The 113,524-nt window shown below is 37.3% G+C and overlaps 1 protein-coding gene across 2 annotated transcripts; it reads right to left on the reverse strand.

The window, feature by feature from the left end:
- Window positions 1-7,347: 7,347 nt before the first annotated feature.
- PTH2R (parathyroid hormone 2 receptor) lies at window positions 7,348-85,118 on the reverse strand. 2 transcript variants are annotated; one of them, XM_006205241.4, is made up of 13 exons: window positions 84,972-85,118; window positions 59,763-59,865; window positions 51,748-51,858; window positions 51,517-51,638; window positions 43,493-43,590; window positions 39,724-39,913; window positions 38,639-38,792; window positions 31,921-31,981; window positions 26,606-26,669; window positions 12,383-12,477; window positions 10,741-10,879; window positions 9,238-9,279; window positions 7,348-7,937 (listed from the first exon to the last, which is right to left on the reverse strand). In XM_006205241.4, the coding sequence occupies exons 1-13, from the start codon at window positions 85,044-85,046 to the stop codon at window positions 7,542-7,544; spliced, it is 1,650 nt and encodes a 549-aa protein (XP_006205303.1). In that variant the 5' UTR covers window positions 85,047-85,118; the 3' UTR covers window positions 7,348-7,541. The 2 variants fall into 2 exon arrangements, with proteins under 2 accessions (XP_006205303.1, XP_072818212.1); XM_072962111.1 differs by lacking the exon at window positions 84,972-85,118 and adding an exon at window positions 71,088-71,129.
- Window positions 85,119-113,524: the final 28,406 nt, after the last annotated feature.

Raw genomic sequence — 113,524 nt, forward strand, 5'->3', positions numbered from 1 at the left:
CCACGTTAGAATATATTTCTTTGATTCGCAGTTCCACACCCCACGACATTTGATTCCTCTCTTCAAGACTAGTTTTCATTTGGATGTTTGAAAGAGATATTTTATTGGTTACATAGCCATTTTTGCTACTTTCTTTCAGGCCAGCTCCACTGTCAAGCTCTGTGTGATGGCAGCTTCAGGAAGGGAGAGAGTTGCTTTTCCACAGGAGCCCAAACGTATTTCTTCTTGGTTACGCCCTCATCACCAAAACCAATAACCAGCCAGAAGAAATAAGTTGCTTAATTGAAGCCTTAACAGGTGCCTCCTGGAGTTAGAAGGGGCATCAGTCCCATCTCAAGTCACATGCCAGAGAATGGTGGAGGGGTGGTTTCCCAAAGCAGATCTGGAGCATTATAACCAGAGTGAAAGAGAGCAGAGGCTGGGCAGCAGCCCCAAGATGCTCTGCACAGTATCATTGTTTGAATCCCTAATTTCCCTTTATCGCCATCAATCGTGGCTGGATTCGAACCTACCATTTTACTTGAATGCTTTTTAGATTTACACAGTTCTGCTATTTCTGATCAGGATTAGGAAAACAGAAAGGAGTTCAGAGGCTTTGGTACTTAATATTCCTTTCATTGTTCATGAATACTTCACCAGCTCCTTACAGCTGGTTACCACTTTGCGGGAATGCCTCCACAGGGAGGGAGATTACCACCTTCCATCGAGGCTCATTTCATCCTTTAACAGCCTTAAAGTATTGGACTAGGACTCTTTTCTTGGAGCTGAAACCTGATAGGCAATACTTAGGAAGGTCTCAGTGGTACAGCCAGCAGAGCTCTGGAGGAATGGTTGTGGGAGCCGTGGCAGAGAGCAATTTCTCTGCCTCAGAGGAAATTTCCTTTGTCTTTCCTTCTGCTCCCATCCTCAGGCTACCTTGACTTAAAGAAGTCTCAAATTCAGCATGCCCAACACTGGAACTGCCTTCTACCTCCTGAATACAGGTGTCCACCCCACTCCCCATCCAAAAGAAGACCGTTCTCATGAAACCTTTCATAAGGTGAAATGGTGTAAAGCAAGGAAGCACTTACCTTAGGACACATCTTGCCGAGGGATGCGCAAAAACTGAGATAAAACACAGATGCTCACACACAGTTCAAAGCTCTGGCGACCTGATGCCGCGATGCTGAGTGTAGTTCCCAGGGAAAGAGCTTGGCGGTCCCACCTTCACTGCTCTGGGTGCGCTCCGCCTCTGGCTGCAAAACAAACGCTGCACGCTATTTTTGCTTTTCGTCTTTTTTGCATAAAAGTGAATATTCTCTTCAAATTTCTTTCAGTTAACAAAAACAGGTGCATACTAATGTAGGTCTTTGGTAAAAGCGAAATGGCCTATACCGAAATTTCCAAGGGGTACCTTCTCTCCATTTTTACTGCCCATGTCATCCTTCAGAATCCTGTTGTAGCTCACCTATATCATTGCAGTCACCTCCTAACTGCTTTCTTTGCTCCTTTTAAACTTTTTCTAGCTCACTCTCATACAGGTTGAGGGTTATTTCAAAAATACACACTTGCTTACATCTGTTAGGGATGCCTTACTCCCTTTAAATTCTAGCAATGGATAAAAGTCCTTCCCAGTAAGTTCCCTGCCTCCCTCTCCAGCTCAGCTCTGACGTCGTCTTCTTCACAGCTCGTACTTCAGCATGAAACCCTGGAATTTCCCTGAATGTGCCCCACTCTCACACACTTTTGTAGCTTTTCACCTGTGTTTTCAACTACCCAAAACACCTTCCTTCCTTGTCTGACTGTTCACTTCTCTTCTTTAGAGATTCTGCGTTACCTCCCCTGCCTCCCTGTAAGGGAGGTGTAGTGTTTATAAGCTATGAGAATTGGTGCTAATTGTATGAGGCATTTGTTATAAATGCCAATAAGATGTTCATTAGGAGCAAGAATACACATTTTCTTTTTAGAAAACCAGGTGTGCTTGATACTTATAAGCTGATGCAGCTATTTACTGAGCATGCATGATTTAAAAGGCAATTTCACCTATGTTATTCCTTTTGCTGTTCCTTCTTTTCATTCTGTCTGAACCAAGTGCCTCTCTCTGGGCCTCCATTACTGTCTTCTCTCACAGGAGCCCTTACATTGGACTGTGAGCTTCTTGAGAGGAGGGATAGACTGTTACTTCTGCATCTTAAACGTATGGTTTTTAATCAGAGTTCAGTAGGTGTTGCTTAAACAAAAGAGTGGACTTATCACCATTGCTCAGCTGGAAATTTCCAAGATTGCAGGGCACAGTCTAAAACTCGACAAAGACGAAATTCCACACATTACTCAACTCCGACTGTAATCAGTGAATGTATATAGGTGTAAAAATGATGATGAAAGGAAAATAATGGAATTATTGTGACTACTTCATTATGAAGGGGAATATGTAATCTTGATTGCATTATAGAAGCTGATAATCACAAAAGGGAAATTGCCAAAAGGAAACATGCCGAAGAGGACATGTTATATGCTTGATGATGTCACAACCAATATAATAAAACTACAGGATGTAAGCTCCAAGTCTGACCTTTTTCCAGCTCTCTTCAGTGTAACAGAAATTCAACTAGAATAAAAATAGCATTCAAAAGATGAGAGGAGAGGCTTTACCAGAGAAGGGATAATGACAAGATGGGAATTTCCAAAGCTAAGGCCTCCAGCCCACACTTTCAGCATTTACTATTTTTTCAAAACCTTTAAAAAACCTTAAGGTTAGACTGTAACTAGAAAATTTACATTGTAATTACTTAATGTGAAAGAGGAAGAAAGTTTGCTATGGGAATAGCTAAAACAAAGATTTAATACTTTCAGATTAAAAGTATTCAGTAATTATTAAGTATTCACAAAAGTGGGTTTAATATTAGATATATTTATAAGCCAAAGGATCCTGGTGTGTGATTCTTGGTATATGTCAGCTTATATTAAATCATATCAAATATTTGACTTGGAAAAATTCAAGTGGAGTTAGACTATAGTATTTATACTGATTTCCTAAATTTATTCCTAATTTGCTAAAATGAGGCTTTTAAAGACTTTAAAATTTTGGAATAGTTTTATATTTACAGAAAAATTGCGGAGATAGTACAGAGAGTTCCAGGACACCCCTTACCGAACAAGGGGCTCCCCACTTTGTTAACGTTTTATGTTACCATTGTACACTTGTCAAAACTCAGAAAACAACACTAGCACATTTACTATTAACTGAACTCCAGACTTTATTTGGATTTTACCAGTTTTGACATTACTCTCCTCTGCCTGTCCCATGACCCTATTCAGCGTGACACACTGCATTTAGTCGTCACGTCTCTCCATCCTCTCTGACCGTGACAGTTTCTCAGTCTATATTCTCTCCTCTTTCATGACCTTGACAGTCTTGAGTACTGTCCAAGTGTGCTGTAAAATGTCCCCAATTTGGGTTTGTCTGTTGTTTTTCTCATGTTAAAACGAGATTTTTCAAGGAAACAGCACTTGCTTAAGTAGTCTTATTTTAAAGAGCCCTTTTCTTTGAGTGCAAAAAAAAAAAAAAAAAAAAAAGACAATCCTGTGAAAACTTCCTGGGTTTACTCTGCCCTTCATGAGACCCCAAAACAAGATCCAGCAAGATTAAATCACGCATTGCCATGTCTGATACATGTGCCGATTTTAAAGCATTGTTGTGATTTACTGAGGTATTCTTTCCAAGTTACAGCAGCTTTGAAAATGTTAGACATTCTGGCCTAACTGGAATGGGATGGGAGTGCCCCCAGTGCCCCTGGATTAAGCTGAGCTGGGGGTGCCTGCCTTTTGCCTCTCAGGTGGGCATTTTTCGGAGGCACAGATCTCTGTTACCATTCTCTGGGGAGGTCAAGGCCAGACTGTGGAAATGTCTTTGGTCAGCAAGAATCTGCTGCATGTACTAGAGATGGAAAAAAATGTTACACAAACTCAGAGCTTCATCTACTAAATTTGTTTTCCTGTTCAGCGATTTGAATCATCAACCAAATGAGCCACATAAGTTCCCAAAATGAAATGTGGTTTGGCAAGAGATTAGGGGCTGAAGTAGGGCCTGAATTTAAATGCTAACAGCATTAAACTAAGAGTCAATGAGAGATAAAGACGTTTGCCATTTTGCCTGGTTCTGCACCATTATGGATACTTCCATTGCTCTGAGTGATTTTTATAATAGTGAATAAATGGAAGCCTACATAAAAGTTATCTTTAAAAGCCATCAAGATGAGTAATCAAAGGTTATTCAAAGTTATTTTTGCAACAATACGTGGGCAAATTTTCCATGGTCTCACAAGGCAACTTAAGACCAGGATTTAGACCTTTATATCTCTAGTTAGATATTTTGGGTGAAATTTTAAAAGAGCTTAGATTAAAAAGTTACTTTTTATTCTGATAGTCATGAAACACTGGGCAATAAAAATGCTTTTATCAAAAACTATAGTCATGTTATTATTTCCTTTTGCAGTCCCCTAACTATTGGTAATTCTACCATCAAAACAGTTGAAACTAATTCTTTTTTATTCCCTCATTGACTTGGCATACTATTAGGCTCTTGATTAAAAAAGTAAAAAAGGGCCACATGGGTAAGAGAACAATCAGAGGCCTCGGAGGCAAACTGAACTGGGTTCAAATCCTGACTCAGCCACTTTGATCTGAAGCAAATCATTTAACTTTTGATTATTATGACATTTTTGAAATGTTGCATAGTGTGTTATGAAGATTATAGAATATATATTATATGTACTATATACACTGAGTATGTTACATATAGTGAAAATACTGAGCTCAATTCCTTAAACAAAGCTGGTGTATCTTAATTGTTTATCCATATCATTCCTAAACAGCCCATCTGTTCAGCCTAGAACTTTCTGGGAAGAGCAGGTACAAGATTTACTGAGCAAATGTTTCCCTGTGTGTCTCAGGAAGAGGGACCAAGAGTGGAGGACATGGGCAGAGCAGGCCTAAAGAGAGAAAAAGACTGGAATGCAACTCATGAGCCAAAATATTTAATAACTCTTTAGAAAAGATCAGCCTGTCCTCTACAAATTTTGAATAAACTCAACTGTTTAAATATTTACATTTCTAAAATGGAACAGTTGCTGGGAAGAAAACGAGTGCTAGTTCAATGGCAATCCTTGGTAACTGTTCAATAGTTTACTTGATAAAATCAACACACGAGTATAACTTGCAGCCCTAACTGTCTAATTGGATGCAGACGTTATCAAAATCTGGAAGAAAAAATGTGTGTACACTCGAGATAGAGTCCTAGCAACTAAGTTGCTCTTTGTTTCTTGAAGGAGTAGGTTATGCCTTACTTTTTGTTATGGCCCCATCACGTAGCATAGTATCTGTCACATGATAGGCTCTAAGTAAAGGTTTGTTCAATTAATGAATGATTAAACTTTAAAGAAAACCTTGGTAAGTCTGAGGGCTTTAGTCATATTTGTTAATGTAAAGAAATAGTGGTCTAGCCTTAGAATTGGGGGGTGGCTTAGAAGGTAAGAACCGTGCATGTTTTCCATATTACCAAAATATGTATAGTCTAATAATTATTATGTTGCAATGACCAATGAAGCCTTTTATAATATTATGGGGTAAAATGACATTTAACTTGAACAATAATGTAATGACAACCTAAACCAAGTATTTGTATGGGATTTTTATTTTACCAAGTGTTTTCAATATGTGATTTCTCTTATCATCAGAGCATTTCTCTAAGGCAGGCAGATATGATCTTCATTTTGAAGATAGAGGACTTGAGCTACAAAGGAAGGTAAATGACTTGTAAAGCCCTGCACAGCATTAACAATGAAACTGAACTTAATCACTGGCTCAGCCCATGATGGTTCTCCTAATAGGGAGGCAGTATTAGTATGTGACGGGATAGCATTGAATCAAATGAATTAAGTATGCACAATGGCAGCTTCGTAAACAGGATGGGAAGGAAATGACCTCTGTACGTTACAGAGGAGGAAGGAAAGAATGAACATGGGAAGAAAGCGCAATATTTTTCAAGAGGGTGTGCAGACATCAGAGTACCTTTTTCATCATGATACTAGTTGCATATTTAAATCATTCCTCAAAATGAGGTGGATCAGATTGACCTGTGTCATTTCACCGAAAAACACACTGCATGATGTTTTCATTTCCTGTCTGTATTTGGCTCCCTCATTAGAGTGGAAACTTCATGAGGGTCAGAGGTTAGACAATATTACAGTAAGAGTTCCTAAAGCACTCTCTCCCCAGAAGGAATTCATTGAATTGTTGGGTGAATGAACGACATATATATATATATATATACATATATATATATTGACAACGGTATAGCATAATGGTTAAGAACCTGGGACTTGAAGTCTGAAGGTCTGTGTCTGAAACCACGTTCTCTCAGTGACTAGCTGTGCGACTTTGGGCAAGTTACTCCACTTCTGTGAGTCACGCTGTCATCTGTAAAAAGGGACATTGGTAAGACTTACTCCATAAGTCTGTGCTGAGGAGTAAATGAGTTAATGCTTGTAGAAACCCAGCAGGATGCTGGGTACCTAACATGCATTCAACCCTGTTTCACTACCACAACATACTGAAATTTCAAGTTCAGCAGAGTTCCAGAGCTACACGCTGATCTTTGTAGATTCGGAGAAGGGCTATTTGGTTGATTTTCAAAAACAAAAGTTAGATGCTAAGAGTAAATTTTAAAAAGTGGCCCAAAATGTGTTTTTGAAATGAATTTTTAATTTATCCCACATGCCATTTGGAATACAGCAACAGAACAAAGAAGAAAAAGGCACAGATGCAGTGTGATTTGCTCTCAATATAAATGATTATAAACAAAATCAGTTTGCAGACACAAGCTCACTGATTAAGAAAACCTCATAACACATCAAGGTTTACAAAAGAGCAAAGGCTCGAGATTTGGCTGGTTACAGAGGGGACATTCAAAACGAGGAATATGTACAGTATTATTTTTTGAGTAATTTTCTTAGAAGCAAGGTCCTCACAGATTTATTAGTTTATGAAAGTCTAGCCAAGTTATTTTCCAGTGTGTACTTCTTCCGAGATCTTTAATCTTTCCATGTACATTTTCAGACCGTCATTACTCTGATGTACAGGCAAAAGGAATGCAATGATAGACGTACTTTAAAGTGAGAAAGAGAAAGAGTAGTAATTTGTCAAAAGGAAAATGACACATACTAACTGATCTCTGTCATATTTAGAGTAATATTATGAGAGAAAACTGGAGCTAAGCAGCTGTAACGTTTTCTACCCAAAAGTAGCAGAAAAATGAGCAATCACAGAGCAAGCACCACACATCAATTCAGAAGAAAATTTAATGCCAAAATAAGGTAATAAACGACTCCACTGACACTTCTTTTGTGGCGTTAGTATTTACAGGAGCCAATTCATGGAGCCTGAAAACTTCTGTGAACACTTCAACCCTGAATGTTCAGCTCTGGGGCTCAAGCAGAAGAATGCCGACCAAGCTCCTCCGACACTACCCGATGGACCAGTTCTTCAAAGACACGGCTCTCCATTCACAGAGCATCCTCAGTTTCTCCTTTCCTCCCTTCATGGTCTGGGTGAAATTCTAGTTGCCTGGAGGACTCCTCCGTTGTTATCTCATCTCCCTGCCTCCCGTTACTTTCCTTGGTCTCCTCGTGGATCAAGTGCGGCAGGCAGTCCTGCTCCGAGTTACTCCAGACATAGCCGGGTAAAGTCACGTGGCTGTCGGGCTGCCGGCCGGCCGTCTTGGCGGCTTTGCCGGAGATGAGCACCATGCGCGTGCTGGCCGCCACCTGCGACTGGCTGCTGGTGCTGTGAGTCACGGTGGTGAGCACAGAGCCGCATCTGTGGCCGCCGCATGGGGGCGTCCTTTTCCAGTCCACGGAGAGATTCCACCGACTCCACAGCTTCTTCACCTCAGACTGAACCTAAACCGCAAGCACCAGATTGTGCATCAGAAACCATCAGAGATTGCAGCCATGTCCGATGGGTGTTTGCCCTGATTTCAAACACAATGCTAATCACTAACAAGGTTCCACTGTGTGCCAGGGACTTTACACATACAGCGGACCCTTGCACAACGTGGGGGCGAGGGGTGCCCACCGCATGTGGCAGAAAATCCCCTATGACTTCACAGGTGGCCTGCTGTACCTGGGGTTCCAACTGAACTGCTCCGCATCCGTGGATCCAACCAACCCCAGATCGTGTAGTACTGTAGGACACAGTTAGTGAAAAAAGTCCGCGTATAAGTGGACCTGTAAAGTTCAGACCTGTGCTTTTCCCTCTCAACCTCCAAAAACCTTCCTGAGAGGTGTTACTACTGGAGAGGAGCAAACTGAGGCTTAGAGAGAGGCAAAGGGGTGTGTCCAAGGTTCATATTTTAATAGAAGCTGAAATACAGCCCATGCAAATACCTGACTCATGGGAAAGGAAAAAGAGGACTCCAGGTTGGTGAAGAAAAAGGGTAAGTTTGTGGAACGGCGTGGAAGATACTCAGCTTGAAATGTAACTGAAACGCCATTGCTTTGCAAGGCACACTGCAGGAGGGAAAGTGGGAAGAGGATTGGACCGTGATAAGGAGGCACTGCAAGTACATTCTTGATAAGGTGGGGCTCTTGTTTCCATTCTTGCCACTGAAGATTCAGTTCTACTGCTATCGCAGTTTTCCACAAGCTTATTTGAAATGTCCACAGGAAGCAGTGGAAACCAGGTAAGCAGATGTCATCTAAAAGAACATGATTATTTCTCTCCAGCCAACTCCTAAATGAACTGAAATTGTCCCACCACCATCTTGTAGTTTAAAAGATGTCAGCATGTTCTAATGAATCCATTACTCCCAGGGAAACTTGCATCTGAGTTTCAGATATAACTTGAAATTAAATATAAGTTGAAGCACTGACTGAAATATGAAGTTCACTTGCCTTCCAGGTATTAATTTGCATTCCAGCACTTTTGTTTTGTTTTGTTTTTTGTTTTTTTGATTTTTGATATCAAGGTTTGCAACTGAATTGACATTTAAAACTTTTGGAAGAGGAAGACCTTAGCTTATTTACACCAATTCTTGCTTTCTCAAAATAATTTATGACTAGATTATCTCCTTTCTCCCTGTCCCTTCTGTCCTGTATAACCCATGAGGTTCCCTAAAGAGATTCAGGTCTTATCCTGAAGGCCATTTACAAGCTTACTTACAGTAAGACATGCAGGAGGTCTGAGGTCTTTCAAACTCACCTCTCCATTGCAGTAGCAGTAGATGATAGACACAAAGAAACCCTGGAGAAGAAAATAGAATGTTTTAATTAAGTAACTTTAATTATGAAGACCACAATTATGAAGTGTCCTGTGTCTAAATGCGTAAGCTGAAAGACTGTGGGGTGGTTTTTTTTTTAATGATTCCTTCAGAAAATTATACAAATTATTCTCTCCTAATGTATGAAATCCTTAAGTATACATGAAGTTTGTCTGAAATCTTCCCTTGGTGTCAGCTGAACCAAACAACTTCATAAAACACTCCAAGATACACAAAGACCTGATTTCTATTATATTCGTTTCATGTGTTGCTACTTAGGGATTACAGACCATGCCCTGGTTGGTGAGATTTATACACTGTGAGTGATAGAAACTACAGACATAGGGTATTGTATGGTGAAAACACAAAGAGACTTTTTTTCGCTCCTTGCAAAATATTTATTGAGCTGATACAATGTGAAATGCTCAGCATGAGAGGAACAATTTAATAGAGACACACAAGGTCCCTGTTGTGTGAGAGCTTACATTCTAGAAGGAAATACAAAGGATAAAATATAAACAAATAGCCACAGGAGAAACATGTAAGATGATAAGGACTATGAGGCAAAACAAGTGGTGCTGAAAGAGGAAAACGGGGAACATCTGTCAAAGGGAGAACTCGATAAAGACCTCTCTGAGAGGGCGTGACATTTAAGCTGGTCTGAGTGAGAAGAAGCCAGGCCACATGAATATTAGAGAGAAGAGCATTACAGGCAGAAGGAACAGCAAGTTTGAGCCCCTGAGGCAGGAATGTGCTTGAAGAACAGAAAGTGTGGAAGCACTAGCGTAGCTCAAACTTCACGGGCCATGGAGAGCAGGGTGTGAGGTGAGGTCACCGTCGGGCAGGGTCCCTGCCCCACAGGGCTCTGCACATCAGGAAACGGGATTTGGATTTTATTCTGAGTGCAGTGGAAAGGCTCTGGATACTTCTGGCAGATTACTGACATGATCAGATTTCCTATTAAGCTTCTTCCCACTATTGTATAGCAAATAGATCTAAGGCAGCAAATGAGGAGCAGGAAGAAGTCAGGAAACATCTGTAACCAAGCACGTGAGGGATGACGGTAATCATGTTTTCAAATGAGACCAAATGTGTAGAAGCAACCTCCTCCTTTTTGTTTCCCTTTTCCTTTCTTTCTCTCGCCTGCCTTCCCCTTCTTTTGCTTTCATTTACTTTCCAAACAGACACATGGAGATTCCTGCTCGGTTGGCATCCCATCGTTTACAATAACACGCTTTCTTGTCTCAGGGCCGAGGCAGCTCCTGCTGCGGTGAGAGGTTAACCTGATCTCCGCAGGATGGGGAAGCGCAGGTGCCAGAGAACAGCCCCTTCCATGGCCCTCGGGAGACAAGTGTGTGAAAGCCAGAGAGAGGGACAGAGAAACAGGTGGTGAGGGGGTGAAAGAGCAAAACACAGGCATCGAGTGACTAGCTGGCACTCTCTACCTGAAAGGAGTTGAAAAAGAGCTCACAGTGCATCCGGATCTCCCACCCGAGCCCGGCGAAGGAGTGGGGCAGGCACACGAACACGATGTAATGCACCCCGAAGACCAGCACCAGCACCATCGTCGATTTGGCGAGTTTCCTGGGAGAGAACAGCAGCCTTTTAACTAATCAACACAGAGTGCCTTTCAGGAGAGACAACTTGCCAGAAAAAATAAAGCTTAGCAGAGCTAACAGGGACTGGCGTTTCCTCATCTCTGGACCCCACTGCTTCTGGTAGTTTTTCCTTCTCTCCCTCCTCTTCGTCACTTTTATACTAAATCGGGTAGTTCATTCTGTTTCATGATTATTATCTCCTAAATCCTCTAATCTCATCGCCACTCTTCTTGCTGAAAGGATTCTATTTTCATAAAATTGTGAAATGCCTTTTTTTCTGTCCTAAGTCTTCTTTAACATCTGTGTTTGAGACTTTAAGAAGTACTGTCTATCCTCATTAATTGTCTTTATTTCAGAGGCAGCATTTTGGCTTGTTTTGTTCATTTTAGAATCAACTGCTCCCTAGTCTCTTCTTACACTTGGATCTTCATCTGTCATTTCATATTTTCTTATGAGCTACATGTGGTCAATACTTCTTGCCTTCCCTAAATATTCCCTGTCAAATATTCTATCTCAGGTTATCTATAGTTCTAGGTTGGATTGGTTGGTTGGTTTTTCATGAACTAAGCAATTTGATTTTATTTCCTTTAACTACCTCTTCATACACATTTTCTCATGTATTTAGAGGAATCCCAGTTTCCAATTTAGTGGGCTAACTCTTACATGGTGCCCAGTGGTCCTCACCTTGTTAAACCATCTTTGTTAAACCATCCTTGTTAATCCCCTTCGCTTGAGTGTGAGCAGGACTTTGGACTTACTTCTAACCAATCCATTGTGGCCAAGATGGTGGGGTGTCACTTCTGTGACTATGTTGCATAAGATTGTTACATTCACTTTACTAGCAGACTCTCTCCCTTGTTCGGTTCAATGAAGCAAACTAATACACATCCACCTGACTAGTGGATGTGTGTGTCCAGTTGGATACAAGCCACTTCCAAAATGATTCAGAACTTCCAAAATGATAATTGGAAGAAAAGGACACACTCTTAAAATAGTTTGATAATGATTATAAATACTCAATTTGTCCTTTTCTTCAACATAGACTGAATAATAGACCTCTTTTAACCAGTACATTTGAAAGTTTTCAAAAATTAATGTATGAGAGGTGCCAATTTGATGTAAAGACTGGAAATAATATAGCAAATCCATTTTCTTGATTTTTTTTCAGTTATGACATATTATAGAATATCGAAAAAAATGTCTACCAAGATCATCAGTAAGAAATTTTCTAGGAGGTTACACAATTGATGGTAAAACCCTAATTGCTAAGAACAGATTTAAAAATTTAGGATTTAAGCACATTGGGAAGGTTTATTGTTATTTATATTTTCCATATATATACGCTTTTCTGATAACATGGCACAATTAAACCAAACAAAAATACACATTCACAAATTTAATCTCTTAGAGACATTTCAGATCAATTGATATCTGTTCTTCGCTCTAAATACCAAATATTTCCTCTGATGGACGTCTATCCTGGAATTACCTGTATTGTTTTCTTGTATCATGCCCTACTGCATTGGTCTCCCAAATTTTGGTAGCCAGAACTCTAACTGTATTCAGAAACAGAATAAAATTCAGCTGAAAGAGAAGATAATATTACAAAGAATTATTAAGTTAGTCTTCAAGTTATTTTTTAAAATGTACATAAATTGAACTTCTTTGTATTTAAAGACTGAAATTACCATTCCATAAATGCGAATGAGAAAATATGGGATAAGTTACTGGAAAGAATAGTGATTCTTGATTTGCCCTCATGAAAACACAAAGAGATTTAAAAAAAAATTTAACAGCACTAGAGAGTAGAAATACCAGAGGATAATCTGCCAGAATCCATGGAATTTCCAAACCAAAGTTCAGGTGAAGCTCTGTGGCAGACTGGCAGGATAAAGGATAACAGGTATTACATAAATGTAACTGACTGCCCTCTTTGAAATGAATTCCCAGCTTCCGTATCTATTTTAGGGAGAGGAATAATAGAGTTGCTTTGGGGATGCTGTCTCTCTTATGATGTATGAAAAGTACTGGGTGAAGTATATAAGGATTGAAAAAAAAAGCCAGGGAAGATGCTGTATAAGAAAAGGCCCCATTGTAGGCAATTAAATTGAATTAAAAATGTTATAGGTGTGGGCACCACCAGAGACAATCAATTTATGGCTTTGAAAAAAAGGAGGGGAAGAGATGAGCCATTTTATGTCCAAGGGCCCCAAGGATCCACGAAGAGGTCCAAGTGAAGAAGAAGAAAAGATCTCCATGTCAGGAGTCATAAGGAGGTAGAAGCCTGAACACCTTGGGTCCCTTCATTCAGAGAAATGTCTATGGTCCAAAAAGTGCTAATACTTAGGAATAATGCAAATATGGATGGGTGGGTCTGTGTTAACACCAGAGCAACAGCTGGAAATCAGGACCCATCAACTCTGCATCCCTGGGGATAACTTGTCTTGCAGAGTCTTCAATCATTTCTGGAATCTGGAGAATTTTGGTTATTGGGTGATTCATGTGCCCTGCTCCCCAGTCTGGCTGATCACCTGCATCAGCCCTTAACCCCCACCATCTTCTTTGCCATCCTACCACTGACACCAATTTCACAGCTTCCTACAAGACCTGGGGGCTGGGTCTTGAGCCCCATACCCTAGAGGAAAGACAACTGTGCTGTGAACTGGTGGAAGGATGTGTTGAGACTAATAAGCTGCTATTTATTCAGCACTCTCTAGTTTAAATATTCACGTAAATGTGGGGCAGGCATTTTTATTATGCCTCTAAGAATGAAGAAACTCTAGCTCAAAGAAATTAACCGATTTGACCTAGGCTACCGAGGAAGGAAGCTATTATTTCTTTAAATAAACTCTCTGCTCCCTTTTACCACTCTTGTCCTTCTGGGATATCCATTAACCTAATGTTGCTCTTCCTAATGGAGTCAAATAGTTCTCAGAGAATCTATTCATTATTTTAAGATCTTAATTCTCTCTTCCCTTCTATCTGTATCATTTCTAGATTTCTATCTTCAAGCTCACTAACTCTCTCTTCCACATTATCTGCTCTATTTTCAGTACTTTCTAATGTGTTCTTCATCTCATCTGTTGAGTTCTTCAGGTCAAGAATTTCTGCTTGGTTCTTTTCTAGAGTTTTAATCTCTTTGGTAAAATTTTCCTTCTGTTCATCAGTTTTATTCCTGAGCTTGTTGAATTGTCTTTCTATATTTTCTTGCAGTTCATTGAGTTTCCTCATAACAGCTATTGTGAATTCTCAATTATATCGCACTATTTCATGACTTTGAGCTTGGTTTCTGGAGAACTGTCATTTTCTCTTTGTGATACAGTGTTAACATGGTTCTTCATGGAGCTTGATGAGTTGTTTGTCAGCACATCTGAAGTAGCAAACACCTTTCTCCTTTAGGTAAAGCTTTTTTTTTTTTTCACTTGATTCCAAGAATTCAACACATTAGTAATTAGAGGCTCTCTTTTGTTTTCCAGTAAGTGGTGCTATAGCACTAGTTTCTGGTCTCTTACCTGCTCTGCCTCTGCTGTATTTGAGAATCAGCACTTTTTAACCCTCCACACCTTTGTCAGAAGTGTCGCCCATTGCTCTGGTTGTTGCTGCTTGTGCCTTCAGGATCATTGGAGCCTTGGTGCTACTGGCATCACTACCTGGGACACTGGGATGGTGGGCACCTCCACATGTCCAGGGTCGCCTAGGTCTCAGGCTCCACCCCGGAAGGTTGGGAGGGAGCGAGGGTTGCAGGTGCCTCTGCCACATCCAGGGTTATCAGGTTCACAGGCACTGCCACTGTGGGTAAGGGGGAGGCAGGGAAGGGCCATAGTCATAGGCACCTCCATGATTGGACGGACAGGATCACTGGCCCACTGCGACTGCTACTTGGACCCCTGTGGTTGAGGGAACCACTTTGACTGGGAGGCCAGAGTCTTATGTTCTGCCTCCCCTGATGCTACCAGGTTCTCAAAGGTTACTGTGGCTGGGGATCCAGGATCACAGGCACCACCTGTGCTGTTCCTCTGGTTCTACCTCCTCTGTGTGTTCCAGCCCACCCACCTTTAGATGTCCAGATGTGCAGAGCTCTCTGGCACCCCACTGTGCTGGGCAGAGGCTTGTTTGTTGAGTTACGGATGCTTTTACTGGTTGGAGGTTGAAGGGGAGAGTCAAAGAGAGAGTCACATACCACCATGATGCTGACATCTCTCTTAACCACTATCTTATACCTTCTCTTCAGGAGGATATAAATATGCAAAACATGAGAGCTGAGGAGTTTCAGTCATCCTCACCCACCTGGTTCAGGTCCACAGAACCTTCAGCAAGAAGGTGAGACACTACTGCTTGTCTGTTACGTGAGTGCTACTTTCTGAACGGCCAAACTTATTTCACGCTTCATTAATTCCTCTCTCCCTATGACTACAGTCCTGGCAATACAACGCAGCTGAGAGTGAAACCAGTGGGAAGTGATGCTGTGTAACTACCGTGTGAAGGACAAAGGGCTAGGGGCTGAAGCTGGCAGAGCTGTGGAAGCAATGCGAGCCATGTATTGTCGTTTGCCATTCCCTCTTCCTGGAAAAGGAAGAATTATAAATGGCTTCAGATAGGCCAGCCTTACGCTCCAACCGTATTGAAATGCCCATGACCAGGGATCCTGTACTCAAGTCAGTAGACCACACTATGTAAATACTGCAGACTTCCAGAAACTTGACTAAATAAGATACACACCGATCAGTCAATCAGTTTAAAACCTAAAAGGACACATTTAAGGACAACCAAGTGGATTATGGAAAGTATATACGAATTAAGAAAAACTAAGATTAATAGAACTTGCTGTCTTAAAATACAGGTAAACAAAATACACAGATGCACACACACACACACACACACACACACACACACACACACACACACACACACACATATTGATACAGTCAGTAACAGTTGAATGAAACTCCAAATAACTCTAAATAACTTAGGAAGGTATAGAATATGGGTTAATTAGAAACTAAGCTATTGACTACTTACTATTTTAAGTGTTGTAGGTGAATTGACTCAGTCTTCACAACAGCTCCATTAGAGGCATATTGTTGTCCCCATTTTACAGATGAGGAATGACCAACATCTTACATAAACTATACATGATCACACAGCTAGTAAGCGGGAGCTTTAATGAAGCCCATGCGGCCCAGATGCATAGCATGGACTCTTAACCACTGCACCATACTGCCCACAAAACAGAGTTAATGGTAGATTGAGATGGAGAGAAATTTTTTAAAGAGTAGGATGGATTAAGAAAAGACTATAAAGAATCTAAATTATAAACAAGTTTCAAAATCAATATTAGAAACAGCAAACATTAGGTCTAACACAGCAGGAAAATGGATTTAGCAATTTAGAAGACACTTAAAAGAAATTTCCTGAATGGAGGGATACAGAACAAAGACTTATGTGATGAGGGATAGATGCTTATTTAGAGGGCATGAAATTGAGAGTCATCATAAAGAGTATTTCTCTTTCTAAAGAAAAGAAAATGAGAAGTGGAACAAATCAATAAAGATATAAAAGAGAAAACAATTCTGCTCTAAAGAGAGACCTGAGTCTGCAGAAGGAAAAATGACTCTATGTATCGGACAAATGGAATGAAAAAAAGCAACTCACATTCTGGTGACATTGTTTTGGTTTTTAAATTTTAAATGAAGAAAAATTCTAAGAGAAAATCATTCAGAGTGTCCTTGCATATTTCAAGTAATCTTGGAGGGAAAATTTTGCTTAAGGCCATTAATAAGCCAGTAACACATAAGATAAATTTTATGCAAATATGATTTTAAAATAATGCAAATATAAACACTAAATTCTCTCTCAATGAAATCTTTAAAGATTTATTCAAAGTGAACCACAGATGAGTTGAAACAATAAACTCAAAACTTCAGCCTCTCTGGCCCCTCAGGCTAACTCTGAGACTGTTCCTAGAATCACCTTTGCCTGAATCACTTTCTCCACTCCCTCCACTCTCACTTTTACTAAGTCAGCTAATTCTCAGGTTCCAGGCTGAATGTCACATTTTCTCAAAAGCTGTTCCTGCCACCCCAGCCCCATCATAGTCCTTGTCACGTTTAAGTGTTTGTCCCATCCACTGTGCTTAAGTTGAAAGAGAAACTGGCGTCTATCTCCCCACCAACTCACCCCCATTGCCTCACACAGTGCCTGCAATGTTCTTGATGTTTCATCAGGATTTGTTAACTGAGCGAAGGAATGAGTAAGTGAGTGAATGAGATACGCATACTACTTATATTGAAGTAAATCCGCATATCCCCCCTCGATGCAGAATCGTCATTTCTAGGTGTCTATCCCAAAAGATGTCAGTAGAAAAAGAAGTCAAGATTTATGTATAAGAAAGTCCCCTGTTTTAAAATGTCTTTAAAGCTATCTGTTTACACTCACAGTTTTCATCTATGCCTGTGGATACATGATGGGGAGGGTTTACTTTCTCCCGTTCCTGATTCTTCCTTCCAGGGGAGACAGCTCAACCAACATGCACTTCTGTTCTCCTTCCTCCCCCTGACTCTCTCCATTCCCTGGAGAAGATGGATTGAAGCATTTGATGAGTAAATGTGGGGAGAATACTGAGTTTGCTCCACTCAGCCCATCCTTCTTTATGCTGGGAGCCTGTGGTGAGCAGACCTTCTCTGCAGCATCTCCAGGGTTAGGAGCCTGACCTCAGCATCCTGTGTCTAGGTGGGCAGATCCTGCTCAGTGATGGGGCTCTTCAACAGGCCCATGTGGCAAACCAACCAAAGATCACACCCTCCAACCCAGACTCCAGCAGCTGTAAGGCTTTTGTTTTGGTTATCTCTTTCCCCCTTTGTTTTACATCCCAACTTGTTTAGAATCTGAGCATAAAAGAAAGATGCTATATACTAGCAGCCTAGAGACCCTCTGAATACATCACATTCCACCCCATATTTTGGCTTATTTTTCAATATCGTGAACATAAGAAATGATTTGCTTTGTTTATATGTGTATCAATTTTAAATACTGAATATTTCATAGATAATAAATTCCTTAATTTACATCAAACATGATCATTTGATGATGTGTACAGGTATGAAGATAAAATACGTAGTTCACTTTTTATCAGCTGGAATTCAATTTAGAACTTAGGAGTGTACCGCAGAAATGTAATTTCACCCGAAGTTCTATTTCTAACTGATTTAGAAGAGGAAAGGGATTATGGAATGGAGATCTTTCCTCTGAGGAACAAGTTAATTTTGTATTTGCAATTCCATCAAAGATTAGAGATTAAATTTTATCCACTTGACTTAAAATTCCTCCCTTACCAGGCATCTCTCTCGCCCTCACCTCTTGTTTTTCATGAACAAGCCTCCTTTAATAACAACTGGGTGGAAATGAACCACTGACTCAACAGCAGCTGAGATGCCCATATCCTGTTTTTCCCCTTCTGGTCATATTTTATAAAGTGCACTAGCTGTGATTTTTTTAACTTATCACTTTCAAATTTTTCTTGAAGAAATTGGTTAGAAGCATCATCTTATTCCATCCACTGGAAATCCCTGAGACATCCTTTGACCGGTGCATGCAACAAAACATGTATAAGAAAAAAGTTTGAAAACCTGGAGCTCTCCATTGAATGCACTCTAAGCAGCATGCAGTCTCCTCAAGGGCCACTGCTTAGTCATTCAGGTTGGATCGTTACTCACAGGATGAGCCCATGACAAACACCCCAAACCACTTGCTAACCAGAGAGATTAGTTCTCAGCTTGGGTACACATGGTGCCCTAAGCCATGGCAAACACCTGCAAACAAGCAAACATACCAACAGTAAGGAAAGAAGGGAGGGAGGAAAGAAGGGAGGGAGGGAGGGGGGAAAGAAGGGAGGGAGGAAGGAAGGGAAAGAAAGAAAAAGAAAGAACCACTACTGCCCTGTATTTTTCTAAAATCCGTCAACATATATTATGCAAACTATAAGAGCCCACAGTTACATCAGGTATCTGCAGGGTGATTTAAAGATCACAATCTCTGCAATAGTGTTGTCAGATTAGCATCAGGCAAGAAACCTCCAAAACGCTCCCCAGCTTGGACATTTTTTTGATTCTGTAGGTTATTTTTGAGGAGTTACTGGGAAACAAACTACTTACTGGCTGTAGAAAAACAAGCACATAAATTCTAATGTCTCAGTGAGTGATTGGCCCTGATTCCAATTTCAGTCTCTTTAAATAAAAGCTTTCAGTTGCTTTGAGGCTGAATCTTGGATTTTCTGTCTCATCATTCCCACTGTATAAACATTGCTTAGTTGTATGTACTATAAAAAAAAGTAAGTCTGGAAGAAATTTCTACCCTCCAAGTATAAACAATGTATCTTTAAATTAGTAACACATTTACATTTTTATTGAGGACATTCACCTTTTCTTGGTTCCTTAAAAAAATATTTCTTATTGCACATTTACATTTTAGCTCAGCTAGAATGAAGCAACATATCATACAGAGAAATATTTTGAGAGTTTGTGGTATCTCCAAAGGAATGGATTTACATGAATGGAATATGTGGGACTGACTCCTATCAAAAGAAGAAAAAGCCATGGATTGCTGTCACACTGCTCATGGTCACCAGCTGCTGCAGCACTGATGTCCCTCTCTTGCTTACCTTAGTTTAACATTGTTTATGGTCGTTCCAATTTAAATGCAACTCTTTAATTCCTGCATCTTTCTGTGGAGGCCTGCATCAAGAGCAGCCCTCTCATACAGAAATCTGAGGACCTTCAAAATATCACAATTAACACCAAAGTCAGTCAGACAGGACTGCACATTTACAAATGAATGGTTAATAGCTTTCTTAAACAGATGTCCACACCTCCAGACTAGTTCATTTAATCCTCATTCCTGATTTTTTCTTCTGGGGAGGCAGCTGAACTGACGTGTACTTCTGTTCGCCCCACTCCCACTTACTCTCTCCATCCCTGGAGAAGACTGATTGAAGTATTTGATGAGCAAATGTGGGAAGAATACTGAGTTTGCTCGACTCAGCCCAGCCCTCTTTATGCTGGGAGCTTGCGGGGAGCAGACCTTCTCTGCAGCATCTCCGGGGAAGCCTGACCTCAGCATCCTATGCCTGGATACTATCCCCGTACGACCAACTCCCAGATCTAATCAGATCACTATTCTGCTTAAAATCTTTCAGTGTCTCACCATAATTTTAAGGAAAAGTCCAACGTCCTTTAGTACAGACTACGAGTCGAATCATGATTCAACTCCCATCCACTTTCCAGTCTGATCTCTTGTGTTTTCCACAGAACACATGGCCTGCCCATTTATACTTTTAAAGTTCCTGATCACATGAAACACAGCTAGCCTCCCACAACCATGTGGACACTCACTGATTATTCAGGCCTTTTGCAGTAATTTCCAATTTCATTGTCAAAGGAATGTGTCTAGTTCAGCGTTTTCCAAATGGCTTAGGGTGCACCACCACCACGATTTTACCATATCAGTATGACTCACCTACCATTATTTACTTAATACTCTTCTTCAAACAATCCACCTTTATTAAATTATTAAAAATTAAATATCCTATCACTACCATAAATGGAAAACCAGTAGAAGCTGCTATAGAAACAAGAAGCAACTGTAAAAATAAGTACAATGGAAACATAGCCATATGAAATTTTATCTAGACTGGGTTGCCTGCCCTCCATCCCCATCCCCCAAAGAAACACACCACACATTTTAGACTGGTGTTGAAGACCAGTACCAAAATGAGACCTTCTCCTTGATGTGTTCAGAAGGGTTGGAAGGGGACCAATATTCTCAATAGATGACTAAATATTACTTAGTAACCTTGTATGCACTGCCTAAATCAGTCTTCTCACACAGTGGTATATGTGCTCTCACCGTGGCAAAGGCTGGCCTAACTTAAATTTAATTACCACAAACAGGGAAAACTGTGGTTTCTGGAACCACACTGCCTAAATCTGACTCCGGCTTCAGCATTTGCTAAATGTATAAACCTGAGCAAGTTAGATACATAACTTCTCTTGGACTCAAACTGAGAATACCGAAAATACCAATTTCAAAGTTGTTTGAGAGTTAATGAAGAAAAGGTTTTGAGATAAAACCTGAAGCAAAAAAAAAAAAGCCCTCAAAAATATTTATTCATCAAATGATAAGTAGAAAGTAAGATATTTATTTCTGTCACGGGACAAAAGAAAAGACTTTCTGGTAAAAAATGAAATTGAGGGGGAGGGTATAGCTCAGTGGTAGAGTATGTGTTTAGCATGCACAAGGTGCTGGGTTCAATCCCCAGTACCTCTATTTGAAAAAATAATAAATATAAATAAATAAACCTAATTACCTTCCCCTGCCCCAAAAAATAAATTTAAAATTTTTCCTTTTCAAATGAAATTGCGCAGGGACTAGAAAGACCATCTGATCACACATCAGCGGATGATGAATGAAAGGACGGATGAATGGATGGGGCAGGCTAAGACAGGATGAAGGAAACAGGTAAAGACAATCCCTAATCTGTAAATTTAAGATCTCAGATTTATGCTAGTACCAAACCTCTCTCCATCCCATGTTATTGGCATCCTTGAGGACATCTTCTAAGTGCTCATGAGCAAGTCTGCTCAATTTTACAATCTGCATTTTTATGTCTGTGGTTTTATTTTTCTCCAGCTATTACAGTCTCTCTCGGTTGACACCAGTGCAAATGTGGGTCCTTGAAGGGCAGTGCCCTACTTGGTCAGGATTTATCACATCTGCCAGCTTCTCCTTTACCACTTCTATTCCATGCTGCCCTGCCTGCTGCTTTTCCTGCTCTGCGGGCCAAGCACACTGTTCCCTCTAATGATGCTCTAGGAGGCCCAGGACCAAACGATGCTTTATGCTCTGTTGTCAGTTAGGAAACATCCCTCTCGTATTTTAATACTATATAGAAAAATTTTTAAATCATTGTCAAATCAACATCAAAGTGTTGCAGGTGAATAATTGTTATATTTGGAGATATCTGTTTTCAGAACAAAAATTAATGTTTTCTAATCACTCTAGTTCCCTTAAATATAGTTTTACCACACACGAACAAAACACAGAAAACAACAGTGCTACAATTTTGGAATTCTGTGATTCCAAAATCAAGTGGTTCCTTCCAAATTTGTCCTGAAGTCTGTGATTATCTCTAAAATTCAATTCTGTTGATGTGACTTCTTCAAGCTAGAACCTATGAATGTTCATCCGTACTAAATGCAGTGCAGGACTAGAAAACAAACCTTTTATCCTAAAGTTAATATACAAAAAAACTATAAATGTCATCATAAAAAGGGAAAGGTTATTTTCCCATAACTTCAAGAAACAATTTTGACATGTTCTGAATGCAAGTGAAAAGAACACAGTCAAAAATGCAGGTTAGTCTTTGTTGTGTCGCACTGGCTATGTGGCCTTCATCAGTGTGGGCTTTAGTTTCCTTCTCTAGAAAATAAAAAGGTTGCATGAAATGGACTAAAAATTTTTGTAACTATACTTGCTTTATGCTCTCATTTCACTTTCTCCCTCTTAGCAATCGCCAGAATATTTACTTTATATACATGTTTTATTTTTACAGAAAGGGTTTGTTGAGTGGACACTACGTGCCAGGAAAATTGGTAGGCACTAGAATATGGAAATTTAGGGGAAATATGGCTCTTATTCACATACACCTGGCAGTTTAGTGGGCAAGATGGACATTCAACAATCAGAAACATTATACTTTATGATGATCGTGAGAAGGAAGAAAAGTCACTGCTCTGTGGGTTACAATAGGTGACCTAATTTAGATAGGGGGCATCAAGGAAGCCACCACGAAATGACATGTAAAGTGAGAGGTAGAAGTGGAAGGACCCAGAGATTGTCATCCTAAGGGAAGAAAGACAGAGAAAGACAAACCTCATATGTTATCGCTTTTATGTGGAATCTAAGAAAATGACACAAACGATCTTATTTACAAAATAGAAACAGATTCACAGGCATAGAAAACAAACTTGTGGTTACCAAAGGGGAAAGGCAGGGGGAAGGATAGATTAGGAGTTGGAATTAGCAGATACAAACTATTATATACAAAATAGGTAAACAACAAAGTCCTACTGTATAGCACAGGGAACTATATTCAATAACTTCTAATAACCTATAATGAAAAAGAATCTGAAAAAGAATGTATATGTGTGTATAACTGAATCACTATGTTGTACACCAGAAACTTACATAATATTGTGAATCAACTATACTTCAATAAAAATACAATAATAAAAATAAATAAATAAAATAACATTTGAGAATGGAGAAAAAATGAAGAGTAGAAATGGATGGACCTAGAGATTATTTTATTAAGTGAAGTAAGTTAGACAGGAAAAGGCAAATATCATATTGTATCACTTACATGTGGAATCTAAAAAAAAATACTACAAATAAACTTATTTATAAAACAGACATAAAAAACAAACTATGGTTAACAAAGGGGAAGGAGTGGATAAATTAGGAGTTTTGGATTAGCAGATAAACACTACTATATATAAAACAGATAAACAACAAGGACCTACTGTACAGCACAGAGAACTATATTCAATATCTTGTAATTACCTGTAATGAAAAGGAATCTGAAAAAATATATATATATATGTATGTATAACTGAATCACTTTGCTGTACACCTGAAACTAACACAACGTTGTATATCAACCATATTTCAACTGAACAATTTTTTTTCAGTAATGAGTAGAAGGCAGCATATCCTAGCCTTCCAGGGGTCTAGTGCAAAATAAAGAACAGTCCTGAGAGGGGCGGACATGGACAAGTTCAAGGAACTGAAAGGGAAACAATGAGGCGAAGGCACGGCATATAAAGGGATGTGCGCATGAGTGACAGTCTCCTCTGGACTACCAGGGATGTTGGCTTTTACTGTAAGTGCTGGGAGCTCATTAGGTAGGAACGCTGACTCTGAAGTTAGAATTCCAGCTCCACCCCTTACTAGCTGAGTGACCTTGGGCAGTTTCCTCATTTCGAGTTATTTGGAGGATTTGACAAATCAACGTAAATGAAGTGTTTATGACAGTGCCCAGTCGTAGTAGGCACTTTGCTGTGTATGTCATCAGTATTAAGTTCATTCTTCCTGGCTTCAGGACACAGTACAGCTCAGAGGAAGGAGCACCCGCCCAGAGCGCTTGAGACTCAGGTCCCGGTGCCCCTCTTCCCATGCAGGCTGGCTCTACGGTAAAATGAGGAAACTTTCATAGGATCGGGGATAACCCTGAATTGTAACAAAGAAACAAAAAGGTAACTTTAAGTGAACAGAAAGGTGCTCTTGAATCTTTTCTCTGGTTTTTGAGATTAAATGGATGTTGTAATATTGGAAAAATACTTAAGAAGTCTTGCTTTGCAGCGCTCCTAATCTTAGTTCCAGAAGATGAAAATGGCATCCCACCTAAGTTTCCCTCAGTTTACTGAACCATCATTTCTGGCTCTTCACCAATGGAGACTCTTTCAGAACCTCTACAATCACATAACTTTACTGTTACTAACTCTAATTTAATGTTCTTAAATTTTCATACATTTTTGTAATATTTGAGTATCTTTTATTTATTAATTCTGGTACAAGGCACTGAAGATACAAAAAGTAGTAATACATGGGTTACCCTTTTTAAAAGATGGTGGTAAGAGATGGAAAAGCAAACATAATAGAGGAGGAACAAAAAGAAAGGGAAATTAAAGGCTTGGAAATGTAGAAAAGGATAGAGAATCAGTGGATAAAAGGGAAATCAGAGTAGCAAACATCAGTTAATTTATGAAGCTAATTTTCATCTTTAAGTTGATTGATATTCTCTCAGGGAGACAGTTTATCACTAGGTTTGATGGAATGATCTCTCACTAGATTAATACAGCAGCCTTTCATCAAAATAAAATGGTAAGAGTTTCTACAGTGAAGTCACTCATTCATTTAACCACAATCCATTTTGGGGCTTCTCCTAAGAGAGTCCGGTCTAATTTGGTAACAGGCTGTTTTAGCAAGGGTAGCTTCTCTAAAAATGCCTGTATTTTATTTTCCCCTCTAAACATTTACATCAGTGAGCTTCTGGAATGAAGGCTCCTTTCTGATCTCTTCCATTTTGCTTTCTACATTTTTCCTATGAGGTAAATAAGCTGTCATCTGACTGTTTAGATGGAGCCTCAACACAACCTCAACCACATCGGAACTGTCCTCCTGGATCCAGCATGCCAACCTGCTGACACACTGGGTGACACTTTGTCCGAAAGAAACCAAATGAGAAAAGTAAGAAACTGGAGGACAAAGAAAGACAAATGAACAAACCTGGTTAAAAATCAGGCAGCTGAATTACTTTCATATGATGTAACACTTAATATTGGGACATCAGTCCTTTTTTGTAAGATGTTTGTAATCTTGTGTTAATACATGAAAACCAGGAAAACACAAGTGGTATAATTTCTTCATCAAACTATAGAGAAGCTAATGCCATAAAGTCTTCAAGGAAGGTCAAGAGTAAACATTTTGGTGAGTTTTGTTAGACACAAAGAAGTGTAAAAATTTGGAGTCTTTTTATAACACAGATGTGGTATGTAGTTGAAATATTACAGGCAGTTAAGGTCCCATGCAATGTGATTGCCAACTCTAGTCGTTTTCTTTATTTATCTGCTAGAGCTGATCCACAGGATATGTGTCAGTATGGAATCCTCTTAACTCCTTGGAGAAAGTATAAAGGGAAGAACGAATCTGACTCCATATTAGATCTGCTCCTTTAGCTGTAACCCTGTGCTCTGTTTCCTGGGCTTAGTCCTGCTGGTTCTGTACCTTATGTAAAAGAATGTTGCCTAGAGCCTGAAATATACAGGATAGCTGATCTCAAGCCTCTGACCTTTAAGAGTATAACACTTTCCCATTCATATAAAGATAAAAAGCTGCAAAAGAGAGAATAACATTTGTCCTGTTGGAGGTTTGCAGGGACACCATGACCTGACCCACTGGACAGCTGCAAGAACAAAGGATTCTGACACCAAGAAATCTGCAACAACTAACCACATCCCCTCTTATTTTTAGTACAAAAGGAACCTGAATTCGACTTGGGTTAAGTTGGTTCTCCAGGACATTAGTCTGCCATCTTCTCAGTCTGCTGGCTTTTCAAATAAAATCATTGTTCCTTACCCCAACACCTCGTCTCCTGATTTATTGGCCTGTCATGCAACAAGCAGAACAAGTTTGGACTCAGTAACGAAAGTACGCCAAATAAAAGCTTTAGGCAGTGCTGTATAATAAATCAGACTATCATTTTTCTCTCTCAGTAACTCCTCAGTTCTCCTGGTATTCCATCTTTGTCTCCTCCTCCTGATCTACTATCTGGTGATCAGAATATTATAAAACAATGGCTGAAAAGGGGGATGAGTTTCAGGACCTCCCAACTGCTTGAACCTGTAAACATTCAAAGATATTTTGAAGTCCTAGTATTGCCTCCACACGCTATCTGATTAAAGGGAAGGTATGTGCTTTCTTAATGGGTCTTAGAGTCAGCCACAAATAAGGGTCTCCCAACAGCTACTGCTGTAATGTGAGCATTCCTAAACCTTTGTAGAACAAAGTGACAAGTATACTTTCTCTAGGCTTTAGCAGCAATTTAATTATGCATCCTTTTTTCTTTTTCTAAAAAAACTATATAGGCTTTTAAACTTACCCCGATAGCTGCTAAGATTGGGGCTTGATAAATCCACTTGTCTCCAGCACTAAGTTCCCAGCATCTGAGACATAAAAAGAACTTTCATGAATAAATTGGCAAAGCAAATAAGCAAAGAGAATTAAGCATTTTAAGTTTTACCAAAAACTCCAGATCCAGACTTTTGATTACAAAACAAGTAGACAAAAAAAAAAAGAAAGAAAGAAAGAAAGAAAGAAAGAAAGATAGAAAGAAAAATTTTAAAATACCCAAACCAGTGGAAAAAAAAAAGATTTATTAGCTAGCTACTTCCTGAGGATAAGTAGAATATCATAAATAGTGGTACATTATTTTCACAGTAACTAGTCAAAACTGTTTCCAAGGCAACAAAGAAACTAGTCTTCTAAACGTGGTGCCATTGATACTTTATTTTTGTTATCACTGGAATGAGCCATAACAATTAAAACTTGTTGATAGAGAAAGTCCTTTTACTTGCAGAAGTTACAGCAACTCTATTTTATAACTCCTTTGACTACAGAACACTGAAATAATGCATTCTTATCCGTAGAAATGCAATAAAAACCTAACAATAATGAAAATGATTTTTGTTGATAAGAGTATAAGAGAAAATTGAATGCAAATGATTTTTGTCTATAGAAATAAAAAGTAGCTGTGTTCAGTGGACTGTAATTGACTAGTGCCCTGTAAATACTGACTAGTTTTCCTACTTATTTGCAAATTTATTTCAGTGTATGTTTTGCTAAATATAAACATGTGATACTTTTATTTCTCCTTTGAACCAGTTATGCCATCTTACTGGTTTCCTCATCAATCAGTGAGTTAAAAAAAATCTTTGACAGATGCTCATTTTATATGTGCAGAAGATCTTATTTTATCTTCAATTTTAAAAAGTTAGTTTTTAACAGTACTTAATAAATTAACACTATATAATTTACCTACTTGTTATATTTATTTCTTGCTTCCCACCCACCTCAACTAAAATTTTACTTTATATGGGCAGGTGTCATTCTTGTTCTTGTTTTCTGTTGAATTATAAGTGCCTAAAACAGTACATAGCAAGTAGGTAGTCAATAAACATTTACTGAATTTAATTCGAAGTTAAGTCCAACTCTACCTCACCCAATTTTGGTTTGTAGTCAAGGCCTTACACTAGAATAAATGGAACAGAGTTGAGAAAACTAGTTCCACTTATAACTTTAATGTAGCACTTTAAACAATATTTTTTAATAAAGATACATAAATTAAAAAAAAAACTTTACCTTTTCCTTATACAAAACCTAGCATTGATTGTGGCAACAGTAAATGAAATCTTATAAATAAATAAATTTTAGGGACATCATGATAATCTTTTAAATTCTAGATGATAAACATATTAAGAAGTTATCTTTAAATTAATTAACAAGTTATGGATAATGAAAAGCTACTTCTGCAATAATGCAAATGATTCTTCTCAATAGGAATATAAAAGAATGCAAATTATTTCTGTCCATAGAAATAAAACGTTGTGTTCATTATACTGTACACCAGAGACTGACACATTGTAATTGACAATTCTTCAACTAAAAAAAAAAAGTAGCTATGTTCAGTGGAATGTAATTGACTAGTGCCCCCAAATACTGGGCAATATTGGATAAGTACTGTCAATTCCTCAAACGTGTGCATATAATAGCTACATATTTTTAAATTTTAGTTTTTTATAGGCAATATATTCTTACTTCAAAAGTCAAATGATATAAAAAGACAGACGCTGAGACATCTCAGTCCGCTCCATGTTCCTGTCTACCTCAACCTCCGTCTCTCTCCTCACAGGTAACATCTTCTATTACTTTATTATTTATTCTTCCAGCATTTCCTTATAGATGTACAAATACACATATTATAATCTTATTTTCTCTTACCTTACAAAAAAATTCAAGGTACACTGTTCTGCAACTTGTTCTTTCCTTTTAACAGTATTTTTTTTTAATTTCTTTCTATATTGGTACCAAGAGAGCTCAGTAGCACAGCATTTCACTGGGAGGAGGTACCGCAGTTAGATCAACCAGACCCCTAGACCAGTGTCATCCTGGTCCAGCCACATTGAAATCTGCAAAGTCAATGGGCTTGAAGTCTGAATGAGAATGGAAATCAAACACTGAGACATTTTACACTGGCACATCATTGCATATTTCCTAACATTATTTACATGCATCTATTTTTCACATTGTTCAGCCAGATGAAAAAACATAAAAGACAGCAATACTGAGTCGTGCAGAACGTCTACCTCACTACCCTAAAAAGGCTTCCGACTTTAAGTGGCATATATTGTATGAATATAAATTGAACACTGATTCACTAGCCATGAAACTCTTGGATTTCATAAATTTTCTTTTCAGTTTCGACATTTGCCAATATCTTTATAATCTTCTTTCTTTGCCTCAATGACATTTCTCATGGTGTCACTGGAATTCAATCACACAATTCTAGCTCTACCAAATACTTGTATTTTGAAGTAGGTCAAAACCAGCTACCTTTAAAAACAGGAAAAAAATTGACTTTTGAGTTTTCAATGTCGAAGTTTCAAATTTGCCCTTTGATAGATTTTACAGTTTTTTCAAGGTAATGCTATTAATCCCTGTTTTTCATTAATTCTTCAGTGTCCCAGCTCACAGAGTATTTGTTAACATGGCCCAGAAACTACCCTCAGTTCAGATTTTTTAAATAAATTTTAACACTCCAGGAAATGCAGGAATAAATGTTAGTAAAAACGCAGTTCTGAATAGTGGAACACGAGACACAGAAGTCTGACTAAAAAGTAGGACTTCATGCAGCCAGGACTGGAAACAGGAAACGCATTTTTTCCACCAGAGGGATCCGGGGCCTTGTGTCGACTGCATACTGCGTTGTCTCCACAGCTCACACTCTTAGAGTACAGGAAGTTCCCTGAGGGCCAACATATTTCCTAAGAACGGCAGAGTTTATCTTTTCTTGTTATTTTCCATTGCAAGCCCCAACCTTCCTGCTGGCATCCCTTATCTCCTTTGAAAGAGCAGGGAGAAGGTAATAAGGTATCTTGTAAGGTGTTTTTGGAAGTACAAAAAAGAGAAACAAAAATAGTTTTTAAGTCATTTGTCCAATCTAAACTACTCAGTCAAATAACACTTTGACAGAATTTTAGAACTGGAAGAGACTTATTTTGTATATTCAGTAGAGTTTAGAGCACTTCTAAAACTGGGTCTGATCTGCTTATCTCTAAATGTCCAAGATGTCTAGCTTTGAAAGACTGGATCAAAAAAAGATAAATCTCAAAAGTAAGAGACATGAATAGAAGTCCCATCTGTCCTTTGGAGATGCTCTGTGTCTGTTCTCTCCACCTGAACTTTGTGACCTGGCACTATACATAGGTCAGATCACACTCAAGAAAATTAAATAATATTTAATTTTTTACATTAATTCATCTGTTTTAGAGCAATATTTAGTATTAGTTGTATTTTTCAAAATATCATGTACCTAATGGATTCTTTGTCAAAAGTAATAAACTTTTATTTATTTCTGTATTTATTTTTTCAGCAAAGAGACATGATTATTTAGTTTATTATTTAGTTTATGACTTTTAAGAAAAATGCAAAATAACTAAGAAAACTAATCATCTAATTCCATATAAAATGGGCTATGAATATATTTTCTTTCTTTCCGTGCTCAAGGCCTCAAACAGCTGTTGAATGGATGAATGAGTCATAATTGCTCCAGGCTAGCTGTAGGCTTGGAAGATGTAAACTGATATCTCTGGGTCTCATTCTATTCAACTCTCAAAAGCGGGGATTGAATCAAAAAATGCCTCCAGTTCTACCTTCTCTAAAATTCCAAATCAAAGTGATACAGTTACATATCTCAGGGTTAAATTATTTAGCATTACTTAGTACCTCTTTCTGACTCAACCCCTCCCACCCTCCTTCAAGAGATCAAATAGCAGGGCTGCAAGTTTTCTTTGAAATTTCCAGTATCTCTGGAAAATATAACAACAATGATAATAACGTAGCTGACATTAACCCTCGATTGTCAACAAATCCAAGTAGCATGAAGAGAAAAAGGTAAGTAAAAATGAAACCAAGCAGGACCCTGCGTGGCCCTGCTGGATACAAGACCTTCTGCGCCTCCGCTTCTTGTTTGTAGGAAAAAAGCTTTAGTCTCCTAGGGCTACCCCAAGTTCCAGAGAGCAGACTCAAACAGTTAATGATTAGAGAAATGAGAAAATGCAGAAACAGAGGAAAAGGAATCAAGCAAGAAAAGTAACAACAGCTTGAAAAACAGAGTCACAGGAAGGGACAGAGATAACAATCTGACTCATACCTCTGAGTTGTTCTGCAGAAACTAAGACTCCTCCCCCACCCAGTTGGAGACCAATACATACACCAAATAGATAAAAGGCAGAAAATAGCCCTGAGATACAGGAAGTGCTCGAAATTCTTGACATCTTAATTCAGCCACTGATTGCTAAGACCCATGGCCTCATACCCTTTGCCCAAAGGATGCAAGTAAAACCCACAGCTGCTCAGCAGGCTACCTGGCAAGCGACAGCGATGGCCCAGTGAACTTGCCCTGGGTCTCTCTGAGACAGCAAGTGTGTACTTCCGTCTGTGGGTCTCCTTGCTGCTACCTCATCTCTGGTCCTCATAACCACACTCTCAGTGCGGAAGGCTGATGTGGCAGAGAGAGGGAGAGGAGGTATGAATACTGCCTATCCCAGGACTCAGGTGGCGCGGTCCTTTCAGCTGCGTGCACCTGCACCATATCCTGTGTATGAACTTACCCATCTCTTTCCCCTTGCTTCTCACCATGTGTTTTGACTTCGTAAGCCATGGAGTTCAAGCACCCTAACTGGGTCTATGAGTCTTTCTGTTCCATGACTCTGGGACGGACAGCTTGCTGGTAATGTATCAGAGACTACTGTTACATCAAGGTAATTTCCCACATGACATCTCTACAGGGCAATGTCATCAAGAACAACAGCAAGTGAATTCCAAGGAGGAAGCCACACTTGAGAAAATCTGAAGCTCTTTTTTGTTTTGTTTTCTTTTGGCTTTTTTGGGTTGTTTTTAATTTTTTTTTTATTGACGTGTAGTCGGTTTACAATGTTGTGTCGATTTCTGGTGTACAACATAATGTTTCAGTCATATATATACATACATATATTCCTTTTCATATTCTTTTTCAGTATAGGTTACTACAAGATATTGAATATATAGTTCCTTGTGCTATACAGTAGAAACTGGTTATCTATTTTGTATATAGTTGTTAGTATCTGGCAAAACTTTAACGTTTTCTTTTTCACTCACCTTGCATCAGCCAGAGTTGCTCGTGCCACAGCCCAGGCTGTAACAAATGCCACTGGGAACCCTGCAATCAAAAAAGGATTCAGAAACCGTATTTCTTTCAAGACCAAGGGATTTTTTTCCTTATATTCATCATACATAAAAATATACCATTAAAAGTGAGAGAGAAAAACAGACATGACAATGTTAACATGTGAACCAGAAAAGTCCACTTAATTTTCATCTTGTCCCTTTGAGAAATGAACCGGTACGCTGATGTTATTTGTTCCCAAAAGCCTGAAGATGAAGATTGGCCCTGTTTTCATTCGAGGGATGCAGGAGTCAAGCTATATTTGGAGCAGACTGAAATTCCTGGGGTCAAAAGCAGGCAGAGGTTGGTGCATCCAACTTTTAATCTTGCCACGCTGACAGCCACATGCTTTCAAGGAGGAGGAAGTCTGCTGTTTTAAAAACATTCAAACTTTCTCATCCTAAAAGTGGAAGGCACAGAGAGGCTAAACTGAAAGTCACAAAATTAGAAAGTTCTGATCAGTTTAGCCTCTTCTTTTCTGGTTCATACTGGCTCAAGACAGAAGCATTTACAAGCATTAATCGCCTAGCAAAGGGTGGCGCTATGTTAGTTTGATGATTTGAGCATGACATATTTGTCCTTCATAAATAATAAACACTGGTGAGCTTGCAATGTCAAATCTATTATACTGACTTTCCACAAGTCCTTTGCCCCCAGTAAAAGGCGACTGTTCAGTTCATGCTAAACCTGATTAGACTCTGACATCACAAAAAAGTCACAAACCATAACTTTTATGGGACACTGCAATAGAAGACCATAGGATTTAATGGATAACTTTTCATTATGTGGCTTTTTGAAAGAGGTTTAAAAAAAGGAAACAGAAACCATAATGAAAACACTATAGAAGCTAGGACGCACCTTACAAAGGGAGAAAAAAATTTTTAACTAATTTAGAACATTTTTTATTAAATACAATATTCTTTACCTTTTAAAAAACACATTTGTAATTTTTCACATACCTTTTCTTAGCAAAAAAAAAGTAGATAGCATAAAAATAGATTTTGATGAAGAAAATTTTCAGAAAGAAATTAAAATAAGGTGATATCCCACAAAAAATAATTTCTTTGGTCTCTTCAGTGATCTAATTGAATTTAGCCTCAGCCTGTCTGTGTAGCGGTTTAATTTTATGATTCCATATTCCAATCTTATTTATTGTTGTATATAACTTCTTTTTTTTTTCAATCTGCTCAAATTCTATGTTCTAGGAAATTTTTGCCAAAACAGATCTACCAATTCTGGTCAGTTCTTAGGCTGAGTTTGCATATTCTATCTATGTATCTAAACTATCCATCCATCCACCCATCCATCCATATAAACCTATTAAGCACTTATCAAATGCCTATTCATGTATCAAGAACTGTTACTGCCTCCAAAGATTAAAAAAATTAACAGATAACGAGTTTTCCTGAAACTTATATCTGGCAGGGGAGGCAAAGTTAATAACAACTTCACTTACCAATTAGTGCTATGGAGAAAAAACAAAACATACTATGAAATGGGGAGAGCATGGCTCTTTCTGACAGAATGAGTCAAAAAGGTCTGACATAAATCTCCTTGCTATTCTGTTGGTTTGGTTATCTTTAAAAAGTGTTTGTCTGCCTTTGATCAAAATGTCCACATTTCCTCATTTGCAGGGCTTTATCTTCTGCTTCCTTTACAATCTCCCGATCAGGAATTTCCTGAATGATGTTCTTTACTCACTGATCAATGATGTTGGAGTTGGAATTATATTTTAAATGATAATTATAACAAATATCTTATATCAGGCACCATGTCTTAGTGAAATTGCTTTTCTTATCCTCTTGGAAAAACCCTCATTCACAGGATTAGCACAGAGACAATCATGGAAGAATAAAGAACAGAAACTACTTTTGGGTTTTTTAAGGATTTCTGATCACCAACCTTAGTATCACATTATTACATAACTGAGAACACATAAATACAAGAAGAATGTTTGAAATTTAGATGTTATTTTAAATTTAAATGTTATTTTAAGTAGGTCTAATGTAAATTTTCATATTACCCTATATTTGCATTCATCTTTTAAGAACTGGGTTATTTTCATGAAATGTCAGTATAAACAACTGATTTTGTTTTGTTTTGGTTTGGTTTGCAGGGAGGTAATTAGGTTTTTATTTATTTATCTTTTTATTTTTATTTTTATTTTTATTTTTATTTTTTGGCAGAGCTACTGGGGATTGAACCCAGGACCATGCTAAGCACACACTCTACCACTGAGCTATACCCACCCTCCTGCAAATGAGTGATTCTAAGAAGGAGGCAATCTCTGGTCAAAGAATAAGTAGAATTGGGTTTTGGTGTGGCTTCATTACTCTTCTCCTTTAAAACAATGGTTTAGGCTAACAATAGTCAAAAATTTTTGGCAACTAAACCCTTTCTTCAAATAAAAACACACAACAGCCCACTGCATAAACCAGAGATGCCCTGAAGCCAAAATGGGGTAAAAAGGTCTTCCTGTACTGGTCTATGTAATTTTATCTTGGATTGGATAATTCAGAAACTTCATAGAATCCAACCTCAGCCTTACCCTCCTATGATGCTACTATAGTATTGTAAAATCATAGCTTGATCATGAAGTGTAGAGTTAGTCCTGAAAATTAGAAACCCATCATGACACAGGGATTCCTAGATTTGCTATAGACACATAATGTCTTACTAACCAGGAACACAGATTCCCCTGGAAATCCAGGCTATGTTGACTGCCCAGACACGAAGCTCCAAGCTATATCTCCAGTTCCCTCTCTACTTATTGCAGGATGCTGGATTTCAGTATCCATCACTTGCTGATTCATCCTTTAAGGAACCTAGAAATTGGTCTGTATGATTTTGATAGAAGTGTCCTTAAACGCTCAGAGGATGCTAAAGCTAATACTGAATGAGCACATCTCTCTGAGAGGAAAACTGCAGAGCCTTTGAAAAGTCTTCCATTGTTATGAAGGAGAATGTCTACCTATGAAACTTTAGAAGGGCTACCTTCTCCTGACATGGAATAACTACAGGAAACAAAAGAAATCTTTACAAAATATATCTAATTGATAGTCTTAAAAAAATGCTCTAGAAGACTAGAATAAGGCATTATGAAAAAGGACCTATCTGAAACAGAAGCACTACAATGGAAAATAAAATATGCTTACTGAATTAAGTACTACCAGTGGGCAAAAACTGTAGAAAATCAAACTGGAGAAGGGATGGAATCTTGAAACCAGGTGAACCTACAGTGATAAATCTACATAATTGTCACAAATAAATCTAAATTTGATCATAATTTATTTTCTTTTAAATAAATAATAATCCATATAATTTTTAATAATAAGTAGTAGAACTCCAAATTACATCTTAAAAGTCTGGGAAAAGTCATAAGCAGAGAGAACCAAGTTCCTTATCTTTCATAATGTAGAGTTAAAATATAGATCTTTTATTGACTGTAATGGTTAAATATAATTTTAACTTTAAAATAACTTTAAGGTAGAATTAATAATGGCATTAAAAATCATAGGGAAAAGGAAAAATATTTTTCTAGATTTTTAAATTGTGCCTGAAGCAAACAAGATCTTTAAATGTGTAAAGGTGTTATATTGAGGCTCATAAATAATTTCATGAAGAACTGATTTTATAAATTAAATATTTTGAATATAATACACATGATCAGAATAAGCATTAAAAAAAAACATAAAGGATCAGACTGCATGCTTCTTGTGTGCTGGGACTTTAACACATATCTCTGCATCTTAATTATATTTACTGCCGAATGGATGATCAAAAAATGTTTGCTGGATTCAAATCATTTTATACATAGATAATAAAACTGGAAATGTAGTACCTTCTCCAGATATTTTCAGATAATACAAAATATGAAAATATTCTCCATGAAAGCTTGGCAACAGGGAAACAACTGCATGATATAACCAAGATAGGTGCTTTTATATGATATTAGGTACATTCTGGCATCTCATTTGACAGCTGAAAATTAAGAATGGCTGCTAATATAAAGGTAAATTACCACATTCAATAAGCATAAAGAAGAAAGACTGACATCTTGTTTCCATTATGCTGTACAATGTTACATCTATAGTACTTATTTATCTTCTAACTAGAAGTTTGTACTTCTTGACTGACATCTGTTAAATATAGAATTAAATGTATTTTCAGAATGTGTATTTGGAACCAAGAGTAAAGTGCCTTATTTATGAGAAAACTGAGGCAGAGATAGGAAAAATTAAGAATGTGGCTGGTTGAAAGAAAAGGAACATAGTCATCATTAGAATTTGCCTTTACTCCTCTATACATCTTGTTTTGTGATTAAGATGTATAAAAACAGTCATTTTAAATATCTGCCTTCAAGCTACCAAAACAGATATGGCATATGTTCCTCTTTAGGTTGCAATTTCCTTCCTCACCAGTTTATTGTTAAGAATCAGCAAGATCAACGTAACTAATGTAACTCCACACATCATTACAATGTGAGTAATAAAGTTCTGGGTATTTACCTAGCTAAAGAAAGCTTAAAGTTACAATGACGAGGTCCAATGAGTAACAAAGGAACTCAAGTAAATTCTCTTCTCCAATCAGGCCAATAAATCATTGGAAGAAAATATGAAATTGGATCCTTTATGGATTATTCTAGCAAAGGATCCTGCAAAGCAGCTACAACGTTTGGATCACCATCTTTCTTACAGAAATTTGGAAAAATGAGTCTGAAATAAAAATGATATTTTAAAATCAGACTCTCGGTGTTGAGCTAAGAGAAAAATAGTCTATTAATCAAATAGACTTAGATATTTACTTCATTAAATGGTAGCTGTGTCTTAGTAGAAGAGAGAGATTCTTAAACAACATTACTATTTTTAAAATTATAGATGTCCTAGCCTATACCATTTATTAAAAAAAAAGAGCTGCATAGAAAGAAGTTAGAAGACAGGCCAACTACAGAACTATAACTTTGTAAAGATTGGTTGTTACTGTTTTAAATTATTGTTAATTAAGTGAACATAATATTGCATACAAAATGCTTTTTTAAAGTGAGTTTCCACGTAAATATTACTTGCTTTCATGCATGTTCTAAAACCAATTGATGAAATTAAGATTTCAAGTAGTGATGCTTATCTACTGTAGCTGTCATTCCTGTGGCAAAAATTTTGCAGACAAATTAATGAAAGTTGTAAAGGAAGGTAAGAACCTCATACTTGCATAGAAGCTCATTGGAACCCTGACTATTTTTTGAATTCTCTTTTCCATAAAAAGATTTGAAAACAGATTTCCTGGGTTTCAGTGAGACAAACTCCTGACTTTAAGGAGCGACAGACTGACTGATATAACCAAATAAGAGTTGATGGGGAATTAGCTACCAAACCAATACGTAAACAAAGAAAAACAAGTTTATTACTAGTGTGACCAGTGTCATAGAAATCCAAAAAATAAAATGGAACTCAGACAAATTCATTGTTGAATTTTCTATCAACACCTTTACTAACTTCTAGTTATGATTTGAATATTAGATAAAGTTTTAATTTGAAGGCAAGCTACCAAAAGCTGTTGAGAAAATTTCTGAAGTACCCTAAAAAAAAAATCTCTTTTTATTTTAGTAACTGCTAGTCAAAGATAAGGGAACACCTTAAAGCAGACAAGCTGTTTTCAGAAATAAAATTTTATTTATGACAATTATTATTTCATAATAAATAAAGTGTTACTAAATTAGCCCTTTGTCTTCTTAAAGGTTATTAACTAACTAGCAGGAAATTAAATGTTCCCTATTTCACATCTGCAAATGTTATAACAATATTAAGGCAAATCAGGCAAAGAAATATTTTTATTTTGGAAGGGGGAAAAAACTTCAAATTTCATCTTGAGCCACTTAGTTAATTTTTTTCCTGTGCTAAGCACCTGATAATTTGGATATTAAAATAGCAATTGAGATTTGCAATTGTTAACCTTAAGACTTCTTAATTTTAACCATATATATGAGTTTTAATTTGTCTTAAATTATAACAACATCTTTTCTCCATATAATGTTGAGTTAGTGCTTCCTTCAGTAATCCCTCTAGTACTGACAAGGCATTTTTGGAATGTGAGCTAAATATCCTTTTTTTTTAATTACTTATGCCAAAAGTAATGTGGACTATTTCCTTCCAAAAGACATGGTAAATCTCATAATTGTTTGTAATTTGTATTGTTAAATCCAGTCAAGATGGTCCTATAAATTTCTCTCTGGCATTTTCATCATATGACCTAGAATTACAAATCAAAGATGTGTGGTTATAGCTTAGAAATTCAAAACTCAAAATTTTTAGAATGTAATCATTGTTAAATCAGGACACTGAAATGACATGAGCACAGCAGTTCTAAATGTGTGTGGTTAACACAGTATTTCCCCCAAAGAATCCTCTCAAAAATCTGGCCTAAGAACACTAACCGTTAAGTTAAATGTGAAAAGTCTGTTTACCACTGGGAGGATTATAGATTTAATTTTAATAATTTCCCCAATGAACAATGAAAAAGAAAGGAAAGCTAAAGATAGGGTGGGGAGGGGGTTATTTCAAGAAAAATGGCTGAAAGAATGCTAACGATAGGCAAGACAGAAAGCCCTAAAATCTATAATCCAGCTGAAAAGAAACAAAGACAGAAAAGCCTTACCCCAGCCTATCAAGGTGAAGCCCCACAGGTACTTGGTGTCCGAAAAGAACTCCACAAAGATTAAACTATGCAGATAGAGACCTTCCACCAAGATCCAATAGTAGTTTGTAGCCAAGAAGTAAATAAACATCACAACAGCAATCTTGCACCCAATCTGTTACAAATAAACCAACATTGCACTATATTAGAATTCCTAATTGTACTGGATGCCAACATTAGACCACTGAAAAGAAGTTCTTCCATTTCTTTTTTATAGTCTAATGTCACTTGTACATAAAAAGGCCAAGACTTTTGAAAGAGACCAGAACAAAGTTATTTTAACACAGCATTTCTAAAACTGCTATCTTGATTCTATTTTTAAAATAAGAATTTTTTTCTTTTAGAAGTTACAAGAATTCACTTCTCCTTAATTTTCCCTGTTTATAAAAATAATTCTTGATCATTAGAGAAAATTAGGAAAGTACAGAAAAGAATAAAGAAGAAATATTATCTATCACCCTACCATGAATTTATTTTATTCTGGTCTTTTATATGCACCAAAAGTTAATGGCTTAAAGCAATAAACGCTTGGTAAGTCTTAAGAATCTATGGATTGGCTAGGTGATTCTGCTGCTCTGGGTGATGCTTAGCTAATCTTGGCTAGGCTCACTCATAGAGGTCTACTCTCAACTGGCACACCACCACACCCACTTCATTCTATCAGGTAAAACAAGTCACAAAGCCAATTCAGAATCAGAATCAGCAGGGACGACAAAGTGACAGGGCAAAGGGCACAGATACCGATGGCATTAATTCACACCATCAAGACAATCAATCTACTCTACCTAATTTCTAGATATATTGCTTCAATGGTGATAATCCTTCTAACTGAGTTATTGGGTGATTCTACTTAACTAAATAACACCATGACATTTTAGGAGCAGAATCAAGTACAATGGAATCTTTTACGAGAACAAGTCTTTGACTCTACATTAAAGGAACTAAATGCCATAGGTTTTTCAACCACAAGCTTCTGGTTTTGTAGGTGGACTTTTTACTTTTGAAAGTGGTGAGCCATGACAGGAACTCATGATGAAAACACTCACATATTGTGATTTGTCCACAGAAGGCACTTCCATGGAACTTCGTAGGTCATCTTGCATCACCAGGGACTGCAGTTCCTTTACTCCTATGTGAGCATGGACCACTCTGTCCTTGACAAAGATGCTCGCAGCTCTCAGCATGAAAGACACAAATAAGTGCATGTGGATATAGTTCCTCGTACAATGCAATCGTCTATAGAGAGAAAAAATTCAGTATTTAGATTTGAATAACTTTAGAAATGGAGGAATACAGTACACCAATGAGCCCAAATTCATCCCCCAAAAGAAGAAAAACAGTAAACCTGAACAAAGACAGAAGCTCGCTATTATATATTCCCAACAGAAACAATTAGGGTCAAAAATTAAAATGTAACTTTTTGAGAATTAATTTCAAATTTATCCTGATCTGCTATCACGTTTATCCATATTTTGCAGTGTTACATATTATACTATATTACCCTATAGCATTATATTATACTATACATTAGAGTAATAATTAATGGAGAACTACCTTGGATGGGAACAAAACTTACTAAAAACTGAAATGTTCACATTTTTAATACATTCACTATAAGAACTGAGATATTTTACAATTTCATTTCCTAGGAATATTAGAGAGAAAACAAGCTTCCTTTAACATAAAAAGCTTTGGAACTATAAAAAGGATCTTAGACACAAGTTAAGTCAGTAACACACTCAGGAATAGATATAACACCACCAACTAGGACAGAAAGCTAACTCCAAAAAAGGTTTTTTTAAGTTTGATTTTTAAAAAATGGGATGTATAATCTGATCAAAAGACTCAGCTCTACCATTGCTTGACTGAGAGAAAGCACAGCCTTCCTGTACAATGAACACACTACTACTACTCTTCCAGAAAAGACAAAGCACTCAAGTGTAGGGGAGTAAGAAATGTTTTAATCCAAAAATATATTTTTATATTTCATACTATATGAGGGAAAGATCAAATGAGAATGAGATAAATTTAGACATTTTGAAAGTGTTGCCTTGTTAACATGTTAGGGACAAGTATTCATGCCCACTCTGCCCCGACGGTCCTCCCACTGATTAACTCTTCACTGGGAATGTCTTCAGAGGTGAGCAGTATTTGTTCAGATAACTCATCAAGTGCACAAAGTAATTATTTACTGTGAAGAGTTTCATCATAGTATATAAATAGGTTTTGATTTTTAAGAGAGTCAACACTACTTACTACAATAAAGGAATATTTTGTTTTGTGCAACTGAAGAGTTTCTAAAATTTTTGTATCATTTTGCTGTACAGCAAAATAGTACAGCAACTGGGTAGAAAGTAATTGTATCCACTGTTAAATACTTTGATAAACTGTTACGTAAACTGAAGAATTATTACTTCATCATTTGTATCCTCCTGAAATTTCGTGTAGCTTTTATTCTCATAGATATTTGTCTATTATTCTGAACAACCACAGCTAAGCTCAGTGTAATGGAAGGAGCTGTGGATAGTAGGCAGAAGATGAAGGTTCTGTTTCCAGCTGGACCACCTTGTGACTTTGAACACTGAGCTTCAGTTTCTTGTCTCTCAAATGAGATGACACCAGCCAAGCCAACTTCACAAGGCTATTTTGAGGAACCCCTCTATAACACCACAAATGTGATCATGTTACCCTTGTACTTAAAAACTTCTTTGGCTCCCTGTACACTAGTTTATAAGACAAAATTCAAAGCCCTTGACAAGGGCCTGCAGAACCTAATGCCACAAATTCAAGTTTCTACCCCTGGGCCGTTCCCATGTGGCCGCTCCGTCCTATGCATCTAATGCTGGGTTCACACAGGACCCTTCTATATTCCCTGAGAGCACTCTGCTCCGTCATGCCTCTGATCATGCATATTCTGTTCCCATCATTTGGAATATGCTGGATTCCTTCTGATCATTCATACCAGCTCCAATATCAGCTGTTATAGGAAATCTCTCTTCCTTACCTTGTCAGTTTTGGGGCTAGCTCCTTGGTATTCCCTTTTTTAGAAAACTGCATTACAATACTAACAATCATTTAACGTGTCAGTTTCTCTCAGTGGTGTACGTACTACTTTCCTGGTCTGCAGCGTGTCTTAACTTGGCCTCTGCCAATACAAAGAAGGGTCTATCACAAGATAGAGAAAAATGCTTGTTGAATAATGGACTAGTAAATCAATAAAGCAAAAAACTTTGGAAATATAAACTAAATCACTAGACCACTACTATATGGGTAATTATGTTAGAAGAAGTGGTTGGAATATTAGAACTAGTCATTTACTTATTAATTCAACAATATTATTGAGGACCAGGATATATCAAGTACACTGTAGCTACTGAGAGTGCAGTAATGAGCAAACAGAAAAAAATAAATGCCTACTCTCATGTGGCTTTACACTGTAGAGGGAGAGACAAAAAATAAAAAGATAAATAAGTAAAACATGAGATAATACATTGGATAGCAATAAATCAAAGAAGAAAAACAAACCAGGAAATAGGCAGGAGCGGTTTCAAGGAAGAGAGGACTATAAGATAATAGGAACCAAAACTTAAAACTTGTTTTTAGTTGTAGTGTCTGTTAATTTCTAAATCCTCCATTTCAGTTTTCTAATGTATCATCTAACCTCACTCCTTTTCTCACACATAATTAAGCACTAAAATTTTAAATGGTACAGTCTTAGTTAATATAGCTCAAAGCTGCCCATTTTTATTCCATCCCCAAGGCCACTGGCCCGGCCAGGCCACCATCTTCTTGTCCTGATGACTCTACCAGCATCTTCCAAACGGGCTTCCTATCTTGCATCCCAGTAGCTCACGCTCCACCTTGCAATACAAGTCATGTTACCTGTCACTCCTCCACTTAAAATCCTTTGTGGTTTCCCATTGGCTCCCAGGGTGAAGTCCAGACTCCACATAACCTACAGGTCTCAATACATTCTCAACCCTGCTTACCTCTCTAGCCTCAAAGCCCATCACTTGCCTACACCAAAATTCTGAATTCTCAAATATTCCATGCTTTTTCTTGATCTAAGCTTAAGTTTAAACTCTCTCCCCAGTCTCCTCTTTCGGTTAACTATTATTTATACTCATGTAGCACTTGTCGTTTCACTTCATCTGGGAGGTCTTCCCTCATATCCCTCCCCTTTCCTCACCTGGATCATAGCACTTTTCAAACTATAAACTGTTTTCTCCGCTATTTGTGTCACAGGCCAGCTGCAAGTATCATTCTACACACATTGTTCACTGTTTTATCTCCATAGTGATGTCTGAAATTCTGTCTTGATTAAATTAAGGTGAAATGAATTGGACAAAAGTTTAAGTGGATAACAAAATAAATTGCAGCAAAATCAATAAATACTATTTCATTATATACAACATCAAATAAATTAGAGATTATGTAAAATAAATTTATGTCCAGTGGCACAACAATCATTTGGGAAAAGTGAAATAAGTCTTTACTTCATGAGTGAGAATTTCTGTAACTCACGTGACTATCTTCAGCATTCCTCTGCAAACAGAATATACTATAGGGTAGATCTGTTGGCTAAATGGTCTCAGACTGCTTTGACGCTTTAACTTTTTAAACAAACAAGCAACCAAAAAAGCTGAATTTCTCATGAAAAATAAATTGTCAAAGTCAAATAATATGACACTAGGCTGAATTCAAACACTTGTGTTTGGGAAAATATTTGGAAGCACAGATTGTGAGACATCGGTGCCTTGATGGGTAGGAAACAGAGCTGCCCCTTCACAGAGAAAGTGATTAGGAGTCACTCACCTGAAGTAACCAATGATGAGAATAGCCACAGCCAGGGACCCAAAGGAGACGGAGTATCCAGTAGTGTACATGACATAGAGGCGCTCAAAGAATTCTTGCTGAAGAAACACAGATTTAATCAGAAAAGCAGGTCTGAACAAATATTTTGATGTAGATAAACTTAAAAATCATACTTTTACTTCTTAGGCAATGTGTTACCACATTCATATAAGATAGATTATTTTCTGGCCGGCCTTCCTTTTACTCCCTAAATTCAAGTCAGGGTTAAAGGTGGAATGAAAATATCTGGCATTTCTTATTGCTTAAGTGAGGCCAAGTTAAATGTTGCAATATTTACTCCATGTATTTTTCAGTGTTCATTTTAATTAATTGCAAGTGTATATTTGACATGTGATATTTGGAGTAAATAAAACACATGTTACAGGATAATTTTAAGAGAAAACTGGTAAAAAGAACATGTCAATTCTGGAATATTATTTCTAGTTTTCTTTAGCTTTTTTACTGAGCCGTGGCTTACATGAAACAAAATGTACAGATTTTAAATGAGCGGCTTGATGGGTTTTGACAAACCCGAGTTCATTGTGCCACTTGCTAGTCAAAAATCCACCCACCATCCACCCCCAGGTTAACTACTGTTCCAACTTCTATCACCACAATTGGCTTTATCTGTTCATGTACTTCATATACTTCTCGACCGTTCTCAGAGTTAGGATTGTACAGTATACGCTCTTTTGTCAACATACTGTTTTGATATTCACTGATATTGTTGCATGAATCAATGGTTCATTCCTTTTCATTTTTTTTTATTTTAAAATTATTATAGATTAAAAAGTAGTGGAAAAGATAGTAAGAAAGGTCCCATGTACCCTTCACCCAGTATCCTCCAATGCTTATATCTTACATAATTATACTAAAATATCAAACCAGGAATTTGGTATTGGTCTAGTTCGTGTGTTTACAGTTCTATGTCATTTTATCATATATGTAAATTTTTGTAACTATCTCTGCAATCAAGATACAGAATTATTCCATCACCACAGCGATCTTCCTTGTGCTGTTCCTTTACAGTCATACCTACCCTGTTCCTCCCCACTATCCCTATCATCTGCCAACTGTTAATCTGTTTTCTACCTTGATAATTCTGTCATTTCATAGATGTTACAGAAATGGAATCATACAGTATATGACCTTCCAGGCTGGCTTTTTTCACTCAGAGTAATGTCCTCAAGATCCATTCAAGCTGCTGAACACATCAGGTTTGCTCTCTTTTATTGCTGAATAGTACTGCATGGTATGTATGTAACCTGTGTATATCATCGTATTTGAAATGAGTTTCAAACTTGGTAGATAACATACAGTTGGGTCATGTTTTTCATAGACTCTTTTAGTCTCTGTAATAAGTATATTTTGACCATTTGTTTTTAATATAATATTGATATGTTAAGGATAAGTCCATCATTTTATTTTTTTATTTTCTGTTGTTGTATTTTTCATTTCTGTTTTACTTTTCCTGCCACTTGTGGGTTGAGGATTTTGTAGAATTCCATTTTGATATGTATTTTTGTACAGTGCTTTCAGTGGTTGCTCTAGGTATTACATTATATAGCTTAACGTGGAAGACCTGATCATTGAATTTTCACCTTTCTTCTTTTCTAATTAAGCATTAAAAGCTATAAATCTTCCTCTATGCTTTGTTTTTGCTGTTTCCCACAATTTTTGATAAATATTGAGCTTTCGTATTTATTCATTTCAAACTTTTGCCATTGGTCACATAATTTCCAACTATTTATGAATTGTCTACATATTTTATTTTAGTTGATTTTCAATTAATTCTTTTATGATCAGAGAATGTACTCCGTATATTTTAATCTTGAGATTTAGTGAAAATTGTTTTACAGCCCAGCATATGTTCTACCTTGAAAAATTTTGTTGACTACTTTAAAAGAATGTGAATTTTGCAGTTGTTGTGTATAGTATTCCATAAATGTCAATTTAATCAAATTGTTTGAAAGATATTTTACAGATGTTTTTGTCCAATTGTTCTATCAATTACCAAGAGAATAGCATTTTAAAAAGTTTCAACATCCTGGGATTTGGTTATTTCCTCCTTTAGCTCTGACAATTTTTGCTTAATGTAATTTGTAACTCCTAAATGCATGTATATTTAGGATTATTCCCTCTTGGTAACTGAGTCTTTAAAAACTTTGTAATGTCCCTTCATCTTGGTAATACCTTTTGTCTTGATGTCTACTTAGCCGCACCAACTTTCTGCTTGGAGAATGCACAGCATGTACCTTTTTCCACTCTTTAATTTCAACATAACTGTTATCTTCACATTTATCTGTATCTTTATATTTAGAGTACATTTCTCAAAGACAGCATACAACTGAGTCATACTTTTATTATCCATCCTGACAACTTCTGCCTTTTCAGTGAAGTGTTTAGTTTATCTACCTTGAATACTATTCTTGCTCTGGCTGAGTTTAAATCTAACATACAGTTATTTGCATTCTGTATGTCCTATTTTTTCCTTGCTCCTCTATACCTACTTCCTTACCTTTCATTGGGGGGTCGGGATGGGGAAAGTCAATCAAGTATTTCTTAGTATCTCACTTGTGTTATTTTTTAGTAGTTACTACAGAAACTTGATTCTGTATCTTGAACCTATCACAGACTACATTTAAATAATAATAAGCTATTTCACTATATAAGAACTTTAGTTGTGTACTCAATTTTGCTCCCCAAGCCTTTGTCCCTTTTTAGATTTTGTTCTACACAATTTATAAAACCTAATAAGCAGCTATTATGTTTTTAAGCAGTCAGTAGACTTTTAAAGAATTAGATTACAGATATAGATAAAAAGATAGATAAAAGCATAGCAATAAGTAAGGATAGGTATATAGTTCTCTTTATAACTTTAGAGTCTGTCTTTTTATCCACATATACATTTTTCTGGTACCCCTCATTCTTTTCTGCCAATTTATGCTTCCATCTGGTATATTTCTCTTACACCTAGATAATTTTTTGAGAATTTCCTATACCAAAAGTCTGATAAATTCTCTCAGATTTTTGTCCAAAACATCATTATTTTGCCTTTATCTTAATGCGTATTATCATTTGAAAGATGCCATTCCATTGCATTCTGGCTTCCACAGTTCATTACTAAAAGTCAAGCATCTCTTTTGTTGTTCCCCTGAATATAATGGGACACTTTTCTCTCACTGCTTTTGAGGTTTTCTATTCACCTTGATTTACAGCAGTTTAACCATGATGTGTCTAAGTGTGATTTTCTTTTTATTTATCCTGCCTAGGGTTTGCTGAATATCTGGGACCTGTGGATTGATTTATTTCATCCATTTTAGAAAATTGGCCACTGTCTTCTCAGGTATTTATTTTGCCCCATTCTTTCTCTCTCTTTACATCTAACTTCATATCAAATGAATTCTTCATTCCTGAATTGAACATTTCAATTCTAGAATTTCCATTTAATTATTTTTTTTAAGTTTACCTTTCTCTGCTGATTTTCCCATCTGTTTTATGCACCTTTTCACTAAAGCATCTAACATATATATAATAGTTATTAGCAAGTCCTCATTTGCAATTTCCAATATCTGGACCATCTTTTTTTCTGCTTTTCTTTTTACTCTAGATTTTGGGTCTCTATCTTGCAATTTTTTATTACACTACAGACATTGTAAGTGAAAGGACAGTAGGGACTGAAGTATATAATACTAACAGCCTGAAAAGGGCAGGCCTCTTCCTCTGTTAGGCTTCTTGGGTGGGGAGGCTGGATCACTTTGTTGTTAAACTGCAGTTGGGTTTGCTATAGTTTTTTTAATATTGTTTTTGTTTTTATGATTCCTCTTATCTTGGTTTTAGGTTTTGAGAGCAGAATCAAGACTTTTCCTTCAGCGGACCTTGGGATCTGAGCACCAGCAGCCTCTAGTGGCCATTATGTGGGTTTTAGTCCATCTGAGTTTCTCAAGCCACAAAAGGACTACTTCTGCTTTTAGACCCATTCAACAGCTTTGGAGTTGCTGAGGATCTCACTTCGCTCTTCAGCTCTGCCCTGGGCTTTCTGCATCTCAGAAGATGTCACTCCTCTCTGCTGCTCTGCTCTGGTTCTCAGCTAGCCAGTGCCTTGCTTTAGATGAAGACCTCATATGCCTGGGAAAGATATTTCTCAGCTCTATTTTGTCAGGCTGCTGCCTTTTACTCAGTGAGATTTGTCATGTTGGGGGTTTCTCTCAGCTTTCCTTCCCTTCCCTGGCCTCTGAGCTGCAGTGGTCATGCACTTAGTGAGGGCCCCAGGTCCCCCAAGAGACGTCCCCCAGCGCCTCTGTTCTGTCCCGTGCCTTCAGCTAACAGCTACCTCTCACTCTAAGAGGCCCCAGGCACATCTCAGGAAACCTCTCAGCCCACTTGCACTGCCCGCAGCCTTTGGCACACTGCCTCTTGACACTCAGTGAAGGCCCCACGGGAAAGAATTGACTGATGGGTGACACACTGTGACTGCGGTTCATTCCTTGGAATTCTAAGTCCTTATTCCAGCCCATGTCTGTGGAAAACTGTTTTAAAAGTCTGGCACTTTTCTTTTTATCCTCTTCTATATATAGCCTGGTTGCTCCTCTTCTGGTGCAGAGCCAGGGATGAATGCAGCCATGGGTCTCTTTTCTCATAAGAAGGGCTTTCCCATGTTTGGAATTAGGTTCATTTAGATTTCTGGCATCCTCAGCTCACTGACAGATTTTTACAAATTACTAATTTTGCATCTTAACTCATCCCTATTGTTGCAACCTCCTACATCCTGATTAGAAGCAGAAGACTTTGTCTCTTGTTTCTTTTTAAAAAAATATTTATTACATTTTTTTCTGTTAATAAAATGTTAAACTTTATAATAGAAAATATTTGGATAAACGTGTAAAATGCAAAAGAGAAAAGGAAAAACACTCCCTAATTCCCAGCAGGCAAAAAGGACCACTGTGTTTTGAGTATTTGTTTTTATCTTATTTCTATGCATAATTTCTTATTGTTTTGAGCATATGCATCCCCGATCTATATACAAGTTTATTACCTGATTTTTTTTCCAGATGACTGTATAACAAAAGAATTTCCCAAGACCACAATCTACACAAAATATATATTTGAGCTTATTTAGCCAGTTCTTCATTGGAAATTTAAACTCTTCAGAATATTCACTGTAATAATTAATGGTTCAATGAACATTTTTTTTCCATTCAGTTCCTCCCACTTCAAATCTTTATGTGTGAATATTAGAAGTAAAATTGTAAGATCAAGGGATAGGATTCCTTTTGAAGTTTCTTAATATGTATTGTTAAATTGCTGTCCAAAAGTTCATATAGCCTTTAGACATGAGATAGATGGTAATTTCCACAGTACGCTACTGTTTTAAATATCATACTTTAAAGAATTTAACAACCTCACAGCCTAACATAAGAGTTCCTTCCCCTTCCCTCCTACACTGCTGGTGGGAATGCAGTTTGGTGCAGCCACTATGGAAAACAGTGTGGAGATTCCTCAAAAGACTAGGAATAGACTTACCATATGACCCAGGAATCCCACTCCTGGGCTTGTACCCAGAAGGAAATCTACTTCAGGATGACACCTGCACCCCAATGTTCATAGCAGCACTATTTACAATAGCCAAAACATGGAAACAACCTAAATGTCCATCAACAGGTGACTGGATAAAGAAGAGGTGGTATATTTATACAATGGAATACTACTCAGCCATAAAAACCGACAACATAATGCCATTTGCAGCAACATGGATGCTCCTAGAGAATGTCATTCTAAGTGAAGTAAGCCAGAAAGAGAAAGAAAAATACCATATGAGATCGCTCATATGTGGAATCTAAAAAACAAAAACAAACAAAAACAAAGCATAAATACAGGACAGAAATAGACTCATGGACAGAGAATACAGACTTGTGGTTACCGGGGGGGGGGGGTAGAGGGTGGGAAGGAATAGACTGGGATTTCAAAATTGTAGAATAGATAAACAAGATTACACTGTATAGCACAGGGAAATATACACAAAATGTTATGATAAATCACAGAGGAAAAAAATGTGACAATGAGTGTGTATATGTCCATGAATGACTGAAAAATTGTGCTGAACACTGGAATTTGACACAACACTGTAAAATGATTATGAATCAATAAAAAATGTAAAAAAAAAAAAGAGTTCCTTCCCCTTACTATTAATAAAAAATAGTAGTTATCTCATTTTGTCAAGTCAATGATACGGAAATCATTTAAAGAGCAAAACAATAGATGTTCTAAAGGTCTTAGTCTTATTTCCCCTATGAAGATGTGGAATTTATCCTAAACGCACACTTTTTAACTTTTACCTTTTGTTTCTTATACAAAAAAATTAATAATTAATATCTCATAAATAAGTAATATCATTTTTCCCTACAGTCTATCAAAACGTCAGGAGATACCCAGTTTTCTTTTTAGAGGATATTTACTTTTCCTCAGTTTTCTCAAATTACTGCTTAAGGGTTGTAAACAACAGAAAACAATCTTTATGTTTTTAATTAAGGAGATAAAATTACTTACGCTAACAAAATGAACCAGATTTTTCAGTTAACTTTTAAACCACGTTTATATAAAATAGTCCACACTTTGGGTATTTTTACCATCCTTAGCTATTCTGATTCTCGGAATACATAGTAATCGAAAAGAATGGTTATAAAATTAGAGTTCAGTACAATAAAACCATGATTTAAATTAATGGTCATCTAAAACCTGTGAAAGGCTTGCATTTGTCATCATTTAGTGCACAAATTCATAAGAGAGTACACGAAATATTGGGAATGTTTATCAATATCAATGAAATTGAAATTATTTTGAAGTATTTTATATTAACTCATTGTTGGCTTTAGTCCCATTAGTGAGTACATAATAATCCCCTCACATTGACTAGTTTTATCCAAGAATCATGTCAACAATGAAATACAAAACTGAGGTCTTTCAGCAACTTACTAAAAAGTCATTAAGGTGGTAGTGCTTTGCGTCAGAAAAAAATGTTAAGAAAGAAAGTTCGGACTATTAATGCAAAACCAAACAAAGAAATCTCTAACTCACCACTTCTTCTACCACTGTTCTCCCTCCTCCTACCAAAAAATACCACCAAACATAAAGAAAAATGTCTAATGCTGGCAGAGTTTATATTATGACTGTTCTCAAAATCATTTATACATTAATTTATGTTTACTCCTAGAAACATCATGCATTTTACTCATGAGGTTTGCATGATACAAAATTAAGCATGACTTTTAAACCACCACATATAACTTAAAAGTAACAATCTAGAAGTTTTTAAAGTTTATATATGCTTACCACACTGGAAACAGCACTTATAAAGAATCTGGAGATCAGGGCTTTGCTTTGGACTGTGCCACAATCGAGCTGAGTCACTTTGACCAACCCTTCATCTCTGGTTCTGAGTTGACTTACATGTATAAAATTAAGGTATTGTGTGAGGACACCTATAGGAAACCCCTTGCTCTTCGTTAATTCCACAACTCTAAACTTTCATATACTAATGAAATCACCTACTGGCAAATCTTATGAGATGGGAAAGACATCTCTAAAACACAAAGCTCGTCCAGGAATATAGAGTGAGATAAGTTTGGCCATTAATAGGTAACCAAGAAAAAATGATGAATCATGCTGCTGACTACCTACTTTGATTTTTATACATAATATAATATAGCATCATATCAGGTAATGTAAATATAATGTAATAGACACATATTTATAAGTAGATATGCATATATCTCAGCCAGGTAATTCTAAACTAAAGAAAATATCACGATGTTTCAGGTCCTAGACCTTTTCTTAACCAGGTATCTGAAAAGATTCCATCTTTGTTTTTATCTTTTATGATCTTTGTGTCAAAGGAGTTTTATATATATAATGGCTGACAATCAAGAATTACATAAAAAATTATTTTGTTTTCCCTTAGGGGTTCACAAGTACAAAAATATCATTACCTTTCCTATGCTGATATCTGGCTGCAGAAAGCGAAGGCAGTCTGAATAATTAGACCATGTTTTATTTAAACTGTGCATAAAATCCCATGTTCCATTCGGGTTACAGTGTCGGAAAGCAACTCCTGTAAAGATAAGAAAAACACTGAGATTGCTCCATTCTCACACAGTCCATTATTTTAAAAATAAAGTAAATTTCTATTCCAAATGAATCATTTCAGAAAAGTGCAATACCTTTATGATTGAAGTCATAAATATAAGGAGGGCATGGGACAGCCGATATTTTGCCCACTGTTCCTCTAGGCCAACAAATGAGTCCATCCCATTCTGGGAAACAATTTCCTTCTGGTAAGGAAAAAAATCAAAAAGCAAATAAACAAAAATGCAGTTGGAACCAGAAAGTTAATGCATTAAAAATGCATAATTTCATGTCAATAAAACATGAAACACTGCCTATAACAAAACGTAAAACAAATTGGTAGTTTTGGAAACTAGAATGGGGTAGATATGATGCAAACATCCCAGAATTTATCCAACTAGCCACATCAAAGGCCCATGAATAGGAACACTTGATTTCCATAAATTAAAAGTATTTTAGTGATTCCATTATATATGAGTTATAGCAATTAATATGTAAGAAACATTGGAATTCACTGAGAATAATTTCTGTTAGTAAAATACTTCCATCATAGTTGTAGCTACATTTTTTTACCCTAAATTTTAAAAAATTCCTGTTAACAGGTATGACACATGAAATAAATTGAGCTTCACAGGTAAACCAAGCTTTTGGCTTGCCTTTCTACTGACAATTAGTAATTTCCTTGAGTCTAACATTCATCTCAAACAAAATTCTCATAAAGTCTACTCTCCTCAAGATGAATCCAGAACCCTGTCACTTCTCATGATCTCCACCACCACACCCTTGGTCCAAGCCACCACACTTTCAGCCTGAATTGCTGCAATGGCTTCCAGCTGGTCTTCCTGATTCCATTCCTGCTCTCCTCTCGTTTACTCTTCTTTTTCTTCAAATTTAGCCTTTTTAAAATTTTTTAATTTTTATGCAACTTTTAAAGGTTATTTCCAATTTACAGTTATTACAAAATATTGGCTGTAATTCCCTGTGTTGTACACTACATCCCTGCACCCATCTTACAGCCAATAGTTTGTCCCTCCCACCACTCCACCCCTTGGTTGTCCCTCCCTCCCCACCGGTAACCACTGGTTTGTTCTCTATGTCTGTGAGTCTGCTTCTTTTTTGTTATATTCACTAGTTTGTTGTATTTTTTAGATTCCACATGTAAGTGATATCATATAGTATTTGTCTTCGCCTGACTTATTTCACTTAGCATAATGCCTTCCAAGTCCACCCACGTTGCTACAAATGGCAAAGTTTCATTCTTTTTTATTCTTCACACAATAACCCAAAATCCTCCAAAGGCTTCCCAACTCACTCTGAGCAAAAGCCAAGTCTTTGCAGTGCCTGAGACCCTACACGATCTGCTCCCTCCCCTGGCTTATCCCTCACCCACCCACCTCTTTCCTGCTATGTTTTTCACCTGAGCTGTCATCACCTTCTATTATTGTGTTATTCTATTACTGTTCTCTCAAACCACAGGCTTTAAGGACCATGAGGGTGGGGGATCTTGTCTGTTTTGCTTCATGCGTTGGTCACTCTGTGTTCTCCAGGACTCCCCTCCATTAGCTGAGTATGAAACTTCCAAGAAGAGACCCTATCAGTCATATCATGCCCCAGCTTCCCCCAAAAAGACTACTTTTAGCGGATATTGTATTCATTTTCCATTGCTACCGTTAACAAATTAGCACAAATGTAGTGGCTTCAAATATCCCAAATTTATTACCTCACTATTTCTGTAGGTCAGAAGTCCAATGAGCTCAGCCGGATCTCGGCTTATGGATGCACAAGGCTGAATCAAGGGCTGGGCGGGGCTGTGATGCTCTCTGAGACTTTAGGGGGAAATCCATTTCTTTACTCATTCCAGTTGTTGGAAGAATTCAGTTCCTTGCTGTGATAAGACTGAGGCTCCCATTTCCTTCCTGGCTGTCAGCTGAGGGCTGCCCCCAACTTTTGGAAGACACCTGCATTCTTTGGCTCATGGTCTCCTTCCTCCATCTTCAAAGTCAGCAAGGGAGGTCAGGTCCTCCTAACATTTTTAATCTCTACTCCACTCTTTTTCTCCCTGACTGACTCTTTCATCTTTCTCTTCTACTTTTAAGAACCTGTGTGATTACATTAGTCTCACCCAAAGAATCCAAGATAATCCTCCTACTTTAAGGTCCATAACCTTAATTCCATCTGCAGTGCCCCTGTGCCATGTGCTATAACAAACACAGGCATAACACCAGATATTAGGGTTTGGACATCTTTGAGGGGACAGTATTCTGCTATCACAAGTACTACTTATTATAGCTCTCTCAATTTTTAGTTACCAGTGACACTAATTGCAGCTGAGGATTTTTGTTCTAGCTAATGTTTATTATGCCAAGATGTTTGTTCCGTTTTGAATAGTCAGCATAATAGAATCTCATGCAAACACTGATTTCTGCAAAAAAGAATTCAGCATAAACTGAAATTAGCACGCTAGAGTCCATCATACCACAGGGAAACAAATACTTGATCTGCTTTATGGACTGTTGACGCAATAAGCAGAAGAAATGTCTTCCGTCACCCACACTGTTCTCATAGAAGAGAATGTTTTCTTGGAAGCGGCCTCATTTTGCTCTCATAATGAAAGCCTGGGCTTTACACACTGCAGGCAACTCAGGAACTCATTACGCTGGCTCCTGCTTCTCTCCACCATTGCCTGCTTTTAGTTTGTTTTCCTTCTTGTTTAAATAGAGTGCAATAAATCAACCTCTTCCATCAGTTCTGCCCTAGATAATCTCTTCTGTCTTAACAGCATTCCATATGGCTTCCCACCCATTTGCTTCATCTTTAACAAATCATGCATCCTTATTTCTCTGGATCTGATCCCTTACTAGATATCTACTATGCAATCTACATAAATGGTACCCGGACACATATCATTGGGTTCTTCCAACTAGTTGTCCCTCTAAAATGTGTGCTGCAATGTCACATGAGGCTTTTTGACACGGGTTGGTCACATAATGGAGTAAGGTCTTCATAGAAGTCTAAAAGCCAATGAATGATCAGTTTATTCTATAGCCATGTAGTTTTTAAACTGCCGTAGAGAAAAACCTGCTGATACTTTCCTCACGCTTTAAAAGGTATCTTTTTTTGTTCTCTAAAAGATACCACCCCATCCACATACACACACAGACATACCCCCAAATTCAGAAAGCCAACAGTCCCTCGAAATAATATTTCTGTAGGTTGTAATCATGTGTCTCATGGCTCTCTGACAAATAGAATAATAAATATAAATATTCACAAAAGGTTGAAAAGATTGGGAAAGTCATGCCCTCATATAGATAATGCGGTGATCTTAATTAACTTCTTCTCTTTGATCATCATTTCACATTCTATGTGAATAAATACTTTCATTATTTAGCAAGAAACTAATTAATTGCTGAATGAGTCACCAATCTCCCTTTATAAATTCATACCATTAATTACATTCTTTGAAATCTTTCGTGTGTGCCAGGACAAACTCATTAGTGAAACTTGTCAAACCATGGTACTTACACAGAGCAATCTAAAATTTGAAGAATCTAACTTGATTTTTTTCAATTCTACAGTTACCCATAACATACCACAACCATAAAGTTCTTAAATAAAACTGGGATCAATAATATTTTGGGTTTTGTTTTTAAATATTTAAATAGTTTTATAACTGGGTATTTGCATTTACATTTTCTGTTCTTTCTTTCATAGACATGAGAGAAAAATTTTATTACAAAATTTTTTTATAATTTTGTACAAAATTTTATTATAAAATTTTTTCAGAAATAAAACAGAATATTATATATCCATCATCTAGAATTTACAGTTGGTAATATTTTACCATATTTATTTCATCTAAGTTATTTCTTGCTGTGGTATTTAAAGTAAGTTGCAGACAGCGTAACAGTTCACTCCTAAATACTTTGATATGCATCTCTCAACTTTAGAAGAATTTAAAAATAAAAACTTCTTAAATTAGCTAATGAATTCAAAATGTCATTTAGTTTTCTACACTTGTAAAGTGAAGAAATCTTGAGTCAATTTACATATAACTAGACATTTTTCATTGAGCTTTAGACTGAAGTTTAACCAGATTTAATTCTATCCTATTGTATGAAGAAAGATCTCAAAGAAAGTATCTTTTCTTTTTTAATATTTACTCAACCACATGTTTCATATGACTTGCACCTTCACAAATTTTAGATGTTATATAAGTTTACATCCAGATCATTTGCCTTTTTTATGTTTAACTCTTGTGGCGTGTGACTGATTCACAGTTGCTTGTCTTTGCCCACCCTCTTCCCTCTGCCTAGAATGTCTTTTTACTTCCTCCTCTACACATCTAATTACTTGTCCTTTAATTTTAAAATTCCTCCTCCAGAAAGATTTTTCTGATTCCTCCCTGATGAATTAAGATGCCTTTCCCATGGTTCCACAGTTGGGATACCTCTACTGTTAAACTTACACACCATCTTCGCTTACTAGATCAGCATCTCCATGGAGTAAGGACAGAATTTGATCCATTTTTTTCCAGTGCTCACTACAGAAGCAACACACTGTAGGCACATGATATATTTGTTGAACTGTTAAAGGGGCACTAAAGATGATAACATTGGACTAGATAATCTCTAAGAGATCTTCCAGCTCACTTCATAGAAAACAGTTCATTTGGCCCTCATAGATAACAATGGTTATAAATTCCTTCACGGCAATGGTCTTAGTTTTTAGTAGACCTGCATGGTTGAGGTATCGGGGTTAGCTTTCTTTAGAGGTAACCTGAGCGATTCCCTTTACTGACACTATTTATTGTCTAGCCATTCAGAGAACTCTTCCCTGGTACAAAACACCTACAAAGGCTAAATTAATATACAGACCTTCTTTCTCAAACATGGCTTAGCTTGCTACAAATTAAAGGAATAAATCTGAGGCCAGAAATTATTTCATGGGATCAGCAGGTACTGCAACTGAGGCTTACATTGGAGGCCTCTACTGTCTTACCAGCTAAAAGCTTGGATTTTGATTGTGTTCAGGTAACAAAAGATGAGCCTGAGACCTGATGAAGTTGGTAAATTGGACTGGAAACTCCTGTATAAGGTCAAGATTCCCAAAAGATGAACCCTTTAGTGAGTGAACAAGAAATAAAAGTATCCTTCAAAAAGAGATTGGCTTGTTTCATTCTTGGTTGCATTAGAGTTGGACTAGGAAACAATGGAGAAAAAGATTCTTCTCTGAAAATTTCTAACCACAAATTCACACTCACGTGTGGTCTAATATGTGGGCTTAGTTTAAAGTGGATTTAGTTCAATAGTTCCACTAAGCACCTTGCAGAAAACAGAATGTACTTTAAATGAGGACCTCACTAGTTCTTTACCATAAATCATCAAACACACAAGGAAATAAGCCCTATGTGTGCTAGTCAGTATTGACAAACAAAGAATGTGGTTATTTTAATTATCAAATTCAGAATATAAAATATGTTTAAGGAAAAAAGGGAAGAGATTAAAATATTTAAGGTACAAAAAGGCTGTCAAAAATTATGAAGATTCCAAAAAGAGAAAAATAGAATAATCAAAATTAACTTAATGGATGGATGAAATAGTCATTAGACAAAGCTGAACAAAGAGCTGGTGAATTAAAAAATATATTTGAACAAATTACCAAAATAGCAGCAGAAAAACAAAGAAAAGAAAAACATATAAGACATAAAGACACAAAGTATGTGAGAAGTTCCCACATTTGTCTACTTAAAGTTCCAGAAGAGAACAGGGGAATGAGGGAGAGTAAATTTTTCAAAGACAAAAAAAAAAAATAGCAAAACATTCCCACCATTGAATAAAGACACATATCCTCAGACTCCGGAAATCAGATGACTCCATACCTACATACAGAATGAAATTGCAGAACATCAAAATCAAAGAGCAGCTCTTAAAAGGAGCCAAAGATAAAAACTAATCACCAACAGAGACTGAGAACTGATTTGTCAACAATAACAAGGGCAGGGGGAGGAGGAAATAATATCTTTAGGTGCCAAAAGTAAATAATTCTCACCCAAGGATCATATGTCTAGAAAAAGTATCTTTGAAGATTGAGACTGAAATAAATACCTTTTCAGACAAATAAAAACTGAGAGTTTACTATAAGCAAATTCTAATATAAAGAAATCCTTAAAAAGGATGTATTTCAGGAAGAAGAAAAATTATAAAAAACATACATTAAAACTATATGACGGTAACATAATTTGGAAGCAAAGTATTTCAAAAGCTACTTACATTACTTGAGAGAGGGAAGTTACTGATAACTTTAAACTTTCTTAAATTAAATCTATATTTAAAAATTCTGGGTTAATCACTAAAGAATTAAATATACTATATATCTTCTAAACTAGTAGGAAGAGGGAGGATGAAATAAGAAAAAAAGTCACAGTCAATTCAATAGAAGCCAACAGTGGGTGAAGGTGGGCAGTAAAAGAGACACACAGGAAGAGCTGATGAAATGAAAAGCCCAAATAAAATGATTGTTGTTGTTTAATGGATTTAAAGTGTCAATTATGCAAGATGAAAAATTTCTGGAGACTGATTTCACAATATGTGAATACACTTATCATCACTGAACCGTACACTTAAAAGCATTTAAGATGATTAGTTCAATGTTATGTGTATTATACCATAATTAAAAAATTTTTGATGGGAGAAGATGTTCAAGGCAAATACCAACCAAGAGAGAAAGAAACTAATGTTGTTTATTAAATATTTTTATTTTAATATAATAAATTTATAGTATTTGTTATTTAATATTTAAAGCCAAAGAAAACTAGAAATAAAGAGGGCTATTTCATATCAATGAAAGCTTTGATTTTACCAGGAAATACAACATTTCTAAACTTGCATATACGCAATAACATTTTCAAAATGTGTGAAGCAAAAAATGAATCATCATAGTGAGGTATTTTAAGAGAAGAACAGGTCAAGTAGATGAAAAATATGGATACAAAATATATGAACTATGCAACCAATGAGCTTAACCTAGTGGGCACTATAAAACACTGTCCTTAGAAACTGGACAGTACATATTCCTTTGAAGACCACATGGATTATCAAAATTGACACCAATATAAGCAATTAAGTCTCAACATGCTTTTAAAAATCGGTATCATGCAGACCACATTCTCTGATCATAACCAGCTGAGAAATCAACCACAATTTTTTTTAATATTAGGGAGACTAGAATGAAGAAGATATCAAATTATGTGTTTTATTTTCAGGTGTAGCTTTAAGGACATCATCCACTGCACTCAGACTGCTGGGAATTTAGAGAGCTGAGTAAATAGCACCTCCTCTTTTTAAAAATTTCTTCAAATATATTCAACTATCAAAGCGAGGCATTTCCTTATATAAAATGTTATAATTTTCCCACTATTCCAATCTAATAAATAACTTTATTCAGTGGCCCTGATGAGCAGTGCAGGTGACCACCAGACCCTGGGGAACACAAGCTACAGGTCTCTGTGAAGCTGCACCAGTAGAAGCACCCAAGAGCGCCAACACCACCACCAGCTTGACTGTAGTTCTGTAATTTTGTTTTTGTAGTTTCCCACTTGAATTTGGAACTAATTGAGAAATTACATAAGGAGTCTGGCAGTTGGAGATAAAATCATCATTTTATTAAGAAGAAAGTTTTTTGGAGAACATGGTCTACGTATGTATAAATGGGCTTATTTTCTCCTTTGAACTTTACATACTACCTAAAACTGCAGGTGACACCAGTACAGAGCCTGCCCCTGCAAGCTTACTGCATGGTTAGGGGCAAACCAGTACACATGCTCTGCAGGCAGAAAAATCCCAAAGAGAGGTGTGAGGAAGAGGCCGATGTCCACAGGCCTGCTCGCTATTCCCAAACTCACAAATCAGGCAAGTCACTCCTTCCACAGGGAGGGAAGAGCTCGTGGGTTAAAGAGATGAAAAGAGCATTATTCTGCTACCCACCTCTCTATACAGAAACACGGAATGACGGATGAAGAAACCCCTACTACTCACTAAGGAAGAAATTTGCAATCTTTGTGAGGACTGGGGCAGGCTCATGGAGGACACAGTTTCCTCAGCATCTTTACCTCCTTCCTGCAGCTGGGCTGTGATGTTGAGTTCACACTCCACTTTAGCTTTCAGCACAAGGACTATCTGCTCCTCTATAGTCACGGTGCCATCAGAATCCAGCTGTAGACATGAACCAAATACAAACAGAGAAAAACATGCTTATGACTATTTTTAAAAACCATGATACAATCTTTCATTATTTTACCTTCTAATATAATGAAAACTCAGTTTTGATATTAAGCTATCTGAAATAGATATTTATCAAAATCCATCAATGTATAAGATTTTAGAATAATCATTCTTTTACCTGATTGGCCTAAAAAAATAATCCCATACCAGAAATTTTTCATGTTATTAAGTAACTATATTAGATGTAATATAATTAGAAAAAATAATAAACATATTGAAAATTTCCTGTAATGTTATGAAGACCCAATATTTTGTTAATTATCTTGTAATATGTCAGTTATGGTACACAGGAAAGAGAAAGAAACTTTAGCTTTACCAGTGAAACCACAGGCAAATCATTCCACGGTTAGGGGCTTCGTTTACTCATCTATGAAATACATGGTCTCTCGTTACCATTTTGCCTTTTTTCCTCCAGCTTTATTGAGATATTATTGACAGATAAACATAAGTAAGGTTAAGGTGTACAATGTAATAATTTGAGACATGTGAAATGACTAGCACATAAGGTTAGTTAACACCTGCCTCCACTCAAATTACATTTTGTGTCTGTGTGATAACATTTAAGATCTACTCTCTTAACAAATTTCAAGCATATAATAAAGTAACCATGCTACACATTAGATTCCCAGAACTTACTCATCTTATAACTACAAGTTTGTACCCTTTGACCAACATCTTCCCATTTCCCCACCTCCAGCCTCTGGCAGCCACCACTCTTCTATTTCTATGAGTTCAGCTTTTTTAGGTTCTGTACAAGTGAGAACATACAGTACTTGTCTTTCTCTGTCTCACTTAGTTCACTTAGCATAAAGCCCTCCAGGTTAATCCATGCTGTCACAAAGGGCAGGATTTCCTTCTTTTTTATGAATGAATCATATTTCTCTCTGTGTCTGTGTGTGTGTGTCTCACATTTTCTTTATCCATTCACCCATCCTTGGACACTTAGGTTGTTTCCCTGTCTTGGCTTTGTAAATAATGCTGCAATAAACAAGGGGGTGCAGATACCTAATCTTTGAGATGATGATTTCATTTCTTTTGGATATCATCCATGAGTGAAACTGCTGGATCATAGGGTAGTTCTATTTTTAATTTTTTGAGGAATCTCCATACTTTATTCCAGAGTGACTGTACCAATTTACATTCCCACCAACAGTGCACAAGGGTTTCCTTTTCTCCACAGCTCACCAACACTTGTTTCGTCTTCCGATGACGGCCATTCTTTCAGGTATGAGGTAATATCTCACTGTGGTTTTGATCTGTATTTCTCTGAAGATTACAGAAGTTGAGAATCTTTTCATGTACTCGTTGACCATTTGTATGTCTACCCTGGAAAAATATCTTTCCAAGTCCTTTTCTAATTTTTTAATAGGATTGTTTATTTTTGCTATTGGGTTATATGAGTTCCTTATATATTTTGGATATTAACCCTTCATTAGATAAATGGTTTGCAAATATTTTCTCCCATTCCACAGGATGCCTTCTCATTTTGCTGATTGTTTCTTTCGCTATGAAAAACCTTTTTAAATTTATGTAGTCTCAAGTGTTTATTTTTGCTGCTGCTTGTGCTTTTGGTGTCACACCCAAAAAAATCACTGCCAAGATCAATGTCAAAAATTCCTTATATTTTCTTCCAGTAGTTTTATAGTTTTAAGTCTTATATCTAAGTCTTTAATCCATTTCGAGTTAATTTTTGTGAGTGGTGTAAAACAGGGGTCCAATTTCATTCATCTGTATGTGAACACCCAGTTTTCCTAACACCATTTATTGAAGACACTGTCTTTTCCCCAGTAGGTATTCAAGGCTCCCTTATCAAAGATTAGTTGACCATGTACGCGTGGGTTTATTTCTGGGCTCTTGATTCTATTCCATTGGTCTGTGTGTCTCTTTTTATACCAGAACTGTACTGTTCTGATTATTATAGTTTCATAATAAAGTCTGACATCAGGACTTGTGATTTGGCTGTTTCTCAGGGTGTCTTTGGCTGTTTAGGGCTTTTTGTGATTTCACATGAATTTTAGGGTTGTTTGTTCTATTTCTGTCAAAATACCATTGGAATTTTTATAGGGATTGCACTTAATCTGTAGATGGCTTTTAGTATTATGGACATTTTAACAACATTAATTTTTCTGATCCATGGATATGGGATATCTTTCCCTTTATTTGTGTTTCCTTCAATTTCTTTCATCAGTGTCTTGTAATTTTTAGTATACAGATACTTCACCTTTTTTAGCTCTAGTTATTCCTAAGTATTTTTATTATTTTTAAGTCTACTATAAATGGAATTGTTTTCCTTAATTTTTTTTCAGAAGTTTGTTGTTAGTGTATAAAACACAACTAATTTTTGTATGCTGATTTTGTATTCTGAAACTTCACTGAACTTCATTAGTTTTGATGGCATCTTCAGGGTTTTCTATATATGATATCATAACATCTGCCATCAGAGAATTTACTTCTTCCTTTCTGATTTAGATGACTTTTATTTCTTTTTCTTGACTAACTGCTCTGGCTAGAACTTCCAATACTATGTTGAATAGGAGTGGTGAGACTGCGCACTCTTGTCTTGTTCCTGCTCTTAGAGGGAAAACTTTCAACTTTTCATCATTGTGTATGATGTTAACTATGGGTTTGTCCTTCTTCCCTTAATACTGTGGCTCTATAATGGTAAGATATGCACCAACATATCCATTATCCATTCAATCGATACTTGTTAAATACTTTTTATGTGAAAAATAACATGTTCAATATTTTATAGCAAAGATTTTTATTTTCAATTATTCTTATGTGGTACATTTTCTTCAGGTAAAATACCTCATGAGAAAACCTCATCTATTAAAATACATGTGTGTGTGTGTGTGTGTGTGTGTGTATACATACATATTTTTATATATATATATAAAATAACAGGACTTCACTGGCTGAAGCCAAGGGGAAGGCAATTGCAGAATCACTCTCTCTCACAAATCTGAACCTTCCATTATACCTGAGCTTGCTCTGAAAAACCACAGCGTTGTCACAAAGATCATTATTAATAGAAATATAAAGACATATACCATCATTTTAAATGACTCCAACACAATGTCTTTCTACTGGATATCTTTCAATAGATACCTTGATACTAATTCCCAACTTGGAGCATGTTTCTATTATACAACAAGTGACTTAATAAATGTTTGTTGGATGAATTCACCTAGATTTGGCTTTAATACCACCAGCACTGAAAGGAAATTCTATTATTGGAAAATGTTCATTTCAAGGATATATATTTTAAATATGATAAAACATTTGTAAGTATTTGCTCAAAATGGTGCTTGGACCATCTGAATCTGATGTCTATGTAAAATGCAGATTCTTAGGCTGCACATCACACCTAGTGAATCAGAATTTATTTCTGAAGGTGGATACTGGTAATCCTCATGTTTCACAGGAACCCCTGGTGATTCTTGTACTTAATTTAATGGATTTGAGAACCAACATATTTGAAGGTACAAGTTGATAATGAAGATCATTCTATTAGTTAAGGTTCAATCAGAGAAGCAGAACTATTAAGAGACTGAGACAGATTAAACAGTGATAGAAATAGAATAAAGTATTTGCTACAGAGATTTGACCTATATACAGTTGTGGGAGCTGGTTAAACAGTTTCCAGAAGGCTAATTTTTCTTATCTGATGCTGGAGCTAGAAATCCGCAGGTCAGATAGTCAAAAAGAGAATATGAGTGTAAAGAAAGAGAGAGTAAAAATAAGCTGGACCCATGAGCATGAGCTAGAAACCATAAGGACACACTGTGAGTTCACACCATATGAATTCTCAGTGCCTCCAACCTTCAGGATACAGGTATCCAGCTGAAGTAGCTGGCACTCTCATCATGGAACCTAAATACACACTTGACCCAGGAATCAGAGAAGTTAAAGGAGGACCCAGGGAAAGATGAGGCAGTTGCAGGCCTCGCTGCTATCCCTCTCCAATGAGATAAACTAGCAGATGAGAAACATCTGTGAGATACATAAGGGCCTCCCTTGACCATCTCAGTGTAAAAAACAAAATGCCTGCTGCTTCACTTCTGCCCTCAAACAGTCATGAAAAAAATGTCTGTTTTGGCTCATCCTAATCAGAAACATAAAGGGAAGGGATTCTGGGAAATAGTTTAACATAGCCAAGCTGACACATTACAAAGCCACCAAAATCCACCTCTGACAACATGGCATACATATACATCTCTTCAAATCACACTTAATTTCCAGAAAATTTAATAACAAAGTCATGCTTCCATCTAACATGATACAATTCATTTGGTACCAAGAGAGATTCCAGAGGGACAGGATTTTAAGGAGTGGAAGATCTGTATTGGTCATCTATAGCTGTGTAACAAATTAACCCAAAACTTTGTAGCATAAAATACCAAACATTACTTATCTCACAGCTTAGGAGAGGCTTAGGTAGGTGATTCTAGCTTAGAGTCTCTTATGAGGTTTCAGTCAAGATTTCAGCCATAGATGCCTAGGACTAGAGGATCCACTTCCAAGATGGTATGCTCACAGGGCTATTGGCAGGGGGCCTAGGTCCTCAGTAGCTGACGGTTCTCTCCATGTGGGTGCTTGAGTGTCTTTACAACATCACAAAGGGCTTCCCACAGAGTAAGTGATTCCAGAAAGCAAGGAGAAAGCCATAATGCCTTTTTTTTTTTTACAGAGGTACTGGGGATTGAACCCAGGACGTGTTGCATGCTAAACACATGCTGTACCACTGAGTTATACCCTCCTCCCAACACAATGCCTTTTATAATTGAGTCTCAGATATCACTCACAGTCAGTTCCATCATATTCTATTTATTAAAAGCAAGTCACCAACTTTCACTCATCAGGAGAATTAAATTTCTCTCTTAAAGAAAGGTATCAAAAATTTATAACTATATTTTTAAATAATCACAATTTTCTGTAAGTGGTCATCTATTTTCTAGAATGAGACTAGTTAAAACTGTGTTTTCTGTGGATTTATTAACAATAGTAGGGTCCAGAGCTTTGCATTTCTGTTTTCTTTTAGAGACTTGGAGATTCTTAAATCAAACATGATGATAAAACATACCAATTTACCTAACTGACAAACTCCCAATAGTAAAGCCCTTTGCAAATCCAAATCTTTAATTTCAGGCTGCAAATAAACTTATTTTCTAGAATTGTTCTTTAAGGAAAGTGGAAAAACAAATCTTTTTATGCTGGGCAACACTGTTGTCCATACATTATGCACAGAATGTTAGAAATAGAAAGATGTTTACATTATTAGCCATGGGAAATAAACCTAGAGATTATTAATAATTATGATTTTAAATGACATAAAATTATAGACTTGCAGGTTAAACTGAAATGGAAGATACAGAAAGAATATCTATCATAAGAACCAGTTTTAGCATCAAAAAATGGTTTTAATCCTGAAAATTATGAATTTATTATTTTATAATATATTATTATACATTATATATTAATTTATAATACAAAGAGGAGATCCATAAATGGGTGTGCATTTTTAGCAGTTTCTGGAGACAATTCATAGTTCAATACCCACATTTATTTTAATGTGAAAGGAGAAAACAATCAAAAGCTAAAGTTTTGGATTGGAACACACACTATAATTTAGCTATCAAGCTAACACAATGAAGATTCTGAGTTAAAAGTAGCTACTCTAACAGTGACACACAAACTCTCACTTATCAAAAAGGGAGAATGAAATGGAAAGAGGTGAGTCATCTGAGTGGGCATGGAAGAAAGTCAGGCACCATTCAAGTTGTTTGGGTTTTTTATTTTTATTTTGGGGTTTTTTCTGGCTGTGTTTTCAGTTCCATAGTTACTTTCTTTCACCTCAATCCCAGAAAAAACTGGGTAATCTGTGACCAAGTTTCAGAACTATAAATTTGATTCAGAGAAATCTGACCTCAATTATTCAACATCAACATTTCAAATCATCCCTTGTACCATTTTTACCTGAACAAATTCATTTTTGTTTCCTTTTGTGCAAATGCAGCCTTTTTACTGGGATAATCTTTTCAGGAACATAATTATCATGTAACCTACAGCTTCTAAAGATAATTCTGTTCTTAAAAAAATGTGGCCAGTTTAACAAGGAGTAAGTTTGATTAGCATGTGCTAATTGACAATCTGTTAAATTGATCTTTAGTCATTTCAAGTGAGAGTGGGGAAATGTTTGTCTTTTATACTGCTTTCTTTCCCTTCTGCCTTTGTTACAGAAACAAGTGTTCTTTACCATAGAGGGACATTAAAATCATAGTGCACTTAATACAGAAGAGTGGTTTTCAGAGTCAATGTCTGTTACTCTAAACGCAACAATTAACATCCAGAACAAAGTAGAACACTTAGAAAAACAGATGATAGCAATTTATCCTGGGCAAGTGATCATTCACAATTTGAAATAAAATACTGAATTTCAGTCTGTCACATATTTGAAGGCCAGAAGAAGCCCTAATTTGATCATGTATATTTAATTGAAAGTACCTAAAATTATCCTTATAGATATCAATTAATGTCAGGATATGTGAATGTTCTTAATTACAATATTCACATTTGTTTCATTTCTAAGCAAACATGAATCCAGAAATTAGACGTATATTTTGAAAGAAGCATTCTGGAACTTCTACTGGTGTTGATGGAATATATGTATTTCCCTCTATTCCTCCCAGTAAGTACACCTAAAAACTCTGGACACCGTATATCAAATAAACATAAGATGATTCTGAAAAGTGGAGAGCAGAAAACAGATCTGCTGGAGACCTCAGATCCTAAAGAATACTACTGTGGTAAATTCTCTGCATTTTCTTTTTACCTCATACACTCCCAACTTGGAGTTGGAGAAGCTGGCAACTCTGAAACACCAACAGGGGCTGACCAAAAAGAGAAAAATAAAAAATAAAAAACCCTCAAGAAAACCCTGCTGTCTACCGCAAAAAAAGGAAAGGAGCAGCATGAGAAGACAGAAAACTTGTAGACAATAACAGCTCAACCCAAGCCAAACACCACAGAAAAACTACAGTTCCACCCCAATCCACACTCACCAAGGCCAAGTGGAGAGCCTAGACTACCACCCTAGCCACACTGTAAGGAGGTGCCCCTACATCCTCCCCAGAGTGGTTTCAGGGCAAAGTAGAGAGCCGGGACTTCTACCCACAGTGGTCTGCGACAAGGCCTCTCATGGTCCCCTCCAGGTATCAATGGAGATTATGTGGGGAGCCTACACTTTCATCCCAAGCTGGCAGTGACAAGATGTCTCTCCATCCCCCACTTTGGGGTAGTATCAGAAAAGACCTAGTGGAGAGTCAGTCTAGCAAAAATGAGGCTACCTCACTGTGGAGTTGGTGGAGACACATGGGGAGCAGAATTCACACCCACCCTCCTGCCACAGTAACAAGGAACTCTCCACCCTAAATGCAGCAGCAGTTGGCTGGGGAACCTCAACTTCTACCTCCGTGAGCAGTAACAGGGTGATGCCCTATTTCCCCAGCTATGTTAATACAAGATAAACTAGACTTCAGAGCAAAAAATTACTAGAGACCAAGACAGACGTTATATAATGACAAAGTGTCATTCCACCAAGAAGACATAGCTATCTTAAATGCATGTACATCAGAAAACAGAAAAATATGTAAAGCAAAAACTGATAGAACTTAAAGAAGAAACAGACAAAACCATAACGAGAGCTGGAATTTCAACACTCCTCTCTCAACTGATAGAACTAGACAGAAAATCAACAAAAATAGAAAAGAACTCAACAACACCATCAACCAAGAGGATCTAGTGGACATTTATAGAACATGGCACTCAGCAATACAGAATACACATTCTTCCCACATGCTTACAGAACACAAACCATGGTGGGCCATATCCTGGGCCATAAGACAGATCTCAGCAAGTTTAAAATTGAAATCATACAGAATATGCTCTCAGACCACAGTGCAATCAAACAAGGAATCAGTAACAGAAAGATAAGAGGGAAACCTCCAAACACTGGAGACTAAACAACACACACTTTTAAATAATCTTTGGGTGAAAAAGGAAGTCTCAAGGGGAATTTTTTAAAAAATACATTGAACTGAATGAAAATGAAAATACAACCTATCAAAGTGTGCAGGACACAAATAAGCAATGTTAAGAGGAATGTATAGCACTGAATACCTACATTAGAAAAGAAGAAAAGTCTTACATCAACAACATAATCTCTGATCTCAAAATCGAATATAATAAATCCAAAGCAAAGAGAAGGAAGGGCATAACAAAGGTAAGAATAGAAATCAGTGAAATTGAGACAAAAGAATATAGAGTATCAGTGAAACAGAGAGCCGGTTCTTGGAGAAGACAATAAAACTGACAAACTTCTAGTAAGCAGACAAAGAAAAAGAAAGAAGACAAATTAAATTACAGAAACGGAGAACAGAGTAGTGGTTGCCAGGGGCTGAGGAGGAGTCAAGCGGGGAAAGGAAGTAAGTGTTCTGTAAAAGGGCAATAGGAGGGGTCCTTGTGGGGATAGAAATGTTCTGTATCTTGACTGAATCGACGTTAATGTGCTGGCGGTGATACTATGCTATAGTTTTGTAAGATGTTACCACTGGAAATAGCGGGTTAAAGGATACACGGTTCTCTCTGTACTTTTCTTCTGTAACTGCATGTAAATCTACATCTCAATTAAGTTAATCTTTCAAAAAATAACTATTTTATCCTAACTTTAAAAGACACAGTTTATGTAAAAATCATTGCCTTATTCAAGTAAATGATTTGCCACAAGGTGGTTGTAAAAAAACAAAGGTAAAAGAGAATTGTTAAAATGGGATTATTTTATAATTTTGCAAAAATATTTCTTTCATAAAGTGAATTTTCTTTAATTGTATGTAATGTCCTCTGTGAAAGTTAATATAATATTCATACGTCAAATATGACTTTAATTTGGAAAGGAGCAAAAGAGTATGTTTATTGAATTCTGCTGAAGAATGGTGTCTGGGTAGCTCCTGACCCTCAAAGCAGGGTTGGTAGCCAGCTCACAGGATGTAAAGAAAAAAAATAATAGTATGTTTAAAGAGAATGAATTCTCTTTGAGGTTAGACATTCTATTTTCCGTAGTCCAACAGAAGGATGAGCTGGTCTATGATAAGGTATTTTGCTTGGAGTTTAAGGTTTCTTATATACTCTAGTATTGAAGAACTATATAATAAATAAGTTTTATTAATTGTCTACACCATGTTTTCACACAGGTCTTAGAAGAGTTTATAAAGACCTATTAATATTTTATTTTACAAGACAGTATGACTCCCTTGAGAGTGGCCAGAGTTTTTATATTGTAAAGAGAGTCTGAAAATGAAACATGTTTCTAATTATTTAGAATTCATTGTCTGTAATATTCAGTTAAAAGACAGAAAGGATCTGCTATAATAAACTGACAGCTTTGGGGAAAATATTATTGAATCACCCACCTTTAATTAAATCACCAACTATGAATGTGTTCCCCACTCCACCGTTTGTCCTTTTTTTTTCACTCAAAGAAAAACAAGCAATACATATAAAATACAAGCATAAATACACACACATACACAAAACACAAAGTGTCTATACTTCTCAAGTTGTTTAATCCTTCACAACATGACCTCCAACTCAGAACTAAATCTGACAACCAGGCCATTTTGCACATTTGACAATAAACTATAAAACTCCCCATGACCCTTTCATACAAGAAGCAAATCAAAAACGATTTAAGAATAAAATGTGCCTATCTACGGCACGGCTTAGAAACAAGTTAAGATGACAGCATTGGGAAGGTGACCACACAGAGCTGTCATTCTTCACGCGTATTCATCCTTTCTCCTTCCTTTTAACCACACAAATCTATTGTTAGTATTTAGAGCTCTCCAATGACTTAGAAACAAGGCACAGTTAATTTTTTTAAGAGTCATATAATGATTACAGAGACAGAGAACAGATTAGTGGTTGCCAGGTATTGGGGGCAAGCAAGAAAGGAGAAGGAAGTGGCTGTGGCTATAAAAGGGTCATAGCAGGGACTCCTGTGCTCAGACTGCTCTGTATCTTGGCTATGGTGGTGGTCACGTGCATCAACACGTGCCAAAACTGCATAAAACTAAATACACATAAATACAACTGAGTGCATGTCAAACCAGTGAGATCGAAATAAAATAGGTGGATTACAGCATTATCAGTTTCCTGCTTGGGATATTGTACTATACTCACGAAAGATGTTACCATTGGAAGAAGCTGGGTAAAAGGTACACAGTATCTGTGTTATTTCTTACACTGCACGTGAATCTATAATTTTCTCAAAATGGAGTTTTTAAATTCATATAGTAGTTTTTAGTGAATTGTTTAATGACTATTACCATGAGAGAAAGACCAACTAAGTTTTCAATCAGCATAAATTGAGTAAAATATAATCTAATTTGAGCAAATTAAACTCAAGTATATTAAGACTATTTGGCAAAGAATTTGAGTGCAAAACAAATCATACATTAGGTTGTTCCCCATAATTTATAGGCTTCTGTAAGTATGAAAGATTTACCATGTTCTCAAAACACAAGAAAACCAATTAGAACTGAGAATTTTTAAATTCCCACCTATTACCATATCTCCTGAGCAAGCTCTACTAATCCTCAACTAATCTGAAACAACCCCCTTGGCAGTTAAATGAGGTAACTGTGTGTACCTTCCTCAAAAGTAAATTACTCATTTTACAAAACGTTGACATCAAAACACTCGACAGAAAATTAGCCAAGTTAAGAATTATGCAGACAGGATCAAATAGGTTTGTGCAACACTCAATCCTCGAGTTAAAAGCTCCATTTTCATATCTCAGAAGCTGGCCTGAGATTTTTAGCTACTAAAAAAAGCTGCATTAAAAACCTAATTAGCTAGTACATCTGAAATGGCTTTCCAAACCACCTCCCAGTAAGAACTTGAGAAGTTTGCTGTGAACGTAGAAAAGCTGACAATTTGTTTTGAATGAGGTTCCAGCAATTATGAGGAAATACATGGTTGCAAATATTACTAAAGTAACATTGAGGCTGGTGTGGCCAACTTCCATTCCACATTACAAGGGTCATTCCACACATGATAGATAGAGGATTGGCTCAAGATTCTAAGATTCAATTTACCTTTTCTGTAGGAGATACTGGAAGAAGCTGAAGCAAAATAGTCCAACGTTATTTAGTGCAGTGCCCGGGTTCTGTGAAAAACATTAGCAGATTTCCTTTTCCAGGTTTTGGAAAACAGAATGACATTATAACTAAGAACATGTGCTTTGGTATCAAGCAGGTCTGGATGTGACTTCTTATTACATGTAAACTTTGGGAGCATTTATTCACTTTTCTGATCTTGAGTTATTGCATCTGTAAAACTGGGAAAATAATTATTCCAAATCTTGTTCTATGGATTAAATGAATGAGATAATGTATGTGAGATAAACAATTCTCAGTTAACTTGCAGCCGCCTTTTGAACTTCTTACTGAGATACAAATAACATATCAAAGTATTAATTAATAATAAAATCCTTGGCTCTCAGTTTGAGTTTTCACAACTGCATACACATTTCCATCACTCCAGGAAGTTCTCTCGTGCCCCGTCAATTCAGTTCCTTGCTCACCCACTTCCCCTCCCATCCCCAGCCCAAGGCAACTACTTTTATCTATCACCACAGATCATTTTTACCCATTCTTGGATTTTATATAAATGGAATCATACCGTATGTATTTTATTATTATTTTAACATCTATCTTCTTTTGTATAAGACTGTTTCTGAGATTTATCCATGTCATTGCATGGATGGTTGATGTTTATTTCTGAGTCGGATTCTCTTCTGGGAATACACTGCAACTACAGTTGCTGGCTACTAGAAATAAGGAAACTATCTTGTGTATTTGGTTAGACATAGTTTTCATTTCTCTTTGGAAAATTTAGAAGTGGCATTTTTAGGGAATAGTGAAGGTATACATTTAACTTTGTTCAATCTTGCCAAAATTTTTTAAAAGTGACTATGCCATTTTACACCCCCACTAGAAATGTACAAGACTTCACATACTCTCTAATCTCTCCAGTATTTGATGCTGTTAGATTTTTTGATTATAGCCATTCTAAAGGATGTGAACAGTACCTTACTGTGATTTTAATTTCTATTAGTACTATGTTACTGGTCAGATAAAATTGTGTATCAGTTGCATATTTATTATAGATTATATCTTTCTCTTTGGTGTTATTTAATCTTAGATTTATCACTATACAATTCTAATATTTAACTTTCTTCCTGATTAAGTTCCCAGGGTACATATTTAGTTAGCCCTTTGACCTTAACCTTTATGAAAAATGAGGAAATTAGTATGATTTTACCTTTTTTTCAAGTTTTATCTACACCCAAGTCTTCTAAGATAACTGTTCTATATCTGTTCACAACTTTTCCACACTTATACAAATATATACTTCAGTTTATTAGCTTTAAATTCACAATTTTACATTCCTTTGCTTATCCTTCAAGAGTAGTTCTTTTCCTCCTACGCTGTTGGTGGGAATGTAAGTTGGTGCAACCACTATGGAGGAGAGTATGAAGGTTCCCTAAAAAATTAAAAACAGACTTACCATATGATCCAGCAATCCCACTCCTGGGCATATATCTGGAGAAAACTATAATTTGAAAAGACACATGCACCTCAGTGTTCATAGCAGCACTATTTACAATAGCCAAGACATGGAAACAATCTAAATGTCAATCAACAGACAAATGGATAAAGAAGATACAGTATGCATGTATGTATATGTGTATGTGTCTGTGTGTGTGTATATAAATATGAATATTACTCAGCCATAACAAAAAATGAAATAATGCCTTTTGCAGTAACCTGAATGAACCTAGAGATTATCATACTCAGGGAAGTAAGTCAGACAGAGAAAGACAAATATATGATATCACTTATATGTAGAATCTAAAAAAAAATGATGCAAATCTTATTTATAAACCAAAAACAGACTCATGAACATAGAAAACAAACTATGGTTACCAAAGGGAAAAGGGCGGGGGAGGGATAAATTATGAGTTTGGGATTAACAGACACATATTACTATATATAAAATAGATAAATAACAAGGACCTATTGTATAGCACAGGGAACTATATTCAATTTTTTATAATAACATATAATGGAAAACAATCTGAAATATATATGTATGTATATATAATTAAATCACTTTGCTGTACACCTGAAACTAACATTGTAAATCAACTACATTTCAATAGAAAACAAAATTATTTAATAAAGAGTAGTTCTTTTACTTGCCACTGCATTGAAACTTATACATTTATGGTTAAATTGCCACTTTTTAATCTTTTTATTCAATGATTTCCCCATTCTATTGCTTTCACACATTGCTGCATATGGAAGTAATCATAATGTCTGCCTGAAAACTCTCCATTGCCTTCAATCATTTCAGGGTAAGAAAACAGAAGACTGTTAGAAGAAATTTTTTTATTCTCTCTGCAGGATTTAAGTTCTGTACACTTGATATTCAATATTTTTACATATTACATATTACATGGATGGGTTTATTTATTTACTTTTCCCAGGCCATGGTTCAACCTCCTGATCTGTAGATTCGTGTCTTTTCCTACGTATTTGTATTTATTTGAGCTATACATAAGCTTTAATAACTAGTTGAGTAAGAGTCCCTTAATTAAGCAACTTTTCTATATGATTACTACAGATTACATTTTAGTCAAATTACTAAAAAAAAAATTCTGTTGGTATTGACTGAAACTACATTAAATGATGAACAATTACATGCCAACAAATTAAACAACCTAGAAGAAATGGATAAATTCCTAGAAACAAACAACCTACCAAGACTGAATTAGGAAGAAACAGAAAAGCTCAAAAGACCAATACACTAGTGAGGAGATTGAATCAGTAATTAAAAACCTCTCAACAAACAAAAGTCCAGGACCAGATAGTTTCACTGGTGAATTCTACCAAACATTTACAGAATTAATAGCAATCCTTCTCAAACTCTCCCAAAAACACAGTAATGGAGGAAATACCTCCAAAGTCATTTTACAAGGCCAGCATTACCCTGATTCCAAAATCAGACAAGACATTGCAAGAAAATTACAGGCCAATATCCCCGATGAACACAGATGCAAAAATCTCCAACAAAATATTAGCAAACTGAGTTAGATGATACATTAAAAGCATCATACATCATGATCAAGAGATTTATTTCAGGAATGCAAGGATAGTTCAATATCTGCAAATCAATCAGTGCAATACACCACATTAACAAAATGAAGGACAAAGATAATATGATCATCTCAATAGATACAGAAAAAGCATTTGACAAAACACCCATTGATGATTAAAAATTCTAAACAAAATGGATATAGATGGAATGTACCTCAACACAGCTTACATTATACCCAAAGGTGAAAAGCTGAAAACTTTTCCTCTAAGATCAGGAAAAAGACAAGGATGGTCATTCTTGCCACTTTTATTCAATATGATACTGGAATTCCTAGCTAGAGAGATTATGCAAGAAGAAGAAACAAAATACATCCAAATCAGAAAGCCACTCCTCCCACACACACAGTGTTGACCTGTTTGGGGATATAACAAATCAGCAAGAAGATCACTTTCTTTGGGTAGTTGGCAACCAGAATCTGACTTATGGAAAATCAGGTTGCAGGCCAAACTGCAGTGGCCAACATTCCATCCATTTTTAACTAGTGTCATTGCCCCCAGGCAACAAATCTGTCATGCGGTGCAGCTGTGGGATCCTGGGAAAGGGTAGTGGCTTAGAAAATTAACATGGCTGATACCATATCATTGGCAATGAAGAGGCTAATTTCAAGCAAAAGCAATGAGGTAAAATCACCACTGATCATAAGGTCAACAAACTGTAAGGTAAAGTTTCAGAGTAGAAACTCTGCTATAACAATTGTGCACATATATTAAAAGAATGAAGAAAAATTTCTATGAGAATTTGCAAAGTAAACAATGTCCTAAGGCCTCTCAAAACAGGTGTGAATACTGGAACTAAATTTTGGTTTCCCTAATTTCTGCTGTAATGACATGGCCATCCTTCAGACAACAGCTAGCTTTATGGATGAAAGAGGGAAAGCCAAGGCGTAACTGTTCTTAGATAGCTGAGTGAATATTAGAAAAAAAGTAGGAGAAGGTAGGCTGTATTGAGCAGTTTAGTTAACAGGCTGGAGAATAAAAAAAGGTTCTAAATGAATAAGTAGTGAAAGTCTACATGGTCTTACTGGATGTAAAGTAAAACTGCTGGGGGTGGTCATAGAGAGGACCTGACGCAGGTAGAGCTGAGAGCTGGCCCCAGGTGATCAGAGGTTCCTCACCCACTTCCCTGTCCTTGGAATGTATGTTCTGCCGACTGTTCCCATGGTGGGAGCTCTTTTCAGGACACAGTCTTGAGAGAGCTGTGTTATGGAGACCATCTAGATGGTACACAGGACTGAACCCAGGTAAGGCCTCTATGTCAACTTATAAGACTCTGGAGGTGAGTGTAGAGATCTATTATCCTGCAGCTGCCCAAGACAAGCTTCATACATATGTTCCTTTGCTTATTAAACCTGCCACCTACCAATCTGGAGTGTCTGCCTCTTTCTTAAGCCTCTCTTTGACCTCTGTGTACAGGTGCCAGTTTCAAATTTCACCCAGGGAGCTCTCAAGATTTTGAACCAACAAAACTTAACCCAGTGAGGGTGAAAAAAGGGGGAAAGAATGCTGTATTTGACAAGATTGTGAGAGATCAGTGTAATTTGTGATATAAACTTTGGACAGAGAAGAGGGAGAGACGTAAGAGGCTGCAATTCAACAATAAAGCGCCTTGTCAAGTTGATTTCCTCCCTAAAGGAACCATCATCACTCAAAGGCTGTTTTAAACATTAATTCAAATTTAGAAATGCTTATAAAAATGTTAAACATGGTCCACTTGAAAACGTGGGCATGTATTTCACTGTATTTATATTTCTAGTGATTCTCACATTGTCTGTCACATGAAAGGCTCTCAAAGTACTTGCTGAATGGAATTGTCATGAATAAAAGGTTATGAAGTTTTTTTTTGTTTGTTTGGGCTTCTTTTTAAGTTAGATAAGGCACTCTATTTTCTTAAGCGGCTTTTCTTGAGGTATAATTGATATACCAAGAACTGCACATATTTAATGTGTGCAATTTGATGAGCTTGGGCATATGCAAACATTCACAGTACCATTGCCACAATCAGAACAACAGATGTAGCCAACATCTCCCAAAGTGTCCTTGTGACCCTGTTAGTTTGGGGGGGGGGTGGTGTTGTAGTAAGGACAGTTATGAGATCTACCCTCTTAAATTTGTAGTGCACAATACCGTGCTGCTAATCATGGTGCTGAAGAGCCGATCTCTAGAATGTACTCATCTAGCATAGCTTAAACTTTAATGAGAAGATGTTCAATAAGTAAGGTAGTCTTTGTTTTCCCATATCTATACAATTAAAGCACAAACTTCCTTTGATTTCAATGTAAAATTGTGCCAGTGATATGTTTAACTCAGTAACATAAGGAAATTTCTTGGCACATGTATCTGAACCCACAGTCAGAGCAGGCTGCAGAAGAATGAGAGAACATAAGATTTATGAGAGGCAGGGATCTTCCATTTTGCCTTTTTTTCCACAGTGTATCCTTATTCTCCCACTTGTCCTTGTTTACCACCAAGTTGGTGAGAAATGGAGCGGATGTTTGGAAGACAATAAAAATGCTTACTACCTTCCTCATAAGACTGTTGTGAGGACTAAAGAAAATAATGCATTGTATGTGCCTCATCAAGTGCCTTTATATAGTGAACACTGTTTAAATGTTAACTATTATTACTGCTATTATCACCAAGCCTATACTTTTGTCACATGCTAAGTTTATTTGACCAAAATAAACTTAGTGAAGCAAAAAGAAAAGAAGTGCTGAACATGAGAAACCTCTGGCAGAGATCAGACAGGGCTTCCCCATCTCTAGCTGAGTATCTGCCATTCACACTGCAAAAACATGGAAGCCAAAGACAGACAAGATACGCTAGGACAAAGGGACAGAAACAGAGGTTGCAGGGAGGGGACACTATGTCAAGAGCAGAGGCAAAGAGCTTCTTTTCGCGTTACTGGCAATTTTGTCCCCTCGTCTAGGGTCAAAGCTCCTTGGAGGGCAGAGCCATGTATTAATCTCTTTCAGAGCCTGCACAATAAATATAATACTTAGGGGTCTGATGCGATTTTATTGAATTACAAACGAGAAGACTTAAGGAAGGAGAATTTTCATTGGGGGGGCACCTCCTTATGTTCAGCCTGCAGCCAGTCATCTACCCATTCTACACTGCTTGTGCTGGGTTAGTAGTGAGGAGTGTTGAGCGTATTTATTTTTTACCAGTATTTGTCGAGTCCTCCCATGGACAAGACACTATGGCAAAAGACAGACATAAAGCAAATCCAAGCCGTGCATCTTGCCCGGGAGAAGGTCAGGAGGTACAATACGGCTCTTAAACCACACTAGTACCATGAGTGGTAAACAGGCTCACAAACAAAATGTCATTACTAATATAATAGCAATCTGGTGGGAAATAGAAGGATGTTGTGTCTTTTATATTGGTTTTAAAAGGTATTCTTGTGGGTGCAGGAAAGCCCCACGTATCTACTCCAGGTTTTTTCCCAGTTTTTAGATATATCTAAGCTCCATTAATCAACATGAAATTGAGCTCAAGTTTTGAGTTTACATAACTATCAAAAGCTTCTGGATATTGTGTCTTACAGACTTTATCCATCTAAGAAATAAGATGTCAGAACAGACGTTAAGAGATGTTCCACCTTGGCACACACCACATGCATGAGCGCCATCTAAAGGCAGATTCTCTCGTGGTGTAAGCAAAGAAATATTCGCGTGAGACATAGTTCATGCCCACAAAACTGGTTTAAATGCGTCATTAAGCACAATCTTTGCTGTCAGAAAAATGTTTTTAAAAATAACTAAAAGACTTTTTCTCGTAGAAAACAGAGCTAGCCTGATTATGTAAGGAAAGTGACAAGCAGTATAAACTATTCTCATTTAGGAAATTTCAGCCAGTTTGTGATTTGATACAAATGGTTTCATAAAAGAGAAGCAGTTTACCTTAATTACCTTAATTACCCATATCCGTCTGTTCCAATTTTCTCATATAAATATTTGGCCAAATAGTATTAAACAACATTTTTATTTGTTTGCTAGACACTTTAATATGTTATCAATCTGCATCTTATAATAACAAGAGTATTTGACTTGGATGCTAATTCAAATAGCAATACATAATAGTCCTTCTACCTAAAATCATGCAAACACTTATTAATATTTAATGAGCCTCTACTGGGTACTATTCACTTTAGAAAAATGATTAAGAATCAGTTCTCGCCCTCAATTAGTCCAATACCTGTGGCAGGAGCTCAATACAACCAATACGACATTTTTTAAAGAAATAACATATCATTTGTGACTTCAAAATAAAACTTTGAATGTTGTCATTCAAAACTTCTATACTAGCCTTACAGTTGACAATTTAAAATTAGCAATGATGTTACTTCTATTAAAAACCTAGAGCATTGTAACTGACTATACTTCAATAAAAAAATAATCTAGAGCAAATATCATACTTAATGATAAATCTTTAGAAGCAACCCACTGAAGTAACAAACAAGATAAGATGCCCACAATAATTACTATTACCATTTAACGTTATAGGAAAGTTCTAGCTAATGAAATATGACAAGACAAAAGAGAAAAAGAAATAACAGATAGATATTGGAAAAAAAACTGTTACTGGTCATTGTAGGTAAGACTCAATAAATAAAAATAATGGAAATTCTCTATACCAGCAATAACTAATTTAAAATGCAACAGAAATCATGGGGATGATGATGATGACAACAACGATGGCTAACACTTCTATTGAGCAAACTCTGTGACAGGCACTACATTAAATGCTTTTCCTGAGGTTTTCATGTAATCAACATGTCAAAAAAAGTAACTTGGCACGAGGTCATCCCATTTTTTAAATGAAGAAACTGAGTTTTGAGGTAAGTGACAGCATGAGAGTAGGAAACACACATTCCAAATTCAGTTCTGATAAAAGTCCATAACCTTGACCATTTTGCATAGTTTCCTCTTCCTCCAGAAAGCCAAGAGTTGCTTCTGAGAGTCTATAAAATTCTATCAGCCAAAGAAGTAGTTGCCAAGCTCAACCTTTAGCCTGCTTGTTTGTCAGTTACTAAGACAAGGGAGCTCTGGTAACACCCTACTCTCTCAGAGATATGTTTTACCAGCGACTCTCTCTTCTTGATCTTTGTGATCAGACATAGGTTCCATTGCATCATTTGTACCAGGGCAGCCACCCCTGCCCCTTAAAATAGAATGACATTTTTAAAATTAAAACTGGAGTAAATGATTAGAGACTTGAGTTCCAAGCAGGACCAAAGAGAATGGATTTTCTTGGAATGAAAGAAACACAAATTACCTTAGCCAAACATTTATAAAGAATCCACCACCCAAAGGCAACATGTTAACTGTCACAGGAGGTTCCAAACTGTTTATTAGCCCCATTCCCCCTGTGAATTTACAATTCAGGGGTAATCTTACAGAAAACCAATCTGCATACCCTTTTTCTATATAGGCAGCCAACCCTTTTAATTCCACTACACCCTCACTGAAAATATCATTCACACATGTGGTTTCAAATTCTCTCTATTAAGAAAGTGATGATGCCAAATCCAGAGCTTTTCTTAAGTTCCATAAGCTCCTATCCAATCATTCACTAAATACCTCACAGGTTCCTCATACTCAGCTTATCTAAAAACCTAACTCATTGATGATACCTGCCCCAACCCGCTCTTCCTTCAGTTGAATGTACCTTCTGTCTCTCGAGCCCATCTGCCTCCTTGCATCTCCGCTTCTAAAAGTTCACACCAGTGAACTTATCAAGACTGCTGCAACTGCCTTCTAACTGGCTGCACTGTCTTCAGAATGACTTCTTTAAAGGAGGAGACAGATATTAATCAAGTACTCATATTAACAAATGTCACCATAACATCTATCAGCAATATGAATAAAATGTCCAATTACTTTCAGAATGGAGTTGGGTTCTGACAGAGAAACTATAAGGAATAGAAGGAAGAGTGTTGCAGGCAGAGGGAACAGCTTTGCAGAATTCACTCACACACACACACACCCTTTTTTAAAGCTTTCAGTGACCCCTCGATCATGTTCAGAAATAATCTCAATCTCATAACCATTCCATTAAAAAGCTCTTTACTAACTGGGTAATGGAAAAAAAGAGCTGACATTTTCATTATCAGACACCTTAAGGCTTTTGTTTACCTGTATCTTTTTAAATTTAATACTCTCACATTCTGTGAGATAAATGCCATCATTGCCCCCATTTTAGAATGGAGGAAATGGAACCTCAAAGAGGTGAAATGGGTGGTCTGAAGTCACCCCGTTATTAATAGATATAAAGAATAACTCAGAAAAGGCAAAAATTAAACAGAGGGAAAGAAAGAAGATGGATTCTAGCAGATGACAAAACCAATCGATGTTCGAGGCAGGAAAATAAACAGAATATATGAACATTAGTTGAAAATGTTCTATTTTCACTCATAAAGAACTGAGGAAGCTCTGAGGAAATGAGACCTACTCTCAGTACATTGCCAAGAAAAAGCCCCATCCATCTTGCTGCTTCTAGGTTTGGGGGCTGGAGACACTACCCAGAATCAGTGCAGTCACCAAGAAGTCCACCCCTTCAGGGACACAAGGTTTCCCAAAACTAGAAGACAAATGGAAGAAGTCCCAGGTGTCAATAAGAAAGAAGAACCAACCAATCACTGGACCTTTAATAAAAACAATGCTTGTGGAATCCACAATATAGGGATCATCAGCAGTCAAGTTCCAGTTTGATTTGGCTAAGGGTGGTCCCTTGGCTTACCATCTTGGAGAAGCTGCCTATGAGCCAGTTATGTCCTCATTCTTAAATCAACCAGCAATGGCTCATTGGTAATTCGACCTATTATCACCACAATTTCCAATACAGAGTGTAGACGTATTTGACTGATTAACTGATTATCTATCTCCTTTTATCTCTATACCTCACTCCTACTTCTCTGCCTTCCCATATGCAACCAGAAATATATATATACACATATTACCTGAATACATTGATACAATATGTATCCTTTTTCTGTGCATGTATTTTAATGTAAATAAAATTTTCTGTTTCTGTGCCATATTTTTGCCTGTTTTAAAGATCTCATTCATGCCTCTTTGTGTACATTGAATCCATTGCTTTTTTAATATTTTATTTCTTATTGGATTATTTAATTATTCTATTTTGGTTGGGGGGGTAATTAGGTTTGTTTATTTTTAGAGGAGTTACTGGGGATTGAATCCAGGACCTCATGCATGTTAAGCATGCACTCTACTACCTGAGCTCTACCCTCCTCACTCCATTACTTTTTAATTGCTGAAAAAGAACCCACTGAACCCCCAAATGGTCCCCAACTCTCCAACAGCACAGAATTACTGCAATAACCATTACGGACTTGTGTGAGAAATTCTTTGGGAAATATACCAGGGGTGGATCTTGCAGAGACAGAGAGTGTGTGTATATAATCTAGCTAAGTGGTGTCCAACTGGTCTCCATGATGAAGGCACCAATCTGAGGGGTGGGCTCCAGAGCAGAAGCAAAAGTGTAAGTCGTGGCTACTCTACCTGTTGCTGTATGACCTGAGAATAGTACCTAACATCTCTTAGCCCCATTTTCTCATTTATAAAGTACAAACAGTAAGGTGCCTATCTCATAAAATTACTGTGAGAATTAGACGAGATAATAACAGATTAAAGAGCTTAGCATGGTATTTGGCATGTGGTAAGCAAATAAATATCAATGATAATCATTTTCTTCCCACTGAGTAAGACATTTCTGATTTTCCAGATTTTGAATCACCACACTGGAAGGTCAGTAAGGTGCATCCTCCTCACTGCAAAGAGGGAAGACAGATCGAGTTTCACGCCCACAGAGGCCGCGCATTACCTGAGGAGAGATCTGAATGCAGCTTTCCAGGCTCCCAGGCCAGTGCCTGTTGGTATCTGCTCACACCTGGTACCCTATGGACTAATGTACTTCCACTCAGTACGTTATGAGCTCCCAGGAATTTTTTCCAGCTGTGATGATGGATTTGTACCTTCCTCGCACACGCTGTCTGAGAGCCACACTGATCTGCAGCCCTGAAGCCCAGAGAAGGTGACTGAGTCACGCGGGCTCAGCTCATTCTCAAATCCAGCAAAACCGGTGTTGTTCCCTGATAATTTTGTAAGGGAGGAAACAGCCATGGAGGTACACCACTAAGACCATTCTTCTAGAAAACTCTGCCATTTGTCTGGAAGGAGTGCAACTGACTGATAGCTTCCAGCTGCAGTGCTTTCAAGCATCTGTCTCAGCTTTGGAGCCAAGTCAACAATCTTACAAACAACCCCACCCGATGACTGGGCACAGTGGGAGTACAAGGACCTGGCCATTTTATCACCACGTGGGACTCCTGTGATGGGCAACCTTTGCCCCAGAGCTCGGCGTGGGGTTGGCCAAGACTTTGTCGGATCTGCATCTTGGTCTGAGGCTCCCCTTGTCCAATCTCCTTGTCTTCCCCAGCCTGTTATCCTTCTCAGGTATTACCCCTCAATCAACCTACTGCACCTCTAATTCCAGCTCACAGTCTGTCTCCAGGAGGACCCACTGACAGGAACGAGAATACTGCACATATTTATACAGCTAACCTCATTACCATGGGATAATCTGACTTAGGAAGTGCATTGCTGGACTCTGCAATGGCACCTGACACATGAACTCATTGCCTTTGAACTGCACAATGAGGCAAAGGCAGCATCTTTACCAACCAAAAACCACAGAGATATTTAAAACAACTGACAAGTACTAGCCTATGTTAAATATTCTGTGATGCGAGTCACTGTTTGCTGGATATTAAACATTTATTCTACACAAGCTAACTCTGCTTGGATGAGTCCCCTTTGTTGTCCTGTCAATATATTAAAATTTTTAATACATGTCTTAGTTATAGATGAAGAAACTGAAGATCATAGAAGGTGTCAACATGTCAATGTAAATCACTTTAATGTAAACTTCAGATTGTTTAAAGTTCCAAAAATGTATTATATTATCACAAACTGTCACTTTACACAATCCTTAATCTATAGACATAAATGAAAATTAGTTCAAAGCAATGGGTCTCAACCAGGGGCGATTCTGCCTCCCAAAGGACTTCTGGCAATACGTGGAGGTATTTTTGGTTGTCACAACCAGGCAGAGGCAGGGAGTTGCTACTGGCATCTAGTGGAAAGAGGACAGAGATGCTGCTAAATAGCCCACAATGTACAAGATAGCCCCCACAACAAAGAACTATATGGCCCAAAACGTTGAGAAACCTTACAGAAACAAGAGTTCAATGCTATGATTGTTTTATTGAAAATTAAAAGGAAATATTCTGCCCATAATCCCATAGTGATTTTTTTTCTTTCTTGTACTAAGCAATACCTCCCTATTTCCTTAGAAAAAAGTAATCTAGAACACTGAATGAAATAAATGCTTAGGTTCATTTGCCCCTTATACAAGGAAGCAGGGTTTTCAAGCATATTATCCAAATATCTTGTAAGACAAAAATGCAGGAAGCACATTAGAGATCACCAGAGTTCTATAACTGTCACCAAACTCTTAGAGCTTTTCCATTCATTCATATTCCTACTGTTACCTTGGTGAAATTTTTCAGGTTTGAGCATACTCTACTTTTGAGCATTCACTGATACTCTTATTAGTCAATGTATAACATATCGTCTTTTTTTTTAAACAGATTAAGTTTACATGAAATATCCTGGTCATGTTAGGCAAAGCCCAGTATTTAGCAAGGCACTTATTTTCTTTAATGTATGTGGCTATGTGATTTAAACAAAAGCAACCGCACTGAATAACTGAAATTTAAACTGGCCATCTGAAAGTCAAGAACATAGTATTAAGTTTAGATATAATAGTATATAGATGAATGCCTTAATTTTCTTAGGAGTAAAGAATTAAAAGAAAAAGAAAAAAACCCTAACTTGGGGCTTTATTTGACGGTCAAAGTGCGCCCCCTTTCGAACAGAAGAGAGAAATAACATTGGTTCAGTTTAAAGTCAGGGTTCTTAAACCGCATTACACCCAACACTACACGCATTTCTTTCTAACTCATCTGAAAAGCTGAGGGTAAATCCTACATTTTATTTGACTCAAAAAAACAGTGAGGATGAATTGTAACTTGCACATTAGAGAGGCTCCTTTGTGAAAGATCACCCAGAAAATCTCATTGGCAGTAAGAAAATGACAACTACCACTATTCTAAACATTAACAACTGAGCTTTAACAAGTTATACACGTATTTTTTTCTATCTAGTCTCCTCGCTTTAATGATACGTTATCCCGTATCAGGGAGAGCCAGTTTTCCTTTCAGACAGTGGTCACAAACAATCCCAGAAATTTAAGTTCTCAAAACTGACGGTAAATTGCCAGTAGACAAAAATAATTTGGATTAATTAAACCAAGGATCAAGGAGTCTTAAGAGTAAGAAAAGTTCTCTTCACCTTCCAGCCTCACCCTCCTGATCCAGAACCCTGTGATTCGTAAATACACTCTTACTTTGCAGATGCCAAGATGCTGGTCGGAATAGTGCCCAGCCTAAGACATCATTTATCTAAAGCATATCTTTGCAGCTCCACCAAATGCTTGTCAGACCTTGCCGGCTGCACTTCTGTATGTGTGTCTGTCTGTCGGTGCGGCTGTGTGTGTGTTAGCGCGTTGATGTGCCAGCGTCTGCGCCCGCGCGCGCCTTGGTCTCTGCCGCCCTAACGCCGAGTCCCGGCCGCAGGTTCTGGAAAGCAGGTGCCGCGGGACACGGGGTCTTACCTGGGCTCTGGCGAGGAGACAGCCGCCCAGCAGCAGCCACCCCCAGAGGTGAGGCGAGGCCCCCGGCCCGGCCATCCCGGACCAGCCCGAGCAAGGAGCGGGGTCGCTCTTCCTGGAGCCCGAGGGAAGCTCCACACGCGCAAGTTGGCCGGCGCGAGGCAAACTTGTGGCCGGGAGCGCGGCGCAGCTCGGGCGTCAGGTCAGGGCCACCGGCTGGAGACGCCCAGGGCCGAGCTGGAGACGCCCAGGGCCGAGCCGCCGCCGCCCCGCGCGTTTCAGGTTTGGTCCTGCCGCGGAGCCTGGCGGCTCGGTCCGCGCTTCCGGGGAGAGCTGCTCGAGTCCCGGCCTCGACTCGCGGCCCCCGCTCCCCGTGGATCCGTGCGCGCCCTGCGCGGCTGCGGGCGCGGCGGGGAGGCGTTCGCGCTCTTCCTCTCAGTCACTGAGTCCCGCAGCCCAGGGGCCCGGGGGCGACAGAGCCAGAGCGCTGCTGCCGCCACCCTCGACTCGCACGGTCTCTGCCTCCCTCCACTCTGTTCCAGATCCCAACGCCCTGTCTCTAGGGGCGCCCTAGATGCCTGGGGAGTAGTCAGGGAAGTTCCCTCCCGCACTGACCACCAGCCACCTGGACAGTGTGGTTAAAGGTTCCCGGCCCAGGCGCATTCTGCATCCGCGGCTGTGGGCCGAACAGCCGTCTGAAGTTCTGATTGCTTTTTCCTTAACCACTACCATAGTGCTGTGTGTGTGTGTGTGTGTGTGTGTGTGTGTGTGTGTGTGTGTGTGTGTGTGTGTGTGTGTGTGTGTGTGTGTGTGTGTGTGTGTGTGTGTGTGTGTGTGTGTGTGTGTGTGTGTGTGTGTAGCTTTTCCTTTATCTTTCTCAGAGGCACAATCATCAAGATGTTAAAGACCTTGCTTCACAGACATTTGAGTTGAATATTGAGTCTCCTAGAATCTGATACAATTGGGAAGGAACAACTCTCAGAAGAAACACAACCCTTCCACACCTCCTCTTGACAATAAAGACCTGAGATTTGTCACCACCAGCTTTCATTTGAGTGCCAAAGTGAAAACTGGGTTGCTTTTAAACCTCACAGATTACTAATGACTGGCCAGCTCTGAAGCACCAGGAAGAGCTGACTTTTATTTCTAATTCTGTGTGTCTGAAAATGTTCCTGTTTTTGTTGTTTATATTATGTATCTGTATTACAATTCTATGTGCTTTTCTAAAGTAGCAAGACCTAAATTATCCAACAACACACATAGGTACACACCTGCAAAATTACCAAGTAAAGTTCACTTTCTATTTATTCTGTCAAAGATTTAAGTGGGATTTTTTTTGTTTGTGTGTTCTTTTTCAAAACAGAGTTCTCTGTGGTCACTATTATTTAAAATCTTCACTTTGAATAAGTTACTTACAATTATTACCTGTTACAATACCCTACTCAAGCAAGAAAATAATGGTAATAATAATACTGATAAATAAAAACATTTATAAAGTGCTTTATTACATTCCACTTACTCTTCTAAGTACATAAAATGACTAATCTCTACAATTAACCCTATGAGATAGCAGTATTGTTCTCCTTTATATAGATGAGAAAATAGACAATCACTTGCCCAGGGTCCAGTGGCACTACTGACCATCTGTTCTCCTATTTGTGCAATAGTATTATCACAATTTTGTTTCATATTCCTTAGGCCTCACAAAACCACAAACACTTTTCCAGCCAATTTTTCTTTCCCATTCTTTATTTGTGCCCCCTCCCAAAACCTGAGAATAATTCACTGTGCATTACAACAGTATTTCTGAGCCAGGGGCAGTTTTGTCCCCCAGGGGATATCTGGCAATGTCTGGAGACAGTTTTGGTTGTGTCACACTTTTGGTGTGTCACACTACATGTTTCTGGCGTGTTAGGTAGAATAAAAAAATAATTACACAAACCGCTGTGATAGCATCAGGGTATTTGCTACTCTTGCCATAAAATATTATAATTGCTTGTATTATAGGTAAGCATGGGATAATTAGTTAAAATCATTTACAAATTGATAACTGAAAAAAAAAACTTTGTGCAAAGTCAATGAAATGGCTTATCCACCAAATCTCTTTGCAAATAACATCTTGTCAATCCTTAAAAATCAATGAAAGATAGGTGACAGTTCTGATCATCCACATTCACAAATGAAAAACAGGAGCCTGATGACAAAGAAATTCAGTTTCAAGTCAGTTCTGGTCCCAGAGAAATCATCTGGTTATTTCTGGCAAAGTTTTGTTTTCTGTTTTGTTGTTGTTTACTCACTTGTTAGTTTTTGTCATTTATAGGTGCTCTATGTCATACACTAACCCACCTGCATCAGAATTAGCTGGCATGCCTGCTAAAATGTACATTCCTAGACTTTACCTGAGACCTGCTGAATCCCAGTCTCCAGGACCGGGGTTCAGGAATCTCCATTTTTAACAAGCTCCTGGGTGATTCTCATACAAGATAAAGTTTGGACACTGCTGTCTGGACCAATTGGTACACATAGCTGGTATGGGCTTCACGGGCAGTTGTAAGGCCTGTTAGCGCAATACTTCTCTTCCTTGAACAGTGCATTACCCTCTGCAAGAAGGGGCCAGGGGTGGGGGGGTCAAGAGTCAGCCTACTTTGTAACAGGGAGCCATGGCCACAAGCGGGCTATTGGCCTGACGTCCCCCACATCGCAGACTGGACAGCCTGATTTTGAGGAAGACTATTTTTGTTTTTGTTTTCGTTTCTCTATCTCTGAATGTATTCATCTTTCTTGTTTTAATGTTGTTCTTCTTTTTTTGTTTTTGTTGGGAAGACCGGAGGTCTGGAAGCTCTGCTCTGCTTCTTCCTCAGGCTCCAGTCCTCTCCTGGTGAGCTTCTCTGGAGCAGAACATCCACTGTTTCTAGGGATGAATTTGGAGGGCTTGATTCCGGGAGCAAAGATGGCTGCTCTTAGCTGCTCTGTATCTGGGGGAAGGGCACTAAAGCCCCAAAATCAAGCAATTGACATGAGGTTAATTAATTAATCATCAATATAATTTAATTGCTTTGACTATGTCTCAAAGTTCCTTCCAGCTTTTTGATCCCAAGCTTGGGTATGGTGGTTGTGCTGCTGCTATGCGTGTCTGCGAGAGTGTGTCTGTGTCAGTGTGGCTGTCTTGTGCGTTTACAATTGTATCTGCTTTTAACACTCCAGAAATTTCTCAAAAATTTTAGTGTACCAATCCCATTCTTTGATGTTTTCCAGTGTGATGCAGTTTGATTCTTTTTTTAAAAAAGGATATGATATATATATAGATAGATAGATAGATAGATATAGATATATAATTAAATCAATATGCTATACATCAGAAACCAAGGCATTTTAAATCAACTACACTCCAATTTAAAAAAGAAGAAAGAACAGACTCACAGGTATAGAGAACAAACTAATGGTTACCAGTGGGGAGAAGGAAGGAAAGAAGGGTAACATAGAGGTAGGGGATTAAGAGGTGTAAACTATTGTGTATAAAGTAAGCTATATATTGTACAACACAGGGAATATAGCCAGTATTTTATAATAACTATAAACAGAGTATCACCTTTAAAAATTGTGACTCACTGTATTGTACACCTGTGACTTATATAATATTGGACATCAAGGATACTTTAATAAAAAAGTCTTCACTAAAAAAGTATATGCATTTTCTCTCATTTCAATAGAACTTTAAACAGAGGATAGAAATAAATGTATGTTCCCATTCACTTTTTCTGAACACCTAAGGGAAAAGACATATTTAAAAATTCTTAGTCACACTTTTTTTTATGATGATGCATACTCTAAGAGAAAATTTTGCAAATGCAGGAAAAAATCACAAAGAGGAGAATAAAAATCAACCAACATTCCTTTACCTGATCTTTTGACTCATAACTATTTTAAAATAATATCGGCCTTGTACTGAACATAACATTTTTAGAAGGATGAGGAACAAACAGACTCGCTAAGAATGTTGGGTTGGGTGGGTTTTATTAGTTAATTTTCTATACATTCTACATGTTACGTGATAAAACATTCTGGAAACAAACAGTTACTAAATATTCCAGAAACAAAGACACTGGGATGACGATCCTTGAACACGTATTTTTATGTAAATCATTGAAAATTGTCTTAAAATACATTTTTAAATAAAAATTTTTGTTAAAAAGATATGTTCAAATTTAAGGCTTATTGTAGATATTTACAAATTAAACCTGTTTATAGTCTTGATGAAATATTTCCTTACATTTTTGTGTTAGAATCCTATTTAGCAAAGATGACATCATTATTGTTTTAATTTTATTTTGTCGTTTATTAATAAGGTTGACTATAGTATACATTTATTGGCCAATTGTATCACATTCTTTTGGCCGGGAGTGGTGATTAGGTTCATTTATTAATGTAATGGAGATACTGGGGGAATGAACCCAGGACTTTGTGCTTGCTAAGTAGCTCTACCACTGAGCTATACCTTCCACCAACCCCATTTGCATCACAGTCTTTCCTCTTGAGGGAAGAAAAGAAGCAGCTCTCAGTTTGAAGCCAGATAGCCTGGGTTTGAACTCTGGCTCTGCCCCTTCCTAGCTGTGTAACCCTGGGACAATTCTAGGATGGCCTTTCTTTGTCCTAATCTCCTCAATTGCAAAATGGAGAAAATAAGAGTGCCACCCTTGAAAGTTTGTTGGAAAAGTTAAGTGAGTTAACAGACATAAGCACTAAGAAGATATCTGGTCAAGGGAAATGCTCAATAGATGTCAGCTATCATGAAAAGTATTATTTTATTATTACTATTATTAATGACTTAAGTCTCGTGACCATAGCATGTGAATGGGCAAAGCACTGTGGTGAGTCTGAGTGATTCCTATTGATGTAAAAAAGCACTATCTCTGTTTAGAATGTTAAGTCTTTTTCTATTATAAACACCAAAATGTTTTTCAACTTTATTTTTGGCTTCATTTGAAATGTATTAATCACTGCAGAAGTTTTTTTTTTAACTTTTATGTACCTAAATCTACCAATCTTTAATAGTTTCTTCCTTAGCTTTTAAACCAAGAAAGAAATTGCACTCTAAAAGTTAGAATATCTTTCATCAGATCTTTATCTAGCTCTTTTCTACTATTTCATAATTTTACATTGAACATTTAAAGTATTGACTCTTTTTTAAGTGGCGATTTAATAATTTTCCCAAGTATCTAACTAGTTAATACAGCATCATTTAATAAAGAATCCATCTTTTTAATGACAAAGATATTTTGAAGGAAGGTGGAGGATGAAAGTTTGCTGATGGCTCTAAAATCACAACTTCAGCTCCACATAAAGCTGCTATGCTAGAAGTTTAGAAGTTTAGAAATCATAGTAGGGTTTGCAGATGCTTTAATAGAGCACCTCTCGGTTTTATCCAAGGCAGTATCCCATTCATCAAACCCAGATGTCAAAAGCCCCTACCAAACAGCTGGCAGTGTTTCTTCTGAGTGTCTGGGGTTTGGAAAGCTGTAAAAAATTAGACTTCTGAAGCTTAGTCCTGAGGGCTTTCTGGCTGGAACTCAGGAAGCAGGCAGATCACAGCAGGGAAAAGCCTGGCCATTTAAACACAGTTATTGGTCAAGTACTACAAAGGGAAAATGTGTTCCACAAGGAAAGGGCTTCTGTCTGGACCCCAGACTAACATTCAGTGGCTCATATGAAAGTGGTTTCCTGTCTGTTTAATCTAGGAAGGTTGTTATTAGTAACAATGTTTGTGGGAGAATTAAATGAGATAATGACAATGTTAAAAAAAAAAAAGCTTTTACTAGCTGTACAGAATTAGACAACTTTGATATTTACAGCATACTTGCATACACACTATCACACTCGACTTATAACTGTTAATATGCAAAGCCTATTATACATTACTCAGTAATTAATTGGTAGCTTAGAAAGGGAAGGAACAGCAAATCTTAAAATTTTCCCACTGAGGATTAAAGAAAATAATAAATTCAGAGCCCACCTCAGTCAAGATAAAGCCTTAAGAAAATTAAGAATTTGGACAATTATGTGTTTGGCACGATCCCACTTTCTCTCTCTTAAATCTACATTTGTCTTGGCTTATTAAACACCCAATGTTTTTCATTTGTTTCTTGAATAATTAAATGAGGACTTCTTCCCCAATAGCTGCCTAACAGCCCAACTCAACCTTGCCCTCCAAGACCTCTGGTCTCTGTTCCCTCTTTGTATTCTCTATCTATAGAGGTTTTAAAATTTGTCCCCAAAATTCTTTGAAACTCTTCCCATTTCTTAAGGGAGGTGGGGGACAGTCTATGTCTCTTCCCCTTGATTCTGGTCTCTGTGATTGCTCAGCCTGTAAAATGCACTGGAAGTAAACCGTAGCTTTAAGACACTGGCAGCTTCCATTTCTAGGGACTCAATTTCAGTCTTGGAATTTAGCCATCATACTCTGCGGAAGTCCAAGAAGCCCATAGAGAAACTCACGTAGAGACAGCTGAGGATCTTAGCTCTCAACCTAACTGATATCCCAGGCAACAACCAGTGCCAATGCAGCAACCATACAAGTGAGGTAAGTCAGAAACAGGTCCTCCAGCTCAAGCTGAGGTGCCCCAGCTGATGCGACGTGGAGCAGAGATGATCACCGCCCAAATTACAGATTTCTGAGCTAATGAATGGTTGTAATTACTTTACGTCTTTAAGTTTGGGGTTAGCTGGTTATACAGCAATAATAGCTGAACACTATCCTGCCATCTAACTACTATTCCTGTGGCCTCAGGATCTCACCTACTGAAGTTTGTGTGGAAGGCAGAAGACCCAGAATAGCCTACACCATACTGAAGGAGAAAAAAGGCTGGAGGACTGATGTGACCCAACTTTAACACTTACTAAAAACTCTAGTAATCAAGACAGTGTGGTGATGGTGAATAAATAGACAAATAGATCAATGGATCAAAACGGAGAACCCAGAAACAGACTCACACAAATACAGTCAACTGATCTTTGACAAAGGAGTAAAGGCAATACAATGGACCAAGGTAGCATCTTCAACAAATGGTGCTGAAAGAGCAAGACATCCACATGCCAAAAAATAAATAAATAAATCAAGGGAATCTGGACACAGACCTTATACCCTTTACAAAAATTAACCCAAAATGGATCACAGACCTAAATGTAAAGTGCAAAACTATAGCACTCCTAGAAGGTGAGGAAGGTGGTATAGCTCAGTGGTAAAACGCATACTTAGCACATATGATGTCCTAGGCTCAATCCCCAGTACCTCCATTTTTAAAAAAATTTTAATAAAATAAAAAAGACAAGGAACTTAAATAATTTAAAATTAAAAATAAAAAACTCCTAGAAGGTAACAAAGGAGAAAACCGAGATGACCTTGGGTTTGGTAATGTCTTTTTAGATATGACACCAAACATCCATGAAAGAAAAAAATTGATAAGCTGGACCTCATTAAAAATTTTGAATTCTGTTCTGCAAAAGGAAATACCAAGAGAATTAGAAGAGTGGGAAAAAATATTTCAAAAGACACATTTGATAGGGGAGGGTAATAGCTCAGTGTAGAGCGTGTGCTTAGCATACATGAGGTCCTAGGTTCAATTCCTAGTAACTCCATTTAATTTTTTTAAAAGACACATTTGACAAAGGATTGCTATGCAAAATATACAAAGAACTCTTAAAACTCAACAATAAGAACAAATAACCCAATTTTAAAAAATGGGCCAAAGACCTTGACAGTTACCTCACCAGAGATATATAAATGGTAAATAAGCATATGAAAAGATGCTCCACACCATATGTCATTAAGGAAATGCAAATTAAAGCAACAATGAGATATGACTACATACCTATTAGAGTGGCCAAAATCTGGAACACTGACAAAACTCAGGCCAGGCATGTTGGTGGGGGAGGGACATAAGAGAAATCTCTGTAAAAAAAAAAAGTCTTGAAAAACATCTTATCGAGCTGATAGCATAGGATATGAGGATAATTTGGTTTCATTGTTAGATGACTTGTGACCAGGATTCAATCCTGACCAAATGTTGACTGGACAGGTGACCCTCTCTACCCATATAACTCCATTTTATTTTTCCAAAATCATCTGGCTTTCTCAGAGTTGACTCATTCTTCTGTCCATAATTTCTGAGAACTATGATGCTTCTTGAGAAATGACATAGAATATTGGTATTTGAAAAATCTTTCAACTTCTTCCCAATACTTAAATTGCCCCTGCAAATCTAGAGCTATATTTCCTCAATAAAAATAATTCTAGTGATGAAAGTCGCACTGATTTAGTAGGTACTAGGATTTACATGGGAAACAGTTGATTGGACTAGCCAAAACCACGGGTTAAATGACTACAATTGGCGGACTATAACAATAACTCATATTTTATAGTGGTGTGTAAACTTTTCACAAATTTTACAAATTCCCTTCATAAATTCATATCTTGCAAAATATTTGTGCCAGCAGAATATCCTGGTCCTTCAAACAACCATAAGAGATAGGTAAACTAAGTCACCCATTTCAATGATGGTACCCATTTAGACGAAGAAACTGCGTCTCAGAGAGAAGCTAAGTGACCGGCAGAAGAACACACAGCAAAAGGAGAGGCTTCAGCGGCTTCAGCTTGGTTCTTCTGTTTCCATGTCTATCACTTTTGCTACGCTCCTCTTCTACCCTCATACGATGTACTTTAGTATTTTCACAGATCTACTAAGTGCCTTCTCGTTCATGTTGTCATTTTCCCCACAAAAATAATTTCCTAGTAGAATCAAATTTTTAAAAGAGGTTCTTCTTAAACTAAAGGATTAGTCACATTACAGGCAGTATGACATATCTATGGTTGATTTATTTTGAGTCTTTCAACACAGGGTACCATATGCTCCCAAGAATGTACCAAATAACAAAAAGAGAAATTTAACCTAGATAAGAAAAGGAATGATCTTTTAACTTGCAGATGGATTAGGAAAGAACAGTGAAAATTTCAAATTTGTTATTCCTCTATTTCTTAAAAAAAAATGCAAGAAAGCTTGAAAAAGATAACTTGATTAAGACTTAGGGAGCATAACAATTTGTTAGAAATTTATACTTGGTACCTTCTAGACACAGAAGCTCACTGTAAGAAGTAAATATTGATAAAAGTAAAGATAGAGAACATATTGTTTGTCCCTTAAAGAATTTATATGACAAAGCAAAATATCAACACTGACAAAATAATATATTATAAAAATTGCCCCAGTCTGCAGAGTGAGGGAATGATCACTTCTGGGGCTGAGGTTACTAGGTGTCCAGGAGGTGGGAAGATTTACAAAGCTCCTTAAGTGATAGAAGAAAGGGAGAAGTCATTTTATATGTTTTGTATAGCATGAGTTTTCCAAGAAGCTAAATGTAAGTATTATATGATATTTATCTAATGTGCATAAGAAAACGGGAAGGAAACTGCCATGTTGGTAAGAATGGGAAGGTGAGAAGTAGCAGGGGGCTAGGAGTTCCTCATTACTGGCTGAGGTGTGGCATTTGGAATGGTGCGGTAGCCAGTCATACACCACTGGAAAGCTGAGACATAAAAATGTTTTTATAGGAAAAAGAGATCTGTTTGCTCTATGCAGAAGCAGTGAGGAGATACCTTTTCTAAGAGGACACCGTGTAACAGTAACAACAGCACACCAGACACCGTGCTAGGCTAGGCATTAGGGCTTCAGGAGGAACAATCTCATCCTGTCTGCAAGGTGTTCTCAACGGGGAGCAGTGGACGCCGTGAAGCCACTTCGCCTTGTGTGGGCGAGAGAAAATTTCTAGAGGGAACATGGGAGCTGAGTGTGAAGAGGGGCTACGTGTGAGTCAGCAACGGGGGAGAGATGCTGAAAGGACTTTCAAGGCAGAGGGCGAAGTCAGCGCCTGCGCCACGGAGGGAGCTGGGGGAGAGCGTGATGGATCACCGGTGTTAGAAGGGAGATGGGTGCAGCTGCACATCCCTAGGGTGAAAATGATAAGCAGGGAAACACATAGGAAAGGGCAGAGCTGAGAGAAAATGTGAAAAGAAAATATTAACAGAGCTTGGTCACTGACTGGCACTGGAAGATAAAAGGGATGGTGGAATTCTTTTAAGTCCTAGGTTTTGCAAGTCTTGGAAACCAAGAGAATAGTAATAACGTTGGCTGTAATGGGAAGGCAGGGAAGGGTACTGTCTTGGGAGGAAAGAGAAGCTGATGTTAACTCTCCTCAGATTAAATTACAGGTAACGTTAGAACATACAGGTGGCAGGTGGGGAAGAATTTGGGGATGGAAGAGAGTGAGATCCTGGGGCTAAGATGAGTGCTGAAGACATTTAGGATTAGTCCAGATACGATGGAAGCTGAGACCATCTGTGGGTGAATTACCTGAAGAAACTCAATGTATATGAGAATATAAATCATTTTCTTGTAGATCTCGTACACACACATCTAATTTATCAGAATATGGCACAATCGTACTGTTTGCTTCCTTCAGACGTTTGGAGTACAATTAACAAATGGACAGAACGCTGATAAACCAGATCTACTGACTCTGGTGTACCGTTTCCAGTTGATTTCTCTTCTGGAACTATAAAGTCAACACTTGTCAGATATTTTTTAAGATCTACTATGAAATTTGCATTTATTCGTTCCACAGAACTTTTTGGCTTAAGTTCAAGCGATACAGATATATTCAGCGAAATATTTGTCTAGACAGCAAATGTCTTCTGATAAAGGATATCTTGGTTAGTTGACTGTAACACCCATGCACCGTATTTCCAATAAACCACAAATAGACTTTAGAAATTAGAGAAACTTATATAGCGATTATATATTGAACTCTCACTGACCTGATTTGAAAAGGTTTTAAATAAAACTCAGTGTCTGATTTATTCAAGTCTAAAATAATTTTCCCCAAATCAAAATAAATCAATGGGATCTGTATAAAAAGTTATAGATAATGGAATAAACCTAATACCACAGTAACCAGTGACCTAGGTAATGTTGCTATTTTTTACTAGATTATCAGGGAAAACTAGACATCTTTTTTTTTTACATTTTTTATTGATTCATAATCATTTTACAGTGTTGTGTCAAATTCCAGTGTAGACATCTTTTAAAAAAAGAGAGACTCTAATGAGAAATTCGAATAGCTCTTGCCATTCCTGAAAATAAAAGAATATCCCTTCACAAGAAAATAGAAATAGACTCTCATTTTAGGTGGTCCCAAGTAATGGTACTGATAACTAAATTAATAACTGGGCAGATTATTTTTTGACAGGTGCTTCTCAAAATATTATAATATTACAAAAGAGAAATGTCTACTAAAGTCAATTCTACCACTTATGTTTTGAGGGATTTGGACCTTACTAGTTAGAACTCATTTTTGTTTGTTTGTTTGCAACAAGCAAGCACTGTACTGGCCTCTGGACATATAACCACTATAACATAATATTTATTTTAGTAAGCTATAAACAGCAGCATTATCTGCAAGAATAAAATAGGTCAAATAACTCAAGGAAGTAGTTGAAGATTTCGAAAGAGATTAATTTTCCAGGGGATTTAACTTAAGACCGATCGAAATAAAGTTTTATTGTCTGTGGGATAATTCTTGAAGGTTTAAGGTGCCGGAGGAAGTGAGCGTCAGTATAAAGGCCTGGAGGGATATTAACGTAAGGTTTGTATCTCTACTCTAGATGCTGGACAGGAAAAGATAAGCAGCAAGCCTGCAGACTTTCCTCTGTCAGAGAGAGAAAACACCTCAAATCTCTCTGTGAACATGCTGTATTGGGGGTCACCAAGCCCACCATCTTCATTCTGGATGATTTTCTAGAAGGACTCCTAGGAGGCAGAAACTATTACATGCATGGTTACAGTTCATTACAATGAAAGGCTACAGGTTAAATTCAACGTAGGAAAAAGGCACATGGGACAAAATGTAGAAGAAACCAAGCACAAGCTTCCAGATGTCTTCTCCCACTGGAGTTGCACACACGTGTTCCATTCTCCCAGCCACGATGTGTGCAAAGCACCCAAGCGTTGGCATCCAAGGTTTTACTGACCTCACCTACTCCAGCCTCCCTCTACCTCAAGCAAAAATAGATATTCAAACATAGATCCCTTTGTTAGCATAAACAATCTGGTCAAGTCAGCAAGGTCTCAGGCATACAAAAATACTTTCATCCAGCAGAATATTGCCAGGACTCAGAGCTGCCCTCCCAGGAGCCAGCCAAGGGCCAGTCTTGAAGAATGCTCAGGGATAACCCTGCTGAGCTAACCCCTGCCTTCCAGGTTCGTGACCAGACTTCCCAGTAAGCGTAGTAATGGTACTTACTAGAAGTGGAAAGATGACAGGGAGTCTATATCTGTAAAATGTTGTGAGGAGAATATATCTTGACTAGTAGGCTGTTTATTATAAATAAACTTAGAATTTACAGATTCATGGGTGATATGACTTGCCACAGAATGAGAGATGATCGTGCAAACAGTTAATCAACAGGGTATGGAGAAGAGATGTTTCATAACCAAAGTTACTCCCTTTGTTTGAACAATGTCTCTGAATACATTGCTTAGAAAGAAATTAAACTCTTCTGTTTAATCTGAAACCAAAGCTCATCCTACCACAGGAGAAGGGGGGGGCGTTTTAGGAAACTGTGCTGACAGCTCCAAGAAAAAACTATTTATTTGTGCCTGGTGTTTGCCTGATCTTTTGAAGCATTAGTCAAGTTTGATGCTAGTTAAGAGCTGGAATTCAGGAGAGTCCAATTTGACAATTCAAGCCTTTGTTGTGTTAATCACAAGGGACATAGGTCGATGAAACAATTGCCCTGCTCTAAGACACATGGTTCTAGGTGTGTATCAAATGGCACAAGATCGAGAAAATAAATTGGCAATATAACAACTTTGGGAAAGAGAGAATTCCCTCTAAATATTTTTAGCAGAATGTTCTAACTACATTCCCAAATCACACCCATACACCCAATATATAGGCTCTAAAATGAGTCTCTAAATAAAAATATAATATCCCTAAAGAAGCTTTTCCTTTTGAACCCGAGTGTGACTGTCTTTCTTCTCCCTCTTTCTGTCTAAGGACACACATTTAACTCACCCACTGAGTCACTATGGTAACTGGAAATGGATGCAATCCTGATGGCGGCTGCTACAAAAAATAAACATTTCCAACCAACGATTACTATAACCCATTGTGAGTATGCTGCTCCATTTCTTGCACAAAACATGTGCTTGACTTTCATGGCCTTTATAGCATCCCTGCAAAGAATTCCAGGGAGTACTAAATATGACATGGACTCTGTATATTGAAAATTAAGAAACATCATTATTTCATTAAAGGTAATGAAGATATCACTGTTCTGGGACTTAAAATACTTCACTGTGAGAGAAAAAGAAACTAATATTTTTGAACAAAATGCCTACAGTAGAAAATTTGTTTTTTTCCATGATTTCTGTGGCTTCAAGACTATTACAAATCCAGAAAAATAATTTTCTATTGTTTGATTTTATTTTTAGGCCTAATGATAAATTACTTTCTAGTAATACATTACATGTATTATTACTGCTATTATTCACTGGATAAAATAAATATTTACTTTGAATAAATATCTTCTGATATGTGGTATTTGGAGACCAAGAAAAATATGAGTTCTCTCTCAAAGTCAGGACTAAAAGCAACTTGTTTATCTTTCCATAAAATATTTATCAGACATATACTGTATGCCAGATGCTTTTTTAGGCTGTGGCAATATCATAGTTTTTAAAAAAAAAACCTTTCTTCAAGGATCTTAAATTTTTGCTCATTGATAGTTTGTAATGAAACATCAATGTTTGGCACAGTGTATTATAGGTAATGGACAAGTCAGTTTAACCATGACTTACTACTTCCCCTTGTGGCCTAGACTTGGCAGGAAGGTGCTATTCCAGCTCTACACACTGGCAGCAACTGGCAAACTAACATGAGCTAAATCCCATTTATAAGCTAGAAATTAAAAGGTGTATTTAATTATCAATCCTCTGGTGCTTCTTTTATCTTTTGGCATTTATGAGAGTTAATAAATTACCATGGTTTCTGTAATATAACTGGCAGTAATCCACAACTGATTGAGTTAATTAAGCAGAACAATTGTTAAGAGCTACAAATAATACGAGGAAAGAATTTTAATAAAACAGTGCATAATGTTATAGAGCTGCACCAAACACTGTAGACAGCCTATCTGGAGATTTTCCCTAATAAAGTATGTGTGTGTGCACATGCACGTGGGAGTGCACACTTGTTTTGTGTGTATCATCCTCTAAAGTATAGCATATTCCTAGCATTCAAAGGAATGGAAAATAAATTTTTAGAAATTCAGTCTTTTCTAATAACTTTACTGTGTAGTACTCTCTGATTTTTAAATACAGATATAATGAATTTCACATTCTGAATACCTTTTTATTATTAACCATAATCTCTTGATTCTAAGACAAAGAGGGCAAAGATGTTGATGTATTACTTTATTCAACTCAGCATATTCATGAAAAGTTCAAGTAATCTTTCATTGCTTTCTTATGTGTTATGCTCCAAGGAATCTAGGCTACAGGCTAGATTACATCCTTGAGTGCTTACTAGGTATCACACCCTGAGTGAGTCGAATTATAACCAAACTCCAGAAGAAGCAGAACTTCAGGGGTTTGGGCAGTGAATTGGTATGTCTCATACCCTAATAGTTTGGCCATTGGTCTTTGACAGTTTTCTTTCTTACGTCATGTTTATTTCACCACTTCTGTTTTGTCTATTCCAGAGCAATTACATTTACTTGGTATCTCAAATCACACAATTCATAAACATGTATTTCATGCAAAGATAGAGGACTTCAGGAGTTATAATATCTATATACCAACACAGGCAGATGAGAGATAAATATGATGTAGCAGGTTACCCAAGTCTTGATGGATTGGGACTCATGAGGAGATACAACAGAAGAAAAAGCCCTCAGTGCAGTGTTGAGGGATGGCAAGAAATGTTACCGGAGGTGAGACCTTTCTGAAAGTATGTGTGGAATTCTAGCTTTAATGGTGTTGAGACCAATGCAATTGAATTGTAGTCTTAAGCTGTTACAAGTTCATCAATGACTTCATGCACTACTATGTAGCCTATTTTCCCAAGAAAGCATAGTGCTGAGTTTATGAATTCGCTCTGAGTGGGAGAGCCCTGCACCCAAAACCAGGTTCTGCCACTGCCAGGATCATCTGTGATCCTAGAATAAGTTATTTAACCCTTAAGCACCAGTTTCCTGCTTTCTGCTAAACAAAGCAGGAGGAAGATACCTGTATCTGAGGTTTGCTACTACGATGGAATCAATGACTGAGACAGACGTGGTCACTCCCCTTCAGAGAACAGTCAAGTAAAAAGATTACACTACCTTGAGGTATACCAGTATGATGGTAGAACAAAAAAGGAGAATTTTCCAAATGTCATTTTGACTCAGTCATTTTCACTACAGAAAATAATCCAATTGCAAAGAACAGAGCCAATATTTAAGACAGGATAAAATTCTCATGTGATTTAGTGGCTCTTCACTCCTGACACCCCAGAAATTTTTCCCTATAGGAATCAAAGCAGCAGAGTCAGGAGATCCAGCATTTGAGAAGATGGGGACAGAAAGTGTACTGCATGGGGAGACTTCTAGGAGATTGTGTAGTGTTGTCAGTCAGGAACTGCCTGTTGGATTAACGTGTTGTAATGTGATTTGATTTAATGTGGATACCTGAATGTGCACTTGGAAAAACAGGGTTGTTTATTTAGGATTTAACACCACCATGTTGCAGTTGTATAACCTAAGTTAGCCCAGACTCTCCCTGGAGCTAAGCAGTAAAATTAAATATATATATATATATATATATATATATATATATATATATATATATACACATACACACAAACACACACACACACACTCACACACATATATGTATATCCTTTCTACTTCATAGCATGTTTTTTGAAAGACCAAATTTGATACTGCATATGTTTCAAATTACATAAAGTGCTATCTCTACGAACATAAGATTCTAAGGTGATCATGATGATAATAAAGCAAATAACAATCCAGATCTCAAAAAGCAGAGAATGTTTAGTCAAATAGTAGTTCCTTTATGGACGCAATTTCAAGAACTGAAAAGTAAAAAAAGAATTTTTTTAGACAATAGAGAACACAGACTACAAGTTACTATTAAAGCTTAAAGTTCTACCAATCACAAATTATCTCTTAAATAGAGAATATAAATTCTTGAAATTTTGTACCTACCTGTTATGAGCTGAATGTTTGTGTACCCCTCAAGGTTCATGTGTTGAAGCCCTACCTCCCAATGTGATGGCGGAAGTTGAGGAGATAATTAGGTCATGAGGGGGGAGCCCTCTTGATGGGGTTAGCGCTTTGAAGAAGAGGCATAAGACAGTTGAGCTTTCTTTCTCTACCATGTGAGGATATAGCAAGAAGGTGGCTGTCTGCCTACCAGGAAGAGAGCCTTCACTAGCACCCAAATCTTGAGCTTTATCTTGAGCTTTCCAGCATCCAGAACTGTGAGAAATAAATGTCTGTTGTGTAAACCACCTAGTTTATGGTATTTTGTTAGAACAGCCTGAACTAAAACATCATGCAAATAAATTACTATGCTTTTTAGCAGGTTTTCTTTTTGCATCTGTCTCTCTCTGTCTGTCTCTCTCTCATTAATTATTTTTAATTGGTGGCAATGTGCCAAGTGCTAAGGGCTTCACAAATATCAATTTATTTAAGCATCACAATTCAATAAGGAATTGATGTAGAAACAGTCCAGATGTATATGAAATACAAATGCAGTTATACAGCTGTACTGAATCTATGTTAATACTGTTTCTACAGCCATCTGTATCATCTGAGTGTATCTACATCTAAATCCATTGATCATAACACAAACACAATGTGATACACATATACAATGTATACAAATATTCATGTGAGTTATGTGAGTACAACTCATCAGGGCTGAATCTGTGATGTCCCGAAGATGAATCTGATGGACATAAGTCTAAATCTCACTTTCCCCGAAATAAGGTAACTGGGACAACTTCTTGTGCGAGATATATGGAAGAAATTAAAGATATGGTGATGATTCAAATGTTTGCCAGGATTTTCTGTATCTGTAGAGACATAGGAAAATCAAGAGTGGGGAACAGTATTCCAGCTTCTTAAAATGATTACTCCCAGAATATAGTGGAAATGAAAGTCCAGATTTCTGAATCTCTGAGCATAGGGGTGGTCAGTTTCTTCATATGTGTTTCAGCTGATTAGAGCTGCGTGGTTTAATAAGAAAAAGAAGTTTTTATTCAGTTTAACTCTATTGACCTGGAAGATGGTAATTTTGACAATAAGTTATCTGTCAAATTTGGTTTTTTTTAATCTTCTGTGTCTAGGTCTTCATAGATCTTGTACTATAAAGTTGGGAGAAGTCACATCAAAGCTGATAGCCTGATTCCATTTCGGATCCAGAGCCCTACAAATCAACCACATGACTGGCAACATGTGGTTGAAAACTAGAGAATGAACCACTGCAAAAAAGATTATAGTCCAGGAGAGACTGACAGTGTGTCCCTGACTTTACATTGCTCTGACACCTACCTCTACACCTCATCAGGGTTTCTTCCAATGACCACAGAGCTTCATGCAGCAAAATCTACAAGTGGAAATGCCGGGTCAAAACAGGAACATTTTTAGAGTTTCTATTATGTGCATCAATTGCCTCTCCCCAAATTGTGTTGATTTGCAATCCTATCCATAAAATTTATGCAACAATTTTATAAATACTAATTTGAGAGGCAAATTGCATCTTGTTATTTTCATTTGCATTTCTTTGACTATTAGTGAGGGAACATTTTCTTAGGTGTTTATTAACCACTTTTACTGCTTGTTTTTTAAATGACCTATTCACGTCCTTTACTCAATATTTTGAAATGATCATAGCTTGTGTACAATTAAATTGAAGGACACAGTTTGTTGGAACAGATAGTATTCCTGTATTTTTTTTAAAGTACTAAACAAAAGTTTTATTACCCCTATCAGGTAACAACTGTAACTTGGAGAATGACAAGTACAACTTCTCTAGCCAATATTCTTTTTAACATTTTTATTGATTTATAATCATTTTATAATGTTGTGTCAAATTCTAGTGTAGAGCACAATTTTTCAGTTATACATGAACATATATATATTCATTGTCACATTTTTTTCTGTGAGCTACCATAAGATCTTGTGTATATTTCCCTGTGCTATACAGTAAAATCTTGTTTATCTATTCTACAATTTTGAAATCCCATCTATCCCTTCCCACCCTCCACCCCCTTAGCAACCACAAGTTTGTATTCTATGTCTATGAGTCTGTTTCTGTTTTGTATTTATGCTTTGTTTGTTTGTTTGTTTGTTTGTTTTAGATTCCACATATTAGCAATCTCATATGGCATTTTTCTTTCTCTTTCTGGCTTACTTCACTTACAATGACTTAGAATTATCCAGGAGCATCCATGTTGCTGCAAATTGAGTTATGTTGTCAGTTTTTATGGCTGAGTAGTATTCCATTGTATAAATATACCACCTCTTCTTTATCCAGTCATCCATTGCTGGACATTTAGGCTGTCTCCGTTTGTGCTCAAGTACATGATCAATCCTAGAAAATGTTCCAAGTGCACTTGAAAAGAATGTATATCCTATTTTGGGGGACTGTAATGCTCTGAAAATATCCACCAAATCTAATTTTTCTATTGTATTACTTAGTTTCTCTGTTGCCTTATTTATTTTCTGACTGGAAGATGTCTAGCGATGTTAATGTGGTGTTAAAACCTCCAACTATGATTGTATTCCCATCAATATCCTCCTTTATCTCTGTTAGTAATTGTTTTATGTATTTAGGTGCTCCTACACTGGCTGCATATATATTAACAAGTGTAATATCCTCAACTTGTATCACTCCTTTAATCATTATAAAATGTCCTTTTTCTTTATGGCCTTTGTTCTAAAGTCTATTTTGTCTGAAATCAGTACTGAAACACAAAATTGTAAAAGAAGAGGAGAGGGAAGCAAGAAAATATAGAGTATTTTTTTCCTTTCTTTTTTAAATTTTTTGTTTTCGGTAGGATGGGTTCAAGATATAGTAATGGGCTAATAGACTTACAGAAAAGGGTAACCACAAGCCAAAAACTTACAAGAGAGTCACAAAAAACTAAATAAAATCCATGATAATACAAAGGAAAATTACCAAACCACAAAAGGAAGAAGAAAGGAACAAAGAGGAAATACCACATCAACTGCAAAGATAAGTTCAAAATGGCAATAAACACACATCTATCATTAATTACTGTAAATGTTAATGGACTAAAGACTCCAATCAAAAGGCATAAAGTGTCAGACTGGATAATAAAGCAAGAACCTTCAATATGCTGCATACAAGAGACCCACTTTAGGGAGAAGGACACATATAGATTGAGAGTGAAAGGATGGAAATGATATTCCATGCAAATGGAAAAGTCTAGCCAATATTTTAGAGCACAAGTCTTTTATTTCTGTTCCAAGAAGGGAGCAGTGGAAGGGGGATGAGTGCTTCCCAAACATTCGTGTTATTTTTGCTTATGCTCTCTTATTTCAATCGAAAGCACTGAAATGGAATCAGTTTGCTATAAATATATAACAATAATCTCTCCTTTTGGGGGTTATTACCAACATGCTTCATTGTTCTATGGGACTATATAATTTTTAAGTTTAAATTATAATTCATCTATCTGACACAAAAATTATCAAAAGAAAAATGTGTGTGTGTATGCACATATGTGTACATGTGTGTATGTGTGTGTGTTTAAAGAAACTATCATTCAGCAGCAGCACTGAATCAACATTCATTTTTACACCAAATTACCACCAGGGGTGCTATTCCTTGTGGGAGAGAGAATACAACAGTAGGATGTTTGAGATTTACGCATCCCGCTAACCAAAGTTCAGATTTTTAAAAGCTTCAATTACATCTCTTCCCAAATCTCCAGAATCCCCAGTCAGCCTCCATGCGGTCCTGGATGTCTCCATATTATCATGCCCTATTCTTTCTGGGTTTTCTGATACAAATACTTGAATCTCCTCAAATCCACTGGCACAGCCTGTTTGGGGCTTGAGATGTTCACCCTGTCTCTTTCCACTAAATCAAATCCTTAAAGGCCTGGTCAATACCTGCCCCCACCCCAAGAAACCTGCTCTAACCAGTCTGGTCTACACTGACCTCCCACTTTGCTAAACTGCTGTCACCCTTGTCTTCTGTGCCACATGTGTTCTCTTGTTTGGGTACTTAGCTATTTTGCGCACAGATATCTTCTTTTCCAAAATAAATGTTAAGTGGAAACATTTATCCCCTACTCCTGGCTTCCACATAGAGAGTCCTAACTAGAGCAAAAATCCTGATCTTTCCCCATGTCCCACCCTCCAAGGGCTCCTTGCAGACTGTTATTTTGGCCACTAGACACTCAGCGTGGAGATCTGTGCTGACCAGATCATGTAGATCCCCACTGATGCTCACTGTGGGATGGGGATGGTCCCCCAAGCCTCAGCAGGAGAGTGATGGTAAACTGTTTTCACTGTGGAACATCAACCCCATCCCTCACACTCAGACTTTAAGTGCAGCTATTAGCAATCGAAATGGTCCCCATTCATTACTTCAGTGGATGTTGTATTTCTAGATTGTTTTCCTGGGATTGTTTATAAGCCTGAAGAAATTAGATAAAGAGGCTAAAAATAACCATGTTTCTCTATGCTGCACAATATGGCCAGAATAAATCAAACTTCAGAGAGCCATTTGAGTTGTCACTGAATGGTGTATGAGTTTCACAAGCATCTTATTTCAACATTTAAGCAATTCTACCTCTTGCAACAATTCTATCAGAAAAATTAAGGAATTCTTTACATTTTCTAAAGTGCCTTGGGGTCCCTGACAAAGTTATTACTGCTCCTTGGCTATATCACCACTCCCCTAAATCTCAGCCTAGCAGCCACGCGCAAAATTGCCGAAGGAGGGCATCAGGAGGGCGCAACTGCCAGTTGACATATAAGCTGCACCTGAACAGCGAGAGGCTCCCACCGCATCCCTGTCCTTGGAACGTGCGTTCTGCTCCCTGTTACCATAGCAGGAGTCATTTTTAAGGACACAGCCTTGACAGAGTAATGTGTTGTTGAGACCAATGGGACACTGAACTTAGGTAAAGCCTCTAAATCAACTTTTAAGATTCTGGCAGGCACGTGCAGAGATCTACTTGTCCTGTGGCTGCCCAGGGACAAGCCTCGTATGTAAGTCCCTTTGCTTACTTGTTAAAGCTGCCACCTCCCAATCTGGAGTGGTCTGTCTCTTCAGTTTCTTCTTTCCCTCCACGTCCATGGACCAGTTTCAGATTTTACCTAGGGAGCTCCCCAGGTTTTGAACCAACACAAATACACTCTATGTCACATCCACGCCGTTTAAAAAATTTCTCCCCAAAGTCTAAGAATCAATTGGTATACGTTGAACAAATAATAAAAGGAAAATCTTCCTTGCTTTACAGCCAAATTACACAGCCAAAGAAAGAAAAATATTTAGCACCTAACAATCTCTAATTACTTCCCTTGGAGTAGCTTTCTCGCTGATGATTTCTAGAGAACGTAACGGTTTTACTGTGAAAAGGCTTGGCACCAAAATTGAGGGTTTGAGCCAGCCCTAGATCTGCCCATTAGGATGAAACAGAAAGAGTTGGTGCCCAGGTGCAGTTCCTAGGCAGAACAGACTAATAATAATGATAAGGCAGAGCCCCAGGTCTCCCAGGGGGGCAGTAATGGGAAGGCAGAGCAAGGAGCTTGGAGTGGAATCAATGAAGGCCCAGCTTTATGGCCCAGGGTCCACTAACAGCACAAAATAAACCTCAGAGAATAATAGAACATACTGGTCAATGCTGGCCTGATAAACACCAAGTTGAGTTGGCAGCGGGGGGTGACCTGTATGGCCATCCAGGGATCTGTAAGTGCAGAGGAATATTGAAACTTCCCAGAAATAGCTTAAATTCTTTGTGCCTCTGTCTAGTTCAATAACTACAGCAGAAAAGGACCTAAAGCCTGAAGAAGGCATCTATTTGGTGAGGGGTGGAGAAGCTCAGACTCAGCAGTGAGGTGGGATGGGCAATTTTCCAACCCAAGTTTCCCATGTAGCTGCTCCATCCGCACCCTCCATGTATTACCTGGACAATTCCTACATTGATGGGGAAGCTACTTGATTCTCTAAGGTTACAGATACACGGCATCAAAAGAGCTATTCCCCCCATAAAAATTAAAAATTAAGTAAAGAAAGAAAGAAAAAAGAAGGAAGGAAGGTAAGAAGGAAAGAAAGGGAAGGATTTTATCCCAAGTTTAGCTTAGGGAAAAAGTAGTCAAAAAATAAAATATCTTTGTTTTAATTATTAATTTTTACTGGAGGAGGTAATATTTATTTAATTATTCATTTATTTTTAACAGAGGTACTGGGAATTGAACCTAGGACCTTCTGCATGCTAGGCATGCACTCTACCACTGTGCTATACCCTCCCTGCACAGAAATATCTTTTTTAAATAACTCATTATTAAGAAAACCATATTTTCTGAATATTTTCATCACAGTGATCTTAATAATACCATTCATGTATGTCTTATGTTACTAAAATATTTGAATATTTAATATATGCAACCAATTGTCTATGGTGCTGACTTTGTAAAACTGGGGGCTGTATGATTATTACTAAACATATTTTGAGAGAGCTTCTATGGAGACCAAACTCATTTCAAGATTGGTCTGAGACAGAGTGACTATGGTCTTCAGTTAGATGTCATGAGTCAGACAAGACTTTTTTTTTTCCTGGAAAACAATTTTACATTCACTTCCAACATGTTTGCTAGCATAAAATTATAGATCCACAGAATTTGTCTTTAGAAATTTCTCTATTGTCTGGATATAAACACACATCTGATTAGAAAATGAAGAAATCACTAGAGACAGGTTCTACGGGTCTATAATGTTATGTTAGCAAACAAATTGGAAACGAAAGTAAAATCGTTTTCCATGGGGGGAAAAACAAAATGATTCTACACTTTGATTAATAGAAATAGGCCAGGATTTTACCTCTAATTTAAGACAGAAACAACGCAGGGCTTGTGAGGGCTGACAGTTTGTCAGAATAAAATTCACAACTGTATCAAAGACGCTTTTTACATCCTTTTTACAAGTAACAACTAATTAGAATCCAAAGGGCATAGCTGAGAGCAGGTATCTCTGTAATGTACTTCTGGCATTACTCCTGTTTGAGAGGAAGTAGCTATTGAATTTTATTGAAACAAATAATTTTTCGATGGAATAAAGAGTCTTCTTTATATGAGTCATTATTTTCAGTAAGTGAAAATCTGCCAACAAAATGGGTCAAAAAAACAAACAAACAAACAAATAAAAATCATAAAAATTTACAGAATCATAGATCAGGCTGTTTAGAACTTCCATAATCTTAATTTAGCAATAGATGCTTACCTGTGAATTCAGGCTTAAATTCCTAGGCACCTAATACAAATCCAGCAACAATCCTTAAATAATTTGACTACTTTCTTGCCTTCCTGTATTTTTCCATGTCCTTATGAAATTCTTGAACTTTCATGAAGAGGCCATTATATTTTCTATATGTATACTTATACTTTTTTACTCATAATGACATTTCTATGAAAGGTCTGGGTTGATCATTTTTAAATATTTGCTAAATGCTTTAAATGCACAGAGCAGTGGGAACTAGGAAAAGCACACACATTGTCAGATGCCCTGTAAATTCAGTGCCACCTGGAAACCGTTGAATGGCATGGCCACTGACTTGGCTTTATGACTAAATTAAATTAAACTAAAACAGATTTGGATTCCGGCAGAGCTCAAGTCAGTCTTAGGCACTAAGGAAGTATATCAGCTCTGTCTATAAGATCAAACATGTCTGAGAAACTGAGATTCTCCCCCATTTTAATCTGAATTCTGGCTTTATATGCATAGACAGCACATTGGGGAAAAAAAGAAAAAAAAGCATATGTTCTCAAATCCCTGAGGAAAGGGGGAAGCACTAGGTGCTAAAGGCAGTCATCTATCAAATGTCCTTTAGGTACATGAAAGAGGCATTTTGCATTAAAGGAGGGGGAGTGCGAGCCTTAACAGGCGAACGTGGCAGGGGGACTGGGTACTGCAGGGGAAAGAGCTCACATATGTGACTACGACCAAGGCACATACTAGATATTATGAATCAAGAAATAAAATGCTATGTCATTGAGTGGAACCTAGATTTTAGTAGATGATTCAGATGAGTGTTTTCTTTTTTCTTATTTTTACTTAATTGCCTGTGTGGGCTGGGGAGCAAGTAAAAATAATACCTCAAACCCCTGGGTCCTCTTCCAAATCAATTTACAGATTGTAAATGAGCTTCTGCTGATCAATTTCTGTGGCAACATGAAATTTCAACTTCACACAAGGGCAAGTATCACAAACATATTTAGTCTCCAATCAAACAAAGCCTACTTGATGACAATCACATACTTGCCAGTCCTAGTTTTATTTATATGTACAAAAGGCATTAAAATATAACAGCAGGTATTTTGATTTAAATAAGAACTATTCTAAACTAACACGGATTATAAAATTTCTTCTCAAGCTTCCTTGGTTGGTTGCCTTTATAATACTTTTTAAAGTGCTGGTTTACATTGAAAAGCATAGCGTTTTAACAATATCATTGAATACTACGTTATCTCAGCAAAAATGCAAGCATTAGTGATTGAAAAACATAAGACAACATAAGACTAAACGTTAATAGTCTGGTAAATTTGGCATACTGTTACAATGTGTGATACGACAAAGCAAGCATTAATGATTCCTTTTAGAATTATTAGCACCTAAATATCATGTTAGATTCTCACAAGGTCACCCAATGGGCACTTGTTATATATGTGCAGGAAACAAAGGAAACCTTAGAACTTATCTGGGCTTCATGGAGAACTAGAAAAGTCATTCCTATTAAATGAGAAAGTGTCAACTCAGGCAACTGAAAGACATGCTGAAGATGCGGGCATCTAGTCAACCCCTTAGAAGCCAGCTCTCTCCTACCCTTTATTCTAATGAGCCCCCACACTCATGACTCAGCTCCCCTTTCAGCCTCTCCTCCTGCTGTGTGTCTGCTGACTGACTGACACACAGTCCCAGCATCTACTGCCTTTCCTGGAAATCAAAATAACCCAGAAGGAGAATCTGCCTGGACAAAACAGGCACCATCCAACATGGAGCATTTCTACTGGACTCAAATCAGATCACCTGACTGGCTGGTGGGCTCTCTGCATCTGGCCTATGCGAATAGTTGCTTTGGGCATAGAGAGGGGTTGGATCAATCAGTAAGCGTCCTAATAACCAAGTCACATGACGAAACACAGAAGAAACCATGGCTAAAATTAGTAGCACTCTGTCCCTAGAGTGCCATGGCTTTGTCTGCAAAGAACTGTTACAGAGGACACAAAAGTGAGTAAGGAGAGATCTCTGCCTTCGTAGAGCAATTTCAAACTATTAAGAATATGGTTTTAGGTGGGATTTCACGTGATTGTCTCACAAGGGTTTAGAGTTATCCTTCTGCCTTAACTGAGAGAAACCCCCTCCCAGAGCCATTCAGCATGTTCCGACAGGGATGCTTAAAATTAGGTTCTTAAGTTAAACTTTCTTGATGTTCACAGGGGAGGATGCATCACTTTACCAAGAAGACTGTATCAAGTTTACATCTTAAAAATAAAAGAAGAAAATATTTTTGTCACTAGCATGATTCCCTAAAATTAAAAACGTAAAAAACCACATTTCTAAATTTCCTTAAACAGCATTCTTCCAATTGGCATATTTGTCATGGTGCTAATTGAATAAGCATTCTCAGTCAGAAAATAATGTTTACTTTCATCAACTAAAATAGATGTTTATCAGTCTTTACTCACATCTTATGGTTATTTGTCTTATAGCCATTGCCACCACTGAACTGTCAGCTCCTTGAAGCTGGGAGTTGTGTCTTTCACCTCTGCAGCACCAAGACCTAGCCAAGAGTTCATGTTCCAGACATGTTTGTTGATTGAATGAGTGAAGGTATTGCCTGGATTCAGTTGTTTTTAAAAATAAATGTCTTTTCAATTTAATTAGTAACCAACTTATATTCAGACCATTAGATTTCACAAGTATGCTAAACCACAAGTGACCATCAAAGGAGCAATGAGAGGGTTGGAGGGTACAGAAAGCAAATTGCAATGGGTGACGTTAGTGAGGTTAGTGGGAGGTAGGGATGAATGTGGCATAGGCCTTGTCAAATTCTGCTGCAGAAGGAAGATGAAGGAGAGGATCACAGCATTAGGGAAAGTTGAAAGAGAAAGCTGTGATTGTGTTTAGAACTTCAAATAACCAGCATGTGGAAAGGAAAGAGTAAATAACAGAAGAAGCTAATAGCAGAGGAAAAATACAGGCAACTTTTGGGAGAAAGATCCAGCAGGAGGCAGGAAAGTAAGGGATCAAGAATAAAGGAGGAGAGAGGAGGTAATCTTAGAGAGGAGAAGGCACTCCTCCTCCTTCAGGATGAGGTTGAGAGTAATACAGATGAGATGAGAAATAAATTCACCTAGTTCACACAAGACTGGAAATATTATATAAATGTAAATAGACGACACTGTGATACTGAGTAATCTGAGGAGCCACGAAGCTTCACATGAACTGTAAAACTAATATTTGTGTGAATTCTGAATTCATCCTATTCTAAAAATGATATTTTGTTGCTGCCCTGAAAATAATAAAATTCTTCATTCATACATATATGTACATATTGTTCTGGAATAATAGCTTTTAGTTTGCAATTTTTTAAATCAGTAAGTGTTGTAGCAAATATAATTATCAAAATTAAAATTTGTAAATCTAATTTTTATGATTATTTAAGCATAAAAGTTTCAAAAACCATCAGTTTATTCATGTGTTGCTATATAGATTAATTATTCAAAAACAGCTTCAGGTATACACAACCTAGGTTCTCGGGTTAATTAAACTTGATTGGAAGCAAAACAAAAGAAAAACTGTTTTACAATCACCCAGCTATGATAATTTTCCCTGTGAATTTGTGTACCCATAGACACAACAGCTTGGGGAATGTTACTAAATCAAACAGGAATTGAGAATCAAAATCACATGAAGCAAAACAACCATGGGTTGATTTATTTCAGGAAAACCCTCTGTTCACTAGGTGGTTTATTACCACCAGGATGGAGCATAACATGTTGCTGATACAGTATGGAGAACACCACGTTGCTGAGAAGTAGCAGGCAAAAAGCGCACTCCTGCGGCAGCCGGACAGAATGTGCCAAACAGCAGCTTCCCAGTGTGGATTCAGGCAGTGAAGGTCCACCTTCCGTCATAGTCAGAGGGCTTGGATTTTTCAGAGTCCTCTCATCCAGTTTCTTCAATGTCACCAACAACTGTATTCACTTCTAATGGGCAGAGGGAAAAAGCAGTCTTTTGAAAATAAGAGTAATCCTTGTAATTTTCGCTTCTGGGTATTTAGAGCTGGACATGGAAAAGAAACAACAGGAGTCCAGTACAACAGAGGTGAGCCCAGTCACAACAGAGGTTACTAAAGGAATCATTTCTAGAACCCCAAGGCGTGCTTTTCTGTAAGCAGCCTGAGCTGCACTCCCCGAAGGAGTAGCTCTTTAGCAATACCAAGCTGTAGTTTGGCGCTCTAAGTGGCATCGCTGGAGGGGACAGACTATGAGAGTCTGGGGGGCTGGAGCTGCCAGATAGGTTACTCCTAGATGAAGCGGCAAGTTAGTAGCAGAAATGACCATCAAATTCTACGTGGAAAAATCTAGAAGTACCTATCAAGTTCTGCTGCCAGTAAACTACAGGGCAACCAGTTATACCCAGACATTCTTAATAGTCCTGACACTTGGCTGCACTTTCAACACAAGAAGCTCAAAGGCAAAGATGGTGGTGGCAACACCAGGGGTCTGGCCCTGTGCCCTTTGGTCCCCAAAGCGTGCTCTGTTCAGGAGACAATATGCACCTGTGTCTAGGGTCACAACTAGCTGGGGGTACCTCAAGGCATACTTTTGCATATTAAACTAACAAAAAGTTTCTCGTCCCTGTTGTGCTTGTCTTTTCTAATTTGTTGCAGATGACAGGACTTCCATTAGGAGACGAGATTGGATTTTTAAAAAATCACTTTTAAAACAGTCATGGATAGAAAACTACCTTGTACTTGGACAGAGAAAACACTATCAATAATCTAATACAGCATTTAAATACAATCTTTATAAAATTTCATCTGACTTGCGTTTTTGCTTCTGGGCAAGGTGAGATAATAGGGACTAGATTTTCCCTCGGGCCTGAAACAATCAAGAGAATCAGGGAAAATACACAAAACTGCAGTTTTCAAGATAGGAGGTATCAGTCAATAAAGGACAGTAT

This window comes from Vicugna pacos, chromosome 5, assembly GCF_048564905.1.
Source record: "Vicugna pacos chromosome 5, VicPac4, whole genome shotgun sequence".
NCBI lineage: Eukaryota > Metazoa > Chordata > Mammalia > Artiodactyla > Camelidae > Vicugna > Vicugna pacos.

Coding starts and splice junctions, on each gene's coding strand:
- PTH2R (XM_006205241.4), bottom strand. CDS start 85,046: ATGGCCGGGCCGGGGGCCTCGCCTCACCTCTGGGGGTGGCTGCTGCTG. Junction 51,639..51,747: donor TTATGACTTCAATCATAAAG/GTATTGCACTTT, acceptor TTATCTTTACAG/GAGTTGCTTTCCGACACTGT. Junction 38,793..39,723: donor CTGTGGACAAATCACAATAT/GTGAGTGTTTTC, acceptor TATTTGTAACAG/ATTGGGTGCAAGATTGCTGT.